General features: G+C 41.0%; 8 protein-coding genes across 21 annotated transcripts in view; 2 read left to right on the forward strand and 6 right to left on the reverse strand.

Annotated features, from left to right (window-relative positions):
- Positions 1-7134, reverse strand: part of SPPL2A (signal peptide peptidase like 2A) — a 25511-nt gene extending 18377 nt beyond the window's left edge. For 2 of the 5 annotated variants that reach the window (XM_065847347.2, XM_071814075.1), the window contains exons 1-4: positions 6953-7134; positions 3663-3782; positions 2332-2514; positions 1789-1878 (exon numbers count right to left, since the gene is read on the reverse strand). In XM_065847347.2, coding sequence (XP_065703419.2) covers positions 1789-1878; positions 2332-2514; positions 3663-3782; positions 6953-7006 — 447 coding nt within the window. In that variant the 5' untranslated portion in view covers positions 7007-7134. The remainder of the gene's footprint in view (positions 1-1788; positions 1879-2331; positions 2515-3662; positions 3783-6952) is intronic. The other 3 variants (XM_065847346.2, XM_071814076.1, XM_065847348.2) reach the window with 2 other exon arrangements.
- Positions 7135-11317: 4183 nt separating this feature from the next.
- Positions 11318-19865, reverse strand: LOC136106942 (CDC42 small effector protein 2-B-like). 2 transcript variants are annotated; one of them, XM_071814081.1, is made up of 5 exons: positions 19054-19865; positions 16889-17415; positions 15293-15505; positions 14771-14872; positions 11318-14258 (listed from the first exon to the last, which is right to left on the reverse strand). In XM_071814081.1, exons 3-5 carry the CDS (start codon positions 15344-15346, stop codon positions 14184-14186), a joined length of 231 nt encoding a protein of 76 aa, XP_071670182.1. In that variant the 5' UTR covers positions 15347-15505; positions 16889-17415; positions 19054-19865; the 3' UTR covers positions 11318-14183. The 2 variants fall into 2 exon arrangements, with proteins under 2 accessions (XP_071670182.1, XP_065703746.1); XM_065847674.2 differs by having other exon boundaries at positions 16889-17419.
- A 233-nt stretch (positions 19866-20098) lies between these two features.
- Positions 20099-23122, forward strand: LOC136106675 (nicotinamide riboside kinase 2-like). The gene is made up of 8 exons (XM_065847150.2): positions 20099-20406; positions 20591-20681; positions 21076-21121; positions 21264-21450; positions 21679-21750; positions 22414-22520; positions 22740-22831; positions 22942-23122. Exons 1-8 carry the CDS (start codon positions 20381-20383, stop codon positions 22945-22947), a joined length of 627 nt encoding a protein of 208 aa, XP_065703222.2. The 5' UTR covers positions 20099-20380; the 3' UTR covers positions 22948-23122.
- Positions 23123-23537: 415 nt separating this feature from the next.
- Positions 23538-34725, reverse strand: SQOR (sulfide quinone oxidoreductase). 4 transcript variants are annotated; one of them, XM_065847148.2, is made up of 11 exons: positions 34582-34725; positions 32602-32840; positions 30746-30997; positions 29844-30014; positions 29298-29351; positions 27983-28177; positions 26898-27107; positions 26226-26409; positions 25383-25450; positions 24271-24449; positions 23538-23898 (listed from the first exon to the last, which is right to left on the reverse strand). In XM_065847148.2, exons 3-11 carry the CDS (start codon positions 30977-30979, stop codon positions 23841-23843), a joined length of 1353 nt encoding a protein of 450 aa, XP_065703220.2. In that variant the 5' UTR covers positions 30980-30997; positions 32602-32840; positions 34582-34725; the 3' UTR covers positions 23538-23840. The 4 variants fall into 4 exon arrangements, with proteins under 4 accessions (XP_065703220.2, XP_071670183.1, XP_065703219.2 ...); XM_071814082.1 differs by having other exon boundaries at positions 32602-33415; positions 34582-34712; XM_065847147.2 differs by lacking the exon at positions 34582-34725 and adding an exon at positions 34129-34264.
- A 2809-nt stretch (positions 34726-37534) lies between these two features.
- Positions 37535-43188, reverse strand: BLOC1S6 (biogenesis of lysosomal organelles complex 1 subunit 6). Its single transcript, XM_065847785.2, has 5 exons — positions 42988-43188; positions 42102-42246; positions 40863-40950; positions 40176-40262; positions 37535-39429 (listed from the first exon to the last, which is right to left on the reverse strand). The coding sequence occupies exons 1-5, from the start codon at positions 43031-43033 to the stop codon at positions 39310-39312; spliced, it is 486 nt and encodes a 161-aa protein (XP_065703857.2). The 5' UTR covers positions 43034-43188; the 3' UTR covers positions 37535-39309.
- A 3692-nt stretch (positions 43189-46880) lies between these two features.
- Positions 46881-64134, forward strand: SLC30A4 (solute carrier family 30 member 4). 3 transcript variants are annotated; one of them, XM_065847278.2, is made up of 7 exons: positions 46900-47750; positions 52638-52784; positions 57663-57816; positions 58082-58295; positions 58603-58708; positions 60951-61085; positions 61750-64134. In XM_065847278.2, exons 1-7 carry the CDS (start codon positions 47360-47362, stop codon positions 61902-61904), a joined length of 1302 nt encoding a protein of 433 aa, XP_065703350.1. In that variant the 5' UTR covers positions 46900-47359; the 3' UTR covers positions 61905-64134. The 3 variants fall into 3 exon arrangements, with proteins under 3 accessions (XP_065703351.1, XP_071670185.1, XP_065703350.1); XM_065847279.2 differs by lacking the exons at positions 57663-57816; positions 58082-58295; positions 58603-58708; positions 60951-61085; positions 61750-64134 and adding an exon at positions 57331-57654 and having other exon boundaries at positions 46881-47750; XM_071814084.1 differs by lacking the exons at positions 57663-57816; positions 58603-58708; positions 60951-61085; positions 61750-64134 and having other exon boundaries at positions 46885-47750; positions 58082-58235.
- On the reverse strand, positions 48469-78421 carry C12H15orf48 (chromosome 12 C15orf48 homolog). 4 transcript variants are annotated; one of them, XM_071814085.1, is made up of 5 exons: positions 78161-78421; positions 77505-77565; positions 77150-77238; positions 76340-76400; positions 48469-49318 (listed from the first exon to the last, which is right to left on the reverse strand). In XM_071814085.1, the coding sequence occupies exons 1-5, from the start codon at positions 78268-78270 to the stop codon at positions 49127-49129; spliced, it is 513 nt and encodes a 170-aa protein (XP_071670186.1). In that variant the 5' UTR covers positions 78271-78421; the 3' UTR covers positions 48469-49126. The 4 variants fall into 4 exon arrangements, with proteins under 4 accessions (XP_071670186.1, XP_071670188.1, XP_071670187.1 ...); XM_071814087.1 differs by lacking the exon at positions 78161-78421 and adding an exon at positions 77642-77736; XM_071814086.1 differs by lacking the exon at positions 48469-49318 and adding an exon at positions 72035-72348.
- Positions 78422-78845: 424 nt separating this feature from the next.
- On the reverse strand, positions 78846-86555 carry AFG2B (AFG2 AAA ATPase homolog B). Its single transcript, XM_065847339.2, has 8 exons — positions 85254-86555; positions 84049-84234; positions 82701-82859; positions 82093-82302; positions 81486-81713; positions 81239-81373; positions 80424-80549; positions 78846-79764 (listed from the first exon to the last, which is right to left on the reverse strand). The coding sequence occupies exons 1-8, from the start codon at positions 86538-86540 to the stop codon at positions 79612-79614; spliced, it is 2484 nt and encodes an 827-aa protein (XP_065703411.2). The 5' UTR covers positions 86541-86555; the 3' UTR covers positions 78846-79611.
- Positions 86556-129212: the final 42657 nt, after the last annotated feature.

Genomic DNA, 129212 nt, shown 5'->3' on the forward strand with positions numbered 1-129212 from the left:
AATGGAAGGTGGTAGGGAAGAAAGGTTTGCTGCTGTGGTCAAAGTAAGCCAAGACACCTAAACCAATCCTGCAGTGACAACAGACGCCAGAGATGAAGCAGAAAAACAGATCTGTTAACAGCCTGCATGTGGGATAAAAACAAGAGAGGAGACGACAGGCCAGGGAGGCTGGGCCACAGGAAGATCACACTGGCAGTGGAGAGGCTGAATGGGAACCTGAGCAGTGTAGTGGAATACACTGGCCATATGTGAAGAAAGCAGGTTCATTTTGGCATCTGAATGATGTAATTACAGCTACTAACCTTACTGTAGGCTAAAGAAGTCAGAATTGTTAATTTGGCTGAAGTTATGGAAGTTAAGAAAACAAGAAAGAAAATTAAGGTCTTGTGAACTATCGTAGGGGTATGAAGTGGAACATAACTGTCAAGGCTCATAATATACTTGACTCAAATGGTGACAGCTAACTGGGATTGAGCCTTCTATGAAAAAGTACAGAGAATGTTTACACAACCTTACTACCACCCAACTGGTGCTGTCTCTCTCTTCTAAATAAAAGGAGAAAGCTGAAAGCCTCAAAAGAGTTATAACAGAAATGCAACTGTAGTAGGAAGAATACAACAGCTGCCAGCTTCTAAGCAGCACATACCATTCAAAACAACAGCTACCAGCAACATGACAGAAGGCTTTGGCAAAAACTACATCAGAACTAGGAAAGGATCACTTGTAGTCTAGATCCTCACTGCTTTGACAAAGGCAAAGACAAAACCAAATTCTTTGATTCAGCAGCAGCATGAGACACCATCTGGCACACTCATCTACCAGAGTTACTTGGGTGAATGACTATGGCTGTGCAGAGTGATGCTACGTCACAGCAGCACAAGCAGCACCAGGCAACAAAGTGGGGCAGAGAATATCAAGAACACATTATGGATCAAACCTTGCCCTGGTTCCCTTCATGTTAGTAGCATATATCTTCAAACCACCCAACTAAGCAAACAACAACGGTCTAACTTGAATGAATTTCAAGACAGAGGACAACTCAAATCAAAACACGGTATTCATCAAGACTATGACAGACTGAGGACAGTCATCACAGACCTTCAGTCATGTCAATGCTCAGCAAGAACCAACCTTTAATGGGAACAGACATTAAAAAAACAAAGTCCTGTACATAAAATATACTGTTTTATTTGAAACCCTCTGCAATATTCTGTATCCTAATACTACATGTCAAGGAAAACCAGCCCCAAATACCCCCAAAACAAACTCCCCTGCTTATAAAATCGAGGAGGTACCACAACTACCACATTTTAATGAGACGCTTGGCATCTCACCATGAACTCAACGGCAGAAACTCCAATTATACTGCTTAATTGCTCTGTAACAGATGCTGTCCCGCTCTATAAAGAGAGAGCTCATCACCTGGCAAGGACAAAAAAAGCCCTCACACCTTCCTCAAAATCCAGCCTGGTCAGGCATCTGCAATTGTATACAAGGCTATGGGAAGGCTGCTTATCTTGTTTAACAGGAATACTTCTAAGATTAACCCCCTCCTCCAGTTAGGTATTATGTTTCCCATTCTTTGTGTTCTAAGTAATCATTCTCTCGAATTAACCTGAATTAGGAAGACTAGCATTTCCATGACTTAATATCCATCCTCATGTGTAAGTAGTATCTATGCACATTCAAATCAGGCAGACATCCACATCTGACCTGACATTATTGTATTTATTTGTCCAAAAGCCTAAGTTTATACAAACAGTAACATGCTGAAGTTATATTACTTACCAGCTGCATATCTACTATGTCATCATATCTTATAAGAGCAACTGGAATAGTCACATCTTCAAAATCAGTCTTGTTATCTGAAATAGGAGACTAGAAGAGAAAGTGTCAGTGGTAAGTATATTGAGTCTATTTGCAAAGCAGGTTAGATCCCTAAAAGCAAAATATCCTTTCAATTTCACTGTACTCGAAGGAAGAAAAAAAATATTAATATCTCATTCATCCCATTTTCCAAAAGGTTAATGAAAACAGATGTACTTAAACCAAACATGGAACAGATTAAAAATACAATTCAGCTGTAGATACTTTTAGATGATAGAACACAGCATTGCACAGGGCTAAGTGGGAATGACCCTCTTGCTCTCAGAACAGCGGTTCACACCGGCACAGACTGTGGGGAAGGTTAACAACTCGTGCCGGAATCCCACACGTTGCCAGGTCCTCTGCTTTTGGGGTTTCTCTCAGCTAAATCTGCACAACACCGCATCAGACCAAAAAGACAAGACACTATTTCACTACAGAAGAAAACCAGATGTTCTAACTTACCAGCCTGGGTTTACTGGCAATCAAGAGCACTGCAGCACCCAAACTTTGTGCAATTCTTGCTTTCTCCAAAAAAGTGCAGTTTCCTCTCAACACAACAACTGCTTTGTCCTTCATTAGGCCAGAAGGAGCTTCGGAAGAATTGCAGAGTACCGTAGAAGTCAGGTTTTCCAGAGCCCTGAAAGTCTGCAGAGAAGAGGGAGAAGAAGAACATGATGCAAATAGGAAATGTGACGCTGCAAACTAATCTAGAAGACATTACCATGCTACGCTCTCTAATTTGAGGTTTGCCAGAAAGAGACATAAGAGAAAGGAATCATTAATTCAGGTATATAAAATCAGAGCAGTAGTTTCTACAACTGTTTCTAAACACAACTTCAACAGTTGTTGCTGTAACTTAAAAATAAGAAACTGGTTATATAGGAAAATCACTGCCCATAGTTCTGGGGAAGCCAGTGTACGCTCTGATATTTCCAGGCTTCACAAGACAAAAGACGGATACAACATGACCAGAGCTCTAAAGTACAATACTTGTTCAAAACCAGCTGACAAGCCTGACAACGTATTACTTATTACAAAATATTTTTGTTAAATCTGTCCTTATTTCAAAGTTGAATTTCATCTTGACAATTATTTTTAAATTAGTGTCAGTTTTCTTCAGTTAGTCAAGACATCCCAGTGGCCAAAGTCGCACAGCAAAGATGTTTGGGCTGACAAATGATCTTTACTGTTTTATATGGAGCTAATCTGCTAATGACTGACAGGAGGGGGCAGAGAGAAGACTTCTTGATCACTTCCAAACACAAAGCATTTCCTAAGGAACATTTGTTTCCACCTCACAGCCTAGTTTGGCTCATAGGAACACATTCAGAAAATATGGCATGATGATAAATTCCAGATAATCTCCTATTCCATCACGTTTTCAAGACAATTAAACAGAAGATCAAACAGGAACTGATATGTGAAAACCGTTTCACACGTTTACAACATTTTGTAAACAAATGAACAGAAGTTTTACTCCCAACTCTAAAACCTGGACATACTCATAACACCTGAAGAAAAAGATGAACTATATCAGATGAATATGTAAATATATTTAAAACCAGTTCTAAGCACAGAGAGAGTATCAAAATCGTCAACTTCAGAAGTTGTTTTTTTAAAGTATAGAACTGTTGACTATAGAGATCTTGTGGGGGTGGGCAGGGACACGACCCAAAAAGGCAAATATTCAATGTTGCACCTATTTAACTCTACATTTTGAAGACCAGTTATAGCTGATCCAAATTCATATTGCATTCTGTTTTTCTTAGGGGATATGATTATGAACTACTTACAGCATTGTCCAGGCTCTTCGGAAGAGATACCCAGTTAGAATTGTAAATGATGCAGTAATCCTTGGTCGTGGGGGACACCCCATCCCCAGAAGCGTGCAGGATCCCCTCATCCGCCGCTACCTGCAATAAACCAGGGTGTTGTCCATAAATAAAGTTCAAAAGATGAGGTCTAGAATTTCCTCTACTAATAAAGGTATTGTATGGCAACTCCTAGAAGATTTTTTACCAAATAACTGTAAACATGAAGATCAACTCGTGTACTGTAAGACAAATTAGTATAGTTAAGGAAATAATGGTGTCTCCCCATATTACATGAGGGACTTGGAGTAATCTTATTTCTGCTATTTATTAATACAGATGAATTTTAAAATTTCTGATAATTTTAGGGATGTATTCTTCTCCCCAAGCACTAATATACTCATAAAAGTGGATAAATGAACAGCATAAGGATTAGATGTAGCTACAGATGCAAAGTATTGAAAACTACCTTGTATCTCAAATAAGCAACACCTTAAAAAAAATGGGAGATGATCTTATTTCAACTGCTTTTCTTGAGAGAGAAACCGACCTAAATATCAGGAAATATCAATAGATTTTTTAAAAAATTAAATCCCATAGTAAATTCCAGGCTTGTCTGAAAGAACACCAGGATATTAAGCTAGAAGTAGGCAGGGATAAGGGAGGAAAGCCCAAATATATGTCTATACGTACAATGTTAATCACTAACAGTGCCTTAGAGGCTGCTGTATCAGTATTCTGCAGCGAGAACCAGAGAGAAAAGAAAAACATGTGACAATATTGTTTCGGAGGTTTATGTCTGCCTGGCTTGAATAGCAAAAAACCTTCTTCAGAGAAATCCATTATACCGGCCACAGCGCGTGAACATCTGCCGGGAAAACTGTGTCAAAGGGCCCCAGCACATTAACTGTTTAACATGTAACGGTTCTTCACCCATCAGCTAAAATAAGTTGTTCCATGATTTATGATCAGCACCAAAATTACCAAGCTTTCCTCTTAAGTGCACTCACCTAAAAGTCTAAGCTAACGGCAAACTGAAAGCAATAAAACTTCCAACAGGTACAAACCCCAGATATTTCCATCCACTAAAACCTCTTTCTGCTTCATGAAGTAGAACAATATGTGTTTTTTGGGTTCCTGGAAATCAGGTTCTAAGGCTACACGAGCATGAGTCTTCCTAGAAGGAGGGATTACTTGCTTATTTGATACACATGTTTTGTTTGGCACGCTTCCCTTCTCTGGGATGAGTCAGGAAACACAATTCTTGCTCACCAGACTTAAAGATGATGAGAAACGCTACACGCTACACCTCACTTGGAACATTCCCACTGAAATCCTGTTGCATCCAGCTGAGCTTTCATTGTGTAATTGCTTCTGTATCCTTTCAGAACACACCAGGGCTACTAGTTTGGGTACACGGCCTTAGAGTCAGATGTGCTGCTGAACAGTCTAGAACAAATCTTACTCTCAGCATACACACAAAGTAAAAACTCACTGAGCACATTTTCAATCTTGCTGCTTAAGTAGAAGACTAAGACTATGTCCACAAAACTGCTCCTGAACAGGTTAACCTGCTACCAGAGGCTGACTTGCTCCAGCATACAAATGTTCCCACATGGCAGAGAGACGTGACAGCCGTCCTCACCTAAAGGGGCATCATCATCTCCTTTCACTTCAGGTTCAGACAATTCCCAGTGGCCTCTCACCTTCAAACAAATGTCCTCCTGGTTTTGACAGGTGGTTCTCCCATCATATTGCCTTCCTTTACCACCTTTAAGCTTTTCTTGTATAATTCCTTGTCTTTGGTAGAGAAGAAGACATCTCATACTGTCTCTTAATCCTTATTTTTCCTAAGACATCCCTGTGCTGCAGGGATATAAACTTGGGTTGACTGTTGAGCTTTGGAGCGCACTGGTGATCCCACCACACAGAATACTGGAAGTTACATGAACCAGGGGGCACAGAGACCAAACCAAGGCTGTATTTACAATATCCATCACAGCGTCTAGATAAGACGCACAGGAAACTCAAAGGTACAGTATTTTGCACACAGCAAGTAACAACAAAAACATTAAAAAGTAGGAAAAAACTAAGCGTGAACAAAACAAGCATCATTTCCATAGCTGTGCCAGCGGCCCCACAACAAACTGTCCGTCCTGGCACTGTGACCCAGGTGCCTGTGCTCAGAGCGCAGCAGCGGTCCTTCCCAAATACCAACTGCCTTCCTGAGCGTTAACTCCCCACCCTGTTAGTCTCAGACACTGTTCTTGAGGCTGAACAACCCGGTCTAACGCTCACCGCTGCCACAGCTCCATTTGCAGAGGAAAGGAGGAGGCAGGCCATGGAGTCTTACAGGAGAGCAGGTGAAGCCCCTTCCCTTGTCAGCAGCTGCAAACCATTGGGCTAAGGAGCAAAGCCACCCTTCAGAAAAGCCCAGCACAACTGACCATGCCTATGTGGGGCTCACAAACAGCGAGGGAGAACTTTGTAGGGAGACACAAGCTACTTCACCCAAAGGCGCTCTCGAGGCTCCAGCAAACTGCTGTGCAGCTCCTGCTGAGCAAGCCCAGGGGTGACTTCCTATACAGGAACGTACTCTGCACCCTGCCTTACCAAAACAAGGTAAAAATCACATCAAAAACAAGCAAACTCCAACAACAAAACAACTTGGTGCAGCAACATTGAATGTAAATATGCCCTTCATACTGTTTATGCAGGTCACAGAGGTTTCTGGCTTTCCCATGTCACTGCTCCATCAGACAGAAAGCAGCGACCTGTGAGCCCAGAGAAGCTGCAAAGCAGCCCCATACAGGAACCGCAATGGTGAACGCGCTGAGAGCCAGGACACACACACACCAGGCTCCCCTCAGCGCCCTCATTTTAACACCTCTGCAAACAACACCAGTGTTTGCCTACGCTGGCACGCAGGAAGCTCATTATCCAAACCCGCCAGAGCGAAGCCCAGGCCGGGGCAGCGGGAGGCGGGGGAACCGGGGCCTTGCCGGAGGTAGGGCCAGGAGGCCGGAAACCGCCGGACACACCTCGGAACCAAACCGCCTCCGAGGCGCTCGGAGCCGGGGGCGCACACCAGTCCCACCGGCCCGTGCCCGCGGCCGGGGGTCCGCCACGGAGCGGCTCCAGGGGACAGGGAGACAGACGGAGCCTCTCAGCCGGTAAAGAATGGGGAGCGGCCCGGCCGCCTCCCCGCGCTCGCCCGAGCGGCGCGGCCCAGGCAGCGGCGCCTCCCGCGGGGGGAGCAGCGCAGCCCTTACCGGCGCCAGCAGCAGCCCCCACAGCGCGGCCCACAGCGGCCCGGCCGCCCCCATGGTCCTCAGCCGCCGCCTGCTCGGGAAGAGCCTCGGCCGGGCTCGGGGTCCCCCCGCGCCCCACGGAGCCTTTCACCGCCGCCGGCTCCCGGAGAGGCGCCACTTCCTCTTCCGTCCGCCGCGGCCGATGGGGGCGGACACCCCGCTGCTGCCGCGCCCCCACCCGAGTGCCCCGGCCCGGCGGGGCGAAGGGAGCTGTGGCGGGCACAGCGCGGCCGGCCCACGCGTGCTCCTGCCGGCAGCCGGGCCGGGCCCAGCCCGCCTTTCTCTTGGCCTCGTTCTTTCGCTGTGGGTTGCCGGGTGGCCAACAGCCATCAGCTAGTGGGGTTTTCTACCTGACAGCTCCAAGACGCGCAAGTTTTAGGTACTTAAATACTACCCGTTACAAATAAAACATCTTTCAAGACACAGAAATCGGAGTGTTTCACCTCATTCTATATTTGCGGGTGGTCAGACACACACACAAAGCCGCGGCAGAGCGGTACAGTGAGGGCAGCAAATGTCTGAGTGAGAGGAACAGGTACATCAACAGCAAAGGAGTTGCATTGCTTGCACTTTAAAAAAGGAAGCATTTCAGAGATGTCTTCCAGGCTTCAAAAGCATTAAAAATGCCAGCAATGATTCACAGGAAAGAGAAGGACTAAAAGAGCCCCGTGATTTACCAGCTGAGGAAGTTGTGCAACATCTTCCAGCGGAGGTTTTCAAGCAGGGGTTTCACTGTCCCCTCCTGCGCCTTCCTGATCCCCGGGCCAGCACGCACAGGGATGCAGAAGAGGCAAAGATACAGATATCTTGATAATAACAAGCAATATTTCTTCCCCTGGTGACACTCTGCAATTCACTTTTATAGCAGAAACAGGTTTACACACCTTGTAGATTTCTAGGTTGCAAAAGCACATCTAACAATTTAATGTGGTTAAACAGTGCAATATAATGGCATATTGTGACACAGCTAGTGACACATATCCCCCTGCAGAACTGCTATTAAAAAAACACCCCGGCTAGTACATTGTCCACCTGCGTGTTTCTATTTTTGTGCTGTTGTCAGAGTAACCACAACGCTTTACACCAACAAGTCTCTTCTACTGAATCTAACAGTATCTGGAAGACAGATTAATACAGATAACTTCAACAAATACATCAGTTCTGTTATCTGTGAAGAGCCAAGGGTATGTGCGTGACAGTGTATTTTGGGCACGGCAGAAGTGTTTATTTCAAATTGCAAGTGTGTAGCTGCTCACGGGATCAGATTCCAACACACATCCTGCCCTAACAAGTACTAATCCCTCTCCTTGTGTTCCCCTGGGCACCACAACACTTTTTATTCTGTCTGCAGCTGAAAAAAAGTGGCCAAGGAAAAATATTAGAAAATTGTTGTCCCAAAAGGTGTATGTTTGGTTTGATCTCCCCTGTCTCGATGCATATTTAAAGATATTGAGTACACAACTCTCGCATTAAACACATTCCCTGCAGTCCAGTGGGACTGTGCAGGTTAGAAATACCCACACTGATGAGTGAAAGCCTTCCTCACAGGCCATGGTGCAGCAAGCTCATATTAGCATGAATTAATGAGGGGCTGTAAGCCTCACTTTTGATTTCTATTTTCAAGCTTGTATCACACCCCCAAAGGTATTGAGCTGGGTTTTAATATTTCCTGCTGGTAGAGACTCTGAGGGTAAACATGGAGAAGTGCATTTAAAACCAAGCTACTTTTACTACTAATATGCAGCTTCAACTCATGTTAAGACTGGACTTTTAAACTTGTATTAGATCATTTTTCTTTTTAAATTAATTACTGTCTAGAATAAGAGCCATTGTTTTGCCTGGTCTCTGAATCCTTACTTTCAGGCAGCTCACTGTGAGGAGATTAATTACTGATTATCAGTATAGTCTTAATTCAGCTTTAGACTGAAGTTATGTAAAATGTACATGTCTTTCTTACACACCAGCAAGATCAGATGCATGTAAATACATTATATTTTTAAAAAATCCTGTAACAAAACACTTTTTCTAGCTCTTTGATGAAGAATCTCAAATTATAATAGTTATCCACTTGTACAGGCCAACCCCAGCTTTAAAAGCACATCAAATTCTCTCTCATAGTCTAAATATAGATTTGAAGTCCACTTTAACTTCCAGTAAGCCAGAGCAATCATACTAATTTCAGTTTAAAAGAATGGATTCTTTCACATTACTTAAGATGATTTAAATATATACATATATATTAAAACATATATTAAAACAGTAAAAGACATAATTCTACTTTTTTTTGCCCCTGAATTAGGGTGGGCCCTTAGTAATAACTACCTTGATTTTGTTCAGTTTAGATTTATATGCAAATATAAGAAATTTAAAATTTGTTATGAAGAGAATATTAATCCCATTTACATTGCTTTAATAACAAAAAAATTAAAGAGGTTCACTGAGTAATGTAGTTTCAAGACAGCTTTGTGTCCTCCATTTCATAAGTAATGTACTGCAGAGGTCTCAAACACCTCAAAGTTGTTGTTCCTGTGCATCCGTTCCTACTCTTTTAAGTGGGATTAAAACTAAGTTAGAGCACTTGAACCATGGTTTTGGGTAACATTTTAGGATTTGGGTCACACTAAAGGGATGCACTGAAACAGGATGTATGGAACAAGTGACAGGCACAAGTTGAGGCCTGAGTGCAGCACTCAGAACATCTGGAACCTCACATTCATCAGAAAGAAAAGGCACGGTCTCATCTCCCAAACAGGTATGTGCCATCATCTGCAACTGCAGAAACCAAAGCTAGCTGTCTGGGTGGCTCCGGATTTTCTGAGAACAGCTCTGTGGGCCACTGCGAGAAGAGTATATTACCATCCATTAAAGTCACACTGGCAATCTAGATCTCAAAGTCCCCGATTAGTCATGCATTTAAGTGCCCACTTTCCTCCATATACCAATTACGCATTCATTATGAGTATTTTCCAATTGGTATCAAAGCCGTCCTGTGCATTGCAAACAGCAATGTTAACAAGTACACGTTCTGCTCCTTGCTCGTTCCTCATAAACGCACACCACACCGCTTCTCAACCTGCCTCACTTGCATATCTCATTTTTCCATGGTTCCCGATTGACGCATTAGCCTCTCTGACCACCTTCCCCAGAGTACGGAGAATTAAGCGGCAATAAGCAGACTTAATGCTTTCACACAGCAAAGTACAAAACTGGCTCAGAGCTGAACGTGGTGATTAGTTTAAGTAACCCCACAGATGATGGCTCTGTTGAGGACACAACTGTCCAGCAGGCCAGCTCTAGACAGGACTGGGAAACCTTTTGCATGTATATAAGCACATGAATATCAACAGACAAATTACCGTGTATGAACAAAGGGCAGTTTGTCTGCAGAAGACCAAGCACCAACCACTTGGAGCGCCTTCTTGGGCAGACAGGGACTTCAGCTGTAGAGCTAAGTATCTACAATCTTGAATTTTAAGCATTAACTGCTACTTTAGGTCTACACATTGTTGATCCAGTCCCTGTATTAAGGCAGAAAGGCACATAGTAAGAGTGGTATTATAATAGCAAGGAGTTAAATATACAAGTCTCCACTTAAAAAAAAATAAATACGGAAGAGATATTTCAAGCAAACTTGGTTTTAGAAGAATATTCTATTTATGGTTAGTCTTCATTTTCTGCCCTGAAGCAAATCTGCAATCTAATGAATGATAATTTTTTTTAATTTTAGGATGCCACACCTCTGATGTTAACCCTTCACATGTGATTCAACTGTCTTTTTAGAATTCAAAGTCTACCTTCAGGTCCCATAAACTATAAGCATAACCTAGTAAACCAGAGTACTGCAAGTATGCTTTTTAATCAGTTCCATTGAAAAGTTTGTTCTCCTAAGATAAAAATGCTAGGAAGGAAGATCTAGCTTCTACCTCACATTCCCTGACTGCCTCACTTACCTGAATTATTTCACAGTATAATGCCATTAAAACAACTGCCTGAGATTCTTGACTAACCAAGTTTGCAGAACCACAAAGTATCTGGAAGTCTCAGAAACCCACTCACCAGAGAAGATCTTTTTGACACCACTGTACCACACAACTGTTTCCTTCTTGTAGTTCATCTCAGCTATCTCCACAGAGATCACAGAAGGCAAACAAGATCCTTCTTATCTTCAGCTTTTGTGGTTTTATAGCAGTGTCACAGAGCTGATAACAACGTCAATCCAAGCACAATCAAGAGCAGCCATGTGATCATTCATTTCACCAACAGATCTGATTTTTTTCAGTGTTACTGTATTTAGTATTTAAATTCCATAACCATACCTCCACAGAATTTAGCGTTGTCAAATTATGTTTATTCTTGCTGGCACAGTAAGATTAAGGTATTTATTCATCTCTCAAACATTTTTTGTCTACACAGAGTGGAAGCAGAAGCATCTGATAGTCCAATATGGCACAACCATACAAAGGAACAGCACTGCATGCCTGGGGTGCAAGTTACCATCTCACAGGCTCACTTGGAACATAGCACCACACCACGTAATTGTTATAAAGCTGCTACAGGAGGTAAAAAGACTTATTAGGTTGGGGAAAAAAACCCTTATCTATATACTGATGACAGATTTATGCAACATTATGGGATAGTGAGTAAAGCCTAGCAGAGCAATCAAGGGATAAAACAGCATCTAAAATAACAGCTAATGCCTATGCCCCCCCTTTTATCTTTTTATGCTAAGACTGCCAGACTACACATGGAAGGCTTGATACTGATCTGCTTGCAAGTTATTTTACTTTCAACTACAAAAAGAAACCATAAAATGCCACCGGGTCAGAGCAGCTCATTGCCGTATCACGTTGATGTAAGGGCCTCACAGCCTGCAAGGTAGATTAAAAAGTTTGATCCTTTGCTCTCATTTGCTGTATTTTACTCCAGTCACGTTGAAAACAAAACCAAAACAAACCACCCACACATCAAACCCCCGAAACATACAAACCAACCTCATGCTGGAGTAACAGCTTGCGGAGAGCAGACACACAGAGACTTGATGTAAAATTGTGCTCTCTAGTGGACACATTGGGTTTTGCGCAATGAAGGTTCAAGCCGTGCTGATCCATCCACCTGACCAAGAGGTTTTCAGAGCACAGAAAAATACCTCAATTTTCACAATATGAGAAAAGTTCAAGTGCCTAGTTCAACAGAGAGAGGTTTATACTGAGTTACATAAAAGATTACAGCTAGATAAGGTTTCTAAATATATGGCAAAAAACCCACCCAAGTCCTAAGACATGTTTATGTTTGTTTAGATTTTAAAAGTAATGGCACATTTAATGCAATAGCAGAACATTTCGTTTCAATAATGTGACAATTTAATTAACTTTAATATTGTCCTAGGTAATACATAGGCTGATGAAAATAGATTAATTTTACATCAGATAATGCTGCTTGGTTTACATAATGAAAACTATGATTTTTCTATAAATAAGAGTTTAATAACAAAATATTTCTGTTGGTTTACATTTAGAGAGAAGAAATGATGTGATTACCAACTTTTTTATTTCTAGTTATGCATACACCACTGATCTTAAACATATTGAGTCTTCAGGAAATACAAACTCCTGCTCAATTCGTCTTCTTACAGTGCTAACAAAATTCAACCCATTTTCTTCACAGTTGCCCTAACACTATTTTTTCAGGGCAAGTGTGGACCAATGAATGCATGAACTCAGTGTAACGCTGATATTCTTTAAAACAACTTGGCCACTTTATGCTTCCTCAACAGTACACAGGATTTACCTTTTTTGTATCTTAACAACACTGTTCGAAAAAATCTGAAGTTAGAAGACAGGAATACTAACTTGTGCTAATTTTAAAATATGTTAAAATACGGCATGTATTCTACTTCAATAATAAATCTGATTTTGTTTTTTTAATGGAAAAAAGTTCTTGCTTTAGACACAAGATCAGTTATGAAGGAAAGAGTTCCACTGACTTCCAGCATAACTGGTGCTGATTTAATGGTAACTTAAACACTTGTATTTAGTTAATTCCATGACAGAAAGATGAACAAGAACCAAGTGACAAACTGTACTGGCTATGGTTAAAAACCTATTTATGAAGTGCTGGAACTCTGCAAGACAAAGTTTGCATTTAATGTTCTCCTGCAAGATTTCACAATACCCTACACTTTTGTCCTTCACGTGGCTGTATCACTTAAACCACAGTTTTCATTTAAACCATATCATTTAGAAGTATATGCAAAAAAACATCAGTTCATCTAAAAAAAGAGAGTGTTGAAACTAAGGAGCCAGAAAGACAAGTGAGAGACATCCTGAAGTCCTGTGTAGTTACTGTTACAGACAGCTAACAGAGTGTGATCTTTAGTTTAAAATTCAATAGCAGTCAAGCAAAATTAACACACAATTACAAGCAAATTGTAGCACCACTCGAAGATAGCTGGCACACATTATTAGCTCTGGTGTAGTAATATCTGTCGGTCACAACACTGTATGGAAGGAGCCAGGTAATTGAGAGAAACGTCTATTTTTCTAAGCCTCATTCAAGAGTATGTTCGCAAAACTTCCATTTTTAGCTCCAAAAGCATTATCACAGCAAAGCTGAAGTTCCACTGGGTTTTGCAGACTCGGTTAACTATATTACATTAGAGTTCATTCACCACCAAAAGACATTAAAAAATACCCAAGTACAGCTCAGTAGATTTACACTTTATGTTGTAAGCCATCAAGAAATAAGGTCCACAGCGGCATTACAGGCTACAAGATCCTACTCAGCAATTCCATTTAGCCCATGTAAGAAGCACAAATGTGTGACATCTTCCAATTAAATCAATCTCTGCATTTCTTGAAGGGAGAGAAGGATGGAGGCCAAAACCCCAGACAATTCATGCTGACTTCCAATCCCATCCCACAAGACATTTTTGTGAGGTTTTTGGGACACAGCTAGAAAGTCATCCACAGTGACAAATTACAGTGCTACTACAACACTACCACAACAGACCATTCTAAGGATAATCTACAATAACTCCCTCAGAAGCTATTGTGCAAAGAACACCAAAGCTTGCACTGACCTATTTATGATTCAAGTATTCTCTCTACTCCATGATAAAGAGGTTTTAGAGAATATGAAAGCACAGTCCAGGGAGTCCTCAAAACATTGCAGGTTTCAGCCTTCTCTCAGTTTCCTAGATCTCAGCAGTTGCAGAAGTGCTGTTTGTGTAGCCACCTTTAGACTTCATGTGGTCCTGAATTGATACAGCCTAGAAAACAAGTTTATTAGAACATGCATCTTACAAAGCCTGGTTGTCAAAGCAATTACTGAAAGCACCAATTTGATGAGGCAGATGAGCCTTGTGTTTACAGTGCTGGGTCCCTGATAGTAGAGAGAAATAACAGCATTTAACAATTCTGGGTTAAAATATGTTGAGATGAGACAGCTCTTGCTATCCAAAATCCACTTATTCTTACATCCCTCACCCTAGCCCAGCTTTGACTTCAGGGTAATGTGTTATCTGGACCTAGAATCAAGTGCATCCACAGAGTCCTTATTCAAAAGGTTCCCATCATATGTGAAGATACAGGGGAAATGAGCACTTCTTGCTGACTGTATCTTCCACAGTATCTTACACTTACAAACCAAAGGATGCTATTCTATTGATAAAAAAAAAAGTCAGATTTTTCTGTCTCTTACAATTATCTAGTATTTTATTAGCTACTTGCACTATAAGTTACTGAGAGGAGATTCCTGCTTATCCCAGAGGTGCACACTTACTGATGAACAGTCCCCATTCATCTCTCTTGCTCCGACATGCGCAGTGTGTACAAAGTTCATTGGTTCTCCTATCATATTCCGGTCCAGTCTCTGACGCCTCTTCTGTAAGAAAGGAGATATCTCAGGTCTCCATCACAAAACACAATCAGCTTTCCGTCAGAAACGAGCAGCTGAGTTAAACAGTTAGGACTGACCCCTAATGACACCTCATTGCAACCAGGCTGAAGTTTCAGGCTGTTTGCAGTAAGAGACCATCCAAGTCACTTTTATTACCACAAACTGAATTTTTGCAAAAACTTTATTAAGGTTAGAAAGTCAGGGCCTGAGAACTGCAAACAGTCATACAGCCAAAGCTTCTGGCAAAACACACATAGTTTAAACATAGTTTAACAGGTCTGGCTTTAGCTTGTGCATTAGTTAGCCCAAACTAATTGAAACAACATGACAATGGAAGTGTTTTCTGCATACCTGAAAGACAAAATTCCAAATCTGATAAAGGATGGTAGTTGTGTATCTACCTACCGGCTGGGGCTGTTCACCATTGCACCAGTTGAAACAAACCAGAAATTCAGTCATTATATTTTCAGCAGGTGAGAAGGTCTTGTTAAGTGTAATTACTTCTCTGGGAGTTAAAGCAGCTTGAGGACCAAGATGCAGTTCCTGAACTGAGTCTAGGAAGCTATTGCTTGTGCAGATTCACTGGTAAAGACCACAGAAAACATTGGCTGAGTACACCTGCAAAGAGATTATTATATGCTTATACTAAAATATATTAAAGTCTTGCAACAGTTATTGAGCAATAGACATTTCAGAAGACTAAAACAAGACTGTAAATTCTCAAATATACCTGCACACAAGAGTAGCATCAACTTAAAATCAGTATGTTCATGTCAGAAATTAGGGTTAAGAACTCTGCACATTTACTCCCAGATGGCAGTATAACTTCTGGGTTTTTTACAGAACTGTAATAAAAGCAATGTTAGGATTAAGTCAGGTCTTGTATAACAGTCTGTGATCTTGCTGTTAGCCCAACTAGCCAATACTTACGAACTATTTAGTATTTCAAAAGAAAACAGATTTGAAGCACAACAGATTGAGTGCTTAACATTTACAAACAGGTACAAAAGTTTCCTTCTTGCATCTGATATAGTTACTTTTCTTGGACACATAAAATCTCAAAGTAAAGAGTACTCTACAACTCCAAAAAGGCCTTAAAAGGGAAAAAAAAAAAGAGCCTCATATATCAGCAACAGAAATCATTCACCAGATAGAGCCTAGAGCTTCCCGGAATATGTATTAGCACAGCACTCCTGAACTGCAGACAACCACAACACTCACTGACATTAACAACCCTGAAGCTACAATAAAACACAATGTTTTAATGGTTACTGTCTGGTTTTTAAAACATCTCCCTACAAATCAAACCCAGGGATACAGAGTAGCCTTTCATAACAACTTCATATCAGCTTCACCAGTTCAGCCCTCCCGAAGCCTCACTGAAGTCTTCACAACCAAACAGCATAGGCTTTCCCCTTCACAGGCACTTCTTAAGTAGTCCCACAATTATGTAATTAGCACATCTATTCCTTTCACCTGTGTGGTTTTCTTACACTTCAGCACTCCTCACACTTCAAGGAGATTTTTTTTAATTTCTGCCATTTATCTTTCATAGAGTTTGTTATGATAGCTTCAGCTTTTGGTGGCGTATATTATTCCATTTTATCCTGGGTCATTTTAATACTCGTTATCTGGCTCAATTCTAATTTTTCACCTCGCTTCATCCTTTCACAACGGTCTTTATCCCTGCTGATGCCTTGTTTGGGTGCCCCAAAGAAAGTACAGTGGCCCACACAACTATAAGAATACACAGAAGCCAAAGCTTTTGCCTACATTTCATTACTTGTGGATCTTTTGGGTTTATTTCATGTTAAGACAACTGTCTCAAAGCTAAGATTTTCTTTAAAATCATAATGCATATCACCGTACACTAATAACCCATTTTGAAAGCAGACTCACTGAGATGAGCATCAAAATAAACATCTCCATCCCAAAATAATTGTTGAATGCCTACTCTCCTGCCGTACCTCCCAGCGTTTGGTCATCTACCTCGGTGCGTACCTGGGTGTTGCCTGCCGCTCTCAGGGAGCTGACGGGATGGCTTGTCCTCACTCAAGCCCCGGAACACAGCCAGCTTCTGTCTTGGCAACTCCAGCGCGTATACAGTTCATATTTCATATAATTAATTCCGATTGCTAAGCAAGAATACTTCACTGTGATCCCATATCCTGCGACGGTTCCTTCACTCCGTAAGGTGCTGCAGGAGCCTGTTGTGCACTTCTCGCTTACCTACAGGTGTCAGAAAAGCAGAACGGAAACCAGAAATAGCCTCCTGGTTTGGCATCAGATTTGCGCAGCCGTGCAGTTTTCTCAGCGCTCCCCATGCAGCCTGTGGCTCCCTTCCACCCCTGCGGCAGCTCTGCAGGTGTCCTCCTGGCACACAGCAGCGTTGGATGTCTTCCTGTTGTCTTTCACAACAGAACTCTTCTTTTTCCTCTGCGTCACTCACAGGATCATCCTCCAGGACAGGAATGTCTGTGCTGGGGCACGGGACATCACCTTCCTCTCAGAGACTCACGGTTTCCACACTAACTGGAAGAATTTTAAAAACATCTTAATGTGTTCAGGCTCGCCCAGGACTAATAAATCCAACAAGAACCCCAAGCTGAGGAGAAAACAACATTTTGTCACTGTTGGCACACAGACCAGAACGGGACAATATCCTGTTGTTCTTTCTCTCTATTTTTCACCATAGCAGCAGTATCATCGAGAAGAGAGAGACAAAGGGCCGGGGCAATGGCTAGCACGCACAGACACAGCTGTTGAATGCAACGGGCAGGATGCGCAGCCATCCTGGAGTCTGTAGCCTTAAACCCCCCAAGCGCTGAATGTTTAGATTACTGCACTGAGCATAACATTCAATTTGTCGTACCATTGCTGTGTATTAAAAAGTATTCAAAATATTCTTGGATTTTACTTACAAAATATCAATTCTGTGTGGAGTAGAAAATGTTCGCCTGAATCAAAACAAGAATTCTCTGTTTCCATAGACATGAGAGATGCACGGTAATCTTAATAAATAACTTATACCAAAGATATCTGTTCCTCACAATTGGCCTTTAGACTCAAGGTCTGATCATGCCAAATCCTTGACTCCCAGCTACTAGTGAAAGACGAGTGTGCAGGTAGTGCAGATGGTCACACATCAAATGCAGGCTACCACCACCCTGCCCCAGCTGAGCTGGTGAATTGTGGTACCTTCCCAGTCCAGTCGTTGCCCATTTCACTCCAGCACTGTCAGTACTGAACTGATGAGAGAAGCACATTTCAGCCTAATCGCCTTTCACAAATCCACCCTGCTTCTAATTTGCTCATTATTCTTACTTCGCTCATTTAATATTTACATCATGTGAAAAGACCGAAAGAGCTGTTCGTTAACATATTTGAACAGCAAGATATGGTCAAAAGCAGTGGAAATTGTATTTCCAGATCAAAAAGGAGTTTTGAACACAAAACTTGAAGAATGCATCTTGCTTGGTGTAAGGCGAGGAGTAAAAAGTCAATGACTCATCAAGACTTTGGAGGAACCTTGGAGCCAAACAGCATCCTGATTCTACTAGTATATGTAGAGATGGCAAATTCATTTTGAGATGTAGTCCTCAAACTACATAATACTACACTATTACGTAGCATGATTATATATTGGCCTCCTACCATCCTGAAGCTTCATAGAAAGCTGAGAATAGGGTCTTACCTGAGATCTTAATTAATTGAAGCGTGTTGGTATTGTTAATCTAATGAATTTAGGTGCAACCTCTGAGATTTGAAGCTTCGCCTTTTAAAATGGAAGTACATAAACTTATTAAAAGGAAAAAAAAACACACCAAGACAGGTCCTCTATTTCAAAGTAGAAACGAGCTCAGTAACAAAATTAAAAAATGCATTTTTAACTGCCCATCCTCCCTCAAAAAAAAAGCCAAGAGACCCCATTATGTGTTCTGTTTGGAAGCTAAAAATAATGGCAATAGAAATCAACTGAGATTTGACTGGAGTCTTGCCAAAATTAGTGAAAAAAAAATCATGAAGACGAGAAGCCGAATGGTTGACAACACGCCAAACACTAGTATCGTGAACACATTGAACCAAGTTACTAGCCTGCAAATTGTGGAATTCAATGTTATTAAGCTCAGATTTTATTTTAAAAAGGCCCTGACTGTAAGCATTACCAGAAGGAGGGACAGTCCCCCCGGCACAGCCGTTTCCAGCCCTGTGGTCTTCTGCAGTTCGCAGGATCCAAGCGCTGCCAGCCCGCAGCTGAGGGACAACCAGAACCTGCAAGGACACTGGAGGAGCAGGGAGCCCTTCATTGAGACCCGGAGTCACAGGGGACAAACCCTCCACGCCGTTTCCCTGTCAAATTGCTACGTGCCCATCAGATCTCCCTGATTTCGTGGCCTTTTGACCTTGAGCGCACAAAATGCTCCCACAGCTGCTGCCGCACGTTATTGCCCCAGGCACCGGCTGCGGGATTCCCCCCGGCCCGGGTCACGCCATAGGGGCACTGATTCCCGCCCGGCCCGGCCCGCTGCCGCTCCCCGCCCGGCCGCGGCCCCTCGGGCAGGCGGTGACGCTGGGCGGCCCGGCCCTGCCAGCGGGGTGAGGCGCCGGGTGCGAGCGCGGCCCCTCAGTACCGACAACCGGGTGTCTCGACTGGGGCGCCAGGAGCCCCCCGAGCCCTTTCGGGCGGGCGCGCTAACAGCTCGGGAAGGCCAACAACCACCTCAGCGTAACGAGGAGCGCAGCCCAGAAGGAGCCGCCCGCCATCAGCCGCTGCACCCGCCCCACGCGGTTACTGCTACCGGAGCCGCTGTAACGGCACAGCCGGAGCAGGCGGCAGCGGCACCGACACCTGCCCCACTCTCCTCAGGGCTCGCCCCGCGGCACCCCCGGGAAGGAGCGGGCGGCACCGGGACCCGGCAGCTGCCGCCCTGGCGGGCCGGAGGAGCGCGCGGGCACAGCGCCGCACACCCGCACCGCGCTGCCACCGCTAGACCCGCCCCCACGGCGCCGCGATCGCTCTGCCATTGGCGCAGCCGCCCTCCGCCGGCGCAGCGGCCAATAAAGCGCCGCCGAGCGGCCGCGCTGTAAGCGCATCGGGCGTGAGTGAATGCGTCCTACCCAATAGTCGCGAGTCTTCCGCATTGCGCACTCTCCATTGGCTGGGTGGCCGTGGCAGCCGCCCAATGGCCGCGCAGGAGCGTGAGGGAAGGCCCCTGCAGCGGGGCCCGGCCTCCCTTTGCGGAGCGCTCCGGTGCGGCGCGGACCAGCCCTGCTGCTGCTCCCTCCTCCTCCGACCATGGCGTTGACCAGCAGTTGACGTTGGGTTTCACCCCCTTCTACCTTCTCCTCTTTCTCCGGCCCCTTTCTTCCCCCTCTCCTTCCCCGGGTCCCGGCTCAGGCACGTAGGCGGCCGGTACCGAAGACACCGGGTCCCCACCCCGCCCCTCAGGAACAGGCTGCAGGAGTCGGGCCGGGCGGCAGCCAGGACGCGCCATGAACATCATCATCGGCATCGGCGGGTGAGAGCGGCGTGGCGGGCCGGGGGGAGGCAGCTTGGGGGAGGGAGCGCCCGCGGGGGTGCGGGGCCCGGCCCGGGGACGCCTTCCCTTCCCCTCCCCCCGGCCTTCCTCGTGCCGCTGCCGCAGTGGCGCGCGCGCACGTGGCCGCGTGCCGCTTCCCGACGGGCGCGCGCTCTCGCCACAGGGTCACGAACGGCGGGAAAACCACCCTGACCCGGCGGCTCCGGCGGGCGCTGCCCAACTGCAGCGTGGTGCACCAGGACGACTTCTTCAAGGTGAGGCCGGGGGACGGCGAGCGGTGACCCCGCGTGCTGCCGCCCTCTCCTGGCGCCCGGCCCGCCCTGCCCGGCTCCCCCGGGCTCCCTGTGCCTGCTGCGGCGGCTCCTCTGCAGCGCTCAGCCGGTGCGGCTGGCGGATAAGCCCGCACCGAAACACGTCCCGATGACTTTCCGTTTTCTCGGAGCTACACGGTGTGCTTGTGTTGGTGGGAAGATAGAGAAGCAGGCTGCTTTATCTTCTTCTCGTTACCACTGCGTTTTATCTGCATGCAAAGAAACTTGGTGGAGGGTTAAGATTCCCCTTTGTAGCTTCAGGGTTCAGATCCTGACTCTTGCTTTCGAACGGGCTAGTAGCTATCCTGACCAGCTCTTTTCTGTATCACTGTTTCAGCCCCAAGATGAAATAGAAGTTGAAGATGGGTTTAAACAGTATGATGGTAAGGCCTTACAACTGTATTATTGAAGTGTAACTCAAAAACGTGGAATATTTTGACCCTTTACGTGCACTGGTTTTGTACTGATTCTGTTACTAGATGGTGCGTAATGACTGCTTGATAATAGTTGTCTGTTTTGTGCTAGTGATCAGTGCGTTAGATATGGAAGCTATGATGAGTACCATCAACGCGTGGATAAAAAACCCAGTCAAGTTTGAACGTTCTCATGGGATCAACAACACACTGGATGCCCAGATCTTAGAAGACAAGGAGGGAAGAGATAAAACAATCCACATTCTTATTGTTGAAGGCTTCTTACTTTACACCTACAGGTAAGCAGATGTGCCTTCGTATATTTTGATTTTTACATGACAGGCAAACCTCCAAGGCAATAAAAAGACCTGTTCTAAACTAAGAGTTAGCAGCTGGTATTGACCACTGCTGAGCTTAGGTGTTGCAAGTTTGAAGATGGCTCTAGCTATGGAAATGGATGTAGTTCAACCTGTCGATTTCTTGCTATTAATCAAACAGCCTGGCTGTAACCAAACTTATCCTTTCAGGCCACTGATTGACGTATTCCACCATCGGTTCTTTCTTTCCATTCCATATGAAGAGTGTAAAAGGAGGAGAAGGTAAGTTTATCTTTCTAAGTTCCCTTGCTAGCCCAATAACACCTCACTCTATTCAAGACTTTGTTTCTCGGAAGATTTAGGTAAGAAAGGATAAACACTAATGTAGCTGCTGTGTTAGAACACTGTAGCTTCCTTCACCAAACCCAGAAGCTTCCTACCAAGCTGCTGTGTATGTGGAACTAAAGCTCAGTTTTGGCACAGATATTTCAAGGGTCTTTCTTCCCTTCTGGTCTTGCAGTGATATGGTTTCCAGGTCCTGAACTACCCTGGGATTTTATATTTGGCTGTATTGTTCTACACATACACTGTTCTTAATGCAAATAAAATGTGTTAGACTTGAAGTTTGGTTTCAGACGAATAAGCTGACAGCTATTTTACCCAAAGTTCTGCTAAAGCATCAAGAGAAGGGTATTCATCAATGTTATGATTAGTTTGTCTTAAGAATCCTTTTTACATCTCAAACACTTTGGACCTGCACATCAAATTCCAACTTTTGGGAGCTTTCTTTATGCTTTCAGCTTATGCTAAATATTGTCTTTTGGTAAGTTTACAAACTATATTGGAGGCAACAGGCTCAGGCTAGTGTGTAGAGAAACTGAATTAATTATTTGTCATTTCCCTGAACTGTAATTAGACTTAAATTATCAATGTTTTAATTTATAGTTCAAGGAATTACACTGTACCTGATCCACCTGGATTGTTTGATGGCCATGTTTGGCCTATGTATGTAAAGCACAGGAAGATCATGGAAGATCTGGGTGTTGATGTAGGTAAGTCTTTAATGACAAAAGCGCTTTTGCAAGATTGCTTTATGAGAGTGTTTCTCAAACCTGGGATGTACATGCTGGTTTAAGTGCATGAGAGGACTTGAAGCAGGTGGATGGAGTATATATTTCTCAGATACCAGTCAAGTGCATGCTCTTTAAATTAGGCTCTGGCAGGCTTACAGAAACATTCAATTATAGCTCTCTTATTTTACTTCCTTTAAGTGCACTTGAATGGAACAAAATCAAAGGAGGAACTGTTTAATGATGTGTATGGACAGATCCAAAATAAGATTGAAGAACTACTTAACATGCAGGTACATGTTTATGCTTACAGTTGCAACTCAAAGGCAACAATTTTAAAGGCTATGTTGAAAAAGCATGAAGCTATAACTGGAAATATGTTTGTGTATATCTTTCTGTTTAGAAATAAGCTGCTGCTGATGATTCTTGCGAATGAAGATGACTCCTGTTTGCCCTGCGCTGTCTACCTGACTGCCACTAAAGTTCCAGCTTCTGTGAAGACTCAATTCTTAAATTCGACTTTGTTCAATCTTCCCTTGAAACTGAGTTACATATGGTCATAATTAAAAAGCACTTCCCCCTTGTCTGTCATCTTAATTTCTGTGTCAGCCTGGTACGTAGCCTCAGATGAGCTTGGTCTTTTCCCAGTCTCGTGGGAATTCTTTTCACTATGTTCTTTACCTGCGAGAGTAAAACATTATAGCAGAACAGATGTGAAGTGGCAGAACTGTCCTAGGGGAATGTGTGTGTATATACAACCTATACACATGTACTGCATTGAGTTCTTCACTTTTGGTAACCTCTATGAATTTCTATAATCCACCTAATTAGGCAGCAGGGATGCTTCTTGATGAAGAAATTAGGATTGATTTCACTCTCCAAAAATCAGAGAATAGGAGGTTTTCAAGCAGTTTTACTAGCATTGAAATATTCTGTTAAATCCAGCGCACACATTGATCTCAGATGCAGACAACTCAGTTTAGAGTAATGAGAAAAAAATACATATGCAACAGCTTTAAAATTTATTAGAAGATTTTGATAGTGTTCTGCAAGTTCACATTTAGGTTCAAACTCCAGTGTATGAACAGAAATAGCTTAAGGCCTTGGTTTACATAGAGCAGGGAAAGCGCATCTTCAGGCTTAATTACTAGTGGGGGGAAAATGAATTTGGGATCAAAGCTGTATTTAACAAAAAACAAACCAAACAAGCCTAGGAGGTGATTGTCCAAGAGCGAAGGTGTTCATCCACAGTCTGACCAGTCAGTTTCCTTCAGCGGGGCCTGACCAAGACAGCACAAGCAGTTACTTGAAGCCCAGATGCATTAGCTTCCTGATGGGAGCTGGTCCTCCCCAGTACCCCCTAGAAAACAACAAAGTTGTTTCATGACATTTTATGCATGTGCTATCAAAGTAGGGTTTGTGGGGAGTGGTTTTGGTTTAGTCCCAGAAGATACCCCCAACAGACATCTCTTAGCAAGTTATGGTTTGTTTTGGAGAATTATCTTTAGTTCATTGAGGTTTTCCCTTCTATGCAGTTTAACCCTGTCCTGCTTGAACAACTGGTTAATAGCAAAGCACCCAGGATCTTCAGAAAATTGAGGTTTCAGTCATAACAAAGGACGCACTTCATTTGCTTCTGTTCTAGCAAGGAACTAAGCCAGAACAGGTATCTTCCTGGCTTTTTTTCTGAATGATCACAGCAGCTCTGCCTGCTCAGAACTGAAATACTTACTTCAGTAGGGCATTCCAGTAGAGAAAAGGCATCATGTCAGCTTTCATATGGTACATGGTTATTCTCTCCTTACTCTGGTCAATGGGAAAGGTCTCCAAAGGCTGAGCACTGTAGTCAAATTCCGCTAGGATCACTTTGTTATAGGCTGTTACTAGTGGGCAGGACGTATATCCATCATACTGCAATGAAGAATAACCCCTTTTCATCAATCTGAGTAAAGTTTAACTATATGGCTTGTATTACCTCACCATTTAATGTTCATATTTCAAAAGAAGTTGCTAGGAGGTTTCTGCATTTACAGCGTTAATGCCAGTGAGTTTGGAAGGCTGCTAAGCCAATTTAATAACCATAATACTAAGGCATTTTATTTCAACTGTAGCTTGTAGATTTGCTTAACAGCATTGCTTAAATTAAAACTAAGCTATAACAATAGGGCTTTGCATCATTAATTGCTAGTCATTGTAACCAGTCAAATAGGTGACCAGTATATCAGGATGAGAGCCAGTGCCAGCTTTAACAGATATATATATATAAACAGGATCTTGAATATAGCTGTAAGAATTCCCAGAGGATTGGAGGAGTATGGCTGATGATATTCAGGTTAGTACCCCCCAAGGAATATTCATTCAGAAGCCATATGTAAAATGAAAGTCAAATCTCAAAGATAAATTTGAACATAGTTACAGGCTTAACATTTTCTGTAGTACAAACCCTTTGGTTTAACTCTTTAAAAGATCGTTTTCTGCACAGGGGAGGCAATTTTAACATAGTACAGATGTGTAAAGTTTACAAGGGAGCAGGGATTATACCAGCCAACAGTTTTATTCTAAGTAAGTCACCTGCATTGGTGAAGAACCCAGACTAATCAGCCTTTCAACTTCTTTCAACTCAAAAGTCAAGGAATTCAATATATAATATTTTTAATAGCAGTATCAAGAATATGAACTGTGGAACTGAATTCCTGTTACGACACAGTACTTAGCACCCCAAGTGCTGATGCAAAGCCCTTCCTGTCTCCTGGTTCACACAATTTAGCTGCTTGCAAGACTTCCTGTGTAAGAATAGAGAAGGCATTCGAGGTACCTTGTCCCCAAAATAAAATCTGCAGGTACCTTTTTAGTTGGCAACTGGTTCTTCATGACCAGGGAAATAGTTTTATCAAGCACTCCAGACTGGGCAGCTACATAAGAAGATGAGGAAAAAACAAAACAAAACAAAAACAACCAAAAAACAAATTAAAGACACACACAAAACAATATATATATATTAAGGCTTTATTTCAGGTGGCAGTTATTGCCATTATGAGAGCACATGCTGCTAGCTGGGCGTTTTGTTGGACAATTCAGCTGTAACTGAACTTGTGTGTCGAATCAGTTTGGGAAGTTTACAGATAACAAAAGAAAACAGTTTTGAATAATGCTTTGGCCTGTTTCCAACATGATAAAGCTTCATGGAACTTGAGCTGTGTGTTTTTAACCTATGCCACATTATACGTGTTGAGCCTCCCAAACACTAACGCACTGAAGTTTTGTTTCGAGTGCTGTAAGGAAAGTATTTTAGATCCATATGCTGGAATAGTTGATTGCACCATCCTTCGTCTTACACCAACAACATACTATTTTGCCTTTTCACACACCAGTACAGACTTTGGGTTTTTTCCACCCTATTCACATCTTTTTTCCAGTTGTGAGACCATTTGCCTGAAGTGTGTTTAGATTTGACCCTGTGGCTACAAGTACAGACCACGTGATGGCTCAGCGGTGACTTATCAGTTGGCTGACACGTACACATGAGCCGCTAAGATAGGGCAGAAAGTTTTGTCCCTGAATGACGATGGAGTGCAAGAGCCATACACGCATTCTATGAGCACAGAAAATAGAATTAGTTCACCCCTGAGGCATTTGGAACAAAGAAAACTGAGTTAATGGCAACAACAAACACACGTGCAACTTTACCTACAGCTGCAGCAGTTCTCGATGTTGGAAGGTTGGTGCAGTCTCCAATACCAAATACATTAGGATACCTTTTATGTTGTAGGGTTTCCTTATCTACATCCACCCAGCCAATTGCATCCGAGACAGGACTGTTGATGAGGACGTCAGGTGGCCCCATTGGGGGGGTGACGTGAAGCATTTCATACTAGACAGGAAGAAAAAAGGCAACCAACAGCTAGTTTATCAGAGCAAGTCACACCTGCGTTGATATAAGGCAATAAGGGCAGTATAAGGGGTTTACTTCTTGACTAAAAAAATAATATACATATATATATATATATATATATATATATATATATATAAAAAGAAAATTTGCTCTCAAATGTGAAGCGCATCCTTTACTAACATGAACCTTCTCAGGCAACTCCCTCTAGGCTGGCATAACAGCTGTTTGCCTTATTCCATATATATCTGAGACATTCCCAAGTTATACTAACAAGGCATACAGGACTCCATGGAAACATTCTCTTCTCTCCAGCATAGTTACAAACTTCAGAATCTCCTGCTGAAGTTAGAGATGGTACTTTCAGGAGGAAGCAGTAGTATACAATGAAGCAGACACTATATTATCATAGCCTTGTGGTATACACAGGAAATAAATAGAACCAGACCAGAGGTTTGAACGCTCCTGACCTGATGAACTTCGGTCACTCCGGGTTTGTCCAGGTTTTCAAACACAGCTTCCTGCTTGTCTGCTCGAACTTCTACAAGGTTGCATTTATAATTAACAGCGATATTCCTCTCCTTTATTATTTCAAGCAATGCATCGGCGTACTTCTTAACGCCAAAAATGACGCCAAGTGAAGTGTTGAACATTATGTTTGCTTTGGAACGTTTTCCTGTCTGCACAGAGAGATCGAATTAGGCTTTCCTATTAAGAAACTGCGACAAACTAGCAGAAACAAAAGAACTACGTTGTACTACTGGAGAGCCAATAGAACTATTAATGCGATTCAAAGTATTAACATTATAACTCTCAAGATACAGCTGTTTCACAGCACGTTAGAAGCTAGACAAGATCATTCTATTATTCTATTCTTTGCCGTTTCTGAGTGAGGTACTGAAGACACCCCCCACAAACTGCTGGTGAGGAGTCTACAGTTCACTGAGGAGCTGCTGCACGCAGGTTGAGCACTTGCAGCCTAATACCGTATGGCTTTCCGAAACCTTCCCTTCTATGCATTATTCAGATACTCGCCCGGTAGATGGCTCATGAAACTTAAACACACACGAAGCCCAACACTTGGGCCTGAGGTCGCCTCTCGTTTCCACTGAGTTTGCTTTAACAGCCTGGCTCTGACTCCTCCTGATGCTGAGACTGCACCGCGAGGAGCAAGCACAGCCACTTTTCAGAGTGGCACAAAGACAAGCAGCAACAGGCTTAAATGCTTAAAGTATCAAAATTACTTAGTTCCAGACAGCATTATTTTAGCGCACCACCTGAGGTTACAAATTAAGCTGAGAACAGCTGTACCTGTGGCTCACCAGAAGCAGGTAAGCGGTTCTTTCCTTAAGGATTCTGAATTCTACAAGTATCTCCAGTATTAAACATATAATAAGTATCTATGTACAATTCAGTTAGCTTCATTTGTTATACATTAATAACAGAAAAAGCAACTCGGTCACTTTAATTGGGCTGCATTCCTTTCACGTGTGTTTTATTTGTTTTAGAGATGATATGAAGCCTTTAGCACTGGTACGGGGAGCACAATACTCACTTTCCTCCAGTAGGCCTCTGATAAATACATGATCTTCTGAGGAGCCCCTGCACACTTCACCGGAGTGTTTGGAAAAGTGAAGATAGCATTTCCCTCCTTGAAATCTTGTAAAGCTTTCCATGTTTTCTCTACCGTATGAACAGAATAATTGGAACCTATTTTGGGGTGGTGAAAACCCTCAGGCAAACCTTTGATCTAAGAAAATGAAATTAAGGTTTAAAGCACAGATGGCAAAAATGTTGGCATCATCATGAGGTATTAAATGCAGACTTAAGAAACAGCTATATAAGAAGCCTCTAGCAAAAAGAAAGCCCATACGCACTTGCTAGTTGGCATTTTTGAAGATAAGCCTAGCAATCAAAGAGGTATTTGCATCAGATCATTTAGCAGATGTAACAATTAATGACATTATTCTGATCTGTATCATAAGTGTTCAGCACAGACCCAGCCCCATGTTTTTGGAGACTAGCACACGAAATTCAGAGTAAGAATATATAAAGTCACTGCCACATCGTCATAAGCAAATATAATGTTAAAAAATGCGTTATGAAATGTAAAAGGTGAATGAAACTTCTCAGTAGCCAGCTGCAGAGAGATGCCCGTGTTTCTAGAGTTATTTTAACTCGGCTGTCTCCAATAATTATTTCACAACTATGCCTGAGCGTTTGTTTGTGAGGAAGGAAGTTTGCAGAAATTCTGTGAGAAAATGGAGCCACGTTTGATGGCCTGCGATGCGTTTGGGACGTTACAGTCTACGCCAGGAAGGGTTCTGATGGCGAAGACAAATAATAGAAGCCACCCCTCTTTTTAAACTGGCCACTTTTGAATAAAATTCATATAAATCTCTTACTACAAACATTGTTCACTACAGAGCAATAGCAATTGACTGCATTACACGGCTTCTATTACCGAATACTGAACGTAGTTCTATCAGTACTAAAGAGACGTATACCCAGGCTGAGAGGGTCACTGAACACAATGCAATTCCCCATTCCACTGACCTCATCACCAGAATTTCTCTGGTGTGGCTCTAGTTAGCTAAGTTAACACTAGTTAACTAAGCTCTTGCTTTACTTATGACTTAAATATACTATCAGGTACTACATCATCAGGTACTATATCATATTCAGGTTATTACATAGAGAACTGTGGAAGGAGTAAAGTAATCAGGCTGTCTTCTGGCTCTTTAATTCCTATTAGCATTCAATATCTTGCAGTAAAAAAGTGTACTGAAAAGCTATTTACTGTAGTCAATCATAAAGGTATGTGGTGCTGTTAAAATTAGTAAAAACTTGATTACTGTAAAAACAAATACCTTTTCATAGTGCAGACTAATCCCGAGGGCAATTATCAGATATTTGTAAAACACCTGTTGTATAAAGGTAGAAAAAAATAAGTATTTTAGACAAACCCCAAAACATTACCTCAAAGAAAATTGAGGTTCTCTGACAGCAGAGTCATAGGGGAAGGAGATACAGGGAACACTAGTAAAGTAAACGCTACGCTCTAAGAATAATTCGTAGTTAAGACGCTAACTGCATTATGAGTTACACACACAGCCTTTGCCCTGCACAAAAACAAGTGTTTGGAGCAAAATATTTTATCTTTTGTGTTCAGTTCGCTATAAAGAACTGAAGACTTATGATAATGGTATTTTAGGTTGATGTGATTCTAAGCCAGTTACCTACAACAATTTTTATCAGAAATAGGTTTTATATCAAGCACTTCTTATCAGACTAAGTGGGGTTTCCTGGCCTCCTGGGTGCTCACCAGGCAATTCCCAGGGGATGTGCTGGGGTGGGCAGACAACTCATGACATGCAATAAGAGACTAACATGTTTTTTTAAGAAAACCTGATTACCTTGGTATCATTCTCCAGCCAGACGCAGTTCTTATCCGGATCCAACGCTGTAACTCGAGACTGGATCCACTCGACACCCCTGGGCATTACGCTTCCCGTCGGACGCGCCGAAGCCGCCAGCTGCTTTGCGCCACCGCCAACCAGGGTCCACAGGGGCTGGTAGTAATGGGTCTGAACAAAATGTTCAAATGGACACTTGAGAACTGTTTGAAGGGACTTTAAGATCACTCAAATTCAAGACAATTAAATTAAACAGTATTGCCTGAAAATAAAACAAACAGTTTCAGAACAAACATGAGGCCTTGGTACTTATTTTAAAAATGTTCTTGAAGCTCCAATGATTGTTTGCTGCTACCCTTATCTACAGTCGTGCTGAATAAAACTAAATGGAAATTACATGTATTCACAAGGTGTTAATGTCTATATCTTATTATTTGCAGTCTCTCAGAGAAAGGAAAAGTAAATACAAATAGCGCTATACCAGAAACTTGTTTCTTGACCAACGATGTTGCTTCAGCATGCAATGAACTGGTTTACTCTAAAATGATCACAGTTGTTGATGACAAGAGGCTTTGTATTTGAATATGGCACATCTTTCGGTCCATGTGAAAACGTGTTTGAATGTTAAATATTTTTGGACACTTTGGACTTACTGTTGCTTTTAACGTTGCATTATTCTTAACAAAAGCAGCTGTGTAAACAAGCAAGAGTTTTGCATGCTAAAGCTGGAGAGGTGCATGCATCTCTATGATGGAGCAACAAATTTCATGCAAAGCCTTCAAACAGATGGCTGGTTGGCCATTAAAACATGTGGGGCTGGAGCGGGATAAGAATCAGACCGATATAGTCTCATATGTAAAACGTTAGTTCTTCTTGATGCTTCACCTCCGAGGAAGACTCACCTTACTTGGCTCAACAACAGCCACATTTTCTGCCCCCACTTTCCTCTTCATCCGAGCACTCATGGTGATTCCACCAGCACCTCCACCCAGCACAAGCACTTCATAGTAATCCTTGGCGGCGCACCTGGCTGCCGTGTGCAAGCCAAGCCAGCCCGTCTTCTGCATCCCTGGTTTCAGCAGCCGCGCACCAGGACGGAGACAGGGACAGGAGGACACTACTCCAATTGCTGACATCTTTCAGTAAGCTGGAAGCTACAAGACAAGGGAGGGCACCACTAACAATCACAGAAGGTAGAATTGATATTTATTTATCTGCCTGGATGAGTCTTCAAGACAAGAATTATAATACTAAACCTTTGTTGCACCAATTTGCAAATCTATTTGGGGAAAAAAAAAATAAAAGAAAGTCAACCCTGGCCTCTGCCAGGAAATTGAAATTTCATCATTTCATACATGCAAATGAATTCTAACCAAGCATAAGAACATTTTCTGGTTCTTGTGGCACAAAGTGTATCTGAGCCTTTAGCACAGGCGACTCACAGGCTCCAGCTGGGATATTACAATCCTGAAGAGACAAGTGCCACAAAAAGAACAAGGGCGTTGTAGATCACTAAATATTGAATGATACAGTTGTCTTAACGCACTGAGCGCCATTCCATTAACTGTAATGGGTCAGCCAAACACATCCTTACATTTGTATTTGAACACTGGGACGTAGCAGCAGATGCACACAGACACAACCCTTTGGGTGCTTTGAGCAAGGGTGAGTGTGTGAGTCTGTGCTTGCAGGAGAAGCAACGGGCCCTAAGCTTGATAAGAAAACAAAGCTCAATAAAACAAGAGTTTACATCGTCCTCAATCTGGGATCTTTGAGTATACCCAAAATACTTAGTTCTCTATCCATGGTGACCTCTTAGCTTTTATATCAGCGTAGCGGCTGGAAGGAAAGGTCAGAAACCCACACTTACTCTTGCTACAGCTGCACCCTGGCACCTGAGAGGTGGGAGCCAGAGCCCTAAGGCCTGACAGATCTCGACAGTTGTAGTGCTGTAGTACAATTGCGCAATCTAGAAGTCAGCCAAAGTTAAACCACGCGTTCTCCTCCCCCTGCTAGAGCGAGCAAGAACCTTTCTTCTTCTAAATCCATTGTTTGCACAAGCTGAACACCAGCTTTTAGCTTTTCAGTGATAAAACAGGTATAAACTCATTTCAATTCCATTCCTTATTGTTTCATTGCCAACAAAGAACGAGCAAGCATGATAACCTTAAAGAGTCAGCATGATAACCTGAAAAGGAGGTTATGACAAGACTTTGCTGTGTTCTATACTTGCTCCCCTTTAACTCCTTGAGTCACCAGGCAAGAATTCCAGCGTTTTCACTTTAAAAGGGTAGAACTTGTTCATGGTACTTAAAGGTAGGAGTTTGAAAACTGATCTAGAAACCCCAAATATTTTAAAGGTCAGCTTCAAAAATTCTCCCCCGTGTTAGATGTAGTTTCACAATTCATTCTGCACCTTCATGTGCTCTCTTGATGTTCCTCACCCCCATAAAGCACCTGGGGTGCACGAAGCCCCGTTATTAACCCCTACAGTACAATTCATTTGGGACAGAGGGAGAAAAATCTCGGAAGGGTCTACTATAAAAATAATGTTAATAATTTTGTTTGACAGGAAGTTTCCAAAATGCAGACATGTCCTCCCCACCCCCCATTCACAATAAACCCCCAGCCCTATAAAGAAGTTAGTTCCACTTTCAAGGCTGCTTGTCCTCTGTCCAGTGCAGGCAGTTATTTAAAGATGTGGGCAGACAGCTCAAGCAGAGGAGGAAGCTGTTGTAGCCCCAGAAATAAGAGTTACCTGATGGAGACGTGTCCTGCTTTCTCCGAGTCAGAGAGAGATGAGCTGTGAAGAGTAAGTTTTGCAACTTCCCGTTTGCGAGATGGTTTTCAGAGGGACGTCCTGTTTCCGGAAGCTCAAGAACACAGGCAGGAGTTGGCTTTGGGTTTCATTAATCACACAGAACGAACAGAGTGTTCTGCTCGTTAACAACGCGCAGCACGTCTGGATCGAGAGCACAAGACTGCATTTCTGTAACGCTAAATAAGGAATTATTATCCTTTCCGACCAGATTTTGAAGGAAGTGTGCTTATCAACCCACTAACAGCAATCTTACTGGGGAGAATGCAGTATTGTGTTGCTTTTGAGTTGTTTCAGAGTATGCAGAAACAACCAATCTCCAGGGTCATTGCAGACAGCTGTTTTTAAAACAAATGGTAAATCCTCCATATGAAACTCCCAAGTGGGAGAGCAGCTGTATGACCGAGCCAGCCAACGGCACGTCAGCCCTCCGCTTTGGACACTGCAGGCAGAGGAACACGGGAAGTACAGAAAACAAAGGCAAAGTGGAAAATTCACCATTAGCCTGCTGAACTAAATTGAAATTTTCAACTTTTACAAGACCATTTTAACACACAGCACACTTATCCATCATCCTTTAAACGATGACAGCTGATGTTAGCCTTAGATAGCATTAACTGAGAGACACAACCAGTGCCTAGAACAAATATTTAACTGAAGCATGAGCTTCATGGAGGGACACTCAGTTTTTTCCTCTCTAGCACATGCTTAGCTCCCAAGCTTCACTGCTTCATTGAGACACTTTATGAACCATCTATTGCAAATAGTTAGAAAATATAAAGTTAGAAAAGTCTCACTAGAAAGAGGAAAGATCATTGTAACACCAACAAGAGGAAAGATCATTGCAAGCATCTTCCCAACAGTCTGCCACAGGTCAACAGTTTAAATACTCCGCCCATGCACAAATCCTCAGCTGCTCCTGCATGCTGGCACCGCACACACCAGATTTGCACCCCGTTGCAGAACCTGCACACCCTAAATATCCAGCTCCCCATGAGGAAACAGCCACCCGCCCCCAGGCCAGGCGGGTCAAGGCACACAGGTCTACTCGCTGCTGCGGTTCTTGCCCAGCTCGGACATCCCGAGGGAAGCAACCCCGGTCCTGGCAGGCGGGCAGCGCAGCTCCAAGGCGAGGTTCTGCCCAACACAGCGCCTGCTGCTGCCGGGCACTCGACACTTGGGCTGTGGGTGCCGTGAGGTGCGTGCGGAGCCCCAGCTGCACCCGCTGCTCCTCTCCCAACCCCGAGAGAGGTGCCTGGTTCTGCTGAAGCCCCAGCACAGGGATACTCCCCGGCCGGCGCAGACCCCAAGGCCCGCAGGCTGCCCCGCCGGGACCGGCCGGACCGCGCACTCCCGCCCCGGGGCCGAGAGCCGCCTCGGCCCCCGGGCTCCGCTCCCTCAGGCGGGGCGGGTCGCATCCTCCCCCAGGCAGGGCGGGCCGCCCGGCCCCGCGGTGCCCACACTTGCCTGCCGCTTGCACCGCCAGCCCCGCGGGTGAGGGAAGGACCCGCCGCCGCCGCCCCGGGAGCGATAACAGCGGGGCCCGTCAGCGGGAGCGGCGGGGCGGAGCGCGGCGGGCGGGCAAAGGCCGGGGGGGCTGGCGGGCCCGGGAGCGCATCAGCCGCCGGTGGCCGCTCCGAGCTGCCGCGGACTTCGGGTCAGACCCCGTTACCGCAGCTGCTGGCGCTCAACGGAACGCGAAGCGCATTTCAGCCTCACGGCAGCTGTGCCTGCGGGGTTGCGCTCGTCTGTTTTCCTAAAGGTCCTCCCATCTTTCATACAGTGGCTCTTCCAGCTTGCCATCGCAAAAATCAGACCAAAGCCTGGAATCCCACCACGTTAAAAAAAAATAAAAATAAATTAAGAAACAAACATAATTTGAACTCCTAGAGTCCTAACCTGAAATCGGGTGTAGCTCACCGGGACACATGGAGAAAGGACCTTCCGGTTGAAGTACAGAGAGAGCAGGGCTGCCAGTCTGGTTTCTGTTCAGCTGACCGCAGCCCACAGCTGAGCCAAGCCCTGTAGTGTTTTCCTCTAAAACTTTACAGAGCTTTTGATTCATGGCATAGTAATAGCATGAAGTAAGAACAGCTGTTAATCCACTAAAAAAAACAGTCACGTGAAGATTAGTGCTGAGAGTAACATAGGAAAAGAAAATGACTTATGCCAACTCAGACGTATCAAGCGACCAACAGATCCAAACCAAGCGTCAGGCCATTTCCTCCTCAGGCTCAACCTTCCCCTCTCAGCACACAGTTTCTGCAGAGGTAAAACTGCTCGGCTGATGCACAGCCAGCTGTGGAAAGCTGTAAAGTCTGGGGAAAGGCGTTGAGGAGTTACATGGAAAGACACCACAGGGCTGTTCCACTGTCTGCGTGCAGCCAGCAGCAGGGGGAAGGAGGCGTTCTGCAGGGCGCTCATTTGGAAAGCAGGAGCGTCAGTCCCCTGGCTCACCAGGCACGCTGCAATCACAGAATCACACAGCGGTTAGGGCTGGAAGGGACCTCTGGAGATCAGCTAGTCCAACCCAAAATTACATCCTGCCCTTCCCAACCAGAGCAGTTTCTCTGTCCCAGCTGCACAGCTCTCACTCCTTCAGCACAAGGGCATTGCCGCCCCTCAGGGCCAGCCACTGGCAAACTGGGAACACCCCAGCTTGTTGTGCCACTCGTCTTTGCGTTACTTTGAGCTGCTGTGCGAAGGAAAGAAGCTTCAGTTGCTTTTCTCAGCTTACGACTGAAAGTGAACAATCATAAAACAAACCCTGAGAAGTGACCTCTGTTCTCACAGGCATTCCCTGCCAGGTACAGAGGTTGTTGGAGATGAGGCCGCAGCCCTTCACAGCTGAATTAGAACGACTCATTTTGCCTGTTGGTAAAAACCCACACGCTGTCATTCCAAGTCTGTGGCTGTTTCACAAAAGTACACAAAGTCCAAGAAGCAGGTTTAGCCAAAAGGGATCATTAATTTTGAAAGGCTACGAGTTAAACTTTCAGAGGAACTTCTCAGTATTTAGCAGTTCCACACACATACACAAGGTTTCTTAATGCTTTCCACAGCTACATAGAACCGGCTACATCAGACTAAAATGCGTAAACATAATAAAACAAAGCCCAAAATTAAAAGGCCTCTGAAACAAACAATTTATTTCCTGTTGCTTATCTTTTGTCTTACATCTCAGCATGAATGACAGCGCAAAACTTCCTTCTGTAAATACTGTTTTAGAGATCCTTGCCTTTGCACGTGCACAAATTTTGAAATATCAGGCTTTAGATTATTTGCTTCATTAAGCTGCAAGTTTGTAAAACAGATTTATTGCAAATTTTCTGTTTGCCATGCAGGGTGTTTTATTTTCCCTCTTAAACCCCATGGATTGACACCATGGAGATAAACAGGTAGGAGCAAACCCAAGAAAAAATATACTGAATTATCAGGTATGGCCAACATTGTGCTCTCATAACACTTTATGAAAAACACATTATGGACTTGAGCTGCCCAGAATCTCCCAGATCTGTGGTTGCCTTACTAAGAAACTTAGTGCTTACTGTTTTGCCTGGCATGGATAGCCATATTAATATTTATGCTGCCATAATTCGTATTCTTACAGATCTACACCACTAAGTCCAAGTCCTGCAAAGCTTTTAGCAGTAGCTTGGTTATATTCACATAAGTAATCCAACAAAGAACCAATTACATTTAATGAGTTTTTTAATAAAAATGACCCCTGCGAGGTGAGGCATTAAAGTGTCAAGCTCAGTATTAATATCAAGAACAACCACCTGTGTTGCAAAGCGAGCAGCAGGTGGCAGAAAGGGTCTAATGAAGCATAATTTGGAATAAATCAGCCAGAGAACTCTTGGCTGCTAAAATCCCAACACAACAGCTGCAGAAACAACCTTTACATCATTATTTACACTGTTATCGCTTAGCGCCCAGCACAGGGAATAAAACCACATAAAATATTCTGTAGCCATTTTCTAAGAAGAAACAAATATTTGTCTTATGAACAACCACTTACCCATCTCAGTGAATAAGCTGGATGTCACCGAATTAAAAACCGGCTCACATCGAGCTGTACAGCTACAGGTGGGGGAAACCAAATCGAGCATCCAGGTCAGCACGGGCAGAGATAAAAGCATGGGAAACCAAGATAAGTCAATTTTATAAAACCAAGTAAAACTCAATGTGTACAGTAACAGAATCACTCCAGCTGTGCGTATTAATGCAAGCATGTAAGTTTAGATTAATTTAATGATACTTGCATCTAAGGTGGCATTTACATTTTATGCATTAAGACACCAGAGGTACATTCAGAAGAACAATATCCTATGGAGATAATGAGCTCTAGTTTTGACTGAAATAATTTGAGAGCCCATTAATTAAAAAAAAAAGTTATGTAAACTAACCAAACTTCCCCTATATATATTAATTTTTCCCCTTTATTACAGAAAGGCTATTTATGAAAATTAGTTCATTCATACAAAACTTGTCTCATAAAGTTGTTGTACAACGTAGCTTAATTACATTTTTATATATGTGTATGATTCCTCAGCAACACCGCAACCTTTTCTTCCTTTGATCACAAATTACTCCAAACGCTGAAATATGCGATTGCAAAAGCACTGATTTCTATGCTTAGAATTCTGTATTTTCAATAAAAGTAACCATGGGTTTTGAAACAAAACAAAAGTAGCTATGATTGCTGAAACAAAACAAAAAGCCTTCACAGTTCTTTGGAAAAACCCAAACCAAACCCCACAATTCCTCACAGAAACAGCCCACGACTTGAAACTCTAAACTGGATTCTAGATGAGAGAGCACAAATCAAGAAATACCATAGGAATTTAATCCTGATTTAGATACTGAGGCATCTAGTTCCACATTATACTTTAATAAGAACTGTTTATATTCCCAGAATCTAATTTGAAACTACATTACAAAATAAAATATTTAAACAATATTTAGCTATGTACACTCTGCTCCAAAAACGGGCTGTGAATATTCTTTACATTTCTCTTAGAAATACATACAAACCACAGCACAGGTCCACAAGCCACTGGCAGTTAATAGACACAAGTAATTTAAAGAAAAAATACCTGTTGAAAGTTTTAATCTATTACTGCTTCAATAACAGCATTTCAGTGCCTCTTCAGACTACTTTGGGTAGAGTTTGTACTCCTGGCCCTAAAACATTTTCCCGGTTTACCTTGCATGTTGGATGATTACTCATTAGAGTAAGTCTTTCATAGAAAAAGATGACAAATACTAAGAATGGGAAATCAGGAGTTCAGAGAATATAATACAGGAGAGTCCTGGCAGGTGTATCTAAAGTGGAAGAAAAAGTAAAGCTGACTGTGCCCCTCTGATACCTTACCATACATATTTTATGGACGACTTCACACAGCTTACCCTTCATCTTACTTCAAAACATGCCACTTACATCACTGCTCAAAAAATAACACAGACAGAAAATAAGCAGTTTGTTAGACTGTAGGAAAAAATAGTTTAAAAGTTCTTTATCAGTCTAGACTGCATGTACATTCACCTGAATGGAAGCGCACACCAAGTGCTGCAAGAAAGCAATTACATTCACAGCAACGGATATCAGCCTCCGTTCCACATTTATCACCAGTGCACACCAATCATCACCAGTTTGGCTGAGGACAGCATAATAAGAACTCCCTTACATAGCCCCACAGTGCAAATGAACTATTTGTTAAGGAAAAGAAGTTAAACACAGCACTTTTTCCAACAGGTAACTGAATTACACATGGAGTGAAAATCGTTTTGTTTTGGTTGTGTTTCATTTTGTCACACAAAATGAAGAAACTACAACTTCTAAGCCCACAGAAATCTGCTTAGACCACAGTCTTCCTCCTGAACCACTACAGAAGCAACATGGAAGCAGAGATTCATTCATCTTTGCGTTGTGCACACGTTAATTTTGAGTATCTTTAGTGTTCTGCTTCCTCCTCCCCACTCACCAATTCAGCTGGGAAATTATTCAGAAGTTACTTTAAAGCTGTTCTTAAGTTACTTAATAACAACAACAACAAAAAAACCAAATAAACACAACTAAACCAGAACAAGACTGCTGCAATGAAGTGAGCTTTCAGGCAAATACACTGAAGTTTCTTCAGTTCAGAGACAGAGCAAACCAAGGCTGCACAAAAAGTCAGTATTAATGAACCAGGGCATCAAAAGGAGACCCCAACGGCCTGAACCAAAGCAGTTTCAGTGAAACAAGCAGCCACTGAAGTCTGGGGATAAGAACTGACTTTTAAATAGTATTCTTTATTTTATCTGAAAAACATGTATGCCAGACACCAAATATCTCAGAATTCTGAACACCAGAAGAATAGATGAAAAAACATGGTTAGGCATTTAAAACTGTGATGCGTAAGTTCTCCTATATACATATATTTTAAAAATTGGCTTACATTATAATAATATCAAATTGCATAGCATTACAAAAGAAGGCAACTTGAAAAAAAAGTTGTTACCAACTCTACTATTACTGTTCTGGAATTTCTAACATCATAGACTGTTGCCAGTAACAGCTATAGCCCAGTGCAAGCAAAGTCTGTCTTAATCCCAGAGAATGCAGAAGTGATTAATTTGGACAAGGTGCTGCACGCTCTGCGTTCACATCCTCCTGGCAGGTTTTGCTGTTAACTGCTTCTCTCTTTCAAGTTCCTTCTCACGTTGCTGTTCTCGTTCTAGTTCTTCCTTCTGCCTCTTTTGTTGCAGCTTAAGTGCTCTTTTCTAAACAGAAAAGACAAGAAAATAATTGTAAGTTCTATAGCTGTATTTAAGCTGGAGCTAAAACAAAACCCCCCCTATTCTCTTAACATTATCTTCTCCAGCCCACCCTGCTCATGATTGAATGCTGCATAAACTGTTCGTTTTTCCTTCCTCCCACTTCCCTCTCGCTGTTCAGAAACAGCAGGACCGTGACCTGCACAGGGAAAACACAAACTGGATTCTCTTTGGTCTCACTGAAACTCATCCTTCATGTACACCAGACAAGGCGTGTACTGCGCAATTTATTGCGTCCGAGACAAAGTCGTCTTGTGGAACATACAGAAAGACTAATCTTGCCTATATAGCATGAAGTCAGTGAATCTATGCCCCTGTTAATATTACATTAAACAGGAGAAATTATTATGTTTATTACAGTCTAGTTTTCATCAAAAAAGGCACAGAAACTGAAAACAACCAAGAGAACTAGTTGGAATGGAGCTGATTAAGTAATAGAAAAAAGCATGATTGTTATACCACCTAAACATGACATTGAGATATATGAGTAGTTCATATGCATAAGTTGCTGGAGGACAGGTAGTGCAAGTTTAGAGATGTACATGGTTTGGTGCTACTGAAAACATTCATTTAAGAAAAGGACTGAAGACTATTTTAATCAGAACTTTCAGCACACATCCAAAATAAGTTACATATTTAGTTATGTATTATTGACTTTTATGTTGGAAAGTAAAAATATTTATCCCACTCACTTTTAACTTTGATGTCTTCTCATGGAGCATCATCATTTCATTTCTAATGTTCACTAACTTGTTGTGATAGTGTTTAGCTTCTGAAAACTTGAAAAACATAATAGTTAAGGCAGCGACTGTCAAGTTGGAACAGTTGTTTTATAAAGCTACACAGCAAAATAACAATCAAAACCACAGTGGTTACCAAAACAGTTTGATAATGGATTAAACATGTCCAAGTTTATATATAAAGCTTACATATTACATGTATTAATATAAAACTACCATTTCCCAACATGTACACTCGGTAATCTACTGAATTAAGATTCATTAAGCAGCATAAAAATACCACCATTTTATGCACCACGTATCAGTGTTTCATGCCCCCTTCCTGCTGGTCTGGAGAGGTGCACAGAGCTCATGTTGGAGCCTCAGTCCTACCAAAAAATGGCACACATTTGCTTCAGCTACTGGTTTTGAATGACTAGACTTACTACCAGTGGCTGACCCAGGCTGCTCTTTCTTCCCAGTGCCCTCCCAATATGCTGGTTCTGCACCCTCTCCAGCAACAGTTGTCCCAAATATCTGAATGAGTTGGTTCTCTTCCTGCAGGTCATTAAGAACAAGGAAAATCCGCAAGTTGCTACTAACGCTTCAGCAAGAAAATCTACTCTTGTAGATATTTAAGAGAGCGTTAATAGTACTTACCAAAGCGTTGATATCAAGAATCCAGTTACATTCTTTGAATTTTGAAATTTCTTGTTCTAATGTTTCTAATAATACTACTTGGTTCTGTCTGAAACGAAAAAAGATGCAGAAAACCAAAGTAAAGCAGTGCATATGCTTTTCAACCACTCCATTAAACAAATACTACTTTTAATCTTAACAATATAAATGCATGCTTCCCAATACTGGATTCCTCTTATGCATTGTTAGGGGATTTCAATAAAGACATGAGTAAATGGTTTGAGAAAAACCCCAGCTGAGTACACACAAATCCAGCTGGCATCATCCAGCATAGCGAGATATCCAGGACGAATATCTGAAAAGCCTGACTGAGCACTCTGCAGGTTGCAGTGAGTAAACACTTCAAGTCGAATGAAGGGAAAAACAATTAGCTCTTGATTTTCCACTCAGTTGCCTCTGCGCTATGCTGCAGGACTGCTCCGGCACGGGGACTGGACTACAAGATCTTCTGAGGTCCCTTCCAATCCCTAACATTCTGTGATTCTGTGACTAAGATATTTCTGTAGAGACGTAGCATGGATCCTTAGTGCTCATTAAGGATCTTCCATGCCACACAGATCAGCTGAAGTCTTCCCAAACACAGGCTGTCCTTGGCAGCAGCATAACCACATCACACACCGTGGAACCCAAACCAGCACACCCTGCAAAACCCCAGCTGGCTTTGTGTAAAGCCCTTTTGGGCATCTTTGCATCCATAGCAGATCCAGTCTGCACTTATAAACTATTCTCAGTTATTGGCAAGATGCCAATATATAAAGAACTTCTATCTGTTTAGCTTCTTAATTGTATTTTCCAAGTGTATCTTTTGCAACACAGTTTAGAGACTGGACAACAACAACATAGCACACTACAAGATGCCCCAAGTATAAACTGCATGTCTGCAAACAAAATAAACCTAGCTTTCAGCAGACTTTCCACTACAAAAGTGAAAAAAGTATTTAAGAAATCTGCATGCTTTCTACTATATCTGGATTAGGGTATTTCAGTGTTCCTGCATTATATATTCTTCAGTCAAAGTTCTGACAGACTACACTGCAGCTCTCCCCAGTACTCCTGCCAGTCACTCAGCCATTCAGGATGCTATAGACGTAACACAGAAAAGCTACAATAAACTATATTCCAGTTAAGGGTTACCAGAACGTTAAAAAACAGCAAACAAAGTATGCACGTATAAGATATTGGTTTTAAAAATTCATTTACGTAAGTTCCTGTAGTGCTGATTTTGATTGCTGAAGGTCAGGCAGGTAATAAGAAATGAGTCCTTCAGTTAGCTGCTCCACTGCTTTCTCATCTATTAAAGGCAGATCTTCTACTACTCCTTCGTCTGGAGATGCATCACTGGGACCTGCACCAAAGAATAGCAAGGTTGAACGTGACAGGTCAGCACGCACTTCAAGCTTCACCTAAACCAACAATATATACTCCTATTTAAAATTTTAAAGCATTTAGACAGTCAAGTTATAATTCTTTGCACTTAAACAACTACACTGTGGTTCCTTTTTCCTCTCCCTCTCTATGCCTCCCTCGTGAGCTCTCTGGTGAACAGTTTTATCTGAACACAAGCAGAACAGAAAGGGGGGAACAGAGCATTCCAAAAACATCTTATAAAAGGTAAAACCCAAGTATTTCAGCCTACCGAGGAAAAAAGAGGCAACACCAGTAGTTGTGACTGTGAATCAAGAATACCTAAACATTTGCACATTGTTTCAAAGTTAAAGAATAAACTCACATCTGCCAAATGAAGGTCTTAGCCTTAGCTCAGAACACGTTAAGACCTCACTAAAACGCCACACGCTGAACTCTTGAAGTTTGCAAGAGTCAGTGAACAAGTGAAGCTATAAGGACCTATGGCGTGCAGAGCTCTTGGACAGTGACGAACTGCACCGGCCACCCCGCACGGGCGAACAGCGGCAGCCGTGCCCCCCAGCGCACCGGCCCTGCCACCGGGGCGCCCAAGCCGGGGCTCACGGCGTCGCGCTCCGCGGGGCCTCAGCTCTGACCGGGGCCGGCCGCCTGCAGCCCCGCTGCCCCGGCCCTTCCACCCACCCGCCCGCCGCCCGACCCGGCCCGGCCGCCCCTCACGTACCCAGCGAGGCCGCCGCCTCCTCTTCAGGCCGCTCCGCCACGCTCATCGCTGCCGCCCCCCGTGAGCCCCTCTCGCAGGGCGGGAGGCCGCCCGGGATGAGGCCGAGCCTGCGGCGGGAGGAGGCCGGGGCGCGGGGCCCGGCGGCGGGAGGCTGGGCCCGGGAGGAGGACCCGGCAGCGGGGCTCCCGCTGCCCTCACCCAGCGGGGCGGTGCCGCACCATAGAGTCGCCCTGCGCGCCCCCGGGTAGAAGGGCCGCCGCGCCGGATGCGGAAATGACGGACGATGACGCTCGGAACTCGCTCGCCACCAAACCCCCGAATTTGAGGATTAAAGGGAACTCGGGCGGTCCCACTAGTGCTCTTCAAACGCGCTCTGAGGTGATCTGTCAGCCTTAAACCTGACAGTTTTAACAAGACTGTTGCGCATTAATGTATGTTATCTTCATATATATTCTAATTAACTATTGATCACGATTATGTCACTGTCATCACATTAAAAATTCACCTGCTTTTCTTTGGTTTTCTGCATCAAAGCACCAAAGGCCCGGTCTGCAGCCAGATTGCAACAACAGGAACTTGTCCTCAAACAGACTCGAATCAAGATTCTCATTACAACTCGTTAGCAATTTTACTTGAAATTTCTTTCAGTGGGAGAAAAATGAACTTTTTTTGACAGTTTCACTGGGACTGACGTCTCGGCTTCCAGATGGAGTCTCTAGTAAGAACAAATGAGGTAATCGCTCTGGAACAGTCTCACTCGAGGTGTGGGAGTTGCAGATTCGTGCTCCTGCTTTGCCTGCTCCAGGCCCTCCCACATCCTGCAGAAATAGACTAAGGACTGGAATATAAACCTGGCATCTTCTTTTCTAGACAAATTACGATTTAACTGTTTTTCAACCCAAACGCTCCAAAAAAAGAGATTGAAGCAAAGCCTCTTTTGTTCCCTTTCCTTTACAAAGCGTTCTGTGTGTCACAGTAACTGCTTCCCAAGTGCATCACCAAGTTCATTATCTTCTGAAGGACTGGTTAAAGTTTTACTCTTGGAGAAAAAGATGTTTGAAAAGGAAGTTAAGGGAACCTTATAAGGAGGAACAAACACATTTGATTAAACTAACAAAAAGCACGGTATTGCTGGTATAAATATTTAATTCCAAGGAGCTGTGCAAAATCAGTATTCTCATTGCTAGCTAAAAAATTGGATATCACTCAACAACAAACTCTGTAACCCGTGGAGCCATACAATGAACCAGCTTTAACTAATCAGAAGAAAAATCTTGCTGAGGACGTCTCTGCATAATTACCTGAATTTGATTTGTAACGCCCACACAGCTACAGAACTACAAGGGAGGCTGTGAAGAACCTGGACTCTCTAGCTGATGGTTCACTGCACATCCAGGGGCAGCAACGTTTGTGAGTCCGTGTTTAATATCCCCGTACGCCTCCTTCCTTTCTCTCCTGTTCTCCTACAGCCCCCTGTTGTATTCCTGCACTTACTTGCTACTCCTAGTCCTACAGCAACTCAACACTTACTATCTCCAGATGCTTGCCCAAAGTTTGCACACAACTTTCTTGCTGAGATCTCACCCTCCCAGCAAGATCGCGGCTCAAATGCTGGAATGTTGTTACATTGCAAGCTACCGGCAAGACAAATGCCATGTGACACTGTAGCAATACATGTGTGACACTGTAACAGCAAATCATCACCTCCTTTTCATTTTACATTGTGGCAATTGTGGTCAGAAACTTTCAATACAACATTATCACCCACACATAGTGGGTTTTATTGTAACTGACTTAAACAGGAATCTAAGTAAAGACAGAGTAGCAAATAGTATGCTTTAAACCACCAGTTTTTAAAGTGCTGTATGACTTGCGGGATGACAGTGTGAAAAGGAAATATTTCACATTAACAGTTAACTTCTTAAAAGCTCTCTGTCCTAATTAAGTAAACAAGACTGCAGAGGGAGTACAGCCTTGGCTGTCATAATGGAGTGTAACAGGCTGTTAGAAAAAGCTGCATCCAACAGAGCTTCATCTTGACAGTGCGTTACTTGGTTTTTGACTTGAGAAAACTTCAGAAAATCTGGTCTTAGTTATTCAGTAAAAAACAAACCAGCAAGACTTGGTGTGCTGGTTCAGGGTGTTACGTCTCCCAAACTTACTCCTCCTCTTCAGTGCTAGAAGTTTCTGTCCCTGAAGGAGGGGCAGCAGAATGGAGCGTGAGCCTGTTCCTTAACCTCCAATGCAAAGCTCAATGTTTTGAGACAGAGTTTTCCAAGGAGTTTTGGCAGCTCCCGTCTGGCCAGTCGTTCATGCCTGTGTGCCTTGGCCCAGTTGTGCTGGGACGAGTGGTGAGACTGCTGAAACACAAAGTGAGTTAAATCAACCTGAGCAGAACAAAAGCGTTAAGAACGGCTAAACTGGAACACAGCTGGGAGCGTTTCCCTGTGCACCAAGGCTGGCTTAACAGGTTCCCAGCCTTGACTGCTCATTCTGACTCCCACACTGTTTGCTGCCCATTCAGCTGTCATACGGATGCCTATGCAAGTTGTGATCACAGAAGCAGTCTCAGTTATACATACGAATCTATCCTCCAATATGTATTTTAAAATTCTGGCCCATTTAATCATCTGGCCCCAAAACAATTGTGTTGATAACCCTGTTGGGGGAATTACAAGGTGGGTGGAAGGGTTGGGATAGCACCTTTTTAGCCACCTGACAAAGACTAATTTGAGATTACATGCTCAGGACAACGGCCACATTGTGAAGTGGAGCTCAGACAAAGCATAATACTGTTTATTGTTGGACATCATTACGGAGAATAACAATAAGCAAACTCCACCCAAGGCCAGTTTACCACACACAACTTCCTTCTGCAGGGCGTGTTCCAAGAAGGGGCTCACTCCACGTCCTGAAGTGATAACCTGGTGTGTGCCAGAATCTGCTATCAGCCCTTGACCAGAAAGGGAGTGTCTTTCTCCAAAATCCAGCTGCTCTACACAGCTCTCTGATCTTTACTTGGAAACTTCCATCAGCCAGGTTAAAAAACAGGATATGGACTTGCCCTCAGGTAGGCGTGTTTTTCCAGAAGTGTTTATGATTTACGGAACTGACTGATGCAGTAACAAAATTTGGCTATGGGTACTAATTGCTCCTGAATACGTATAGGCTGGAAATTAGAAGAAAATTTCTAGTAATCAGACCAGCGAGGAGGGGGGATAATCTCTCAACAGAATGAAGGCAAAAATCTAATTACTTTTAAGTCAGAGCAGTTATAATAGGAATTATCTGACAGCAGGGCCTCTGAGGTTTGTTTCTCTCTACATCATCTAATGAAAGGCGCGTGTAACCTCCTTACAACACAACACTGCCCTGACAGGAGTTAATGGAAAAGGTGCGAAGACCTGTGCCCTGACAGTGCAGGAAAGAAAAATAAGCTGCACAATACTAACTTGTGACTGTTAAAAATTTAAAGCCAAAGCATGGAACTGTGCACTCCAGGCTTTCAGTGTACATGAAAGCAACTGCTTGTCTATCAGCAGATCATATTTGGATTTTACAGCTTTTACAGTTAGAAGTTTCTACCTCAACCACATTTATCCACCAGACACAAGTGCATGCAGGGACGGGAATGGCCTGTCGGGCTACCACGAGGCAGGCAGGGTGCCGCAAGGCCGGGCGCTGCTGAGCGACCCCCGCACCCTCCAAGCTCGGCGGCCGTGCCCGGCCGTCCCACCTCCGCGGTCAGCGCGGGGAGAGAGCGGGACTCGAACCCGTTGCCAGCCCGCGCGGAGAGCGCAGGCGCAGTGCCGGCAGGGGCCGCGGCGGTCTGCGGACGCGCAGGGGTTGCCGGCTGCGCAGCGCCGGCCCGGCCCCTTCGCGCCCGCTCGGCCCCTTCGCGCCCGCTGCTGCCGCCCTCCGCGGGGCTGGCCCGGGAGCGCGCAAGGATTTCGGCTGAGGCGCCGTCCCCGCCCGCGGCCATGCCCGGAGCGCGGCGCTGATGGATGTGACGCGCACGGCGGCGGCGGCGCTCCCCCTGCGCCGGCAGGGAGGCGGCCCCGGCTGAGTGCGGTGGCCCGGGGCTCTGGGGAGTGACAGCGTCCGCGGCGCTTCGCAGCTCGGTGCCGGGCGGGGAGGCGGGGGCCTGCGAGCGGCGGGAGGCGGCGGTGTGGCTCGGTAGGGCCGGCGCGCTCCGCGGCCGAGCCCCGCGTTGCGTTCCGGTCGGCCTGCGCAGGGCCCGGCGGGGCGATGTAGGGGACATGCCCTGACGGGACGGCGAGCGGACGGGCGCCGCCTGCAAGGAGGAGCTGCGCCAGGAGAGCCGCCCGCGGCGGATCGGCCGCACCCGGCGGGGTCTCCGGGCGCCGCCGCTATGGCTGGGCTCGGCCTCTGGACCAGCATCAAGTCGCTGCTGCGGAAGAACGAGGACCCGTTGTTCCTGAACGACTCCAGTGCCTTTGACTTCTCGGACGAGGTGGGGGACGAGGACTTCCCCCGGTTTAACAAGCTGCGAGTCGTGGTGTCGGACGACGCCTCGGAGTCGGCCCCGGAGACGCCGGTGAACGGGGCGCCCCCGGGCCTGCTCTCCGACGACGACTCCCTGCTGGATCGGGACATCGCGCTGCGCAGCGCCCGGGCCGGCCGGCCGGACGCCTGCAGCGGCTGCAGCAGCCGGCGGGAGCGCTCCAAGCAGAGGAAGGTGAAGCAGCGGCTGACACTCGCTGCCCTCCTCTACCTCCTCTTCATGACCGGAGAGCTCATAGGTGAGTCGGGGGCTTTTATTGCTGTCTCTCTGGCCCGTGCGCTTCAGGGCCTGTTACGCTGCTCGAGCCTTGGTTTTAAATATTTACTAAGAGAAAGCATCTGTCATTTAGAGAGAGCAAAGTGATTAGCGGCAAGTTCAAGAGAGTGGGAAGGAGCAAAGTCCACCTGTGTCTGCCATGCAAGAAAAGAGGAATTTGCAACTTCACTTACCCAAATCTCATCAATCCCCCCAAACAGCATAAAATACACATTCGTTATATATCTAATGTTGTGGGGTTTTTTTATTTCTCGTGTTTTATAAGGTGTTTTTAGCTAGGGAGAAGCAACATTTTATCACAGACGTAAATAAAAGATGAATAACTTAATCCTCAGTGTTTTTTAATTACTGTCATAAAATCTTGCTGTGTTTGCATCGAGGGAAATAGTGTTTCAAAGTGTGACATTTACCACAATAACAAAACTAATATTAAGGGGTATTTGTCCTCATTCACCAGATAGAGCAATACACTCTTATTTACAACTGAAATGACAAATCCTGAGCTATAAATAACAACCCAGTGAAGCAGCCACTCTCTTGACAACTTCCTGATGTCCTGCTGTGCTCTGGAGCCGCAAATGCTCCATCCAGACATAAATCTTATGATCAAAGTCAACTAAAATAAGTATTTTAACACTTCCCATTACAATATGGAAGAATAATACCAAGTAGCCTGAGTTCTTTGTTAGTACTTGGCAGAAGTATGGTGGGATTTTACCTGGAAATTTTTTCCTGTATAAGCATCTGATTGTTGTTGGCTGGAAGGAATCAGGTGCTCGAGTTTAACTTTTGTCGCTCCCTCATAAAGACGTGCTATTGTTTGCTGTTCAGGTTGAACAGAACCTGTGCATTATACAGCATTCTGCACAAAACACCTGTGCTTTAGTTACTACGCTATAGCAGCACAGGCTTGAAATAAACTTATATTTGAAGGTCCCTTGGGTGCATAGATGTGCTATTAAATGTTATGGCTTCATCATTATCCAATCATTTTTACAAAGGATAGTATTTATCTGTTAATCTCTGTCCACTTATCAGTTTAATATCAGTGTGCTGTTACCGTTGTTTGGGTACATCCATGCCATTCAGTGTGAGTGTTTGGCGCTGCTCAGCCTCCTGAAGAACACTTGTTCAACTCATCCCCTGTCCCCTGACTGGAAGTAGTGGGGACTGTTAATCAGTGCCAGTGCATGGACGGGTATGCTGAGCCAGGTCTCTCAGGCAACTATAACAATTAATTGCTTTTAAATTGCTTTCATTTTAACACACAAGTTTAAATCCGAGCTGATCAGATGAATTATTTACCACAATTCAACAGGGGAAAAAAAACCCCACAAGTCAAAAACTTCCTGGAAACAAATAACAGAGATGCCTCAAGTAGAGTAGCATGGGACCTACATCCTCCTCCTCAGCCATGCAGATTTGGTCCATAATGACTAAAGATCTGGTCTTTGCTTGTGTGAAGTGAGCTCTTGCTCTTGGATCGCTTGTTCTAGGACAGTTGTGAACGGTGGCATCAAGGCAGGAACTCTACAAGATAGGGAGCAAAATCATTGCTTAAGTATAAATTATACAGTTTGTCTCACATACATAGAAAAAAATCGCCAGGAGAAATGAAATGGTCCATTTTTCAGATAGACATCAGAACACACTATATCTGCACCAGCTTGATGTGGGGCCTTAACGTGAGTCAATGGAAAAAAGTGGTTTTGTCCTTCAACATCCCTCAGTGTGTGGTTGGTCATTAATAATGCTGCCACAATACATCAGCTCATCACAGATAGGGCACTGCACACCAGACCTGTGCCAAGGATCTGGTTGAGTGTCTCCAGTTGCCCCTAGCTGCTTTTTTTCTCTGGTTGAGATTTTGGTTCAGCATGAACTCAGGTAAATTCGCTAAGCAACATAGTGTTGTATCTCAGATGTAGATATGCTTTAAGATGACAGTGATTATATTTTATTGTATTCATATCAGAGTTCTGATATATGCTGAATTTAGTTCATTTGAAGGGCCCTTTACTGAGTAATATTTCGGAGCTGTTGGCAGCTTGATGCTGAAGTCACTAATTGTGTATTTGTTGGGGCTTCGGAGCTGATTCACACTATTGCAGACCTCTCTGTAGCTAGTGCAGGGACAACTCTAGAAATGACAAGTGGGGAGAGTAAAAATACTCTCTCATCACTGTCACATCATCTGTTGTTTCTCCCTTACAGTGAGGACTTCTGCAAGCTCAGCTCAGCGCAGGGTGGTGGATTTGTCTGTACAAAGCGTTTACTACTGTAGCGCAGGCTCATCCTCCACAGGTTTTTGTACGCTATTACCAGCCTAATTTCATTATTTGGGCACTGAGGCAGTGCTAAGGGCCAGACCCATAAAACATTCAGGCATCCAGCTTACACAGAGAAGAATTAGAGGACTTGGCTATCGCTGTCCTCTTGTGGATCTTGACCTTGACTTGTCATAGGACAAGTAATCAGCAGGAGAACAAGTCATTAAAAATGGAGCCCTCAAGTCTTGGGTCAGCGCCCAAGTCACCAACCCTGTGTTGTGTTCTGTCTGGTTGGTTTCAGATTTTGGAACTTTAAAACTGATCTGTAGCTCAGATATTTGGGAAACTTTAATCACATAGGACATTTTAACTGACTTCTTTCTATGATCTTTCACAGATTTTGAGTTCCTAAGAAAAAGGCAAAAGACCCTATGACACAATTAACTTGTTCAGTAAAAATCCTTCTGCTGTCTGCTACACGAAGGAAGTCTTGTTTCAGCAGCTTCTTTGTGAAATCTTGATAGGCATATTTTTCCCAAAGTACAGCCAAGCTCATTACCCCATCCTACCTCAGTGTTTGTTGTTTAGTTTGATGAACAGTCGTTGTAAAAGTCAGCTAACAACTTACACTTTGTGGGAACTATTTTGCATCAAGAAATGAAAAACGTACTGCAAGTCCTAGTTTGCTTTTCTGACAGGGTGTTGATGTTTTCAGTTATGTTTAGAGATTGCTAATTGATCACTCTTGATGAGGACTGCTGTCCTTCACCTCTCACTGAAAACAGGGGTGAGCCATCAAGCTGTTTATTTGTAAAGGTTACAGATATCTTTGTTTGTCTCCAAGTTGCCAATCATGTTTAAATAGCCTTTAGGGAGCACCTTTAACTAAGCAATGAAGCGATACTTTTGAAAATGGAGAACCTTTCATTTCAGTATTTCATAAATCTTAATTATATTTTCTTAATCCACATGCTGCATTATGATTAGCTTCAGTACCTGAATTCCTTCTTTATAATTTTATTTTTAAAGTCTTTAAAAGTGAGCGGCTAGCTGAAATAGCATTGACTCATCTTAGACTGAAGTTATTCTCAAAAGTAATACATGTGAATTAACATACATACCTTAAATGATCATACACATAAACTACTGAGTTGAATGTCCTTAGATAAAAATTGTTGTTTCTTCTCTGTTGACTATAAGAGGCCAAGTTGCACATTTCCAAGGCATATTTTTTTCAATTATGTGAGAACAAAAATTAATTCAGAAGTGAGAGGCATAACTGATTTTACTCAAAAATCTGCTGAATTGCTAAATCTTAAAAACTCGTTATTTTTGAGCCGTGATGGCCTTTGGAAAACTTCAGCCTCAGAAGAATTTGACTTAGAAACTTATGAACAACTGAAGAATGGAGGATGGAGGAAGGGAACTGGGTGAAATGCGGTGTATTTGGTAGTTGCCCCCAGTGCCAGCAACACTACAGCATCAGCCACGCCGTGGGGTTTGGCTGGGGAGGAGACTGTAGTTCTGCCTGCAGGTGTGTGTGTGTGTACGAACACACATTTTAGGGCTGGTCTGGAACTCAATCAGCCCCTTGTGAATTTCCCTTTGCTGTCCCCTCAAGGGCAGCCTCTTCATTAAGGCAGTTTTAATTGTAGATGAAAATACCTTCGCTTGAAATGTTAGTTGGAGGTGCTAGCCTGTCAAATGGCATGCCAGCCGCGTGCTTTGCTCAGTAGAATTTACAGGCTGAATGACAATCTCAAGGTAAAAACAGAAGCTAAATCATAGCTGAACTGACACTAAAAATGGGATCTTTTGGGAGAAAATGGGTTTAGCTTCATGCATATGGAAGACAACGCAGCCTGTCCTTGATTCCCCTTTGGAGAAGCAAGAGAGAGGTGCATTGTTTAAATCTCCTAGCCATCTGATAGCAGCATTAGCAATTGAATTGTAACAAAGATATTCACCTTTGATCTGAGGTTGTCTCCTAATTACACGAAAAAATTACAGTAATAAATAACAAAGAAAAATGCTGTGCAAGTCAAAATTATTGTCTGCAATATATATTAGCAGAACTTATACACCCTTGCCAAGACTGAGTAACGAAGGTTAAAAGACAGTGTAACAAAAAGGAGGCAGGGTAAATTTCTGTGCCATGGAGTCACTGGATTTCTGTCTCTATTCCTTAATGTCAAAATATTTAACAAATGTAGTTTAATAAAAGGAGCAGCTGATTAAACACATGCAATAGTATATGAGAAAAAATACAAAACCATTTGGGGCATGAACTTGCAAACATTATGTTGCAAGTAGTCTCCATGAGAGTAACAGGAGTGAATCCTTTCTATGTTACTCTTAATAGAAAGCACACTTCACTGCACTTGTAACTACGGTGGCTTTAAATTATAGCACAGCATTTTGATTGCAATGGAAAGAAACCCCAACTGTAGTAATTATAGCAAGTGCTCTTACACACTTAATGCACTGTTCTGAAAATAAATAACTGTAGGCTATGCCAAGAGGATATTATCCAGAATCATTAATGCCATACGTCCTAACTTTTCCAACTTCATTTCCAGGTGGATATGTTGCTAACAGTCTAGCAATTATGACAGATGCACTTCATATGTTAACTGACCTCAGCGGTATTATTTTGACCCTGCTTGCTCTCTGGCTGTCTGCAAAATCTCCCACAAAGAGGTTCACTTTTGGATTTCATCGCTTAGGTATGTAGAGACCAGCTTTTGTTATTAACAGAGTATTTTATGCAACCAACTGTAAAGACCACCTAATTCCAGAAGAATAGGTAATTAGAAGGAAAGTAGCAACAAACCTAAAAGTTGCTTTATGTTTAACACCCTGACTTTAATGTCATTTCACTGGGCATTGTTGATCTCCTAAATAGGTTGTATTACCACAAGAGAATAAACAGTAAAAAAGTAAATAAATTTTAAACCTCAGCCAAAAGTCAAAGTTGGTGTCAGAGGTTCACTCACTGGGAGCAGGACGAGTGTCTACGTCTCTATGGAACTGGGACTTAATCAGATGCAGAGTTAATTCGGAATGCTTGATTCATCTTCCACCTTAAAGAGAAAGGCCGGGGAACTGTATACACAATGACATTGTAAATATGACATCCTACAAATAAGCTTAAAGAGGTTTCAGAGGAGAGCAGCTCCCCCCAGCAAGAACAAGGGCGGATATTCAGCTGTGTTTCACAGCCCATCCATAGTCTGTAGCATTAGGTCAGGCCTCTGCACACCTTTGCACTTTGGAGTTGAGGCTGTTGAACAAAAGGGGGAGCGTTCTTTGGTCACTCACTGCGGTACCACTGTCACTGCTGTGTGACACACTTGCTGGTGCAGGAGCTGTATTGTTTACCACAGGTTATTGCCAGTGCCCAGGAGTCATGGAATCTCACTGACTTCAGAGGAATGATGACACTGGCAAAAGGTCCTAGTCAATGTGAAAAATGACATCTTAATCCAGAACTAAAAAGTGTAGAGCATATTATCAGAGAGCTCTGCCCTGCCAGAAACCGCATCAATCAGTGTTCCCCTTGTGCTCCCCAAACCACACAAAGCAGAGGTCAAAGGCTCCCATGGTTTGCAATATAGTAAGTTACTTCACCTCTGCCCATTTTAGGTGTTTCTAAAAATAAATATAGACAGAATTATGAACTAAACTTTGGAAGGGTATTTTCAGGATTCATTACTTCACATTTGAAAGTGTAATGATAAAGGGTGTTTTCATGTTGTTGGTAACTGGATATAATAATTCATAATATACAGCTGCAGGTCTTGGAGACATTTTACCAAAATCTTTGATCTTTTTCTTTAAATAAACCATTTTTAGTGTCACAGTTTGCCACCCCTGCTCTGTACATTCTCTAGTGTGTGTTTTTCAAGGAATTTCAAAGCCTTGTGTAGTCATTATTTGCAGTTCTTATTTTGGCTGATAGAACAGCAGCAGAATTCAACAACTCCATCACTCCTAGTCATTTGTCATCAGTTAGTCACTAATGCATGAATGCAGAACTCTGTGCACTAGCAAAGATCTTTGGGGCTTTAGCAAGAAAGCATTAACGATGCTAACGTTTCCCATTACAAGCTTTTCTTTCAATAACTTTTAATTCTGCAATAGGAGCTCTCCTAATACTGAAACCTGACCTGCCAGCTATGCCCCTGGCATTTGCTTATACTATCCAGAGGGATGTCAGCTAGCATTTATACACATTTTAATTTATATTTAAAAAATACTTTGAGTAGTTGATGTCTTTGTAACTCTTCTAAAGCCAAACAGTATATATATTGAACATGCCATACCCTAGCTTAAAACAGGACTTAAAAATAAAAGTAACTTACTTAACTGTTAAAATCTTACTCAGTTCTGTACATTTTTGACTGACTTTTTGATTAATTTGAGGGCTCCATAGCATTTTGCAAACAGAAATCCCTGAGGATTCCTGCCACCTCACTTTCTGTATCTTTTTTTTTAATTCCTCATTTTACTGCCAAGAAAAGCCCTGGCCATACTGACCCAATGGTGGCCCATAGGATTAGTCCATATAACCCACCATCTTCTCCCCGGGAAAAGTTCCGGGGAGCCCTGGAAGGGACCTCCAAACCTTGACCTGGACTCTGCAAGCATAGAAGAGAGGATGGTTCGAGATTACCATACACAGGGCCTTTTTTAAAGTCACATTTGTGAAACTTATTTGCCTGATTTTAGGCACCCAGCCTGAATGCTGTGGCCTGAGGGCCCAGTTTCACACACCAGTGATTGCTGGCAATGGAACAAAGCTGCTTCTGGGGCACATCCTCGCTGTAATACATTTTTCCAAATAACCTATATGTAAGAAGCTTGTCAGCAAATAATATGAGCTCAACAATGGCTTAAATTTCATGGGAGAGATCTTTAAACATGAGAGAATGTTAAAAATAGCCTACAGATTGAGCATCTGTTACAGCAAAAATGTGGAGCATTTGTTTAAATCTTGGAATATGTGCAAGAAGTCTCTCATCACTGACCTGCTTTGCATTACATTTTACGATAATCTATATAAGTAAGCATGAAAACATTGTAATGAACAATGTTTCTGGTGCTCATTATCACTTTTGTTTGCAGAATGATGAATTTTAAACTCATTCCCATAAACATGGCACTGTAAAGACAACAGACATATTAGTTTTCTAGACAGATTCCAGAAGGAAATTAGCACTAGTTTTCATTTGTTTTAATCCCCCTTGAATACATAATGTGTATGCTCCATCTCCACTTTTATTCCATGTTCAGTGGTGAAAAGGAAGCTGACAGATTCAGGAATGGGTTAGAAAAGTGAAGACAAAATAATAGAAATTGCAGCCATGTCAAAAAAGGATTATAAAGCCAAAAATAGTTCTGTTTCACCACCAAGTGGAGGTACCTCCTTCTCAGCAAGACACAGGTTCCATATCTATGCTTAGATCTGGCCTGGCATTTTTCCCTTGCTGCAGAGACAACGTTGGTAATGACAGAACCAGTCAGTGCACTGAGACAGCGCATAGTTCATTTCACAAAAAGGGAAAGATCGCAGCACGAATCTGCAATGCTGACATGACAAGGACTCTCGGAAAGAAACTGCAAGGAAAACACTGGTTTCTGTTGCAGGAAACACAGTTATAGACTAAAAGCACCATAAATTATTTCTCTGGTAGATGCTTATGTGCTAGGGCTTCACAAACTTCTTTTAAAAAGCATTCTGGAAAACCTTCTAAGCGATGGTGGTGGGGTTTTTGTTGTTGGTTGGTTGGGTTTTTAGGCAGCTGCCCTGGATAATCTGCCTGCTTTGTAAAGAACACTATGCCTTGCATGGATATTGCCAGGATTTTCAAGTTGCTCTGCAATCGTCTGAGATTGTGACAGTCACCTTTCAGAGCCTTATTTGTGCCTGGAAATGCTGGTACTCATTGACACGCCACCCAACAGCTCAATGCGTTGGTGTGAGACTCTTCTCCCATAACATTAAACATTCAGTGTATAGATCAAGTGGTTTTTGTGATATTAAGATGCTTATATAGCTGCATGTTTTTTATTGTGATATTCAATAAATAAAATTAAGGCAGTTGTGTGTTAAAAGTGACACCTTTTGCAGTAACCCCAGTTGTACGACAGATTCAGAGCGGAGGGAGAAGGGAGGTGATTCTCAGGTCGGGATCTTAGCGCTGTGGTACAGCCAAGAGCAAAATTTTGCCCTTAGCGGGGAATAAATCAGGGCAATGTGTGGAACAAGTGGGAAGAACAACCACTATAGTTCCAAGTAAATTAATTCCACCTCAGATCTTTGAATTCACACAGGAAGGATAAAATCCCAGTGATCCATCTGGCAATGACAGTAATGAGCATAATGACTACAGATTACTCAGGCATGGCTGCAGATTTACATGCAATACAATGGAGCGAGCATTAAAGTCCTCCCAGGGCTTTTCGTAAAGCCCTGTATTAACTTGCTTATAACTGAGACACTCTTTTAAGTGTTTTCTCTGGAAGGTATCTTGCCTTGTTTTTCTTTTTTCAGTTTCAGCTGCAACAGGGAAATAGTTTTCAGAATATGAAGCTTGAATAAAGTATGTTTATGTTAAAAGGAATCTAGTGACCCATTTGGAAATACCTATATTATTCATAGTAGGACCTTAAAACCGTAACATGGGCTCCACCCTCCCCAGGCTTCTGAACGCTATCACCAGCCCAATTTCATGACTTGGGTACTGAGGCAGACAGCACCATAAAATATTCAGAGCTCTTTACCTCCCATCAGAACAGCAGGAACCTTGTAGAGAGCTGTAACCACTTTCCACAGATTTAAATGGCAGCAGAAGGTGCACGACAATGAAACACTAGGAGTTTTTCTGAACTTTAGAATGTTCTCTTTGTATAGATGTATGTGCCCTTTTGAAAAGTCCATGCTGATGAAATAAGTCCTACACCAAAGTGTTGGTCGTGACACTCTTACTTTTGTGAAATGAATATTTGGTAAACATTAGATAATGTTAAAACAGCAATACAGAAACTTACATCAAGCAATTCTTTGTTGCTGAAATCTGCAATAAATAACATGTATGTACACATGTATCAAGAAGCTTAGGAGTAATATATCCGACAAGTTTGTACTGTTCAATTCCTTGATCTTTTTATAATTTTTTCTCCATCCTAAATACAGAAGGAAATATAAAAGTGATTTCTATATCTAGGTTAATACTGCAGACACTTGAAATCAAGCTCTCTTCTTTTTAGGTGGGCCGGTGATGTTTGAGATCACCTATTTTCCCCTCCTCTGGACAAGGCCTATGTCTGCAGCTTCTTCAGACAACCCAGAACTTTGGCCTGAGAAGTCACAGTCGTCGATTGTGCAGAAGTTTGAGGGATATACAGATAGGGAAGTGTGAAGGAGTTGATTAGAACAAACTCCATTTGTTAATCCTATTTTAACAACTTGTTAGTTGTGCATTAGGGTTATAATATGCATAAAATAGTGACAATAATTAAGGCTCTGTCCACATTCTGATTTGGAAATAGAAATAGGTCTGAGACTCACTTTTGTAATGTTGTTTCCTTTCTGTTTGCAGAAGTATTGTCAGCCATCATTAGTGTTTTGCTGGTCTATATCCTTATGGCATTCCTCTTGTATGAAGCTGTTCAGAGAACTATCCATATGGACTATGAAATAAATGGCGATATCATGCTGATTACAGCAGCCGTTGGTGTTGCAGTTAACTTAATGTAAGATCTCCCTTTCTCTCCATTAAAACTCATAAATGTATTTCTGAATAAGCTGCTAATTCATTCATGGCCTGTAACTTTCTCATGCAATGTAATTTTGCTGGCCCTCTTCATTTTCATAATTAAGACATGAAATGATGCTGAGTGTTACTTTTTCAGTTCTTTGGTTTAAAATGAAAGAAAGAGAAGCAACAACAACAAAAAAACCCCACTCACTGAACCCTAAAGCCTGTTTCTTGGAGTGTTTTTCTTCTTTCACTTTCAGAATGGGTTTTTTGCTGAATCAATCTGGCCACCTTCACTCCCACTCCCATTCCCACCCTCACTCCCACGTTCCGCAGTCGAACCCTCCTAACGCAGCGCAGAGCGGGGGCCACGGGCACAGCAGCCTTGCCGTGAGAGCCGCGTTCGTCCATGCCCTCGGGGACCTGGTACAGAGTATCGGGGTGCTCGTAGCTGCATACATCATCCGCTTTAAGGTAAGGAAATGGGTGGTCTTTGAGGCAGACTGGAATTTTTTTTCAATTTCAACTCCAGTGATGAAATTAAAAACAGACTGGGTTTTGTAAGTTATTAAAAAAACCCGCTTTGTGACATTCTATTATAAGCTTTATACATTCATGCAAAATAAGCAAATACTATCTCTATTATGTGTTTTGTAAGTATTCCAACAAAAATAAATATTTGTGAAAGCTGGAGCTGGAAATAACTGCATTTTCTGACTCACATTTTTATAAGTGAGCTCGTTTTTATATATCCTTTAACACTTTGGAACTTCCCTTGCAGCCAGAGTACAAGATTGCTGATCCTATATGTACATATGTATTTTCCATACTGGTGGTTTTGACGACAGTTCGAATTCTGTGTGACACAGGAGTTATTATTATGGAAGGTAAGATCCGTGCACAGTCTGCAGTACTTTACATGCCAAATACCAGTGAGTGTTGGCACTTTTTTGACATAATCACCATCTCTAATGAAGTGGATTGTGTCTGGAGACCTGTTTGTCCTGCTGCTGCTTTAGTCTGTTGGTTCTTGATGGCTTGGCTAAGTTGCAGTGGTCTTTAGATGTCTTTGACCTCTGCATTGAAATATACAGCGCTTTCTTCTGTGTCTGCAGCGGCCACCGCCAAACTCAGTGAGGTTTGCCCAGACTCAATTCTACGTTTTCACTTTAAGTACTTGTAAGGTGAAGTGAATGTGAACGCATGTAAAAGGAGGATGCAAGCCAAGGCCTAATGGCTGGACAGGTGGTTCACAACTCTCCTGTCTTCCCCTTTTCCACAAGCGCTGTGATATTACTTGCATGCTTCTGTTGTTACCATAGGCAAAGCTACAAGTAATGAGCGGTGTAAAAAGGAAGTAAAAAAAGGAAGAAAAAGCTGAAGAATGTTATCTCATATTGTGACTTGGAGGGAAAGATGCCAGCAACATTATTTGCCTTATAATAACTCACATGCCAAGTTTTACTGCTTGATCTAGTACTTCTACCTTATGAAAGTGAAAACATTAGGGATGGGAGAAAAATCCTATGTTTTAGCTGCACGTTCCTAGCTGTCTCATCTGAGCTATTTTTGACTTCACTTTTATTATGTTACAAGGTTAAATCAAGGACCTAGAAATCTTCAATGTCAAACGCTTTTGCTGTTGTTTAAGAGGAAAAAAAAATATCCAACAAAATGGAAGTTCATCAAAAAGGCAAAAATGGTGACATTTGCTTAAGAAACCTCAATTAGCTCCAAACCAATAGCTAAGATTTAGCTGAAGAAAACAGATAAGACAAGCTAATGATGTATCAGATTCCAGATGTCTGAGTTGTTTGCATAGGTATCCCAGTTGTCATAATCCCTGCATTAATGGCGTCGTTAAAAGTGATGATAGGTGGGCTGTATGTATGCTAGGCAATATTTCCAACTCAAATTCAGGACATCCAGAGAATGGACTCCCATTTATGTTGGAGACTACTGCTACAACATCGGAGTCCTTGGAGCCGTATCAGCTTTCAATATTAATTTTAACTTCAGTTTCATCATTATACTAGGAATGCTAAATTAAAAAACTTAAATGGTTGTCTAATACAAGCAATGAGATTCTAGCTTTTAATATAGATTTATAAGGCAGCATGGAAGTCTGTCAATAGCATGATGCAAGAAATAAAAATTAAATCCATGTTTCCTATAGAAATAGTACCAGGCAGTTAGCTAATTACTGAACAGCTAAGTCATTTTTTGGTAGTCTTCACGAGAAGGAAAATCTTGTTTAATGACAGACAATTCTAGACACTGAGCTTTCAAGAGAGATGGTACCAGGACTAACACAATTTAAAAGACAATAAGGCATCAGGTTCAGAGAGGAGTCATCCAAAAATGCTGAAGAAATGTGAGGAGCAAGTGGCTGAACTCCTCATAGTATATATAATCAAACCCCATAAAACTGGAAGTTAAGCAGTAAAGAGCTATGATGGAAACAAGACTATTCAGAAACAGTTTACTCAGTGTTTTTGTGCTAGTGCCCATGTTGATCATCCAAAATTTTGATTCTGCCCTTTGTACAGCTAAAGGATGGAGTAGGGAAGGTACAGAAGTGCTGTAGCTGCTGAAAATACTGCGTCCAAAAGGGCTCGGTCAGTGCAATCACTGATTTGCAAGGATGCCACGCTGTAAGACAGAAGTAATGTATATTTAACCACTACAGAGGGATTACTGTGAGCATTTGAAAATTATACTAGATAACCTGAAGAGCGAAGTTTCAGGAGACAGGCCCTAGCTGTGGTTTGTGTTGTTTCAGATTCTGACTTAGAGTCTGTTCTAAGCAGTTATAAGGGGTCAGGAGCTGCAGTAAAGCTGTCTGCACAAGGACATTGCTCCAAAGGATCTAATACAGGGTGTTGCCAGAAAGCAGATTCTGGACAGGATAAATTACATTTGAGACAACACTGCAATTTCTGTACAATGTCTGTGTCATACTGGACTTAACATGTGAATCTACATATTCTTTATTGATAATTTGAAAGTTACTAATAATTTCCAACAGCACAAATGATAAACTCTGACTTTGAGATCTGTCGTGGCATTTTAAAGGCCACAGAGTTTGCAAAAGGCGGAATTAATTTTACCTCTTGTTTGGTATCACAGGAGTTCCAAAGCATTTAAATGTGGATCGCATTAAGGAAGACTTGATGAAAATTGAAGATGTTTATTCTATAGAAGATTTAAATGTTTGGTCTCTCACTGCAGGAAAAACAACTGCCATAGTCCACTTGCAACTAGGTAAGCTGCTATATAGCATAATTCTAAATCAAATCTAAGTGTAGAAAAAAACCCAGCACTTCCTCTTAGTATTGTTATTTAGGTTGAACTAGGAAATATCATTCTGTGAAAAAACAATATCTACTAAGTGTGGTTTTATACAGCGAGGTACAGAACTCATTGGCCCAGAAAGACACGGTGTAAATGAAAATTTTGTGAAGAAATATATTCATACTAAAACATCTAATACAGATTCTTTGGGTATTAAAAAAATCTCGTAATAATTTCCCTTATTTTGTTCAGGGAAAGACAGGGTGAAGTTCTAATGTGGAACAATCTGACATTTGAAAAATAAGTATGTTTTTCCAAAATACATGCTGATTTAGACATCTAAACCGTACCATGAATATTAATTCTTAGTAAGAAAGGTCAGTTTTTTGGGGGAAAGGGGGCGGTAGTGTCTAACACAGTTTATCAAGATGTGATTCTAGTTAGAGGATATAGACCTAAAGATGTAAAACTAATATATAAGAAGTACATAGTGAGCACAGAACAATATTAAATTAATAAATGAGTGTGAACAAAGATTATTCTAGTTGGGAACACCGTGATAAATTTAAGAACAGCTGGATCGCCCAGGTTTCTTGAGGAATTAATTCTATTAATTCTTTTCCCAATTTTCCAGTTCCTGGGAGTTCATCTAAATGGGAGGAAGTTCAGTGCAAGGCCCGCCACCTGCTGCTGAACACCTTCGGAATGTACAAGTGCTCTGTGCAGCTTCAGACCTACAAACAGGAAAGGAGCAAAACCTGCGCAAGTTGTCAGAGTTCCAGTGCCTAATTTCATATGTTTTGGGAACTGCTGCCTTATTCTTTATCTTGTAGTCAAAGACTGAGAGCAATAAATGCAAAATGAAAATGATCAAGTCGAAACCATTCATATGTGGATTTGTACCATGTAACATGCAGCAGGGAGAACTGGTGCTGCAAGAAGTGCAGTGGTTGCCCTACAGAACATATGTTTCACTCTCTCCCTTGTACTGGTTTATTCAATTTATTATGATTTTGAGACAAAACTGTTTTCAGATTGTTTACAAACTGCAACATGGCTCTGCAGATACCTCACAAATTACAGCCCAATATTGTCCTTTAATAACTACGTACCACAAACTACCTGCACTGCAAATGGAGCATCAAGAATTCAGTATTCCAATTGAAGTCTCTAATACTGATCATACCAGGGTTCCATAATACGTCATGATCCCTGAACTCAGTATACAGTATTTTTGCAATAGTAATTTTCATACAGTATCAAACTATAACGCATACAGTGGTCATTGAATTATTTTGAAAACTGTCTCTTTGGAGGCACTGCAGAATACACAATTTATTGTACCTAAACCAGAAAGTTAGCTTTAATCTGGGCATTCAGAGATCCAGACAGGACGATGCTTGCCCAGACTTCTGGTATTTAACTGGAGACCCAACGCTGGACCGACCTGAAGTGTTTTAAGTGATCGGTTATCTTTAATGTATTTTAGAATAGGGTTTATACATTAGAAACAGCTTATTTATTTTACAAAGTTTTGACTTGTAAGATGAATTTTTAATAATAATCTTGAATGTCTATACCAACATTTGATTCACATTAAAAGGCCAGTTGATTAGCATGCATTCTAATTAATAAGTGTCCTGTAATTGATCATTTTCCATGATTGTTTTGTTTTAAAAGAAAAATCAAGTGACAGGAACTATGCTTGATGTGGAGATACTCTCAAACAATCTACAGCCATGCAAAATACATGCATCTTCTTACAGGAAAGCACGGAGCAGAAGTTTTAGACACGTTCTATTCCTTCGGCCACAGGTCTCTCACCTTTTGGTTTCTGCTTTGAGCACAGTTTGGCACAGGAATGCCACTGCAATAGCAGCCCCTCAATACTTTATGAATAGAATAATAGAATCTTATGCAGAGAGGGATGAGGCAATTTAAAAAGCATTTATTCATTCTCAAAGTCCACAAAACTGACTTGCTTAACCTCATGGTGGAACCACTGTACCTTGAATGTACACAGGATAATAAAACCTGGCACTAAGCTATCCTACACCTCCAAGCTCAGCTTTACACCTGATTCTGAAGTCATTTCCATCGAAGAAGCTGAGGGCAACGAGAATATGAGGTGAAAAGTTTATAAGATGGTAAGAATGTGGCTTTGAATATTTTTCTTATTCTGTACTTTGACCTTTATGGAGAAGATTCAGCTGGACAGGGTGCTGGCCCATCTTGTCTAGACCGGGCTTTTGCCAATAAAGGTTGGACCAAGTGATCCTTGAGGTCCCTTCCAACCTGGTTTCCTCTGATTCTACAATAGGAACTTTTACTGACATCAAAAGCAGTTCAGTATGTGGATCAGAAAGGAAAAATTTTGCAAAGTAATGGATATTGTGATGTTCAGCTGTGAATAGTTAAGCTATTGTCTGTTTGAAACTGCTAGGGTTTGACATATTCACCAGGCTGATTTATACCTGCAATTGGTGGTAACAATTTTGGCTGCTTTTCTCCCCTTTTTTTTGACGTAGGGGTCACTACAATGAATTTTTAGAGGTGAGAACTGGCAGCTCAGTATTAATTTGGACAAAGTGCACATAACACCTGGTTATGGTTGTATCTGCTCTGGCAAGAGATGGGAACGCTTGGGAGCACAAACAGCTCAGAGGCGCAGTAGCACTGTACTTGCAAAGTTAAGGAATGCCTCAATGCAAACACTATCATTAAGCCATATCTCAGTTCATGAAAAACATGCATCCCATCCATACAAACTTACTGGAAAAAAAAAAATACCACAAACAACAGGTATTTTGCACATACTAATATTCAAAGAGGTTTTAATTAAATTTGGGTTTACAGTTTCTGTAATTAGAAGTTAAAGTACAGTAGACATGTATTGTATTTGGAGTTTTTTTATTGTAATAATTTACTACACATTTGTTTAATTGAAGAAAAAAGAAATGTGTTGCTTTATTGTGGGTTTTATTAAATCAATTAAACTTCTCATTGTTGTCTTATAAAATATTTGTGTTGCTGTCTCTTATCTTTGATATCTTACAGCAGCTGTTTTTTGAAGTGTCTGAACACTCAAGCTTAACTCACTTTGGTGATGTTATGTATTGAATGAGTTATGTCTTTGTCTTTAGTCAGAACAATTGAAGTCTTCTTATCTCCCATGCAATAATCACACTTTGGCAAATACAAGCTGACAAAGTATGCTAAAGAACAGCCATAAAATGACCACAAAACATTCTTGAAACCCCACATCCACCCTTGAGGGACCTTTCTTATCAAAGCCTGTGGACTGGAAGGAGTTCAGAGAAAAAACACCAACAGAAGGTGAAATGAGAATCAAGAATAAAAGAATGGATGCATCTCAAGTGACCCTGAAGTGTACGTGCCCTGTTTTAAGGTCTAACTAAACTCACATGGAAACTTATATCCCTGTGACCTACCTGTAATCCTTCTATTCTTCTTTATAAACTACTCAGGGTACAGGTTGTCTGGCACTACTGTGTTTAATGTAAGAATCCAGTATTCTGCTGAATCTACTATTAACCAATATCAAAAGAAATGCACAGATTATCATTTTATAATACTACTAGGGATGGAATAAATGAGCACAACAGAACTAGATTATCTTTCCACCTTAGGAAAAACAAAAACACAAACAAAACCCACAACACAACACCAAAATAAAGGTCCTCCACCTTCCACCCTTGATCGCCTTTCCAGCTTCACACCATCCTCCTCCTCCGTATCAAATCATGCTGGGCACTAACCAGGACTCTCTGTGCTCTGGAGCTGGCAGATCCCTTTGCTTTCCTCATTCCATTTTTTCCAGGCTGGCTGCTCTGGGAAGGACTGTACATGTTATTCTGTTCTGTGAAACACCTGACAACTTCAGAAGCTACTAAAACAAATACTGATCCTTTCCATTTACTGCTATCCAGCTGCCACAGCAATCTGCTCTCAGAATGCGTGTGTACCTGGCTCCTATGTTTACAGCTGTAAAATAATGATAACCAAATCAATATTTTTTTCTCCTTTATCTCTGTTTTCCTTTCCTCCATTGTGCTTTGCTTTTCTTCCCTCGGTATCGCACAGCTGGAAAACTGCCAGCGCTAAATGTACAACACAAAACTTAATTGCTTTTATTAGAGTTATGAAGCATTTACACCTTTTATGCCATCGATTTCTCTAGAAGAAAAAAGCCATTTCAGAACACAAGCATAGTTTTATCCTTATGACGACTGGTTTATGACTTCTTCTATATTATACCTGGCCAAAGGGTAAGTTGTTTTTCCACAACTGTGACCGGCCAGTACACAAGGGTACATTAAACCGGTTAATGCACTCTGTCCAGAGTGCGTTTCACATTAAACTCAGTACTGATATATACAGGGATTTTTGATTCAGCTGATGAACAGATAAAAGCAGCCAGATGGTAAGCAGACAAAAAAGGTGCATTACGAACACCCAAGTCCCTGCACTCTCCCTGTTCCTTTTTCCCAAAACGCACACTGAAATTATCTAATACATCCCTAAAGAAACTGATGAGATGTTAACATACAAAAGTATCTCTTTAGTAACTGGCCTTTTACATTCAAACAGAATTTTTGAGAAAGACATAAACAAACATTTTTTCATAGTTAAGATGATGCTATATATTTGAACCTAGCATACAATTCTCTTCATTTTTGTTATATTTCATTTGTTCCTTTTTCCAAGCCCACTGTAAGCACAAGTCTGACCCAGAACTGCTCAGACAAATCCTCTCTCCCCCGAATTGCTGAACCTTCAAGGCCTTTCGTGCATTCACCAGAAGAGGGTGCACTAGTCCCAGCTTTAACACAAACACCTGCGTACTGAATAGAACTCTTGACACATCTATATGTCATAGATACACCTTTGGTCGCAAATATTTGAAGTGTTTTATTAGTAAGTGCGTGTGTGTATATATATATACACATACATATATAAAAGGTCTTAATTTTTCCTAGGGATAGCACTGGGCATTTCACTCTATCACGGATACAAGAGGAAAAAGATGAACCTAGCACAGATTTATTTATCAATTACCGGGAAGTACTTCAGATGATTCTTAAAGGCATATGCATGTAAATATAATGAAATAGAATGCTCAAATATCTCCTAGCATATAATAAAAAAAGTGAATAGAAATTAGTTGCGGGCCTGGGTATCTGAAATGCAATTAGAACAAGTTATATTCATTAACATAAACAATATCAGTTATCATGTAAGCGCGTCGTTCTTATGAAAATAAGTACTCTTTCTTTCAGGCACTGAATTCATGTTTCCAGGATAACATATACTTGCATTTGAAACATCCTTGACTGTCTGCTTTTTAAGTAAATGATCAAATGACACTTTCAATCAAAAATATACACTGAGGGAAGCAACTTGGTTTCAAAATAGGCAGATACAATTACAAATGTAGAATATAATCGTGTTTGCACTGCTGCAATTGCTAATAAACTGCTGTATTTTGATCCAGCTGAACAGGCTTCACAGAGAGAAAATAGAGATGACAGAGACTGAAGAACTCAGAACCACAACTTCCTTCCAGTAAAGTCTTCTTTCATTTCTTCAAGCTATTAAGCAATTCTGTGTTTTCTAAGCTTCTGCAAAGACACACACCTTCAATTGGGAACGGAAATTGCCCAACTGGTTACACGCGCTGGTTTCTTTCTGCTTAGATATTTGCTTTAAATATAACCTAGATGGAACAAATTCTGATGGTTTTCAGACAACCTGTCTGGTTGGACTTGCCACAGAACAAAGGTCAAGTCGTATCACAGAAATATAAAAGAAAGGAACTCTTTGCTTATCAAAAGTTAAAGAGCCATGCGCAGTAAATTCAAAATGAAGATGTTTTAGGTATGCTCACTTGTGGATAGCTATGCAGGATATCACATTCTATTAGATCTATTAACTTTGTAAAGCAGAATATTACTCTCCCACACTGACTACATTTGAAGCTGCCCTGGAGGAAGGGTTAAGGGAAGAGGCAGTCCCTAATTTCAGCTGTCAGAGCTGCAAAGACACAGCCCACAGAGCAGGAGCAATAGCAAAATTAAATCCTACTAACAGCCCTACCGGCTGCTATGGCTAACTAAGGGTATTCAATTCTGCAGTATTATTAGTTTTTCATACTTTGTTCATGGTACAAGGTGTGTTTGTGTACAAAAGAGGAAGGAGGAAACAAAACGATAATGCCAGATCAGGTGGGTACTGCAGATACCAACTGAAAAACATCAGACTCCATTGCATTACCATGCAGTCAACTATGGAGCACACTAATGATTTCTGGACCAAACTGTGGTGATCACAAATGAAGTCAATACAGACTGCAGCATTAGTTCATCTGTTATGCAGTTCAACTAGGATCTCTAATCATTGATTTTACAGTCATTTTTCTCTTAAGCAAGGTAAGTTTTACCCACCTAGCTCACACCACATGCATTCATTACTGATGCTACGGAAAAAAAATGAACTTGGAGTGTTTCCCCCATCTCCCTTCTTCATTGGGTCACCGTATTTTCTTTTATCTGTTTAGTAAAGAAGAAAAAAGTCCAACGGGTAAAGAAGTTCCCGTAGCTTTTGATATTTGTAACTCTATGTTCTTTCAACAAACGCTCATCTCTAGCTACATTAATACCTTTGTGCATTACTGTCCCTTAATGAGGGATGTGCTACACGTTACACCCACGGTCCAGCCAAACTGACAACCGGATTTCTGAAAACAGACAGGAAGGTTGAACACAAGTTAATCCATCTATGACTTTGGAGGCAATTTTCTTTCTTTCAAGCACTGGCCCACGGAGGGCGTACACCTTTGTTCTTTACACCTAGCAAGAAGTGATACACTCAACACACCTCAAACAGAAACGGCCATTTATCACACTGTTTTGCATACTACAAAAGCTTCCTCTTTGAACTAACCCACATACAGGAACTTGAGCCAAGACATGCTCGATTCTTACATGGTTTTATTTCTCTTAAGAAGAGAGATAACTTTAAAAAACCACATACTAGTACACACACACAACCCCTACACATTTTGTTACATTAATTCCATGTCTCCCTGAAATCAGTATTAAAACATTCCCATAACTTCAAACTCACTTTCTTTTACATCTACTTTGCACAACATAGTTCTGTAACACTAAAATTATGGCTAAGAGTTTGGCAATGGGGCAGTGAACAGAACTGCAAGTCATTCTCACTAGGATTTTGCTGTGTGTTTCCGGTTTTGGGAGTAAGGTGGATACTGCAGTTTTTAAGCCAAATTCTGTTTTCTGACCACAGCATGATTCATTCAAAGCACTTCCAAGAAGAAAAACATAGTAAAGGCAGCATAATGCTAACATATAATTTAATAATGCTAACAGTATCGGTAGCATAACACTAGCAGTTACTAAATTAAAAAAGAAGTCATAGCAGGAGGGCGAGATGCATCATTAAATAAACTCTTTAGAGCTTTAACAAAAACACAGCTTCCCCTTTGGTTTGATGTCGTCAATCAGTGATTTATTAAAAGCAGATGACTACTTTTCTTTGGCAAACTGATAACACTTTCCTGTTACTACCAGGGATTACAACTAGTCTGGATTTTCTACATTTACTTCCTTGTTCATGCAGCAGCAGCAAATGTGGTAAAGGATGGTGTTTATTATTTACCTACCTACTGCAAATACATTTATTTCAATTAAAGAAATGTCACACAACAGGAAATTAGGAATGCATAAAGTTTTGCTGAAGTTGAAAGCTTAAACATTTATTTATGCTAAATAAGTTTTTCAATCTTGTGTGGCTTTCTGACCTCTCAGCTAATCTATTTGCATCCACAGCTACCACTGTTTGCCCTCTATACATCACACAACATAACATCGTGTTGAAATAAACTGCATCGGTTAATGCAACATGTTGACCCTACATGAATTTTGTATTTAAAAATCCACATATTCGACCAGACTGAAACAGGAAGGCAAAGAACTCCACCTTTTCACAAACACTGTACTGTTAACAATCTAGTGGGGTGATAAGGTGGGTGTTCTTTCCTTACACCTCACAATATGCACTGGTCCTTTCCAAAGACAAAACACAGCCCTGTGCAAAAGGCTGATGAAGCAGCGAGCCCATGGTCACCAGCAGCCCACCCCAGTTCACCAGAACAGGTTGGTCTCGTGCCATACAAAAGAGTAAAATGATAGAAAGTGGCTTGAAAACCCAAGAGTTCTTGAAGAGATGTAACCATCAGTGGGATGGCAGGCAGCTCTGCCTTGTGACTGCATTAGCTAATGTATGTTCCTTTAGGCAATGTTGACTGGATTGCTACAGAGCTCTGGTCCCCACAGGCTGGTTTTGGTGCTGTTATCATCCTCTTCGCTTTTCTTCCTGAGTCTGCAGACCCCCAGTTTGGCAACATTTGGTAACGATAGTGTCTGTGCAGAATTCCCAAATGCTTCAGCCATTCTGCTTTACCAGTCAATTGCTGCGATAAAGTCCCAAATTTAAGAGCTCTTGTCTCCTGACCCTGCTTCAGCAATGGGGGGGTCACTGAAGTCTGGCTGAGGAGCTATGTGAGTTTGAAGCTAAAGAAGTTACACTTCCCAATTTACTCCAAAAGAACAACAAAAGGCACAAATGAACAAGGTATTTCACAACTGCTGCCTGGTTTGCCACCATCACATCTGCAAGGCTACAGGAACCCCCATGATTCATACTGCTTAGGACTAAAAACTGCCAGACCACGTCAAGGTTGGAGTTACAGAACATGAACAAGCTATTTTATCATTTTCTTGTAAGGAACCAACCAGATGAATCAAATGATAGTAAGAGAACAGCCCTTACTCAAAGCAAGATATGTTTTGACAGAAGTGAGTAAGGAACAGAGTCGCCCATAACGTTATTAACAGATATGGCCTTTACTTTTCTGCAGTAGCATAATAAAGAAAAACTGCAAGCGTTTTTATGTTAGTCTATTGAAAGACAACGTATGCTTATGTATGACCCTAATTTCCATTTCATCTTTTCCAAAATTGAAAGACAATTCTTCAGTATTTACTGTTATTTATGCACATACAGAAAACCTACAGACTTTTGCTTGAAGAACTTACAGACTATGCATCTTACTGTTATTAGCAAGGTTCCTTGTTTTTTCCCCCATCATCCGTATGGTGAATTTACTACAATACCATGAGCATAACTAAAACAAAGCAGAACAGGAGGGAGGGAGAACGAAGACAAACACTACAAGCAGTGCCTTTTTTTGCTTCCTCTCCAAGTTTAAACCACCAGGCAAATTATATTCTGATCTAACAATTTTACATGCGTAAATTTATAGAACAAAGTGCAGGTATACTAACACAGAGTATTAACTGTAGAGACAAATCAGAGCGAGAAATTTTAAAGTTTTCCTGATGTGTTTGTTTTGGTGGGGGAGACAGAAACAGAAGAGATTGGGAAAGAAGAAAAAAATGTGTCAGCAACTCAAAGGGAGGAGTCTCAATAGAAAATAGGGAGGAGGGTGCGGGAGACAGAAAACAAGTTATACCAGAGTCTAGCATAGTCCAGATCAAGTGTTTGACACCGAAGAAACTGGTTTTCTACTGCTTGACAACTCGCAACATTGGAAACACATTTATCTGAATCTTAACAGATGTGCACAAGCACTTTTTAAACCTTATAGAAGCAATGTCACAAAGATGATCGGCTTTATCTTAAAAACATCGCATCATGAAGCCTGAATTATTTATACAGAATACCTTTTAGGAAGCATTACACGTGGTGAAATCTTGGCCCAGAGCAGCAGAACGGGTATCGTCACTCAGGACAGCACACACCTGAAGCCCAGCACCGAGGTGCAGCTGCAGCAGGGGGCCCAGCACCACACATGGCCCGACTCCAGCCTTTGCTGTCACCGGCTGGGACACAATTCGGCCAGTTCCTCTGGAGCCACACACACAGCCAGGCCAGGACACCGACTGCTGTGTCCCGGAGCCTGCGGACAAGCAGCAGCCCGAGGAGCAGAGCGCGGCTGCGAGCAAGGGACGGCTCAGCACCACCTGAACCAGGGGGCCACAGCACCTGCCTGATGCACTGGGCCAGACCTTACAAGTCTTAACAGAAAACCAACACCAAACCAAAATGTGCATGCTCCTATTGCTAATAGATGAGGGGTTGTTAAAATTTATTTCCTAGGCCGGCAGCAGCAATCAGTACCTGACCTATAACCCAAAATCCAAACCAATTATTTCCAGGACTCTCACTTGCTAACACAGCTCCACAGAGGTTTAAACTCTGTCATCCCCTAACGCCTGAGTTGGTTTTGTTACAACTCTCTCAGTTGCTACACAAATCTTTTACCTCACACACTGTTGAATCACAGAATGTTAAGGATTAGAAGGGACCTCAAAAGATCACCCAGCCCAATCCCCTTGTGGGAGCAGGAACACCCAGATGAGCAGCAGCACATCACCACAGGAGGGGAGCTCAGCTCTAACCACACGCCTGGAAACCAGACGACGTCACAAAACCCAGAGATGAAGTTTTGCTTTGTACCTTATTTTTTAGCAGGAGAGGCCTTGTCCCCGCTCCAGTCACCAGCCGGGCCGGTGACCTGACAGCAATGCCTGGGAGGACTCACCCCCTCAGCTCCCGGGCCGTGAGGGAGCATCCTCTGTCAGGTTTCTCAGTGGCAGCCAGGGAGAAATGGAGCTGAGGCCTAAGAAAAGCATCCCCCGCCCACAGAAGGAAACAGCATGGGCGGGACCCCACAGGCACGGAGGGAGGTGTTAATGGTGATGGGGCAGCTTTTTACTCATAATAGCTTAATTTCTCACAGGTGTGGGGCTCTCCCTGTTGGATGAGGAACCGCACGTCCCTCATGGGCCCTGTGGAAGCACACTACGTCGCCATTAAGAGCTCTGGCCAGAACGTACACGTAACAAGGTTATCAAAAGTAAAAGGTAATTAAAATCCTTTGGTCACCAGGTCAAGGTACAGCACGAATGGGGCTGGTGCAGCTCCCTGCAGGGTGCTGTTAAGGTGTGTGATCTCTGAACGGGGTGAGGCGCTGCAGGAGAATGGCTCTTGGAGCAGGTGTTGGCCTGGCTGGGACCTCCCTGTTGGGTGCAATTAGCGCTCATGGCGGCTTCACCACGGAGATCGCTGTGGGCAAACAGCCCCCGCTCTCTGCGCACGGCAGCACCTGAGGGTCAATAGTTATTTCAGTTACACTTTTAGGGAATCTCGTTACCAGATGTGCTCCCCGTACAGCAGGGATGTGCCACACAGCGAGGATTTCAGCCAGAGAATTAGAACTGTGCTGAGCAGTACGGTCGTGTTTGTTTAATCTGAAAGCTTTCTTGGGAAACATCCAACACCAAATATTGGCCAGATCCAGTGAATTACTCCTGTTTGTCTTCTAGAGCTAGTCCTAGGGACAGCCGCCCTCTGCGTGGAGACAGATGACAGCTGCAGGATAAACAATTTCCTCTAATGATTGCACCAGGGTCCTCTGCTAAGTTATTATATTCTACAGAAACCACACGCACCAATGAAGTGACTGGATAGTACAGTATTATACTAATAGCATCTTGCAGTAGAAAAATGCAGAGGGTAGGGGACATCAGACAGAGAAATGCTGACACCAGGGCTGTCATATGCAAAGAAAGCCAAGTGAAAAACCCAACAGAGCTCTTGGATAAATGCAGATCTTGTTATCATCATGATTAAGGCCTTGAAGTACTAGCGTAATAACAAAAATCAGTAATTAAATAATAACTGCATGTATACTGCAGAAAGCAATCTTTTATTCTTCTGTTCTTCCAGACAAATAGACTGTCACCTGTAGTTAGAAAAGCATGACCCTAGATTCTAAAGATGCATTTCTAATGATGATTAGAACAATTTAAAAACATTTCTAGTGGGTTTTAATCTATATTTGAAACTCTTAACAAGTAGTGAGCATTTTAAGTAAATTTTATAATTAACATGGTAAGTTGGGAGTGATACAGTTCCATGGAAAAGTACAAGACAGAGTGAGTAAAGGCAGTGATGGTTAAAAAAAATAAATCAAAACCAACAACAGAACAGAGTAGGAAACAAAATATAAATAACAGAATGAAGAGATGGAAGAACATTGTTACATTTATTTCAACAGCCCCTAAATTGTCCATGGAATAGAAAGTCATGGGTTTGCGTAACACAGGACATGGAAGTCTTATTCTCATAAAAGTCAGCTTGTAAAATTCAGCCAATTAAATCTTTACTGTCTTAACTCTGATGTCTGTAGAACAAGGAAACAAATTGCATATTACTTGATTGATTTGTGTCGAGTAGTTGCGGGGAGGTACAATAATCGCTTTTGGTGTGCTCTGCTTACAAGCAAAAAAACAACCAAACCCTCCTCTGTGCAGGAGACAGAAAATTTTTCGGGACAGTTTGACAACACACAAAATAGTTCCAAGAACTTTAACAATATTCATAATCTTTTTGAAGTGCAGAAAAATATTTTGATTTCTCCCATGTGAATACCCTCACCACTGATCAATATTTTAAAAAGATATAACCTAACCAAGCAGAACACTCTATTACCTTTGCTATTATGCTTCCACCCAGGATGAAAGAAGCAACAACGCGTGACTGATGGCAGTTACACTGCTTAATGTGCTACTGGAAGACACCACTAAAAAGTAGTTAAGTACAAAAATTACATTAAAATTACTTACACTTATTTCCCTAACATTGATAGATACTTAGGCATAGTATTTACAGACCATACAAGTGATTCACTCAAGAACTCATTTAATTCATTAATCAACTCAGAACACAGCACTTTGTTTTGTTTGATGTAGTCCAGTAAAAATATGCAAATATAGAATATATTTTAAAATATTTTTATTAAAATACTTAAAACTTATATTCCTCAGAGCACTGTATTTTGGTGGTTATATGCTATCAAATCATCTTGTAATGTCATTCCATAAAATGAATGCTAAGAATGGATTCGGAAGTCTTGTAGTTCCTCTCACTCTTAAACAGAAATGGTGCTGAGTCATCCTTACTTGATAAATATTTACGCATTTGCACACAAGGATGGGATCGTGGTGGTTTTTTTTCTTAGCATCTATAGATGTGAACTAAACATAAAGCTTCTGAAGCCAAGCTACCTTAAAATTCAGGAGACAGCTCTACGCAAGTTTTGTCTTTGCTGCAGCAGGGTAACATAAACCACTTCACTATTGCTCACGGGGACTTTTTCCCATCAGCAGTTGTTTCACTTTTGCTTTCTTCCTCACAGAAAGTCACATGCATTCTGAGCATCAGTTGTAAAAGAAACTGTATCATATATTGTGAAACTGCTTGGAAGGGGACATGTACAGAAAATATCCACAAAAAACTGTTATACCATTGGATGCATATATATATTGCCTCATTAATTTGCTGGGGGTCCGCACATTACATTATTTTCCCAGCCAACCCATAAGAAAACATGCAGATGCTTAAAAAGGAACTGTCTTTTCATAGAGTCATTCCTAATTTTAATCTTTCTCCTTGGTAAAGCAGATGTCCCTAATACCACATATCTAGAAATGCTTAAAAAATATCATTAACTGTGCAGTAAATTTGAGCTTGCACATTAACTTCCTTGCACAAGAAGAAGAAATTAAGGTTACGTAATTAGCTTTGGGTAATTTAAGTTTCCTAACTCTAGTAACTTCTCCTAAATTTAAATACAAACTCTTTGAATACAACAGAAATCTCATTTCCAATTCTCTTTTAGCCATGTTTATGCTTATGCTCTAATCTTGTAGTCTCAAATGTATCCTTAAATAATCTATTGGACTCCTCGGTGAGGTGGGCACACGTTTTAGTATTAGCAGTAGAACGTCAGCTTTAACTTAAATTGTCATTCAATCTAACATAGAAAACGAATGCAAGTATATTTTATGACCACATATGTTGCCATACAAAGACATCCTCTGGGTGTGATGACTTTTTGGTCTGTATACAGCATTGAAATACAGTATAGAGAGGGAGAAGATCAGTAATCGTAATTCAGAAAGCCTCTTAGGTAATCTCCATTTATGGAATTTACATGGGAAGTTGAAAAAATGGTAAATATATTTAATTTAAAATATATAAAATTACAAAATTTATGTTTTTTGAGAAAAATAAAACTCTACGAATAGTGTGGACGCCTTTTCCATCTATAGTTACTGTCTGAATATTCAGCATCTAACATCACATGCCTACTGAAAATGAATATTTGAGGCAGACTTTTGGACTGTGTGGATGTGTATGCCAACTTCTAAGGCAACATGAAACTCCTCATACAGAGTCCAAAAAATGCAGGGAGACCCTAAAAATGTAGCAGAAGCATTTCCGCACACTGATTTCAGTAGTCAAGTTTGTGCAGAAGTGATTCCACTAGATTCATAGGGTACCTTTTTGGGCAACAGAAACTTGTCACTTTGTAAGCTTTCTGACATTTTCCAGCTCTTCTATAGGTTTCCATTTCTGATGGACTGTTAGTAGCTGGAAGAAATTCAAAGGAAAATACGAAAGAAATCAGCAAAATCCCACTGAGCATTTATTCCACTCCCACCCCTGCCCGTATCTTATATCAACTTATGGGTGAAGAAGGCTTTCTAGTAGCTTTACATTTTCCTTTCAGAAGTAACCAAAAAAAGCACCTGATGACATTTAACAATTTGTTGAAAAAAAATCACTTGGATATTAAATGAGCAATAATGCCAAATAATTTTATTTCTCCTTATCCTAGATGCTCTGCTAAACTAATGTTTTTTTTCCTTCAGGCTGCAGTACTCTAGTCAATTTTGTAATTCGGGAACAAGGCAAGGGTAAATGGCACTTCTATACTCCAGATTTCCACTGTTATCTATGGAATTGAGTAAACGCATGCTGGGGAGGGGAATCACCAACCACAAGTATGTCATAAATTCAGGATCAGACCTAGAAAGTAATAGCTGAATCTCTACCATTAAGTAATACAGGGAAGATACTTTACATAAAACAATGAATTAAGCAGTTAGTTCCACTTTTAAATAGATGTATGTCAGCTTAACATTTTTTCCTCATTAATATTTTCCTAGTTCTTCTACATTTAAATAAAGTTATTAATTGTGCTGGAAATATATGCTATTTGTACTGACTATATTATTTGTACAAATTACCTTCTGAGGCTTGGTAGGATCGACATTTTCCCATGGTTCTGGATTGCCACTCTTGTTAATGCTTTAAGAGAAGAGAAATCAAAACAGATATTATGTTAGGGTGTGATCTTGCATACATTTTTCTTGTATGATCAGTCTGTCAATCAGTAGAACTATTCATGTAAGTACTTCCCTGTAACACAAGTTTAAGGGTTTGTGCATTTCTGATTTAAATTCTGGGGAGGAATCAATGAGGGATTGCTTTATTTGCAGCTTTCAAAGCACCAAAAAAGCCAACATTCTTCAAGTATAACATCTTATCTTAAGGAAAGCAAGCTGAAAAATCAAAACTGAATAAAGACACAAAGAAAAGTGAGTGGATTCTTACTCTGGCATCTAAATTGTCTATTCCAATTACTTAAATACAAAAATTCCCAAAAGCTTGAGGAGTATGGGATTTAGCACCAATTACTAGTCAAGCTATTAAAATATTAACTTATTGTAAGTTCCTATTATCAAATGCTGTTCTTTATATACAAGTCAATAGCCTGGTTGCAACATATCTACATGTTGTCTACCTATCAGGTTATTTGAAAAGTCTTCATAGAACATTTAAAACCTATTAGACCTGAAGCAAAGAAAAAAATATAATCTATTAAATCGAAAGCTAGGAATTTTTCAGTATTTACAATCTGCAGATATCTTAGTTGTTAACAGCAGTCTGGAACAACCACATGGATTCTTTTTCGTTGGTGCAAAACATGACGGTCAAAGACCTCTGTTGAAAAAAGAAGCTTAGGGTAAACTCCAAGCAATAAGTATTTTGCTTACATCACATCAGATTTGTTGAATAGGGAATAGGCACAAAAAGCAAATGCCCCAACTGCTGCAGAGGACACTATTCCAACCAGGGGAATGAGCTGAAAGACATAAAACAGAGAGAAGCGTTTAAGAACTAGTGCCCTGGCTACAGAGCTGTGAATAGGAGGAGAAAGAGTTACAAGGAATGAAGGTACAATTACTTGCTAAGGTGTATTACCTCTATATTACTGTTTATACCAGCTCGCTTTTAACGCATGAATTTCAGATTACGTGCATCCCTTACTTTCCTCTATCAGGTGCTCATCATTAAACGGGTACCTGCTACAGGCAGCAGGCGCAGAACCAACACCTCTGGCAAACTTACTTCTTTTTTTGTTTTTAGTATGTGGAAGAAGTTCGAGTTCATCCTCGCTGCGGCTGCGGACCTGCAACAAAGAGCTCCCTGTTACCGGGACCCCCCGGCTGCGGGACCCGGGGGAGAAGGCGCGACGCCTCCGGTACCTGGCAGAGCGGAGACGCACCGGCGCGGGGGTACGTGCTCTCCCCGTTATATACGCCCAGCAACGCCCGAGCGCTTTGGCTGCGCGCCAGACCGCCTGGGCGGAACGATCGCGCAACGCCCCGCGGAACGCGCCCCCCAGCGGCCCGCGCTGGGAGCCGCCCGCGGGCAGCAGCGCCGCCCTCCGGCCCTCGGGGGAGCGGAGCGAGGAGCTGCCGGCGGTGCGGGGTGTGCTCGTCCCGCCTTCCTTCCGCAGCTCTTCGCGTTCGTGCATCACTCAAACCTTCCTGCCCCACGCCTCCTTTGTCTTCTTGTTTGTCCCCTTCTGCAGCCAGTTGCCTGAAGAACAGCGTATCCAGGCAAATGCACGGGTAACACCCTGGGCGGCCCTTGGCAGGGCTTGGCAAGGTGCATGTAGTGATTGAACCAAGAGCCCCATTTCAGTCTGTCCCCTTCTCTTTCAAGAAAAGCTTAACCCTGACCCAGGTTCCCACCACCCCTTGTCTGAGAAAAACTCCTACCAGGGCCAGGCTGGAGTTACACGGTGCCAGCAGGCTCCTCCTGTAAATCTGTTTCTCCCTCTGGCCCACTGGAAAGAAACAGGAGGAAGGAGAAGTTGCTTTTGCTGCATGCTCTGCTGACCCCCTGTAGCAAGGAGAGGATATGACAGGGCAGAATTAGCTCTGTTGGTCCTTTTAGGGAGCGAGTACAGAAGTTAAGCAGCATCACCTTTGAAACAAAGGAGCTCACAGCATTTCACTGTCCTAACACCTTCCAGGTCTAAGAATTCTAAAGCAGAACTCCCAAATAGTGGAAAGCAAAACAAAGAGTTACCTGGAAGGTTTTCATACTTTATCTCACAGCGCTGCTGCTGAGAAACCTTTGGGTATTTGGGAGATGCAGTGGTATTATTGTACCTGTTGCCAGCAATAACGCAGCACAATGGCCCTTCCTTAGGAAGTGGTGATCAAAGCCACCAAGCTGTAGGACAGTCATATCTGAACCCCTTCCCTGGTTACACTGGCTTCTACTACTGCCCTTTGCCCTCCACAATTGCCAACTGGCTTGGAACTTCCTTTACCTCACTGTAAATTGTACTGTAGTGCAGTCCCTAGTGTTCCTGTTATGAGGAGAAAAAAATATTTTAATGTGTTTATAACTTAAAAACCTCAGCTGAAATAAGAAACTATCTTTGACAGTGGAGTATTTAGTTCACAAGCAATTTCCTTTGACCTATCTGTGTATTTTAGATGATACATGCAAATATATTAACAAAGAATGGTTGAGTGGGAAGAATAATTCTGCAGAAACTCTTATAAAGCAAACTCCCTTCTCTAAAGAAGAAATCATTATACTATTTGATTACAGACTTAGTATCTGCTTACTCAATTCAAATGTTTGTACAGTAAGCAGTAACGGATCTAAAATTATTCAAAAAACCCCCAGACTCCCAAACTTAGGACAAACTATTAAGCACTGGCCAGCTTTTCACTGCTGCTATATACTGGAATCTGCTTGTAAGAAAGGCTGTAGATTCACACATATAGAACACCTTACATTTTACATAGCATGGGATTTACTTCCTCGTATTCAAAAAATAGAAAAGCCTTCAGAATGTTAAGATATTCACTGTTCTTCAGAGACTTCACATTTTAAATTAAAAATCCTTAATATGCCAGTGTTTGTACTGAAAACTATGAAAATCTACAGTAGCACTAAGCCATTCCACAGTGCTTTATCCCAGTATCCCAATTACTCATTTCATCAGGTAGAAACCTAGCTAAAGGAAACAATATTTTTCTTTATTCCCTATTAGTGAAATCACAGATTTTTCACAAGTGAAATTTTACTGTATTACATACACACTGAAAACTACAGTAAGTACAGTAGCAAAAAGCAGGCAAGATGTAAGCCAGTGCAAAGTCTTCGTAATATATTTAAAAATACCTAATGCCACATCACTCCTTTTGATTCAAGAAGCTAATACTTGATTATAGAACTTTTCATAAAATTCCAAGTCTTTTATGTTTAAGGATGGTTTTACAGTCCTCAATGATTTTACAAAGTGCTCGTGTTTTACGGCCGTTGCTTCAAGTCCATTCTCTTGCAATGCCAACAAAGCAGCCTGAAAGGAAGAAAAAGACATAACCTTGAAATGCTTGTCATGTTTTCATTTGCAAATAAGTTACTGTAAGTATTCTAAAATATTTTACATTAAATCAAATTTTAGGCAAAGCATCTGAAGACAGCATTGTATAATTTATGGTCAGTTAACAAGAGATAAATATCATATAGGATTACTGTAACTTTTTCATTCACTTTTTTGTCTGGATTAGACCACATATCCTTGCTCACTTATATATTTGGATTTTCCTCCCAGTCTTCTCTCTTTTATATAACTCATCTCAAATACTTGCAGACTTCTCAAGTTTCTTCTCTCTAGCCTTGACGGCACATGCTAATTGTAGCTAAAAATGCTGCAGCTGCTTGCAGGACACTGAACATAATTCATCTAGATGGCTGCTTGGTTTAGAAAGGGCCATGTGAAACAAAGGGCACTACAGTTCCTTAACTTGTAGCAAATTATCATAGTAGGCCTTTACTCTTAGGTAGCTCTTCTATTTAAAGAAGTAACCCTTCTTCATTCTCTTTATATTTGCATTACAAACTGTGGAAGAATCCGTACTACAGATGGCTTGGAAACACCTAGGAGTTAGCGCTCTTTTTTCACTGAAAGGTTTCATTTACAGGTTATTTCACAGAATAACCATGAACACTTCGTACCTCCTTGCATAGATTTTCAATATCAGCTCCAGAGAAGAGGTCTGTCAGGACTGCCACACTGTCTAATGACACATCAGTATCTAATGGAATTTTTTCTGTGCAGATTTTCAAAATGGAAAGCCTTCCCTGTAAGTCAGTACATATTATATAAGTAAACAAAAGCAAACAAACCAATAATTAATTTCTCTCCAAAGCAGTACAAAATCTGAAATTAGAACTAAGGAAAGTCCAGAAGAATACCCAAACCAAAACCACATGTTTTGGTGGAAAAGTAAATAAAACGCTATTAATTGAGATAATCATAAAAGTATTAGCTCATATATTGAAGTCTGTTATTCACAGTTACTCATTACTTCATGAAAACACAGTATTTTAGATCAAAAAGTCCACATGTGGCCTGCTTTGGGGCAATGCTTTTTTGGGTGGAGGGCAGAGGGGTGGGGAGCTCAAGAGAAGGAGCTACACTGCGCTTAAGAACAGGGCACAATAATTATTTGAAGGAAGGACAGACAACTTGTTATGGTCCTTCCTACACTACAGCTTGATTTTGTAAATACAGAATTATTCCAGATTTTGTCTGTTTTCTATATGCAATAATGTAACTACGTACACCAATTAAAGTGTTACTGGTGTTTGAGTTACAAATATAATTATTCCTTTTTAAACGTCATTGTACCTTGAGTTTGGTGACTGATCTTCAATGAATCATTCATCAATTATTATATATTATAGGAATATGCCCCCTTTGCTCTTAAAGTATGCTGGCAATTAATATCTCCCCATTTAAAGCCACGTGTGGATTTGTAATACATCACCTTCAGATCTGGAGGTGGAATGTAGATCATCTTGTCCAGCCTTCCAGGACGCAATAAGGCCTCATCCAACATATCTGGTCTATTTGTTGCAGCAACTACCATGAAATCTTTGTCCAAACTTTCCTGAAACTCTAGCTGAGTATGAGATGATAGAAACAAATTAGTGCAGCACGGTTAAGAGAGATATTTTTGAAACAACTAGACAGCATTTATCATTCTTCCTATATGGAAGAGGGAACATAAATACCTTTCTTTCCTCATCACTTTGTCCTTGACATTGACCCTCAAGCTGTAGTTTGCTTCCTCTTCTTTCTGTGACTTTCAGCCCAATACCATCCAACTCATTGAGAAGAACAGAAAGAACCCGCTCTGAGACACCATGGGCAGTTTTGCAGTGTGACCGCGATCCCAAGATAGAATCAATCTCATCTAGGAATATAATTGCTGGAGTATTTGCTCTTGCTTGGCGAAAAACCTTTTTTTTTAATTAACAAAGTAAAATGTTAATATGCACATTCTATGAACTACGGTGAAAACACCTATTTACATATACTCTGTATTTTACTTACTTAACTTTAAAGATACATTCATAAAGATTAACAAGAGCCATTCTGGCTTACGTTTACTATAGGCAAATACTCCTTATTTAAACTCTTAAGCGAACTGAAAACAAAATGGTAGAAATACTTTCAAAGTTTAAAACAGGTAAAATTTTAGGGCTAGATTATCAGTTTATGAGAATGTGAATCTGTAACCCACTTCTACTTAATAATCAGATGAGAGCTTTAACTATCATATTCTCAATAATAAAATTTAGGTTTACTTCACAAAAATCGAGCAAAAATAAACCATACCTGAGACAAAATCTTCTCTGAATCTCCAACATAAGGTGAGAAAAGGTCAGCGCCACTTACAGAGAGAAAGGAGCAGTGACAACTTGTGGCCACAGCCCTCACCAGTGTGGTTTTGGCACACCCTGATGGCCCATAGAGAAGAATACCCTTTGGATGAGACAGGCCCATCCTGGCAAATGCCTGAGGAAATCTCATAGGCCACTCAATACTCTGTCAACACACACAAAAAAGGAATGAAACTCTTAGTAACGAAACTAGAGGTCATAGGCAATCAATAAAATTGCTGAGCCTGTTATTTCTTCTTGTGGTACAAACATTAATTTGAAATCAGAGAATACTCATTTCACGTAATGCCCCCTTGTTAAAGTTTCCTCTCAAACAGAAAGGCAACCCCTGAGAGATGATACACAAGGGCTGCTGACAGATTCAGGAATTAACAAACTTTCTGGCTTATTTAACTGTTTTCAGCTACTGGGAAACATGCTAATTTTCCCATGACATTACACTTCATTTCATTACATTCATTTCTATAACGTGGCATACAGAATACCTCAGAGGACACAGTTATTAAAAACTACCTGTTTATCTAAATGTATTTCATACATTACCTGTTTTAACTTTAATTTCACATCTTCAAGACCGCCGATTTGCTCCCAAGTGACAGGTTTACACTCTGTTAGTCCAATTGCGTTTCGAAAAGAGGACGGTTGAATTTTTTTAAAAGCTTCTTGGAAATCTGCGATATTAATCATCATTTCAGTTGAATCCTGGAGAAACCCAGATAAAGCATATTAACAATATTTTTACGTAATAACTGGTCATACATAATATGACCTCTTCAATGGCATGTTTTTATACAGGAAAATGATAGTTCCACTACACACTGATCTGCTAAATCAAATGGTTTCTAGTTTCAGAGTTACTACATACCAATTCCTAGATGCTTCTGAATACCAATAAAAATGTTCTAACATCCATTTTTACCACATACTGGAGAAAGTAAGGTACTTTATATCAAACAGGCTAGAAAATACAATTATTAAACTAAAGATGCAATGACAGAACTACGATGTATTTTGCAAAGGAGCTTGCAGTTCTTAAGGCAGATAGGCCATCCACTTATTCATTATCTTCATTTGTTCATCTATTTCTTGCCAGGATACCAGGCTCAAATGATTTTGTTTATTACTTCCAGTATTTGTAAGGTATCTGGAGGAGATGGAAGTTGTAGAAATATGATGTCCTCTTCTCTCTATTCCTGAGCAAAGACAGAGGGTTCTACTGTTTTCCATAGATGCTGTGACTCAGGAAATGTTGCAGATCTGGCTTTAAACTTCTGCTCAGCCATTCCAGATGAAAAGCAACAGTAAACATATACTTCACAATTCTTACAAAAGTCAGAATAGAAAGCTATTAAGAAATACCAATTCGCTAATTCCACAGATATAATATCTAAGAAGCTAAATTTCTGCACACTGGGCAGTTTTATACCTTTTGTCTATTACAATGTTATATCCAGTCATACAACCCAAATGATAATAGTTGTTATCACTAGCATTTATATACTTACATGTCAATCTAAACTTTAATTTGCAGTTATTAAGAAGTAGAATTCTAAACAACTGATAGCTTCAAAAGAGAGCTTTGATGGACATTATAGTTTAGTTTGACAAAAAAGACCAACATCTCTGCTCTGCACAATCCTAAAAAGATGAGAATGAGTATAACAACTTTCTGTAAAGCTTTTCATTCAGAAAGGAGAAAAGTCCTTTCAGGTGAGAACTGAAAGGACCAGCAAAATAGCATATTTATATCTATAACACGCTTGGTGTTTTTCAGTATTTTAATTTGTGAGTTCTTCCACTTGTTCAGCTTTGCAAGTAAAGCCAAGTATTAATGAGGAAAGGGCAGCACATATCATTCATTACATTCTTGTCGACTGATCTGCAACCATACCAAGTTGCTGCGGAACACAGCCTGCATGGCAGCTTCTCTGCAGAGTGCTGTAAGGTCAGCTCCAACGTACCCAGTTGTCATTTCTGCCAGTTTAACCAAACCAACATCTGTAGAAATCGGCATAGTAGATGTAAGCAACTGCAGGATAGATCTTCTTTGCGTAAGTGTTGGTGTCCCAATAATCACCTAAACCAAATATAATAAACAAAAATTTTAAGTAGATATTTTACTATGTTTCTCTGATTTTATAGGCCTAGGCAAGCAAGTTTGGCTCTGCTTTATACTGCTTACTGAAGATTTATTCGTACTTGCACTGTAACTAAAAAATTTTGCAAGAAACTTATTAGCAGTGCTATACAAATGATAAATATTGAAAATACCTTTTACTTGGACTTACTTTCAAAGTGAACAGTGCTTGTATAAACAGTTGTTCATAAGACTCTTATCAGCTAGTGCCCAATAAGTCCTATTTTAAGGTACTTTCAACATAACACAAATAATAATTGTCTTGCATGACAAGGGCTGACTTAGATTAATCCAAAAGAAAAAAAAATAGTCAATTATATAAACATTCATACATTATTAAAAACCTGGTAAAACAGTGTCATAAAACATAATTCAATAATCTAGAAAACCTGGAAAATAATAATTGTGAGCATCAGAAAACTTGACCAAACTGGATGACCCAGGAGTGTGTTTAGCCAGCAAAATAAACAATACAAGCACAAGCATTGTACATTGCTTTGCTTAACCGCATGTGTTCTTTCTTCATTTGACCATTAGGCCAGCACAAGTTTCCCAGAGTAAACCCAGTCTCTGCTACTGAAGGCTGAACAGAATTTTTGACACAGCAGGTGTCACAATCCAGGATTTAAATGAGAGAAATCTAAGTCTGTAATGCTAAGCATCTGTAAGCAAAATAAAACCTTCAGGAACAGGTCCATGCCTTTATGATAAAGAAGCATAAAGACTCCTCTTTTCCACTTTCAAGTATTTGGAGCTCTGTGTTTCCTGAGTAAAACATGCTCCCTACCTTACCCAAGCTGCAGCAATCTGAAGAAAGAAACAGGACGCACACTTCAAGCCTGCGGAATCCCACTATTAAACATGATCAGCAGACACTAAAAAAAAATTTACTAACGGTGCTCTGCTCCATGTCAAAAAGGAAAGGAAAAAAGAGACTGTGAAAACCAGGGTTTGCTTACCTCTCTGTCAAATCTGCCAGGTCTTCTCAGCGCAGGGTCTAAGGCATCAGGCCTGTTTGTTGCTGCTATAATGACCATCTTCGCCTCGCTACCTACACCATCCAGTAGCGTTAGCAGCTGCGCAACGATACGGTCTTCGGGAGCGCTGTTTGAACTTCCTCGCTTTGGGCATAAGGAGTCAATTTCATCAATAAAGAGAATGGTTGGGCCTTCATGTGACATTTCTCTGCCCTTTTCAAAGACTCTTCGCAAATTCTCTTCGCTTTCTCCTGGTCTCGAACCATACAGGGCTGGGCCACTGATGCAGAGCAGATATGCACCCACTTCTCTTGCTACCGTCTTTACCATCAGAGTTTTGCCTACACCCGGGGGGCCTATTAGTAGCACCCCATTAGGGACAGAAAGCCCCAGCTTCCTAAAAGTCTTTGGAAAGCGGAAAGGCAGATCAATCATTTCTTTCAAAGACTTTTCCACATTATCTAGTCCTGCAATGGAAGTTTTTGCCGAGTCTTCTGATAAGCGTCTGTACCATTCAAAAGTGACCACCTCCTTAATTCTTATGCTTGTTTGGTGGGTTATCAGTCCGGCTTCATCTGTCAAAGGGTCTACAGACAGTATTTCAATATGCACCACGGGGTTTTCGAGATTTGGGGCAACAGTAACAACATAATGAAGCGAAACATAAACATTTCTTAGCAGTTCTCTGATCGTCTCCTGCAACACCGCTTTGGGAGTCGACTTTTTCAGTGCAGAGCTCTTAAGCACCACTTTCACAGTCACCTTTTGTAAGGGGCGATAGCCCAGAAGCTCCAGCTGGCCGACCCCCAGCGTGAGGCCCCTCATGTCCCGGGCAGTGACCCCCGCGGTGCTGCAGGTCAGGTCAGCCTGCACGAACCCGTCCGCCAAGTCGTGCCGGGGCCACGCCGTGCACAGACAGCAGCCGCTAGGCAGGGAGACCCGCAGCGGAGCGCCGAGCCGGGCGCCCAGCAAGGAGAGGGTGGCAGGTCCGACCCTGCACCTCTGGGTGCCTTCATCTCCCGGGTCCACCGGGAGAAGCTTTAAAGCTGCCGCCTCCATCGCGGGCTTGGGCGGAGTTCCCTCCGCTGGAGAGGGCGACGACCCCCTGCTCTGCGCGGCCCTGTCCAGCTTCTTACTCACCCCGCCTCGCTCTCCCGCTCCGCCAGGCCCCCGTGGTCCCCCGGGGGTCCCCGCCCGCTCCGGAGCCACTCCGGAGCCGCTCCCGCGCACCCGCCGCGCGTCCCGGCGGCCACTGCGCCCCGCGCACATGCGCCATAGCGGAGCACGCGCAGTGTGACAGAGCGCGCTCAGCGGAGCGGCGGCCGCCGCCTCCCCTCACGTTCCCGCCTGAGCCGCCCCTAAGGGCGTTCCTTTCAGAACTGGCGAACCGCTGTCTGTGAGGTGAACGCGGTCTCCTAGTGACGGGCTGAGCAGCTGCAAGCCGTCTCTGGGCTCCTTGTACTCTCTTCCCACAGACGAAATGGGTTGATCTCCCTCGTTCTCCGCAGAGCTGGTGCTGGCGGGCTCGGCCGCCTCCCTCCTTTCCTCTCCCTCAGCCCGTCTCCTCAGCGCCTCCCGCTTGTCGAGTTGGTGCTTCCCAAACATGTTGCTGAAAGTTGTGCTTCTTCTTTCCCTTGTCTGCTTCCCTTGGCTCAAGGTGGCACCTTGTTCACCAGCGGCTGGGGTTGATTCAACTGTAGATACTGGTTAAGAAAAGACAAGTGAGGAGCCACACAGTTGACTTGAGAAACTGCTGATACAAGTGATTAGGACAGATATTTATTCAACAGTTGGTAAAACTGTAGTAGTGTGTTGCTCTGACAAATGCTCAGTCAGCTTTTAAGAAAAATTAATTGTGTAACTTTCTGGTCCGCCCACTTCTTGGATTATGCCATAAACTGTGGAGTACCTTCATAAAAACCTTCCAGGAGATCTGCCAGCATTGTGGGATACAAAACAAAACCATGATCTATAAAATTTAATATGTGCACAGTTTTATTCTTGCAAGTGGCTTCATAGTAAGCGAAGTTACACACATACTGCATACATACAGGCTTAATTTGAGACCACATATCGACGAGAATTGGGATCTCGAATACATGCAGGCAGATAGAGCTGTGCTCACAGAAAACACAGAGGGTGGTTTACAGCACGATGATGAACGACTCAGCAGGTACTTTAAATTCGGATGGGAAGCATAAAGAAATCTTTTTGATGGTGTCCCACTTAATCGCGTTCCTTTGCTGAACCAAGGGCTGCACACCAAATATTTTAGTAAGCCACGTGAACAAAAGCAGGCAGTGTTAACAGAGCCAGTTCAGGTAGTTTTAAATGCTGAGTAGGAAACCAGAAGAAAGGTGTAGGGCTGAGCAGCGTGAAAACCAGCAAGCCTTCTCCATATGCCTAATTATGTGCCAAAGGGCTTATGTTCTATTTCCTTTCAATTCATGACAAAATTTTCTCCTTTCAGTGCTTCTTTTCTGTTCATTTTCTCCTGGATATCTACTTAATGTTTCTTTTCATAGCACATTTTTGTACCGCACATGTATGCAAATGCTTATATGGAATATACTTATATGGAATAGGCAGACTTTTTAGGTATTTAGTGTGGGACACACTAATGTCTGTCCAGGTAATGTACAGACAAAAGATTATAAGGAGCTTGCATTCCAGGAAGGATAACGTATTTTCAAGCCAATGTCTTATAAACACATTCTCTTGTTTTATTTCTTTCCTTCAAAGGTTCTCGTAAACATGTGTGCCCTTGAGTATGGACTTGATTAAACAGAAAACATACTCTGTTTAAAATGGCAGACTTGCATTTCAGAGCTCCAAACTATAAGTGTTAGACCCTCTGTTTGGTTTTAAAAGGTTGTATTTAGGAAAGAAAAGTATGGAAAAGTGCATATTTGAAATGCACTGTGTGGTTTATGTTCATATATAAACTTCTTTGTGTAACAGACTTATTGTAGCATCTCGAAAATCTGATTTCTTCTGAGAAGGAAAATGCCTGCTGATACATACTGATTTTTTGAAAGTGTGCAGGATTGGATTTTTTTGAGCAAACTGTGGGATCAAGACCTTATTTACGTATTTTAATAGAAAACATCAATGAGTGACATTGCTCTGGTTTGGAACACATACTTGTTAACAGCCATGCTCCTCAATAATGTATAGACCCCCAAATTAACAGTGACAAAATGTCAAAGAGGTATTCCACCAAGAATACAGTTTAAACTGTCAAAAAACTAAAATAATGTTTTAAACAGTTTTCTTACCATTCGCTAGATGGCAGCTGATCTTCAAGAATGGCTTTATTTCTCCTTTCAGATCTGGTAATTTGAAGGGAGCAGTCATCAGTTCTTGTAGAACTCAAACATTGTCCAGTGTTGTCTTCACTCTGTTTCTAATACAAAACTGAAAAACCAGCACAGTGAGTGTTCAAATAATTTTCAGCTTCATTACTGTTTCAGCTTTTTCATGTTGGCTTTGTTGCTGTTTATTTCTGGGGAAGAATGTTACTTTATTCTTTGCTTTCATATTTAGTGGGCCACATTAATGTATTTTTAAGGTGTATAGACAATATAATAGTCTAAAAAGAAAAAATATGTATTTCTTTTGTATATACATATTGGATTTTAGTATAATAAAATAATTCTCAAAATTTCCAATTATTATAGCCCACAAAATAAAAATAACTGTGTCTTGTTACAATAATTGCCCACATACCAAGTAAAGAAGATAGTAAGCTAATCACATTTTTGGTAAGTTTAACTATGTCTAGTATCAGAACTGAAATTTTTATTGAAAACTGTCAAATTAACAGTGTCTAACATAGTCTTTTTTAATGGTAAATGGATTTGAAAATGTTCTGTTAGTGTCTATTAATCAAATAGGTATAGCTCAAAGTGAGTAGTTAGCATGTATATATTTTAGGGCAGGATTTTAGTATTTGTGGAGGTTCTGTGAATAAGTATAAATGCTGTATTGTACTTAGGCTAGATATTGCACGTTTCAAACACCAGGCTCTGTTATAACAAAACTTCATAGATAAATTGTAAAGATGTGATTAGAAAAGGAGTGGAAAGAGCTTTTGTATGTCTGCATGTCTTTATGGGAAGGCCACCCTCAATGTGTTTACTTCATTTTCTAGTGAACATTCAGCCTTCTGTCTTTATACAGAAAAAGTTCCCATTGCAGTTTGTAGGAATTTTGAACGTGCAAGACATGTGAGGTTAGGCCCCGTGTTTCTCAAAGAAGAGTGCGGATAATCTCTTCCTGCTGCCAGAAAGCTATGGTGAAGTTCTGCACCTTAGAGAACATTTGTGCTGCCTCTCTGCTGGAACTTATTGCCATCACTGCGGATGCATCAGAAAAAGATGTGTGCTTGCACCTGAAGTCTTCCAATGAAAACTCAGCGTAGCTTAAGTTGCCAAGGAAATGATTTTATGCTAAAAGACTAGATTTTCTTGGGAGTGACTTGAGGCCTAACGGCACACTGCATTCTCTTGTCGCTTCTTTGGGGTGATAGCCTTTCCAGGAGGGGAAAAATGGACAGCAGAAGATCTTTTAATCAGACACATTTATCAGTTCGACAATATTTGCCTTTAGCAACTTTTGATTACTGCTTAGAGATACTTACTTATCCGTTTCAGCATAATATATAATCCAGTTGTTCACTAGATCTCATTTTGGATATGGAATAGTGAGATTCTTGTGTGGTATTCAATATAGGAATGAGAGCAGACTGTGGAGAATTACAGAAGGACCATACAAGACTGATGGACTTAGAAGCAAAATGGCAGATGAAATTCAGTATACATAACTGAATTGATGCAGAAAAGGAAGAGCAACCAAAGGGCAGGGTCACTTTTATAGCATCGGGATAGATGATTCCATGAAAATGTCAGCTCAGTACTTAATGTGCAAAAAAGCAAATAAAATCTTAGCATTAACTAAAAAAGGAACAGAAGACAGAACAAAGCCCATCTCAATCCCACTGTTTGTGGTTCACCTGTATGTTAGATATTGTGTGTACTTCTGATCTCCTCTCCCCAGTAATCTGTATCAGAACTGGGAAAGGTTCAGAGAAGGTAACAAGAATGATCAAATGTATGGAACCACTTCAGGGCAAGGAATGACTAAGAGTAGACTGGGTCTCCTCAACACAGAAAGAAAACTTCAAGGTGGCTATGGAAGAGATTTGCAGAATTGTAATTTGGGTAGGAAATGCCTGTTTTAAGGGTCTCTTCCAATGCCAGAACAATTGATGCTACTCAGACCTGTGTTTAAAACAAAGAGGTAATCCATCACATGGAGAGTAGCAGATCTGTAGAACCTCACTGAAGAGTGCTGTGGATGCACAATTGTATGCAGGTGCAAGGGGAGACTGGACAAGTACTTAGAAAAGGATGTTGTTCGTGAGAGTTCTCAGGATTGAGGATGTCTGTGTGAGAAGAGAGCTCATAGGCAATTGCTGATGACCCACGCTCTCACTGGTGTCAGAAACTTCTGCAAGCTGAAATAATGGAAACTGGGTGTGTATGAGAGAAGAGGTGTCACACGTACTTATTTTATTTCTGACCACTGTCATCAGTTTTTTTCTTTTTAAAGGCACATTCTTAAAACATCACGTACTTGTTTCTTAACTTATGCAAATAATTCTATGAAAATAATTGGTTTCAGGCATACAAAATATTAGGTACATGTTTTGTATTCACATTTTTCCTTTTAGAAAATCACACATAGCAGAAATACAGATGAGTGTACAGCTTATATAGAATTGTCTAGTAGCTTTCTAGGAATTTTCTCAAATGCTTTCACGGAATTCCCCCTGTGGTTTCTATGAATTTCTCTTGTACTTTTAAAGAATTTTCAAGAATTCTCCTTAGCCTTGATAGGAATTTCCCTGGTGTTTTCTGAAAGTTTTCCTTCCTTGCTTTGTAGGGAATTCTGCCAATGCTTTCTAGGAATGTTCCATTTTCTACTTTCTAGGGATTTCTTGAGTGTATTCTAGGAATTTGCCTGGTGATCCAGCATATTCCCCATGCTTTCTAGGGATCCCCTCTGTGCTTTCTAGAAAGTCTTTCTAGAAGGAATTCTCTCTGGGCTTTGTAGGAACATTCCTACATCCCAGGAATTACTCAGGACTATCTAAGGATTCTCCACAAGCTGCCTAGGAATCCTTGCCATGCCTGCTTTGAAGACCTGGTTGAGCAGAAGCAAAACCTAAAGGACTTGGGTATTAGGATAGTTGTTCAGTAGATCTGTTTTCCCACCCAGATCTTAGCTTGGAAAATGTTTAACACTTTTTTTTCCCCCAGACTTCCCTTCCTCCATGCCACAGCTATGTGTTGTACTATTTTTTCTCACTCTTCATTCCTCTGGTTCAGGCAGATACTATTTTTGTTTCCTTTTCCAGGTTTATGATAGGTCATGTTGCTTCAGAACGACTCTATCACTTCTTGACACACTCACAGTGATCAAGTCAGACCCTCATTTAGACAGATTTTTAGAGGAGGACTGTATGTATCAAGTCTTAACTTGAAAACTTCAGCTAAGATAATGTAATTCACAATTTTTATTGATAAGAGATCAACAAAAGATATTGATCTGCAAACAAATATTTGTAATATAGGGATAGCACAACATACTGAACCAGAAGATAATGAAAGTAATCAAGAATAAGTTGTATGTAGAACACCTGTATTATCCTAGCTGGCATCACCTGCACTCAACGTCATTTTTTCAGGTACTTGCTTTGCTTAATCCACTAGTCAGTATACCTTTGGCTTCTGGTAATCAATTTTTATATTTCGATTCAATGCTGTGAGGAGAAGAATCTTTTGTCCTTATTTGAAATATTTTTATGAAATTTGAAATCCATTTTCTCTGGAGACAGTAGAATTAGATAAATGCATTACCAATTAATCCAGTTGTGTTAGCTTAGGAAATAATCTGCTTTTAGGAAGGGAAGCTCAGTGGTTAATTATGTTAGAAAGACTTTGTTGGGTTTGTTTTTGTTTCCTTTTGTTTCCTTGTCCCCGCCCTCCAAAACCCATCAAAACTCAGAGTCCCCCAGCAGACCTTAATTATCCTGATCAGTCTCACCTGGGGCCACTACCCACACTTCTGCTCCTGAGCTCTATTTAAGTCCAGGTCTGGGCTTTTACTCTGTGATGGCCTGAGCTGTGTTATAGGTGTGTTTGTCATCTGAGCTAGCTATGGTCCTTGTTGACCTTCTGGCTTGCCTGTGGACCTGTCTTGTTGCTACAGGTTTGTCTGCTGGCCTGGACTCCGGGCTATTGTTCCTGGGTGTATATGATTTCGGTACTGTGGGTTTGGGCTGAGGCTTGCCAGGCTGTGCCTTGCCAGCCTTGTTATCAGGTTTGGCTACTGTTTTTCTGACTCTTACAGAGCTGCTGCTTGTTGCTGTTGTCTGGTAAGACCTTTTTCGTAGCGTTGCTAACATATCAATGGTATGTAATAAGGAGTACTTTGGAATTATTCTTTAAGAATATGAATTTTCTTGTTTGGGAACTGTCTCAGTTACCTGTAAGGTTTAATATTTTATTGTCTGAAATTCTGAAACAGTAGAATGGTACTATGTTCCATTACTTAGTACATTTTCTAAGAGCTTTGTTTCTTGCTTACACAGGTTGCCAGGATCTGTTTCTGTGAAAACTAACTTGATGCAATATTGCCTTGCAGACAAAAAAATTTAGGAAATTTAGGTAAGTTCTTTCGCATGAGTGATTTTTGTGTAGGGTGAACAAATACTGCGTCGCCAATTTCAATTACTGGATACTAAGCAGTCAATCTCTTTCTGAGATATATATATATTTGCATTAAAATGGATAAACTGATTTATTAAACAACATGCTGGCTGAAAATGCTAATGAAGGTTCTGTTTGGTTTCACAGAAATGTCCTGCTGGAAAAAATATTATGTAATTGCCTGGAAACTAAGTTATAAATTTCCCTCAGTCTTAGTTTGTTGGTTCATATAGGAGCATGTTAAAACACCTGCTTAAACACTTCTAAGCTCAATAAGATTAAACAAAACTTTCTTCATATTTGTGTTAAGGTCACACTTAGTCACAAGTATAGTTGTTTAAAGGTAGTTATGTTACTTCACAGCAGTCTATTAGTAAGAGTTGAAAATGAGAATCTATTAAGCTGGCATTTCTGGTGTGTATGCTTACCATGGAAATGTGGCCACAGTTGCTCACTGCAGGAAGAAAATCAAGCATGCTGTTTAGAAAGAAATAGAAACCAAAAACCCCAAGCAGCCTAATTGTGGGAGCTATATGAGCACCTTCATCTTCCTGAGACAACTGGGGTCTTGGCATTACCTAAGAAATGCTGATTATGCTAGAAAATTGGACTTCAACTTAGTACCAGTAATTTGGTACAGATATACCACATGCAGTGGTAATTCTTGAATTCTGTTAGTTAAACTATTGTGTTCTGAACTGAGTACAATGTATTTGTCTTTTCTGCTATACCAATTGTCTTTCAGGCATCAAATACATTACAGTATTAATAGAAGTCATCTGTGTTCCTTAAGAAGAACAAATGACAGTCTCAGTAGAAAGGGACCAAGACAGCAAAGAAAGGTCAGGCATCTTGGAATAAGTTCCACAAGGGTATTATAAAGAAGGAAAGGCAGTATAAAGGGAAAAGCAGGAGTTATTTGAACAAAAACCTGCAATTTTTCTGTCCTTACAGTGATGCATGTATTAATGGGAGTGTGAGTGATTCTACAGATACTATCAGGTTGTCATACATCAGAATAACTGTGTGTTTTATTCACACTTACACACATCTCTTGTGCTTTAGCTGAAGAGAAATTTTTGAAACTCTTTCAAGAGACAGTCAATCCAACTGCTGGTAGGAGCAATTGTCTTTGATTAGTATAATAGTTTTACCCTCTTCATTTGGGAGGAGTCTTATGCCTTCAGCATTCTTCTTGCCTAAAACAAAGATCTTGGAATATAATGATGCCCAAATATTAACATTTTTTCCCTTGTCATCATCCCTTAAAATTAGATTAATTATTTTAGGCTTGTATGAATTTTCACTTGTGTCTACATTTTTGCTTTTCTGTTACAATCTATGTTTTCATCTATTGCTGGTTTTAAAATTTTAATGCTTCTGGAATAAGTCACCTTTTCTCTATCCCGCTGCAGCCTTTGAGTACTTTTCTTACTGATGTCAGTCTGTTACAACCTACAGAGGAAGTGGGAGTGGTTTCAACAGTGTTGGAAGAGTTCCATAGCCCAGAAAATAATACAATGCAAAGTTTTTCAGAGAAATAAGTATTATTTTAAAACATACTGTTGATTCAATAATGTCATCCAGGTGCTGCAATGGAAGAAGACCATAGTGAGAATTTTCAGTGGCTGACATCTTTAGCTTCTGCAAGGCCTCACTATGGAAGTTGGGAGACCTGTTGTTTGTTTTTTTTAACAAGATGAGGTCGAGGATTCATACAGAAATAACGTGTACTACATTTGTTATGAATGTGCTTCTGTTTTGATGAAAGTAGTGGTTGCTTGCTGTAATCTGTGTTTTGTCCCTTATCTTTGTGTATGTGACAACAGAATTTTTCCAAACATAGTTACATCTAGCAAAAGTCAACTAGTTTATTAGAGCTTGGTGTCTTAGAAGCAGCCTGGTGTCAGCATTGGTTTGGAAAATGGGTGGAACTGTATTTAAAGGGTGAACTGGCCATACCAGGAGAAATAAAATTCCAAAATCTAAAGCAATTTTCTCATTGCATCTCATTGAAGTGGAAGGTCAGAAGCATAAGAATATGTTTTCCAGATTCGTGTTTTGTGGATGCACACTGCAGCAGTCATTGGCAGTGAAAATAACATGTACTTCCTGTGCTTTGGTTAGCACCCCAAAGATGACAAAATTAGAGAAGGGGGACTTATTTTTGTGTTTCAACCTATCAAGCTAACAATGTGAGCTTAAGAGTAGTTTATTACATCACCCAAAATTGCTATTGCAATTTGAAAAGCATCATGAATGTCAGTAGCCTGAAGGAAATGTTGTATTTCCAGAATATTTCCCAAAGGACGTTCCTGTCAAATATAGTTTCAACTGTAATTGAAAATTATTATTAAAGTTTGTGAAAGATAAAAGTGCATAATTAAAAAGTAATAAACCCACTTGTCAAATAGAATTGTGCTAATGGTAAACAGCTGTTTGTTATTGTGATGAACTATGGTCTCTGAAGCAACATCAGTGAAATAATTAACCTATTGAGGTTGGTGGGGCTGCATCCAGTCACAGCAGATTTGCTGGTGACTTCAAAGTCGGTGTTGTATTTGATGGTCAGCAGACCATAAATGTATTCCTTTCTAGAATAAAGTTGGTTAAAACTTGTTCTTTGTTTCATAAAGGTGTAGTATTAAAAGTAGATTTATTAGAATTGTCAATGCATTAATAAAGCCTCATTCTTGCTATCCATCTCTGTTCTCTAGAACAAGACAGGTTCTTTAGTTGGAGATTCTTGGCAGTCTCTGCCTTTCAAAGTAACCAACAACATCTCAATTAATATCAAAGGAAACTTCAACTTTGTTCTCTCAGAGAATTCTAAAAAATCAGAACTTCTAATTTGTAAGCTGTTTATCTCAGATATAGCTTTCACAAGAAACAGTTTAGAATCTGGAGTGCTAATCTAGTGAAACAAGTTGATATAATCACACATGGCTGAGTACACTGTTAGTAAAGAAATTTTTAGGGAAAATGTCCAGAAAGAGTCCTTAAATCATGTTAGTTTATGTAAATAATGACTAGGGAGTCACCCTAAGGAGATATAAGTGGTGGTTCTCTTCCATAGATCAAAATGACTGAATCTGAAGATTGGTTAGTTCTGAAGATTATTTTAGTCTGAATGTTCTAAGTAGGCCTGGTTCTTGCACAAATGCTTTCATCAAACTGAAGATTGTTCTTATTTTTCTAGTCTTATGAAATGAAAGACCTCAAATACTTTTCCTTAAGACATAGTGTATGCTTTACCTGCTTAATGCTTTGTCTCTTCACTTTTTTTGGCTCCTTTTTGTCAGCCTCTTTCAAAGCTGTTAGAGATGGTGCTATTCTTGCAGTGATCTTCATTTTCAGTTAAGAAAACCAGTGATTACGCTCTGCCATACCCCTTCCAAGTTCTAAATTCACTTCAATTAACTCCAAAGCTGGATAAGCCATAGTTGCTTCCTACATATTGAACTAAGAGATGAGACTGATAATAGCTTGCATGTAGACCCAAACCAGCTATTGGCTATATTACCTTTATCACATCCAGTAAGAGACTGAGAGTTGAGGTCCAAAATTACAGAACTCTTTTTGTTCCATTGCTTACAGAAAACTTTTTTTTAGGCAGAAGTAGCTGCTCAGTAGGGTATCGGTTATGTCCCAGAGAACTGATTTGAAGAATCCTAACAACTTCAGTGGGAGTTGGACAGACCTCTGGCAGCCAAGCTAGGAAAAGTGACTGCTGGGCACAGAACAGAATATGGCTGTTTGAAGCATATTTGCATGAAGCTTGTGAAGTCCTACCATGGAAGTGCCTGTGGAAAATTACTATATGCATTTATTTCTTGAATTAATATCTGTTGATCAAGTTATTTTTCACTTTAAGAATGCTTTTTTAACTATGCCCAGTTAAAGGCTCTGTTGTAGACTTTGAGGTTGGAAAGGTCTAACTAGAATACTTCCAGCTTGTAAAGTTGCTACCAGTCACAATTTTACTTCTTAATTCCTATAAAAGTGGTATTCTCCATTTGTTAGTTTAATTTTTTTCATCTGAAATATTTCCTTTGTATTTACAACAGGAAAAGTATCACAGTATGTTTGGGATTGGAAGGGACGTGGAAAGCTCATCCAGTGCAATCCCCCTGCCGCAGCAGGAACACCCAGCTGAGGTTACACAGGAAGGTGTCCAGGTGGGTTTGAATGTCTCCAGGGAAGGAGACTCTACAACCTCCTTGGGCAGCCTGGGCCAGGCTCTGTCACGCTTGCTGAGAAGTTTCTTCTCAAATTTAAGTGGAACCTTTTGTGTTCCAGTTTGAACCCATTACCCCTTGTCGTATCATTGTTTGGCACTGAGAAGAGCCTGGCTCCATCCTCCTGACACTCACCCTTTCTATATCTGTAAACATGAATGAGCCCCCCCTCAGTCTCCTCTTCTCCAGCTCCAGAGCCCCAGCTCCCTCAGCCTTTCCTCACACGGGAGATGCTCCACTCCCTTCAGCATCTTTGTTGCCCTGTGCTGGACTCTCTCCAGCAGTTCCCTGTCCTTCTGGAACTGAGGGGCCCACAACTGGGCACAATATTCCAGGTGTGGTCTCACCAGGGCGGAGTAGAGGGGCAGGAGGACCTCTCTTGATCTGCTGACCACCCCCTTCTAATACACCCCAGGTACCATTGGCCTTCCTGGCCACAAGGGCACAGTGCTGGCTCATGGTCATAAGGAAATAATCTTGAAAAGATTCATGTGAAAATATTTTCATCGCTTGTTTGTTTTTAAAGAGGAGCTGAGGAGCTCCATTTGGCATGTGGTATCTATCTATTAGGATGACATTAAATAGAGGAGATAGGGAGTAAATAGCTAACTGGTACGAATGTATTACAAGGGTGCCTACCCAGAGTATATGCCTGTGTTTTTACTATACCCTAGCTTTGGTACAGAGTGGGCAGATACATAGTCTCCCAGCTGCAGATGCCTCTGGATCTCTTAATGATTGATTGAAAAACACACCTCTACTAAATAAAATTAAATGGATGCTTTTTTGCTGCTGCTTTGGATTATGCACTGCGTTATTTGAGACTAGTTTAAAACAGATCCTTACTAGTGTTATTTTCTATAAAAATGAACATAATAGTGATTAGAAAGCAGTGTTTAAAAATGCCAACTAGAGTTGACTTCTGGAAATAAATATGTCCAAAACAGGAGTACCCTGAAGCTTTAGGAGCTATGGTATACTTCAGCTGCATTCTGACTGCAAGGAACTCTTTGGATAAATTGCACTCCCATCAGATATTTTCTTTAACTCTGTAAAGAAGTTAGGATATTTGTGTACCTTTACTGTTTATTTTGGCTTTAATGGTCAGATGGAATAATGTTGCAGACAAATAATCTATATTTTCAGTAATTATGTACTAATATACATGGATGAAGCTTAGCGACCAGGCAACACGTAAATGCTTCAGCCTGTGCTAATAGTGTAACAAACAAGACCATCTAGCTGGGAGATCAAGTGGGTTGTGATGAGCCTATAGTAGCAGGGAAAGGTGTGGTGGAAAGTGTCATTGTGACAGTGACTGTCTCCAGCTGCCCTGGAGAAGGTGACAGATGGGAGGATGCTTGTTTGAGAACTCCTATAGCTTCTCTTGCCTGCCTGCCCCAGGGGAGACTGCTGCTTTTATGGCCAATGCCTGGTGTCAGTTTAATTGCTTATGGAGTCTGACAAAGGAAAGTCATCCAGGAGAAAACAAAATATAATGATTTAGCAGCTCAGAAACAGATGAGTTCCAGTGTTCTGAACAAAGAATACATCAGGTGCAGAGTGTTATCCTTAGAGATGTGTGCTGGTGTTTCACCAGGAAAGGGTAACAATTTGTTCAGGGCTTCTGTGTCTCACTTCATTTTTAGTGACAGCTTAGATTATGCTTTTGTATGTTGTAACGATGCACTTTTGCAAGTATTGGAAAAGAACAAATTTGAGAACAACTTTTAATTGTTTATTTTGTCTCTAATATGCACTGTAAAAGTATTTATGAATAACTTGAGACCTTTAAAACTTTTATAGCTTAGACTTGAAAAGACATTATTTAAAAAAATAATAAAATTGTAGTAGTGAGGATAACGTGTGGTAGAATAATAAGATAAATCAATTGTATGTTCTAAAAAGAAACAGAAATAAGTGTGAGGTTTTTTTAGGTATCTCATCCTTTCTTTCAAATTAGACTGTATAGCTGTTGTAGCAGTTAAGCCAAAGCTATCTTGTAAAACGTATGGAATTTAAATGATCCACAAAGTCCCTTTATGTGTGGGCCAGCAAACCTGTGTGGCTTGTGCTGCACAGAACAATTCTTTCAACATATGTGTCTTCTGTGCACCTGCCTTGCAGTGACATCTGCTGGGAAAAGCAGGGAGCCTTTATTGTTGCAACAGTTTGGAATGCGAAGGGAATTATCCCTGGGCTTAAATCTGCTGCTAACATAGAGGTAATAGAGTATTTCAGTACTATTTTTTAAAAACGAAACACAAGTTAGATTTGCAGTGGTTTCATTCTTTGCTACAGCCATATATACTGTTGACATGTTAAGGAATAATTACAAAATACCCATAATGCTAAACTTGCGATTTAAAATATTTTAAGTACTGTACTGATGTATATTCCAGATAAATGCTTTTCTTTTTTTCTTCCAATTTTACAGGTGGTATATAAGTCCATTTTTTTTTCCTAAAATGTATTTTGATTACATTTGTTTTTCTAACCAAATTGATATGTTTTGTATCTCTGTCACTTAATGCTATAGCTAAACAAATAAAGACAAATATTTCTGTGTTCAGGATAAATAGGCATTCAAAGGTAGCTTACAGATGGCAATATACAGTGAGTCTCTCTCGTACGTGGTGTACTTGTGCCAAGTTAACACTGAAAAGAGTTGAAAAGTATGGAAAAATCTAAGTGATGTAGAGGAGAAACTGCATCTTATTTTAGAAGAATTTTGGATGTGAAAGGTGCAATGTTTAGTAGTCAGTTTGTGGAGACAGAGAAGGACGAGAAGTCAAGAATGGTCTCTTTCCTCAAGTAACCTGATGACATGAAGGTACTGTTAGAAATGTTGAAAAAGAATACTTTAAAGGGTGAAATATTACAGAAGAAGAGAATAAATATTTTCAGTCATGTCATGCAGTAACATTATGAAAATACTTTGAACGTGTTTACCTTTATTCAAGGTAAAATTTATTCAAGAGCTTTTCAGATATTTTTTTCTATCACCTGATGAGATAAATGGAGAGTATATTTATTTTATGGATATTAACTTGCTAGCTCAGGGCAGCTCTGTGCTGTTCACATGGTTTAATATCATTAGAGTTTCACCTGAACAGCTTGAAGGTTGCATGTGGCTCAGAAGCACAAATCGGTCCTGCCTGCATTATGTGACCATTATGGATCTTTCTGGGCTTTTTTTTATAAACAGATAACTCTAATTTGCTCTGATTTAAAAAAAAAAAATTGCTTGAAATATTTTTAACTGAGCTTGCTTTTTCCCTTGTTTCCTCTTGGATGCTTCTGATAACCAGTCAAATCTGTAACAAAACACAGCAGGATGTAGAAAAGTGGAATACATAAAATATTGGGGGGAAGAAAAAAGTGTCCATTCTCCCATGTTTTTGGAGAATTTATGCTTTTTCCTCAGAGCAGGCACATCTGTTGTGGAGCCCGTGGTGAGAGACAAAGTACGTACTGTCGGCAGCAATACAAGTAGTTAGGAACTGGGGTCTCAAAGGTGTAGTGTAAACAAATTCAAGCTAGTTTTAATCTCGGACAAAAATATGTAAAAGTACCAGGTTGTTTGTGGCAGCATAGAGCTCTGTAAAGTGCATGAAATTAAACCCAGAAACAGTTCTCTGCTGTGCTTATGTGCATACAGGCAGTATAGATGCACATGGAAAACAAAATCTTGTCTCCAAAGGGACAGCTTTAAAGTTTATTGTTCATGATGGAAACTCAGCTACCATAGCTACCAAGAGAGCTCTACTCTACCAGTGCCTACTACATAAGCACTGGGTTGGCTCAGAGAACACAGTAATGCAACTTGACAGGAAAATAAACCAAGCTCCCTCTCACAACTGCAATTGCTGTGGTGTCAGAATACCACGTAGTCATTAATGTATTTATCTCACATTATGTAACTTGCTGTCATAGAGCTTAATGTGCCTGACATGATTATTTCGGTGCAAAATTAAATACTGAAGTAAATCTGTAATGTAGGCGTCCCTTAGGACCTTTCAATGTACACAGCGGGGTGCCATGGGAAGTGGAAGTAGCGTTGTTTTTCATGCAGAAGGCAGGAAAAATATGCACATTGAAATATTAGTTGGCTATGTCTCTAGTATCTATGGAGATGCTGTGTAAATGTTGCTAAACAACCACAATGACAAACATAATGACAAGAGTGTTCTGAGCTGGCAGGCGCAAGGCTGGATTGTGGAAGAAATGGTGCAGCAGTATTGCTGATCTCCGTGCTGCTGTTGTCAAGCTTCCAGTTCAAGGCTTTGCTTCAACTCACTAGTAAAATACTGTCATTCTATTAACTGTAAAGAAACATTATTTTTAGAGTTATATCAAAGACAAGTTTTCTGACATATCTCATACGGAGTGTTTGTGGGGAATTTGAGCCATTGATTTTGAAGGGAGACATTTAAATGAAAAAGCAATACATTAAAGGAAGCCGTTTCCTTTCTATGGTTTATTTAAAGGAAAACATCTGATTTGAAAAGCTGGGTTGCTTCCCAACCCATTACTGTTACAACAGTAATGTAGGAAGATTGACAGTGATAGATCACTTTGGATGGGAGAACTTGTTTTAGCAAATAGTTTCTTTAAAATGCTATTTTACAGGTACCAACTTCAAAGAAAGTAATAAAAATGTAACGATTATTGGATGTTGGGCTGAGAATTTTTTTAAGTGAAGTATTGACCATATGTGTGTTAGAAATGGAAAGAGCTTACTATAGCGAAAGTTCAAATTAAAGAACCACTGGCATTTTCAGAGCCAGCACTGGGCCCTTGTGGCCAGGAAGGCCAATGGTACCTGGGGTGGGTTAGAAGGGGGTGGTCAGTAGGTCAGAGAGGTTCTCCTCCCTCTCTACTCTGCCCTGGTGAGACCACACCTGGAATATTGTGTCCAGTTGTGGCCCCTCAGTTCCAGAAGGACAGGGAACTGCTGGAGAGAGTCCAGCGCAGGGCAACAAAGATGCTGAAGGGAGTGGAGCATCTCCCGTGTGAGGAAAGGCTGAGGGAGCTGGGGCTCTGGAGCTGGAGAATGGGAGACTGAGGGGTGACCTCATTCATGTTTACAGATATATCAAGGATGAGTGTCAGGAGGATGGAGCCAGGCTCTTCTCAGTGACAACCAGTGATAGGTCAAAGGGTATTGGGTTCAAACAGGAACACAAGAGGCTACACTTAAATGTGAGAAGAAACAACTTCTCAGTGAGGGTGGCAGAGCCTGGCCCAGGCTGCCCAGGGAGGTTGTGGAGTCTCCTTCCCTGGAGACATTCAAACCCGCCTGGACACCTTCCTGTGGAACCTCAGCTGGGTGTTCCTGCTCCATGGGGGGATTGCACTGGATGAGCTTTCCAGGTCCCTTCCAACCCCTGACATTCTGTGATTCTGTGATGTTAAGTGATATTTAAGAAACCTGCTCTTAAACATAAACTGGAATGCCTGCTTTTGTCTTGCTGTGTTTTAAGTGAAGTCTTAGATGTGTCATAGTGAGTAGATTTTGAAATGTTTTTTAGATGACCCAGTTGCTTAAGCAGACTAAAATTTGGCATCTTAGTTACTTGATAGTATCTGTAGTATGGCCAAAGCAGATGAACTGCTTGATGCTCAGTGTTTTTATTCCTCATCCTCTCTCATGTCTTGCCCTTAATCTTTGGCCACTTGTGCACCACATGCAACAGACAAAGCAGCCATCAATGCAGTTAGTCATAACTGGATAAGTGAAATCAAAATTCCCAGTTTCTGCTATCTTCAACTCTATTAGCAAAATTTTTGTTTATAAACAGATGCTAGCAGTGCAATTTAAATCGTCTCTTAAAATGTCTTTGCATAGCACATGATATTAAACTCATGCTGCTGTTATTAGTGACACATGTAATTCACACACAGAGCAGTAATGAAAAGCAATCCACATTGGAGTTTTGTATGCTGTCATAATTACAATTATATCCTTTGCGTCATAAAGTGACATTTGAATAAATAGGATCCTCACTGAGAAGAATATTATAGGCAATCTCTATTCTTGAACTGTTCTTTCTTTTTGAATGTTCCTCAAACATCTCAAACATATCTTCTAATAAATTTGACAAAACTGGCAACATGTTCACTTTTTCATTAGCAACAGATTCTGTTATTAAATAGTTTGAAAGCTGAATAATATGGAGCTTAGATCCACTGTCCTATTACAGTAAATGATGCAGGCAGTTCTTAATTTTCAGAAGCAGTTCTATATTTGAATGTCTGTCCATATGGACCTATGCTGTGTGTCTGCCCAGATATTCAGGATAGAATTTCTTTATAACTCTGTTCCTTCTCATTCAATGCTTGAAGACAGTGGCGCTATCTTGTTTTATTTCTACTGTCCAGCACAGACACATTATTCCATAGTCCAAAGCCTTTTTCAGAAATATAGCTGCTTTTCCTTTCATATTTTAGGCATGCAGACTCACTAAGATTATACAATTTGAGTTAAAAGCTTTTCTCTAAAAGATAAGCATTATCAACAGTTTTGAGTATATTTCTGTAAAAATCTCCCACCGCTCTTCAGATATTTTATAAGTAGATTTATTTTAGAGTTATTTTGTCTTAAAACACAAATATGCAAAATATGTAGCTCTTGCTTTTCTGGCTATAAGAGTCTGGTCAGAAAAGGAAAGCTGAAGTAACGTCCTGTTGATGATCTCAAAGCCAGAAACCTTGTAGAGTGCCTGTTAAGGGGCATCTGGCATTGAAGAGGAAAGTGAGAGGATTCAGTCTGGAGTTGATTACTGAACTAGCAAAACTTAAATTGTATTTTGAAGTATTTTATTCCAGTGCTATTTTGTAATTCCTCTGGAGTGTTTCAGCTCTCAAAAATGACCATTTGCAGACCTTTTGAGTGTCGCACGCTTTGGCACTTAATGTATATGCAACAGGTTCTCTTGCACTAGTATCAGATGCCAATATTTTCCGGACTTGTCTTGTTTCAAACTAAAAAGTTCAAGTTGTTCAGCTGCCCCTTTAAGTATTCCTGGTCTGTGAAAAAAATTCCTTGCTCTCGTGTTACTAGGACCTGGATGCCTGGTGACTCCAGGCCTGTTTTGGCTGGCATTTATATAGTAAGGCATTTGATTTGGCATAAGTGTTTTTGCACAGGTTAGATTTTATTGACTTTTTTCTCTGTATGACTGTAGGGAAGATAGTGGTTTGGGGAAAAACAGCATCATTGTACAAATCCGCCTGGCACACAGGATGAAGTGTAGGGGGCAGATCTCCAGCTGAGGATCTGCTCATAGGAATCTTGATGATACACAGACAACTTTGCTGATACTTTTGGATTCTCTTTGATCCGAATTCTTAGCTTGTGAGACATCAACACTTATTTTTCATTTTCACATCAACTGTTATGTTTTCACTCTAACTCCCTGACAGCTTTAGACTGTCTGCTCATGCCATAGGAGGAATGAAACAACAGCTTTATCATGGACAGAATATTGCTGGTACTGTCTCCTACTGCTTTTCCTGTTTCTTTTGGAATGGGAGACCTATTTTAATGGTTTGTAGGAGGTTGATGGGCCCCAGATATCTTTGGGAATTAATAAAACACAGAAAATATGGCTTGTCTTGGAAATTTAAGTGAAAACTGTTTTGTCTTATGAAAGTGACGCTTTCTCTTGTAAATTTGGATTCTGCTGTCTTACTGTGTTAGAACAGATTTGTTCAAAGCAATAGGAGGAGTTGTGTTCATAATATGAATGAAAATAGATCCATATAAAGTGCCTGAAGTATTTTTATTTTTTACCAGAAAAGGAATAAAAGATCATTCTGCTTACTTTTAATTTTCTGACTGTTTATATACTGGAACATCATAATTTTATAAGCATTCGTAAAGTAGTATTTTGCTTATTGCTGCTTTTTAGTAGGATCTTGGCTGGAATAAATAGTAATGTCATTTGGGCTATAAACTGGTGCAAGATGTAAGAACTGACCTGCTGTGTATATTTAACAATATGCAGCTAGTTAAAAGCTATAAAACTATCAGAATGCATCAGGTGTTTGTTATAGAACTTTCAAGTGTAATTTATTTAAATGCACTTCATAATCCCTGTAGACAAGGAAGGGCTTATAGTCAGATGTGATTCCACTGTATTTAGGAATGGAGCAGAATAACAATTAAGAATATTTTCTGTGTAGTTACTGCTCCAGGAGTAATACCAAAAATCAATAAGTTTGTCAAATTAACCAAGGAAATATTAGTTTTTCTATGAACAAAAACATTGGTACCTCTGATTATTAGATACTTAGGTAGCTTTCTGAAGGCTTATTTAGAATTCCTCTGTCTGTGTATGTTCAGCACATACATTTATTACACAGAATCCCAGAGTGTCAGGGATTGGAAGGGACCTCGAAAGCTCATCCAATGCAATGCCCCTGGAGCAGGAACACCCAGCTGAGGTTCCACAGGAAGGTGTCCCTGTCCTTCTGGAACTGAGGGGCCCAGAACTGGACACAATATTCCAGGTGTGGTCTCCCCAGGGCAGAGTAGAGGGGCAGGAGAACCTCTCTGACCTACTCACCACCCCAGGTACCATTGGCCTTCCTGACCACAAGGGCCCAGTGCTGGCTCATGGTCACCCTGCTGTCCCCGGGACCCCCAGGTCCCTTTCCCCTACACTGCTCTCCAACAGGTCATTCCCCAACTTATACTGGAACCTGGGGTTGTTCCTACCCAGGTGCAAGCCTCTCCACTTTCCCTTGTTAGATTCCCTTAAATTTTTCCCTGCCTTAATGTTTTAAAGGAACATGGCTTAAAACACTGAAAAACAGCTAACTTAGAAAGGATTTTCAATGGTAGGAGGTGTAAAGAAGCTGTTGAGACTTTAAAAGTCATACCAGAAAATAGAAATAAAACTTCAGATGTTGCGATGAGGGGTATCTGTATACTGCACAGTGTGGAGAGGTGAACCAGCCTGTGCAGGTCATTCTGCGAATATAACTTTGCTGCTTCTAAATAAGGGTCAACACGTCAACAGTTAAGATAGCTCTACTGGCACTGTATTGTGCTCTCCCTTACCAAAAGTAATGGATGGTTTGTGTTGAGCTATTAATGGCTTATTCAAGAGCCCATTAATTTCCTGTGTGGAAAACCTCAAGTATTTGGTATTTCACACATATGAATAATGATTTTCTGTTTACTTAAGCTGCTGTGTCTGACTTTATTCTCGGTGTAGATGCTTTAGTGATGCTGTGCTTTCCAGGCAGAATCTTCTGTGGAATTTTACATTTTCAAGGGAAAACAAGATGTTATGAAATAGGTTTCGTAATAAACTTCAGACTAGGGCTTTATATTGAGGCCACGTATTTGCAAACAGTTTCCTTACTAACAGAAATTTAAGGTATGAATACCTGCCTGGTGTCTACCTTGCAATTCTCTCCTTGTCCCTGCCAAACTTGCTGAAAATACTGGTTAAGTGACTTTTGGAAAAAGTGTCTGTAGATGGGAAAGAGCACAAAAGCAGTGGTCCAGGAAACTATGCCGAATGTGTCCAGGTCCAGGCTTGTTCATTTCCTAATGAATATTTACAGCTTGAAACAGAAAAAACTTCCAATGATGCTACATGCTTAATTTTGTCAGCTAGAGAGACTGACATATGGCAAGTCTTACGGAATACAGTATAGAAGCATACTGTTAGAAATTAATGTTGGGTTTAGCTATATTTTGATATGTAAATGTTTTTCAATTGCACAAATTAAATGAATATTTTATGAAGTTAAACATGTAGTTAACATTTCTTAATTTTATATGACAAAAATAAATACGAGTACCCAAACAGCTGTACAGGAACACGTACCTTTTAACGTGAACTTGAGATATTTGGCATCGCCACACAAAATACTTGCATGTATAAACACGTTTGTTTTATGGAAGTCAGTTTTACACTTTGAAATCTGTGGATTCAATGGGCGTCATTTCCAGATCATGAGAGGAATTTACTTGCTGCTTGTGTAAGCACCTTCATGATTTGCATCTTCTAATTGTAACACCAAATTTGTGCATGTCAGAGTTTCATGTTGATTCCTTCTACTGCTACAAGTTTAAAAGGCCTTTAATGAGAGAGCTATTTTTCTTAGATGGAAAAAGTTTACTGGTTTACTAATACATTGACATTTTTTAAGATATTCCTTGAGCTAGGTTATTTAGAAATCAAAAGCAAGGCTTGGTACATCACAGTGCGTTCCTATTTGCAAGTCATAATCATGTGAAGCCAGACAGTTTCTTTGCTTAAAAGCTCTCTTCTTCCATAAGAAAATGATTCCAGGACCAAATATAGATCCATGACTTTGACTTATCCGATTCCGTTTCACAGAATGTCATGTACAACTGTTGTTAGTAGGTAGTTGGGGTTTTTAATAGTGCTTATGGGTTCCTTTTGAATGGTCCCTGTTGGGTTTCATGGTGACTTTTTACATCCAAGGCAGACAGTCCACAATTCAGTGTCTTCATGCTGATTAACTGGAACAGGATTGCTCAATTTTTGTATTGAGTACAACTTGGTAGCCAAGCTCTTTTTGGGATTAGTAATCTCTAATTGTTGATTTTATACTTAACCGATGAACAGTAGATTGTCTAGGCAGTGTCATTTAGATATGAGTGAACTACAATATATAGCATTCATTTGGGATATAAAACTGAAGACTGTGAAACTAAGATTCCATTTAGATTGCTAGTAAAGATTAAAACCTCCATCTCGATCAACTTCTATCTTGACCTAAGCTTTGTTCTACAATTATCTGGAGAAATAATACTAAAGATAATTACGTTTCCTACAACTGTTTTCTTTAAAGATTATCCAAATGCATTAGCACACCTGTAAAACTAAATAAAATTAAGTTAAATATGCTGCAACTAATATACATTTCCCCACTTAAGATAAAGTACAGAAGACAATAGAAATGGAAAAGAGTGCATTCTGGCTCTAGATGAAAATGCTGCTATTGAACTCTTTCCAGAACAACATGTACTTGGATCACTATTAAAGGGAACTATTGTGCATGTCTAAGCCAAATGACCTAGTACATTGATAGTGCAGAGCATGTTTCACAGTTATACAAATACCTAAACTGTTTTTTCAGTCCGTAAAACAAGTAAACTAGGGTTTAAGCTAAAAGCAAAGCAAACCTGTCTGCCTTAAGTGTTTTTGCTCTGAAATGGACTCCAGTAGCTCAGTACAGTTATATTACTGTTATAGAGAAGCACTCTTAACAATTTCAGGAATCAAGATATGGGATGTGCTTCTCTATTTGACATTCAAGAGCCCCTCAGAGCTGCCTTGTTAAATCTACTGTGCTTTTAGGTAAAAGTGTAAATAGGTTTCCACTTGATTTCATTTCTTCGAGTTAAAGCAGTATTTATCAATGAACAGGGCTTTTTTTCCCCCTCCATTATAGTAAATGCCAATAGAGAAGATCATTGCAAATGCTGGCAACAGGAAGTATTTCTCAAGGAAATTGAGAAGAGCCTATTGTCTCATTTCTGCTTTCATTTTGTTTATCTGCATCTCTCACATTGCTTTGCTTGTGTTCATTTCCTTTCTCTGTCAACCACTATTATTGCTTTCCACTTATGCATGCAGTGGTTTGTCAAAGACTGTCTCAGTCTATATGAATCACTGAGAAATCTTGTGGCTAAAGTTACAGGCTTATGTCACCAATAGAAAACCAGAAATTTCATACCTTCTCTTAAAGAAGGCTTGTTAATAAATGAGCACACTGCCAACTTCAGCAGATGATCTTAAGCATCTCTTTTCTATTTTAATGCTACAGTTTTTATTCCACTGTGTTTAATTATCTGTAACTCAAAACATTGTTAATTGTGAACATTTTATTTTACATGGCTTACAGAATGAAAAATGGATTATTTTAAGAGTTAGTCACATCATTAAACGTCAACCTATATGTACTTTGTAATGCTTGTGGCAGAAAAAGATTCTGATTAAACACCAGTATGATCTGGATAAAATTTAAGGTCCTATAGTCTAAGGTGCTACATGGATGTATAGGAAACTTGCCAATTTGTGCAGGTCTACCTTAAACAGGTTTTTAGACTGCAAGTCTGCTCAGAAATATAGCTCCATGTTGAAGTTATATTTATTAATAAAACATTTCTATTATGCACATCACAAAATCAGGGTATCTTAGTAAACTGGTATCACTGATGCTTATTTTTGGTCAAGTCTTTACACTAGGGCAAGTATTTGCTTAATGTTGGGATTTTTCACCTTACTTTCCTTTCTGTCCTTTTTATTTTCCTCCTAGTTTTTCATTTAAGTCAGACTGAAGGGATGAATGAGTCTAAATAGTAAAAGCCGCTTTTCTTTTTCCTTACTGTGAAGTGTAAGAATTATTGCTTGAGAAGACTGTTTAAGAACTAATATTCTTAGTGGTAGGGTATTGTATTTGGTTTTGCTGTTTTGCGGTGGTCTCATTATGTTAAACTCCCAAACTGTGTTTTAAATAGAAGCACAGAATCATCCATCCATCTTGTCATGTCCTCATAATTGTCAATGAGGTTGGTCAAGCACGACTTACCCTTGGTGAAGCCATGTTGACTGCCTCTAATGACCCTCTTATCCCTGATATGCCTTGAGATGGCACCAAGGATAAGTTGTTTCATCAGTTTCCCAGGGCTGGAGGTGAGGCTGACTGGTCTAGAGTTACCCAGGTCCTCCTCCTTGCCCTTTTGGAAGACTGGAGTGACATTTGCTTTCCACCAGTCCTCAGGCACCTCTCCCATTTCCCAAGACTTGGCAAAGATGACGGAGAGCGGTCCAGCAATGACCTCAGCTAGCTCCCTCAGCACCCGCGGGTGCATCCCATCCAGACCCATGGATTTATGGATGTCCAGATTGCCTAAGTGCTCCCTAACCCAGTCCTCATCAACCCAGGCAAACTCCTCCATTGTCCCAACTTCCTCTGGGGCCTCAGCAGTGCGGGGCTCCTCAGGACAGCCCCCGGCAGAGTAGACAGAGACAAAGAAGGTGTTCAGTAACTCTACCTTCTCTGTATCTTCTGTCACCAGGGCACCCACCTTGTTCATCAGTGGGCCCACATTGCCTCTGCTGTTAGTTTTATCTGCCATGTATTGGAAAAAGCTCTTCCTGTTGTCCTTGACCCCGCTCGCCAGGTTTAATTCTAAGGAGGCCGTAGCTTTCCTAGTTGCCTCCCTACACCCTCTGACAACAGCCTTATCTTCTCCCCAAGTGGCCAGCCCCTCCTTCCATGATCTATAAACTTTCCTCTTCCACTTGAGCTTACCCAGCAGTTCCCTGTTTAACTACGCAGGTCTGGCTCCCTTCCTTGACTTCCTACGTGTTGGGATGCTCTGATCTTCTGCCCGGTAGAAACAGTCCCTGAACACCAACCAACTATCTTGGGCCCCTTTACCTTCAAGCAGCCTTGCCCATGGGATTTCCCCCAGCAATTGCCTGAAAAGGCCAAAGTTTGCCCTGCTGAAATCCAGGGAAATACCTTATAAGCTTTTGGAAATTACAATACTGTAGCCTATAGGCCACATCAGTCAACTAGGCTGACCAGATGAAGGGATTATTTTTTTTCCTCTTCAACACTGGAGAATAATAAATTGGAGAATTGTCACACATTCTATTCCTTCCCAGTGTCTTCAGCCTTAATCCTTCCATTTGTTTCCATTAATAATCTGAAGCACCCCTCCCTTGACTCAAGCACAGCCCTGAGGGAGCTATAGCTGTGTGGCCCTGAGAAGACACAGGACACAAACCCTTCAGCTTTCACTGTTCTGAAGAGGCCCTTAGCATTGTAAGTTTATTCTGAATTATGCCCTATTGATGCTATAGGATCAAATTGTTGGTCAGGAGGTTATATTTTATTTGAAAGAGCTATTTGGTTCTCATGTCAGTCTGTTACACAAAGTCATGGTGCCATGCATTTATACATTATGCACACATATATGCCATGCCATATACCTCAGTTAATCCGTAACATATTAAAACCAGCCAGGCTGTGATGGTACAGCGCTTCATCTCATCTGTTGTAATGAAAAGCAAGGCTGTATTACTTGAGTGGAGAATGGCTGTTTTAATATTCAGACTTTTCTACAGAGTTGTATAATGTAATGCTGTGTGGGCTGTTGATGTCTTCTACATTTCTTGAACAGCTCGCAATTTCATTCTCTGAGGCCAGGAAAGGACGTGATGTAACTCCTATTGTTCAATTCTGACTTAAAGAGCTCCTAGTTCCTTTTATAGCTTTTGCACCACTACTCTGACCATGGAAAGTATTTGCTGGGCCCTCCTACAATCATTTTCCAAAACACTTCCACTTTTAACTGTGAAATGCAAAAGGTGTAGGCCTAAATTACAGTTTTTATTGGCTGGTAGTTTCCTTAGAGTCCTTTCTAGTACTCCTTTTATGTTTCCTGTTTATTTGCACTTAGGCTACACTGAAAGTTCTTTAACTTAGATGAAATACGCTTCAGACAAATATATTAAACTAAAGAAACTGATTCAGGCTAACTAAAACCCTGATTATTTCTTGAATATCAGAACATAAAAATGATTCCATCACTTTTCTGAACTGATTTTTTGACTGATTTTGATTGGGGTCATATTACAATGCTTTATTTTAAGATCCAGTCATAAACCTTATTTTTTGAAGGTCTGGCACCCTCTTAAGTACTGTTGCTTATTAGTTGATGACAAAGTTGTTCTGGATATTGCTAAGGAAAAGGTCAGGAAGTGGCAAGAGTGTTTGGCTGGATAGGTGTGGATGCCAGTGGAACCAGCCTGACCATTGGAGTGACTCAGAGCAGCTGTTAACCTCTGAGACCTCTCCAGAGGGCAGAGTCCCAGCTTCCTCACATCATGTGGTGCTCAGACTCCTTTCTCCTGCGTTTCTGAGCATCCTGGATTCTTCCAGTTCTTTGAGGAATCACCTTTAAAGAGGAGTTTACAATAACTCCCACAGAACTGTAAAATTGATGACATGCTATAATCTTTATCGGTGTCTTTTACTGAGGCAGAGATGTCCTTTTTGTCAACTTATATTCACAAGAGAGTAGAGTTTGTGTCGTCTGGCCCGAGGGCAAACCACATTAGAGAGTGAAAGAGGGAAAGCAAGGTGAGATTAAAGGAATTGCTTGTAATTTTATGTGGTTCAGCTCAGGTTTCTGTTCCACTCATGGTAGAAAGATAATTTTGAACATCTATTCTGGATGGGCAGATTAAGGTAGTTGATGTGTAGGGGTTTGAGTATCAGTACCTTACTACCAGACATAGAGGTCTTGTCTGGAACACCAGGGTTCCTGCTCTGAAGGAGTGTGGGAAGTCCGGCTGTCGATTTCCTTCCAGATAATTTCTACAGAGTGCTTGGAAATAGGAACTTGGTATGTTGTTGTTTTTACATATTGCAGAGTTCTGCTGAACTCTTTAAGGGTCTTACTCCCTTCTCCCTGTTGCTTGTCAGATAATGATTTTGGTATTTTTGACTATTACTAATTGCTTATTGAGAAACGATCAGAAGATTTTCCTCCATGGTTTAAACTGGGACTTTCATTTTGTTTGGTTTTCTTTCTCATTTCATATGAACAGAAGGGCTTTGCTACTAGTATAAGCAACTTAATGCCTAATGCAGGTGAAAATGGTATGTGATATTTTTAGAAGTGAAGCCGAGTTAAGTCTGTCTTTAACAGAAGTTGTACCAATGGGAGAAGATATTGGAAGTCTTCACAAATGTGTTTGGTACCCTTCTTTCTTTTAGAAGACAAGGAAGATTTATATGTATTCCATTCTAGTTGGAGTTATGGCATGTGTTTTAGAAGCTAGTTACACTTCAATGTAATGGAGTTGTGGCATGCTGCTTAATCCATGTTTATTTTCATTCACTGGTGTATTTTGATAAACAGATTGTCAGTTGTTTAATAAGCGGTTGAGGAGGTAGCAAGAGAGTAGCGTGGCAAAGGTGAGTTTTAAACTTCATTTGAAGGATTATGGTAATTCATTACGTGTTTATTGTAACATGAGGGCTTCATTTGAATCATCTGAGTTTTAAAAAAAGCTTTTCTATTACCATGAATACATGGTAGCAAATATGGCCTTCCTAATTGCTTTTGTTTCATTGTATTGGGATGCTTGTAGCTTGAATAAAGCATTGTTTTCCTGTGTTTTAGTCAAAGTTGTTTGATGTTAACCAGGATGAATTTCAAAGAATATTATATTCTTTCTTGTAATAAAGAAAACTGTTTCTTAAGGCTCTGTTTATATGTTACATAGCACTTATTTCTGAACTCATGCATGACTTCACAAACCAGTTGTGTGGGAATAATATTAAATTATTATTAGTCCCCCAAACTTTAAGCTTATTTTTCGGGATTTACTATGCACAGAGGCTATGCTGGACAGTACAAAGGGTCTTCTTGTGATGGTATATTTAAAGGCTTTTAACAACAGTGTAAATATGATCTTGATGTCTTGAATAAATCTCATTTTTTGGTCTACAAAACAAGAAGGGGTAGTTTTGCCTAAATATTATAACTTAAGTAATTGTTAAACTCATGCAGATACTTTAACACGGGAACAAATATTTATACTGAACTGGGGTTAATTTCTTTGGTTTCTTACTAAATTTTATAGGCACTACAATTTTTCCAAGTAAGGGTAACCTACAAATATCAGAAGCTGCACATACTTTGGTCTCATTTCTGGATGAAAGTACAGTATATGACACTTAGCATTTAATACACTCTTGCCTAGCAGTCTGATTTCTGACTGCTGGTGTGATCTGGTTTATGTAACTTACAGCAAGTTTACATATTTTTGTGAATGTTAATACTAAATTCTATACTAGCAAAAGGTTTAGGAGTCCTTTACAAGGAAACATACAAAACCATGTGGCCGTTTTGACAACTTATAATGAAGTGAAAAAGGAGAAAAATAAAATACCTATGTTTAGCAAAATATCCGTGGTTTAGTACTTAATTACTCTGATAATGTACACGATTGGAAGTGTATTTATGTTTATCTTAATTTAAAGCACCTCTTAAAATAAGAGCTGAAATGGAAGACTTCAGACACAAATCCTTATTTTTAAAAATGAAACCATAGGGTAGCCGAACTCCAGTGTGGATTTAGCAAGGAATTAGTTGTAAATCCCACTACCCTATCATTGTCCCTGCCATATTATTAGTCATGTGGTATTTTGTGCTCTCTTAAATGATGTGGGTGAGACTGGACAAACTATACCTTGCGCTGATGTCTCATTACTGAACCTGCAACAGTTTGTTGTTAATCCTTTACTTTCCTACGGTAAAGAGACTTATATGCATTGTCTTTTGGGCTACAAATCAGTAAAGCCATTTTGAAATTAAATAATATAGAGGGAGAAAAAAGGGTAAGCAGTCATATAATACTTAAGAGGAATGAAGATGAAATTCTAGCTTGCAATCAACCTGAGGTAACTGTGAGCAGACCCCATTACACTCATTCTATTCTAGTGCTGAGATGTTTTAAAATTTTGTTTTCACATAGTGCTGGTGGAAAAGGAACCAGTGAATAACTGGGACTTATTTCTGTAACAAATGGCAAAAGCTGGAACAAAACAGCCTCTCAAAAGGAGTGTTGCTGGGGGGACAACTGCTCAGTCCGGTCCAGCAACAGCTCCGTGAATCTTTAAAGACTTTTGGTTTTCTTTTGCCTGTAATTAGCCAGTGTAAATTGAAATATGTGAGGGAAATACAGGGCTGTGTCAAGTTGACTAGTACAGGTAAATGATAGTCAAAGCAAGTAGATCAAAGCAGTATGTTCATTTTACTCAACTGCAGTTTGTCTCCATAGATTACTTTTATGTCAAAAATCAAGAGAGATTATTCTGACGGGCTACTCAGTGCCCACAGTTTTAGCACCGTCTCTGAATGTAATTCTCCAGAGGAATTCATTTGATTGTGAGGAGATGGAGGTTTTAAAGATGGGGGGGATGTTTCAGCCCAGTTCAGCCTGCAAATGCAGTTGTCTAAAACTGGAGAGTATGGCATAGAGCCTAAAACTAAAGCTCTAAAGTTTGTTTTATATTCAGATTTGACTGTGATAAGTGTGGGATACATTGACTCTATCAATCAAATAGACTAATGAGTTAAACTTAAAAAATCAATCTTGTCATCCTACTAAGAGTTCTTACTCTTTCTTCTGAAATATTTAGTTATTAAAGAGTTACTTCGTGTGAATGATGTATATATTAATCTATCAACCTAGAGGAAATTTTTGTTAAAAACATTGAAAATATTAATGAAGAAAACAAGTAACCTCTGGCTCATAACACAAAACATGTAGCTCCCTATAGAGGATTTTTGTCTAAGTGACAACAATCTGTCAGGAAAACAAATATTTGTCTGATCTATTGCAGTTTGATGGGAGACCTTAGATGCCATGCCTAGTGTCAGTGTTGACATGAAAGAACTTATTTCTATCAAAAACAAAACACATACTTTTTGGGGTGGTGAAACCCAATGTGCTTTAGGTTGCATAACAGGCATTATTGCGCATTGCATCAAGCTACTAAGTTTAGCAATCATACATTAACCAGCGCAGTTCAGTTGTGACATTTTATACTGCATTTCACTCTTAACCTTCTGGGTATGTGAATTAAGGACAAATGCTTTGTTAATTTGGATCCAGTGACCAAACCTGGGGTACTTTATTTACATCACCTCTGTACATGTGGGTGGCCTGTGATTTCACTCTCAGCTCTGTCCCTGCAAGCTGTAGGTTGCCATCTCTGTTGTCACTGTAGAAGAATTGATTCCAGTTGGCTGCCACACGTGTTTGCTTTTATCTTACATCACATGATGTCCAAGATGCTGTTAATGGAGTCTCTTTAGAATATCTCGCCATCTGCTGCACGGTACTCTGTTGTTTGCTGGTTTTTCCAAATTTGAGCATTGCATAATTAGGATGATGGAAAAAATTAAACAAAAGTTGAGGGGGGAAAAAGTAATGGGACAGCTGAAAAGAATCACTGGCATTCCAATTCACTCTTTAAATAAACACAAGCTGTGTTCCATGGTTAAACATGCACTGTGCTTGTCTTGAGCCTCAGTTTTCTGTCTGCGGTATACAGCATTTAGCCAGAGGATCATTGCTATTTTTGCCAAAACATTTAGGGAAATAAAAGGAGTGTTCTCTCATGATGCCACTGAAAATGCAGCCTGACTTTATGGCACAACAGAATTAGGAGCTCAATCACAAACAAAATACTAGAAATGTGATTTCCCATCCCCCCCACTACTCTTCTCCTGCTTTCTTGAAATATGAAGGTTTCACTGTGAACAAATTTTAAGGAAATGCTTGATATGTGGATGTTTCAAGGGACAGGTAACATCATTTCAAGCTCAATGCTATCCATTTGATCCCAACAGCAGGCTTGTTACGTTGTGATGTCTTGAGTCATATTTTTCCCGTAGGTGAAAATGAATTATCAGGTGAATCTGGAACCTGAGCTCTAAAGAGTAATGAGACGTGTTCTTCGCTATTTGTAATCTTTGCTTAAAGGCAAAGAGATGGATCTTATTGGCCAGTTTTCTATTTATTAGGGTTTTTTTTTATCTGTGGATTGAGTTATTTACTTGTAGAGCATAAGGCTCTTTCGGAGCCAACTGATGTGAGGAGCCCAGGAGGTATTAACGAGCCAATTCACATGGTCTTAGCCTCTTTATTTGATTTGAAAGTGAAATATGCTTAAGCTAAAGTTACCTTCTTGGACTTGAGATTTAGAGAGGCCCAGGGTCATGCAAAGATGAGCTATGATTTGCAACTTGTGAAATTATAACCCAAAATAGTAATAACTTTGCAAGACAATATACTTTTTATGGAACTTAGAACAAATAAACTGGATCTGTAAGAGGAGCTAGCCTGGAAGTTTCATTCCCTGTTACACATCCTTTCTCACACCGAAATAATGTTGTTTTTCATAATGATGTCTTTTGTTCCTTTTAAAAACATACTTGGACTATTTCTGTGTAGTGGCTTTTTTATCGGTATGTACAATAAAATTGTAATTAGACTGGGGAGATCAAACAACCCTTTAAAAAAACCCCAACAAAAATGATAACACTTTTTGTTTTAAATTCTTCTATTTTCTTTTTCAGTTGGAAATTCAGATGATCAGATAAATCTTTATTGTAGAGGGATTGGTACCATTGTATTTAGACAGCTTCATCCATCTAGTGGAGTAGTAATGTCTTTGGCATCCAACTGTCTTGGATCTGGAGAGATTAATTCAGAAATCCCCTTAAACAGTTAACATATTCAACTTAAATTTGAGTTTGAAATTATATTATTTGAATATTCTTCTCAGTGTAAGCATATACTGAAATGCAGGAGGACTTCCTGAATCAGGACTAGAATGTTATCTTGCTGTGAAGTTAGCCAAAAGTTCTAAGTATTTCATGTTCCCAGAGCTGATCGGAGAACTAAATCAAATAATACAGGTTTTGAGGTTTTATGCTAACATTTAAAACACTTAGAATATTTACATTGTGCAAACAATCCATATCTTAAAATTCCTAGCTTGACATGGGTGTAAGTCTCTGAATGTGAATCCAAATGATCCAGTTTAATGTTATTTTAAAAAGTAGGCTCCTCTTGCTTGTTTTCAGTGGTGTCCTCTAATGTGAACTTAAAGGAAATCTGGATAACATTCTCCTTTCTTTAGGAATTCATGTTCTTTGTAAGTGTCCGTGCTTAATACAAACCACTCCATGATTTTTAAAATATGTCTGTAACGTTACTGAAGTATCATAACATATATTTGCTATGGGTTACAAACATAACTATTGTTTTCCTCTCTGTAATAGAGCTTTCTTGGCTTTCTTTTAATCTTTTCCAGAGGGCCAACATGTTTTGTATGAAAGCAAAGCTGGAATCATAAGCAGCTGATATTTTTTACAGTTCCTAAAGCCATGCGTTTCTATACTTATTCTGTAAGGTTAAGAGGAGGCTTGTGCGTCTGCGTGTGTGGCCAGGGTACGGCTGCCACCCGGGGAAGGGAACAACGCGGCGGTGCGGCTGAAACCGCAGCGCATTGTGCACAGCCACACACCAAATTACACGATGGTGGCTGACGAGGTTCGTTCCTTTAACCTCTTTCTGTCAGCTTTCATCCGTGGCTTCATAGTCAGTCTTTCTCCTTTCCCTTTCTGTCTCTTCCCCTCTCCCTTCCTTCTACTCGCCTCTATAATCCTGCAATATTTTTTTCCCAAACAAGTACAGTTTCCCTTTAGTATTTCAATTATTTAGTTACAAAACTTTCTGATGAACTCTTGCCTTTTAATGATGAAACTGCTGATGATCTTTTCACTCCAAACACATTTACTCACTGAAATTTTAAGTTATAAATAATGCTGTATATTTTGTTTTATAAAAATCCCATGTGTGAAGAAGAGTACAGTAAGCTGTAAGCCTGGAATCTCATCGCATGCATAGTAATAAGTTAATTGTGGATTTTTGAGTCCAATGGTCTGTTTTAGGAGCTTCACTCGTATAGCTGTTAAATGGACATGGGTCTTTGGAATATTGATGTGAAGGATGAAAATCATCATTACATCTGCTTCTGAATATATTTAGAAGTCTGGCAATTTGACAGTGAAGTATATGCATCCGTGTGTACTGACCAATATTTACCCAATTATATCCTCATTTTCCTAGGTGTTAATGAAAGATCAAAATTATCTTGGGGCTTATGGCAAGGAGATCATAACTCAGCAGTGAGACAGAGATTTGGAAGTGTTTTAATTGCAGACTATTCTGTCACTTCTAGAGACTTAATTTATTGCATTTCTTCTAATATTTATGCATTTGGGCATCAGCGTTTATTTGATGGCTTGATGATGGTATCTAGATCGAAGTTCTTATCTTTCCTTGTATTCTAGTACCAATTTCCCAATTTTCAGAGTTGATATTCTTCCTTTGTAACAGTTGTGATGCACACCGAGAGAATAGAAGTTATATTAATAGTTCCCTGAATGTTTTAATCATTATTGTAACTGCTATTATTGTAGCGTGGTCTGATTAAGGCGTAACATAAAGGTGAGAGTGTAACTGGTTCTACTGGTGGACCTATATAGTACATGCAAAGGCTACTCATTTATGCTGTGTGAGGTTATTTGTGTGATTGTAATATATCTTTAGAGTATGTATGATATTATAAGGGGAGACTTAATGGGACAGTACATTTACTTAGTCATTTTGAAATTACTACTAATCTTATGTTTTATGTTCTCTGGATATTATGTTGACAGTGGTTTATGATGAAAGTTCTTGGAAGTGATATTATAAATTGATTATCTATCCTTAGTAACAGGCTCTAAATCTCCAGACACAGAGTTATGCAATTTATTGTAAGACTGATCCCACAGAAGTGTCCTGAAGCCCATATGGTTCCAGGGTTTGGTTGTTTGCCAGTTGTCTTACAAGTACACACAAAAACTATGTGAAGAGGAGGATATTAGTGATGCAAAGACAGCTTCAAGAGCTGTTTGAGTTCTACCTCTTTCTGAATGCAATCTTTAATTATTAATACTTGGCTACAACTTCTACATAGTGCACACTTGCAGTTGGCCGCTCAGGCCACTTCTTGACTCTTTTAAAGTGACAGTGTGTTGATTTGTTCCTTGGAGATGGTGTGTGAGCATTCTCATCAGTGTGGCCCATGACATCCGAAAAGTGACAAGTGCCACGAATAACAAGAATTCCTAGACACTGAAGTATTCAGCTTTGCCATGCCTGACAGTTGAGTGGCCTCTTCACAGCCCACCCGTGCATGTGGAGAAGCTTTGTGTGTCTAAAGATGTTCAATTGATAATGGATTCCTGAAGAGTACTCAATGGCTCTTCAAAAGACTGTACTGGGAGCTGTGAGGCTCAGGCAACCTCTTCAGATCTTAAAACACCCAGAGCATTAATCAATCTCTTATCAGCATTTGATTTTTGCATGTTCTAACTGAACTAAGTATTGCAGGCATTTCAGTCTTATTTTTACAGTTGCTATACTAGAAATACAAAACCAGAAAATAGATACTTGCAAGAGCTGCTATTTCATTTCTGCTTCTAACATACATGTGGTATTGACATATGTTACATCGAAATGCATAGTTTAGACTGTAAAAAACGTTTTGCTAAATTGCTTTTATTTTTTGTTTCATAACTTATTTGAAATTGTTGGAAATCAGATGCAAAATACAGGAGGAAAATCCAGCATGAATACTAATCCTGGAGGATTAGGATTTGAGAAGACAAATGGACAGAATGAGACAGGAACAGTATAAGTATAATGGTTCTTTTTCTCTTGGAATTGTCAGTGTAAGAAATTCATGGGGGTACAATATGTATTATTACAGTGGTTTTTCTCTATGTGTTATGGAGACCTAAATGCTAGTGATGTATATATTATTTTACCAAGCAACATGATGCAGTTTAACAAATTACACATAAGAAAATTTAAAATTATTAGTGGGCAGTGCTACCACCAGGTATTTTAATCCACTTGAATTCCACCAGTTCTCTGAAGTCATCTGTAAACATAGGAGTGAACCTGTTTTGCGCTTCTCTTTAGAATGAACAGCTTTCAAAGAAAAATGAGCAGGGGGAAGAAAAGAAAGGTAAGGAGGATTCCTCTGCACTGGATTTATAACAGCTTAAGTGAGGAACCCAAAATCCATACTAGTTATTTCTCAGAAATCATGTAGACAATTTTGGTATTACTGAAACTTAAAGTAAATGTTTAACATCACTGAGGATAGGGAGAGACTCTTGGAATGAGTGAACAGATGACTTCTGATCCCTTTCCCTACTGCATTCGTTGTGAAGCTTTTAATAATGTCATTGGAATCCTGTAGTAATTTCCACTGTGCTGGAGTTGCTGTAAAGACTGTTTTCATGCACTGAAAGATCCGTATCGAAGTTGTTAGTGAATGTACGTCTTCCTTGGATGTCAGATTACTTAAGTAACTTTTTCTACAGTATTCTCTCTCATTCGGATCTGTGGAAATATGTGTGAACAGTAAAAGTACTTTCCTGTACTTTGGTGGATAACTTTGGTGCCGCTCTCCCGCCCGAGCCGTGCCCGTCGTCCCCGTCCCCAGGGGCCGCTCGTTCCCTGCCCGCCCGTCCCGCTCCCGCGGGGCCGGTTCCGCCGCGGCCCCGTGGCCACCAGGTGGCGGCCCCGTGGCCACCAGGTGGCGACCCCGGAGCGGTCCGGCCGCCGCTGTCCTGCGGTCCGGCCGCCGCTGTCCTGCGGTCCGGCCGCCGCTGTCCTGCGGTCCGGCCGCCGCTGTCCTGCGGTCCGGCCGCCGCTGTCCTGCGGTCCGGCCGCCGCTGTCCTGCGGTCCGGCCGCCGCTGTCCTGCGGTCCGGCCGCCGCTGTCCTGCGGTCCGGCCGCCGCTGTCCTGCGGTCCGGCCGCCGCTGTCCTGCGGTCCGGCCGCCGCTGTCCTGCGGTCCGGCCGCCGCTGTCCTGCGGTCCGGCCGCCGCTGTCCTGCGGTCCGGCCGCCGCTGTCCTGCGGTCCGGCCGCCGCTGTCCTGCGGTCCGGCCGCCGCTGTCCTGCGGTCCGGCCGCCGCTGTCCTGCCCGGCGAGTACCCGCCAAATGCTGCTTCCCAATGAAGAGCTGAAAAGCTCCCTAAGGTTTGCTAAAGAAGATCTTATAGTCAAAGTTTCACACAATTGTGTCCATTTTTAATTAAAATATACCCTAGCTGCTGCTAAGTGCTTGTGTGGGAGTAGCAGCACAGGACCAATGCCAATGAACTGAAATGCAAGTAGGCAGTGTAGTACAACTGTTTTTTCCTCATTTTGCTTAAAAGCACAACTTGACCTTAGAATCATTACTTCATCAAATTAAGGTCATTAAGTTACCTCCAGTGGGTTTTCTAAATATCAGCATTTTATGGGAATGTCAAAACAATTTGCTTTGATTAGAAAATCTGGTTCCTGTCATAAGAACAAGCTTGTCTTCCTTTCATGTGCTTGGGGTTTTAAGTGTTCAACAGAAATAAAAGTTTTTATTTACTAATTTAATAGAGGTTCTGGCTTCATTTGTGAGAATTTAGTTGCATTAAAAGACAGATTAGTTCTATTCTCCACCTGTTGTCTCCTCTTGAATCTGCAATGCATGCTTTCCTTATGTCTGTGCATTTTCCCTCATATTTGACTGCCACATCCCATGATTTACAGCACTCCAAAACTTGTGAGATTCCTACTTTTTCATTTCAGAAATATTTTCTCTTTAGGTTATATTTTAATGCAACAATTTTCACAATAAATGAAATCCTATGGTATATATGCATGTACTGCAGAATTTGTGTTCCTGGCCACATTCCAAATGTGGTTAGCTGTGGTATTAAATACAAATCCGAAAGAGAACTGTCTGAGAGTATGGCTGAACGTTATGTAATGATAATTGCAAAAGTTAACAACGGGACGTTCTTCCAAGTACTGAATCAGAGAAACACATTCCTGTACTAAATGCCTATTGAGTTGATAGTGCAATTTACTGAGTCTTTGTGTTTACTCTTTAATCCTCAGTGTCAGCTGGAAAGCTGAATGTTTTTCTCAAGTAGCCAATTTTAGGGAGTTGTTTTCTTTTTAGCATTTATTAGGTAAAAGTGAAACCAAATATTTTTGCAAGAAAATGTGCTTTATAATCTTATTGTGTGTGTTGATTATATGTGCTATATATGTGTTTATATACATGTAAGAGGATGATTTATGATGCTGAATAGGAATGAGGTTTTCTGCTAAATGCTTCAGTTGCTTAAAATTCCTATGACTTTACTACAGAAGAAGATACCCTGTTCATTAAATGCAAGGAATTACCAACATTATGTTGTCTTACAATGGTTATGAAACCAACCGACTTAGCGGAAGTTTTCGGGCTCTTGCTTATTGAGGCCGATTTGGAGAAGATTCTTGGAGCTTGACTGTATGTGTAGAAGTGACTTGCTGTCGAGCTGCTGCTTTGCAAAAAGCACGAGTTCCAGAGCTGATTAGGAAACACAGGAAGGCAGTTGCATTGGCAGGAGGAGATGGAGCTAATGACATCAGCACGATCAAAATGGAAAATCTAGAATTTAAAATGTCATGGTTTGTTTATGCATTTGTATTTCTAGTAGGCCCATTACTTAGACCCTTTTTCTTTGAAGAATTGCTTTTCCTTTCATGGAAAAAATAAAAACAATTCAGACCAACTTTTATACCGTTATTTGGCACTTGAAAGCAACTATGATAGAGACCAAAAAATCTGTCTGATCCAGGGTCCTTTCTTTATCAGTGACCAAGAGCAAGTGCTGGGGGAAGAGCAAAGGAGCAGGGGAACCCTTCCAGGTGGCTCATGCAGCAACCTCCACTCGTGTCTCAAAGATGTGTGTTTATTTGTGTTTACTAGTTGACATTTTTTGGTCCTATAACTTTGGTCACCTTTTGAATATGTGGGAAATCATAAATTCCAGAGTACCCTCCAAACGGTGGTTGTTTTCCTAAGATGCAAGGTTACTGTAAGTTAAATGTTTACATGAAACATAAGCAGTGGAATATGACTGAAAGACTTGTTTGAGTTTGCCATATTTCTTAAATGGGCAGGCTGATAGCCATTATTCTTTTTTTTGCACAAAAAGTGGCACCACGAGCCTGAGAATGCAGGAGAGAACATCCTTATTTGGGTCTGATTTAATTGCATGCAGGCATCTCAGTCAGAATTACTGTTTCAAGAAAGCAGAATACTATTTTAAGTGCTTTGATAACCTGTAAAACTTCCTAACTGACTCTTCCTGCTAAGAATGCAATGTGGTGGGATCAAAACATCAGACACTATTAAACACAGAAAATGCTTTATACCTAAATTAATATTAGTAACTGCTTCACCTATTTTACTGTCAGATACTTGGAAGTTCCTTTCTACAGTACAATAGCTATGTGGGACTGTACAGGAAATATATATCTTTTTAATTAATTGATGGGAAGTCTTAAAGGTATATAAGATGACTTTGTGAGGAAGAATGGCCTGAGTTGCTTGCTTGCATTGATTCATCTTCCTTCTACTATCCTTGCTCTGTAAATTTGTCAGAACATCAGTTTCCAGGGGTATATTGTTGAAGCACAAAAACCAGCAGAATAGGATTCCACAAAGTATTCCTGAAATAGATTGTTTTGTAACAGTTAAGTTCTGGTGTTGTCATCTAAACCCAGAAAAAGGTTATAGTTAGTATAAAATTAAGTTGCATTTGTTCATCTATTTTGGTGTGGAGGATTTGGAAATGGTCTTTCAGAGGCAACAATGGGAAGGGGAAGAACTAAAGAAGATGTGGAAAGAGAAAGATGAGAAACTGTGGATTAGTGAAAAAACAATAATAATTAAAAAGTAATTGGCACAGGGAGCTTCTTAAGCTCCTGTGACAGAAGGAACTGTATAAGTGAGTCATGAAAGCAAACATTGATGTGAGTCCATTTCTTCTTTGATAAACACTTTTGACTCTTATCCTAGACTACAGGAAACTTGAAATAATGTTTTCCATTGACAGTAATTATATCTATTGTCTGGAACTGTCTATGTGGTAGCTCAATAAGCTGACATCTGTTTTTCAGCTATTCAGTGGAAGTAAGCTGCCTCTCCCTTGGCTTGCAGGTGCACACACAGGAGTTGGTGTCTGTGGCCAGGAAGGAGGGGAAGCAGCCTCAGCCAGGGACTATTTGCCCAGTTCAGAGAGATTCAGAGGCTCTTGCAGATTCATGGCAGGCATTCTTGTGAGAGAATGTGCCAAGTTCTTGTGTTATTTCTTCTACTTGCTTCCACACTGCTGCATTTCTGGTTTGTCTTCCATGAATTCTCTGCTCAGCTTGGTTTCCTTTTCTTAGGTTTATAAATGAACAAAACAGTGACTTGTACTTTTTGGATACCTAGAAGCAGAAGTATGGGGAGTCAGAAGAATGAGACAATCAAAATGTTTCAATACAATTGCTTTGGAAGTTCAAAAAAAACCCAAATTATCAGCCTTTTCAGTATTGTCTGTACTTTGCCTGCACTAGATATGGGGTTATTTGACCAGGAAGCAGTAATTTGATAATAACAACATTGTGACAAGCGCTGAAGTGGTCCCAGCATCAGGTGACAAGCCTTTGAAGAGGCTAAGGAAAGGTTCCGTTTTTTTGATTGCTTTGACTGTACTAGCTGTGTAGCTTAAGCAATGAATTATCTAGGAGCTCGGGATTTCTGGGTTATGTTTTTGCTGACAATGTAACTTACTTGCCCTGATTCCTCCTGTCCTCAGGATGTGATGAGTGGATGTAGTACAGAAATTACTGGAGATATTTTTTGGCAGAACAATGTGTATGAGATGTGGAGTGTGAAAGCCCATCTCACCTGCTAGTGCTAAACATAATCAAGTGCAAAGAAGGTGTAGTAGATAAAGACAGTTTACTCTTTGCTCATATTTAAAGATGTAGATTAATATCAAGCTTGATTAGATCTGCTTATGATTTTTCTTATCAAAAGGGCTATGAGAAACATAACATCTGGAAGGAATATGTACATCAGCAACTCATATTTGTTGTCAGGGTAATTGAGGACCATGTATAAGAGCGCCAGTGGATTGATAACTTACTTAAGGGGACAACAGAGACAATGAGTAGTTCTTGTAGTGACAGAAATCTGAAACTGAGTTTAACAGGAAGAATTAATATTCTGACACATTGTCAGGCTTCATGCTGTACAGCTTCTGTTATCCACATCTCATGAGAAATGAAGTCTGATAGACAATTTGGTCCTTTTTGCAGTTTAAAATTTACATCAAACTTAATGTAACTATACTGGGAAAGAATTCAAGCATTTGGTTAAGTTTTTGTTAAATTATACTTTTGCTTATTAATTGGTTACTTGAACTTCTACATTAGCTCTCCATAACCAATTTCTTTTGTTGTGTAAAGCAGCTGCTCAGGATTAATGTCATGTCAATGTTTCAGGCTCCAGGAAAACGATAGATGAGTAAAGCTCAACCTCAAATATCAGTGAGCTCTTTGGTTTTGCAATAGAAATCTTCTGCAAGTGATCAAAACAGCTTTGTCAGGTTAGGTGAAGAAAGGTGACACTAACTTTACTATTTGCTATGAGAGACATATACTTAACTTGTATATGAAATACATAGAATACTTTTGAAAGGCTAAATTATTTGTGGAATAAAGAAAAAAGCAACTTTTTACACTCACTTTCTGTGAAATACATCAATGACAACTTAGGCAAGTTACATTTTACAATAATATACAGGATGTGGTGATGTTGTAATAAGGTATTATTCATTTGTCTTGGGAAAGTCTGAGGACAAGTCTTACCCAATGTAATAATTAAAAAAACAAAACAACCAAACTTGAACAACCAAAAGAACCCAAACCACAACCTGGTCTTACACTTCATAGGTTGATTGTTCCAGACAGATTTCAGTAGATTTCACTTGGAAGTGGCTGAGTAATCTCCTATAAAGATGAATGCCTAACAATTTCCCTTTGGAATCACTCTGTTCGTGTGGGTTTGCTAGACCTCATGTAGTGATACTGTTCACTAAAGAAATTAGTTTCACAATACTGTTGTTGTGCTCATAGATGATTTTTGGGAAGCGAGGGTGCATTTCGGGTTCTAAGTTAACATTTCAAACAGTTATAACGTGACATCTTTAATGTCTGGACATCTGTATTATAAGTCTTGTATTTGTATAATACTTGTTCTTTTAAATCACAGAATCCCAGAGTGTCAGGGATTGGAAGGGACCTCGAAAGATCCAATCCCCCCGCCAGAGCAGGAACACCCAGCTGAGGTTCCACAGGAAGGTGTCCAGGCGGGTTTGAATGTCTGCAGAGAAGGAGACTCCACAGCCTCCCTGGGCAGCCTGGGCCAGGCTCTGGCACCCTCACTGGGAAGAAATTTCTTCTCAAATTTGAGTGGAACCTCCTGTGTTCCAATTCAAACCCGTTACTCCTTGTCCTATCGCTGGTTGTCACCAAGAAGAGCCTGGCTCCATCCTTCTGACACTCACCCTTTATATATCTGTAAACATTAATAAGGTCACCCCTCAGTCTCCTCTTCTCCAGCTCCAGAGCCCCAGCTCCCTCAGCCTTTCCTCACACGGGAGATGCTCCACTCCCTTCAGCATCTTGGTGGCTGCGCTGGACTCTCTCCAGCAGTTCCCTGTCCTTCTGGAGCTGAGGGGCCACAACTGGACACAATATTCCAGGTGTGGTCTCCCCAGGGCAGAGCAGAGGGGCAGGAGAACCTCTCTGACCTACTGACCACCCCCTTCTAACCCACCCCAGGTACCATTGGCCTTCCTGGCCACAAGGGCCCAGTGCTGGCTCATGGTCACCCTGCTGTCCCCAGGACTCCCAGGTCCCTTTCCCCTATGCTGCTCTCTAATTCCCCAACTTACACTGGAACCTGGGGTTGTTCCTGCCCAGATTCAAGACTCTACACTTTCACTTGTTCTGTTTCATTAAATTTTTCCCTGCCCAACTCTCCAGCCTGTCCAGGTCTCTGGATGGCAGCACAGCTTCCACTGTCAGCCACTCCTCTCAGCTTGGTGTCATCAGCAAACTTGCTGACAGTCACGCTGTTTCCTCATCCAAATCATTGATGAATATATTGAATAATACAGGCCCCAGCACTGACCCCTGAGGCACTGCACTGGATCCAGGCCTCAACTGCACCCTGCCCCATTGACGACGACTCTCTGGCTTCTTCCCTTCAGCCAGTTCACAGTCCACCTCACTACCCGGTCATCCAGACCGCACTCCATCAATTCAGCTGTAAGGATGCTGTTGGAGACTGTGTCAAATGCCTTACTCAAGTCAAGGTAGACCACGTCCACTGCTCTGCCGTCATCCATCCATCTTGTTATTTCCTCATAAAAGTCAGTGAGGTTGGTCAAATTGAGATTTATGTGTCTGTATCCAATTCTATGAACATGAAGTCTGAATTGTCAAGTGACTAGGGCCTACTTTAGGCGCTGACAGTAACGTGGTCTGCCTTTGAGTTGTGTCTGTGCTTCTAGATCATCATCTTGAGGTATGCTGGGTTGATATGACATTTCTGACACCATTTCATTGCTGTGGTGCCAATAAGGAGAGGACAAGAGCATGTCTGTGTTTCCCCAATGTCACACTACCTCCTCAGAAATAATGTATCCAGTATAAGTTAAAACAGCTATTTGGCCACTCTAAATGTGATATGAGACACAATCTTGCAGTGATATTACACTACTCTTTTTACATCTTTTCTTCAACCGCATTATTTACTTCTTGGGTAAGCTTTTTTGTGTCTTACTCGGTTGTCACTGTGACATTACAGCAATCTTCCCTGCACTGTGAACTGAATTATTGGGTATTTCTCAACTGCAAATGAATCGCTACAAAGTTCCAACCAATGATTTTTTGTAATTAATCTCTGTTTCCAGTTTACTTTACTTTGCTTACATTATTTGATTAGGCAATCATTGTCTGGAACATAATAAAATAATCTAAACTACTGTTCTTGTAAGAATAAACCAAAGAATAATTAATATGCTATTGCTTCCTTTGGGACATTCTTTGAACATTTCAATGAAAAAGTTAAGAAAACATGAAGAGAAATCAATATAATATGGAAATAATGTTGCAATAAGGGAATACTTAAACAGTGTATTTCATCCAAAATGTGTAGAAAATCTTAAAGAATTAAAATGTAAAAACGAGAAGATTTCCTGTGGCAGGAAGCCTTTAAGGCAAATGTAATGACTCATGTGAGCGATATTGCTCAAGTGCACAAATGTGAAATGGATCACCCGCTTGGCAAGTGAAATGAAGAGGTGTATGAGAGAAAGGAGTAATACTCAAAGACCA

Source organism: Patagioenas fasciata, chromosome 12 (assembly GCF_037038585.1).
Source record: "Patagioenas fasciata isolate bPatFas1 chromosome 12, bPatFas1.hap1, whole genome shotgun sequence".
In the NCBI taxonomy this organism is placed as follows: Eukaryota; Metazoa; Chordata; class Aves; order Columbiformes; family Columbidae; genus Patagioenas; species Patagioenas fasciata.

Coding starts and splice junctions, on each gene's coding strand:
- LOC136106942 (XM_071814081.1), bottom strand. CDS start 15,346: ATGACTGAATTTCTGGTTTGTTTCAACTGGTGCAATGGTGAACAGCCC. Junction 14,873..15,292: donor ATGGTGAACAGCCCCAGCCG/GTAGGTAGATAC, acceptor CCTTTCTTACAG/AAGAGGCGTCAGAGACTGGA. Junction 14,259..14,770: donor TGAATGGGGACTGTTCATCA/GTAAGTGTGCAC, acceptor CTTGTTTTCTAG/GCTGTATCAATTCAGGACCA.
- LOC136106675 (XM_065847150.2), top strand. CDS start 20,381: ATGAACATCATCATCGGCATCGGCGG. Junction 20,407..20,590: donor ATCATCATCGGCATCGGCGG/GTGAGAGCGGCG, acceptor CTCTCGCCACAG/GGTCACGAACGGCGGGAAAA. Junction 20,682..21,075: donor ACCAGGACGACTTCTTCAAG/GTGAGGCCGGGG, acceptor TCACTGTTTCAG/CCCCAAGATGAAATAGAAGT.
- SQOR (XM_065847148.2), bottom strand. CDS start 30,979: ATGTCAGCAATTGGAGTAGTGTCCTCCTGTCCCTGTCTCCGTCCTGGT. Junction 28,178..29,297: donor TTAGTCTGCACTATGAAAAG/GTATTTGTTTTT, acceptor TCATTTTCTTAG/ATCAAAGGTTTGCCTGAGGG. Junction 26,410..26,897: donor GAGTGACCGAAGTTCATCAG/GTCAGGAGCGTT, acceptor CTTCCTGTCTAG/TATGAAATGCTTCACGTCAC.
- BLOC1S6 (XM_065847785.2), bottom strand. CDS start 43,033: ATGAGCGTGGCGGAGCGGCCTGAAGAGGAGGCGGCGGCCTCGCTGG. Junction 42,247..42,987: donor GGAGGCGGCGGCCTCGCTGG/GTACGTGAGGGG, acceptor TCTTTGGTGCAG/GTCCCAGTGATGCATCTCCA. Junction 39,430..40,175: donor AGAAGACATCAAAGTTAAAA/GTGAGTGGGATA, acceptor TTTTCTGTTTAG/AAAAGAGCACTTAAGCTGCA.
- SLC30A4 (XM_065847278.2), top strand. CDS start 47,360: ATGGCTGGGCTCGGCCTCTGGACCAGCATCAAGTCGCTGCTGCGGAAG. Junction 47,751..52,637: donor CATGACCGGAGAGCTCATAG/GTGAGTCGGGGG, acceptor CTTCATTTCCAG/GTGGATATGTTGCTAACAGT. Junction 58,296..58,602: donor CATACATCATCCGCTTTAAG/GTAAGGAAATGG, acceptor CTTCCCTTGCAG/CCAGAGTACAAGATTGCTGA.
- C12H15orf48 (XM_071814085.1), bottom strand. CDS start 78,270: ATGCAGCAAAAGCAACTTCTCCTTCCTCCTGTTTCTTTCCAGTGGGCC. Junction 77,239..77,504: donor TACTAAAAACAAAAAAAGAA/GTAAGTTTGCCA, acceptor TATGTCTTTCAG/CTCATTCCCCTGGTTGGAAT. Junction 49,319..76,339: donor ATCCTACCAAGCCTCAGAAG/GTAATTTGTACA, acceptor CCTATCTTGTAG/AGTTCCTGCCTTGATGCCAC.
- AFG2B (XM_065847339.2), bottom strand. CDS start 86,540: ATGTGCGCGGGGCGCAGTGGCCGCCGGGACGCGCGGCGGGTGCGCGGG. Junction 81,714..82,092: donor CAGAGAAGATTTTGTCTCAG/GTATGGTTTATT, acceptor TTAAAAAAAAAG/GTTTTTCGCCAAGCAAGAGC. Junction 79,765..80,423: donor TTGAAAATCTATGCAAGGAG/GTACGAAGTGTT, acceptor TCTTCCTTTCAG/GCTGCTTTGTTGGCATTGCA.